This window comes from Bos javanicus, chromosome 7 (genome assembly GCF_032452875.1).
Source record: "Bos javanicus breed banteng chromosome 7, ARS-OSU_banteng_1.0, whole genome shotgun sequence".
Classification (NCBI taxonomy): Eukaryota; Metazoa; Chordata; class Mammalia; order Artiodactyla; family Bovidae; genus Bos; species Bos javanicus.
The window spans coordinates 8,047,244-8,189,704 of NC_083874.1; the positions used below are offsets into that span (position 1 = coordinate 8,047,244).

A 142,461-nucleotide genomic window follows, 5' to 3' on the forward strand; every position below is an offset into this window, starting at 1 on the left:
ATATGGTAGATTACATTGATTGATTTTTTAAATTGAAATATAATTCAAATACTATAAAATTCACATATTTAAAGTGCACCATTCAGGGGATTGTAGTATATTTACAAGATTATGCCATCAGTACCACTATCTATTTTTAGTTTTCTCATTGCTTTTTTAGGGGTTTCCCTGGTGGCTCAAATTGTAAAGAATCTGCCTGAAATGCTGGCGATCTGGGTTTTATCCCTGGGTCAGGAAGATCCCCTGGAGGAGGGCATGGCAACCCACTCTAGTATTCTTGCCTGGAGAATTCCATGGACAGAGGAGCCTGGTGAGCTACAGTCCATGGGATCGCAAAGAGTCAGACATGACTGAGGGACTAACACTTTCACTTTCATTACTTTATGGAGGAGGGAATTTTTGAAGGCATCGTTCTGACACTGATTGGTTTTTAATTGTTGGATTTATGGGTTTGGAGTTCAGAGGGCATGGTTGCATATCTTTTCCATGGGGATGGTCTTAATCCCTGTCTCCTGTACAATGTCACGAACCTCCATCCATAGTTCATCAGGCACTCTATCAGATCTAGTCCCTTAAATCTATTTCTCACTTCCACTGTATAATCATAAGGGATTTGATTTAGGTCATACCTGAATGGTCTAGTGGTTTTCCCTACTTTCTTCAATTTAAGTCTGAATTTGGCGATAAGGAGTTCATGATCTGAGCCACAGTCAGCTCTCGATCTTGTTTTTGCTGACTGTATAGAGCTTCTCCATCTTTGGCTGCAAAGAATATAATCAATCTGATTTCAGTGTTGACCATCTGATGATGTCCATGTGTAGAGTCTTCTTTTGTGTTATTGGAAGAAGGTGTTTGCTATGACCAGTGCATTCTCTTGGCAAAACTCTATTAGCCTTTGCCCTGCTTCATTCCGTATTCCAAGGCCAAATTTGCCTGTTACTCCAGGTGTTTCTTGACTTCCTACTTTTGCATTCCAGTCCCCTATAATGAAAAGGACATCTTTTTTGGGTGTTAGTTCTAAAAGGTCTTGTAGGTCTTCATAGAACTGTTCAACTTCAGCTTCTTCAGCATTACTGATTGGGGCATAGACTTGGATTACTGTGATATTGAATGGTTTGCCTTGGAAACGAACAGGGATCATTCTGTCGTTTTTGAGATTGCATCCAAGTACTGCATTTCAGACAAGAAATGCAAAAAAGCAAAATGGCTGTCTTGGGAGGCCTTACAAATAGCTGTGAAAAGAAGAGAAGTGAAAAGCAAAGGAGAAAAGGAAAGATATAAGCATCTGAATGCAGAGTTCCTAAGAATAGCAAGAAGAGATAAGAAAGCCTTTCTCAGCAATCAATGCAAAGAAATAGAGGAAAACAGCAGAATGCGAAAGACTAGAGATCTCTTCAAGAAAATTAGAGATACCAAGGGAACATTTCATGCAAAGATGGGCTCAATAAAGGACAGAAATGGTATGGACCTAACAGAAGCAGAAGATATTAAGAAGAGGTGGCAAGAATACACAGAAGAACTGTACAAAAAAAGATCTTCACGACCAAGATAATCACGATGGTGTGATCACTCACCTAGAGCCAGACATCCTGGAATGTGAAGTCAAGTGGGCCTTAGAGAGCATCACTACGAACAAAGCTAGTGGAGGTGATGGAATTTCAGTTGAGCTATTTCAAATCCTGAAAGATGATGCTGTGAAAGTGCTGCACTCAATATGCCAGCAAATTTGGAAAACTCAGAAATGGCCACAGGACTGGAAAAGGTCAGTTTTCATTACAATCCCAAAGAAAGGCAATACCAAAGAATGCTAAAACTACTGCAAAATTGCACTCATCTCACATGCTAGTAAAGAAATGCTCAAAATTCTCCAAGCCAGGCTTCAGCAATATGTGAACTGTGAACTTCCTGATGTTCAAGCTAGTTTTAGAAAAGGCAGAGGAACCAGAGATCAAATTGCCAACATCTGCTGGATCATCGAAAAAGCAAGAGAGTTCCAGAAAATCATCTATTTCTGCTTTATTGACTATACCAATGCTTTGACTGCCTGGATCACAATAAACTGTGGAAAATTCCAAAAGAGATGGGAATACCAGACCACCTGACCTGCCTCTTGAGAAACCTATATGCAGGTCTGGAAGCAACAGTTAGAACTGGACATGGAACAACAGACTGCTTCCAAATAGGAAAAGGAGTACGTCAAGGCTGTATATTGTCACCCTGCTTATTTAACTTCTATGCAGAGTACATCATGAGAAACGCTGAGCTGGAAAGAACACAAGCTGGAATCAAGATTGCCGGGAGAAATATCAATAACCTCAGATATGCAGATGACACCACCCTTATGGCAGAAAGTGAAGAGAAACTAAAAAGCCTCTTGATGAAAGTGAAAGAAGAGAGTGAAAAGGTTGGCTTAAAGCTCAACATTCAGAAAACGAAGATCATGGCATCTGGGCCCGTCACTTCATGGGAAATAGATGGGGAAAATAAGCTTACTTACACTCAAATCCTTGTCTCAGCGTCTGCTTCTGGGGGACCTTCAACTATGACAGGGGTTGTAGGTGTACAGCGGGTGGGTATAAAAAATCATGAGACTGGACTCATGTACAGTTGAGAAATTTAACTCGTGAAGTTAAATTGCTCAGCTTGGACTCCTATGTTCATTGCAGCAGTGTTCATAATAGCCAAGACATGGAAACAACCTAAGTGTCTGGCATTGGATGAAAATAGACAAAGAAGAAATATATATAATGTTATATATATGTATATATATTGTATATAATATGGTATATCGAAGGAAACCTTGCCATTTGTAACAACAGAAACCTTGCCAATTGTTACAACAGGACCTTGAGGTCATTTATGCTAAGTGTAACAGCAGAAACCTTGCCATTTGTAACAACAGGACCTTGAGGCCATTTATGCTAAGTGAAATAAATCAGACACCAAAAGACAAATACTGCATGATCTCACTTATGTGGGGAATGTAAAAAAGCTGAACTCATAAACAGAGTAGAGTGGTGGTTACCAGGAATTGATGGAGGGGAAAATAATGTGAGAGATATTGGCCAAAGGTTTTCCAGGTGGCTCAGCAGTATAGGGACTTCCCTGGTGGCTCAGAGGTAAAACGTCTGCCTACAATGCGGGATCCCTGGGTTGGGAAGATCTCCTGGAGAAGGAAATGGTAACCCACTCCAGTATTCTTGCCTGGAAAATCCCACAAACAGAGGAGCCTGGTAGACTACAGTCCATGGGGTCGCAAAGAGTAGGACACAACTGAGTGACTTCACTACTTCACAGCAGTACAGAATCCGCCTGCCAAAGTAGCAGATGAGGGTTTGATCGCTGGGTCAGGAAGATCCCATGGAAAAGGAAATAGAAACCCACTTCAGTATTCTTGCCTGGGAAATCCCATGGACAGAGGGATTCTGGATGGCTACAGTCCATGGGGTCTCAAAAGTGTTGGGCACGACTTAGTGACTAAAACAAACAAACAAAAATTGTACAGCAACATCACTGATACCTAAAATGTCGATGTTCACTCTTGCCATCTCGTGTTTGAATACTTCCAATTTACCTTGATTCATGGACCTAATATTCCAGGTTCCTATGCAATATTGTTCTTTACAGCGTTGAACTTATTTTCACCACCAGACACATCCATAACTGGGCATTGTTTCCACTTTGGCTCAGCCTCTTCATTCCTTTTGTAGCTATCTCTTTGCTTTTCTCCTTTACTTTGCTGACAACAGTCTGTATAGTCACAGCTATAGTTTTTCCAGTAGTCATGTACAGATGTGAGAGCTGGACAATAAAAAATGCAGAGAGCCGAAGAATTGATACCTTCAAACTGTGGTACTGGAGAAGACTCTTGAGAGTCTTCTAGTTGATCAAGGAGATCAAACCAGTCAATCTTAAAGGAAATCAACCTTGAATATTCATTGGAAGGACTGATGCTGAAGATGAAGCTCCAGTACTTTGGCCACCTGATGCGAAGAACTGACTCACTGGAAAGGACCCTGATGCTGGGAAAGATTGAAGACAGGAGGAGAAGGGGACGCTGAGGATAAGATGGTTGGATGGCATCACTGACTTGATGGACATAAGTTTGAGCAAACTTCGGGAGTTGGTGACGGACAGAGAAGCCTGGTGTGCCACAGTCCGTGGGGTCGCAAAGAGTCAGACACAACTGAGCAACTGAATAACATCAAAATGATGCACTTCTTCCTTCCCGCTTTGAGAGCAGAGTATAGAGGGCCCACCTTCCTTGGGGCAGCAGGCTTGTCCAGCACTTGCTGGGCCCTGAGGGTCACTAGGAGGAATGGATGGAGTGAGGTGTGCATTTGGGACCACCACCCAAAAAAAGAAATTGTCATGAGTCCTTTCCCACTTGTTTTTACCAACAGATCCTGTGGGCTGGAGAAGCAGACCCTGGGGTCTCCAGTTTCCTGGAGGGAAAAACCCTGCGGGGTGTTTCCAGCCTGAGCCCTGGGGGGCTCGTTAGTGTCTGGGGACCCCCTGGGACAGCAGCTCCAGGGACCCCCTGTATAACAGGACCCTGGCCCTCAGCTCCTCCTCTCTCAGGCAGTAAGCAGACAGTGATGTCGGCAGGCAATGTGGGAGCCTCCCTCGGCCATGGTGAGTGTGGATTCAGGGCCCCTGCCTGGCTGGAGAAGCTACACCACAGCCCTGACGGGCACACACGGGCATGTGAGCAGATAGCAGAAGGAGGATGGGGCTCTCGCATGCACTAGGGGTGCAAAATGCACACACGTGTGCCCTGCAGGTGGCAGGCATGCACATGCACACACACGAATCCAGAAGCTTCATGGGCACAAAGGCCCACATACACATCGAGGGTCAGTTAGTGGTGAGGGCCCGATGGTGATGGCGTAGCAGTTCCAGTGTCGAGGAGGCTTCCTGGTACAAAAGGAAAGCATCCGGGTCCCAGTTCTATGTGTTCCTTGGCTCTCACCCTCACCATGGGGCTGGCATGGGCATGCCCCTGAGCTCAGGACTTTGTTGTTGTTGTTGTTGTTTAGTCACTAAGTCGTGTCTGGCTCTTTTTGACCCCATGGACTGTAGCCTTCCAGGCTCCTCTGTCCATGGGATTCTCCAGGCAAGAATACTGGAGTGGGTTGCCATCTCCTTCTCCACGGGATCTTCCCGATCCCTGGATCGAACCCTCGTCTCCTGCATTGGCAGGTGGGTTCTTTACCATCTGAGCCTCCTGGGGAGTCCTAAGCTCAGAACTTTCTGGGTCCCAACTCTCCCATGAAACAAGCAACTCGCCTGGAGATCTGTCCATGGGTGCAACTGTCATGGGTTCCAGTTATGCAAATAAGACAATGTCTAGCCCTGTAACCTGACATCTTTTTGGCCAGGCACTCTCACCTGTCATAATTGGAAAACAGACTTTGGACATGTTGAGGCAAATTCAAAGTCACAGCTTCTCAGCTACTGCAGGGTTAAATTGCAGCTACGTTTAGGGCTTCTGTCTTTTTTTAAAATGTCTTTTTATTTTTGGCTCTGCTGGGTCTTCAATGCGTTACGCAGGCTCTCTCTCTTATTGGGGCAAGTGGGGGGCTACTCTCTGTTGTGGTGCTTGGGCTTCTCACTGTTGTGGAGCACAGGCTCTAATTGCAGGGGCTTCAGTAGTTGCAACACTCAGACTCAGTGGTTGTGGCTCCTGGGCTTAGTTGATCCACAGCATATGGGATCTTCCAGGAACAGGGATTGAACCCGTGTTCCCTGCACTGGCAGGCAGATTCTTATCCACTATGCCACCAGGGAAATCCCAGGTCTTCCAGAAAGAAGTAAGAGTAGATCAGGGTGGCTTGTTTCAGCTTGGCAAAGATCCCCAATCCACCCTTGAAACAAGCTAGGACATCAGTCAAGAAAATGCATGGGGTAGAGGCAACATTGGAGAAGGCAATGGCACCCCACTCCAGTACTCTTGCCTGGCAAATCCCATGGATGGAGGAGCCTGGTGGGCTGCAGTCCATGGGGTCGCTAAGAGTCGGACATGACTGAGTGACCTCACATTCACTTTTCACTTTCATGCATTGGAGAAGGAAATGGAAACCCACTCCAGTGTTCTTGCCTGGAGAATCCCAGGGATGGGGGAGCCTGGTGGGCTGCCGTCTATGGGGTCGCACAGAGTCGGACATGACTGAAGCAACTTAGCAGCAGCAGCAGCAGCAGCAGAGGCAACATCCCCGTATTGCCTGCACTGGGCTTAGAACAGTAACCGCAAGGAGAAACAGGGAGGTAGAAGGAGTGTCTGAGAGGGAGGGAGGAGGTGAGGGCAAGGACGTAATTGAGCGTGTCTTGTGAGTCACAGTGAGGACCCTGACTTTTACACCAAGTGCTGTGGGAGCCATGGGGGATTCTGAGCAGAGGACGGAGTTGACCTGACTGAGGGGTTCCCAGGTGCCCTCTGGCCGCTGTGGGAAACCAGAATGTGAGGGACAGGGGTGACAGCCAGGAGATCCAGGACAAGGTGGCTGAGCTGGACTGATGATGAATGTGGGCCATGGAGGTGGTGAGAGGTGGCGGATCCTGGACAGATGTGCAGGTGGAGCCCGCAGAATTTCCGGGCAGGTTAGATGAGGGTGTGGGAGAAAGAGGAGGGTGGAGAAGCTGGCAAAGCTGTATCAGGAGGACAGGGAGGGACCAGTCCAGCCAGGAGCAGAGGGGACTCTGATTATCTCAGGGAATGCTAGGGTGGACACGGGCTGAGCAGGGCGGGGTCATGCAGACAGTTGGCAGGCACCTCTCCATCCTCACCATGGACGTGGCATCTGCCCAGTTCAGAGGGAAGCAAGAGCAAAGACTAGGTTCCTTGCAAGCTGAGACAAGCCTCTCTGGCCCATCCCCAGCCTTCAAGGTGAGATCTGAAAACAAAGTGGGGAAATACATTCCAGACCAACTGAGCATCGAATGTCAACAAGTTCTTTTCTTTCATCTTCTTTTCAATAGTTTCTTTACAATGTTGAGTTAGTTCCTTGTGTACAGCAGTGTGAACCAGCCATAGGTAGACATATATCTCCCCCCCCTTTTTTTTTTAGATTTCCTTCCCATTTAGGTCACCACAGAGCACTGAGTAGAGTTCTCTGTGCTATAGAGTGGGCTCTCATTTGTTACCTATTTTATGCATGCGTGCCAGGTCACTTCAGTCGTGTCCGACTCTTTGTGACCCCATGGACTGTAGCCCACCAAGCTCCTCTGTCCATGGGATTCTCCAGGCAAGAATACTGGAGTGGGTTGCCATGCCCTCCTCCAGGGGATCTTCCCCACCCAGGGATCAAACCTGTGTCTCTTAACATCTCCTGCATTGGCAGGAGGGTTCTTTACCACTAGTGCCACCTGGAAAGCCCATTTTATACACAGTAGTGTTTATATGTCAGTCCCAATCTCCCAACTCAACCCATCTCTCCTTCCCCACCCAGTGTCCATATACTTGTTCTCCTCATCTGTGTCTCCATTTCTGCTTTGCAAATAGGTTCATCTATACTATTTTTCTAGATTCCACATATATGTTAATACACAATGCTTTTCTTTCTGATATTTCACTCTGTATGACAGTCTGTAGGTCCATCCACGTGTCTGCAGATGGCACAATTTCTTTCCCTTTTCATGACCAAGTAATATTCCATTGTATATATGTGCCACATCTTCCCTATCCATTCCTCTGTGGATGGACATCCAGGCTGCCTCCATATCTCGGCTAATCTAAATGGTGCAGCAATAAACACTGAGGTGCATGTATCTTTTGGAATTATGGTTTTCTCTGGGTATATGCCCAGAAGTGGGATTTGCTGGGTCATAAGGGCTTCCCTGGTGGCTCAGTAAAGAATCTGCCTGCAATGCGGGAGACCTGGGTTGGATTCCCGGGTTAGGAAGACCCCCTGGAGCGGGGCATGGCAACCCACTCCAGTATTCTTTTGTGGAGAATCCCCATGGACAGAGGAACCTGGTGGGCTACAGTCCATGGGGTTGGAAAGAGTCAGATACAACTGAGTGACTATGAGCGACTAAGCACAGCACATCACGTGGGCTTCCAAGGCAGCTCAGACAGTAAAGAATCTGCCTGCAATGTAGGAGACCCAGGTTAGATCCCCTGGAGAAGGGAATAGATATCCACTCCAGTATTCTTGCCTGGAGAAATCTGTGGACAGAGAAACCTGGTAGCTACAGTCCGTGGGATCACAAAGAGTTGGACATGACCGAGCGACTAACACTTTCATTTTCACTTTCATGGTAGTTCTATCAACAAGTCCTTTTCTGACTATCTTATGTAAAATTGCAGCCTGCTCAGACCTCTCAATTACCCCCTAAGTTCTCTGCTTTCTCTTTTTAGAGAATCTCACTTATTTAGTTATCAAGTTTGTTGCTTATTTCCTGATTCACTTCCCTAGAGCCTTTTGTTCCTCCCAAGCTGGGATCTCTGTCTAGTTCCCTGCTATGCCCTCCATGCCGAAAGCAATGCCTGGCAGAGAACTGATGCTCCATGAATGTATATAGCATGGAAGGTGAGCCTGCAAAACTCACAGCAGCCCTTAAAGCACAGCCTCCGGAGACAGACTCCAGGCTTCAAATCTTGGTACCATCACTGTGAGAATGTGAACAGTGATCCCCTCTATGCTCTGCTTCTCCAGCAGTGCAAAGCCAAGAATAGTAATCCCAGCTATCCTTGCCAGGAGCCTGAGACCAAAGGATTCTTAACATTGTTCAGAGAATCTTAATATTATCTGTGATCTCAGAGGATCAATTTTCACTTTGACAGATGATGCTCAGGGAGAAAGCCAGCTACCCAGGCTCACACTGCTCCCAGTTAGTGAAGGTGCCAGCATTCAAATGCAGTCTCGTCTGATTCCAGAGCTCAATCTTGTTGTCTCAGCACATCACTGTCTTGAACACAAGATTTCTGCTTTATGTAATGGGACTTTTGGTCAGGTAGTGACCTCTCCATCACTGGAGGCATGCAAGTATAAGCTGGCTAATTTAGCTAGAGGAGACTTCTACACTGAGTGCGTATTGAGGGATGTTTCCTTCCCAATTGCCCTCTTTATGAGGCCCAAGAAAAGCTGACATTCCTGGAGAAAGCTTGTGTTAATACCATGAAGGACCCCTTCCTATAGGACAATTACAGCTGGGAGTCCATCAACCTGGTCTTAACTCCTCTCTCTAAAAAGCATCACCTCACTCTGGAACATTTCTCTAATGCGCTTAGATGCCCACACATACTTCCTGTGATATTCCATAAAGGTCCGCCTCATGGCTTGTCCAGGATAAAGAATCCGCCTGCCAATGCAGGAGACATGAGACACAGGTTTGATGCAACAGACAAGGGTTTGATCCCTGGGTCAGGAAGATCCCCTGGAGGAGGAAATGGTAACCCACTCCAGCCTGGAACATTCCACGGACAGAGGAGCCTGGTGGGCTACCGTCCACAGGGTCACAAAAAGTAGGACATGACTGAGGGACTGAGTATACAGGGTTTGCTAGGGAGCCAAGTCACCTACTTATTTGCAGTTTTTACTAGACGTTTTCTCCTCAGATCGTATATTGAAAATATTCATCACAAATGGTGTTAGCATATTTTGCATTCCAAAGGGAACCTCGTTATCTCTACCCTTGTGTGTTAGTTGCTTAATCGTGTCCAACTCTTTGTGACCCCATAGATTGTATCTTGCCAGGCTCCTCTGTCCATGGAATTCTTCAGGCAAGAGTACTGGAGTGGGTTGCCATTCCCTTCTCCAGGGGATCTTCCCAACCTAGGGATAGAATTCCTGCATTGCAGGCAGATTCCTTACCATCTGAGCTTTGTGTTTCAAAGGGAACCTCTTTATCTCTACCCTTAGCTCCTTTTTTTCTGAACCAGATTGATTAAACTTCTTTAAGAACAATAAAAATACTTACCCAGAGGAAAAAAAATCCCTCCAAAAAATTTTATTTCTTCTATTTACAAAAATCCCCACTTGATGCAGAAAAATTGGGACATACAAAAAAGAATGGAAAACACATGCATTAGTAGTAAGTCAATTGGGATCCAGATGTTTTGTTTTCCATTTCTCAGCAAACACATATATGAAAATTCTTCTCTTGTCATCAATTATTCTCAAATACGTGACTTTAATGATAGTCCATCTTCTCGTCTATTAAAGTTTTAGCTTTCCCCCCTCCCCTTAATGATTTGTAAGGGCATTTTATTGAACACTTAGGTTGTTCTTTCTCTTTTTTTTTTTTAAACTTTAAATAATGCTACTATGTGGAGAAGCCAATGGCACCCCACTCTAGTACTCTTGCCTGGAAAATCCCATGGACGGAGGAGCCTGGTAGGCTGAAGTCCATGGGGTCGTTAAGAGTCGGACACGACTGAGCGACTTGACTTTCCCTTTTCACTTTCATGCATTGGAGAAGGAAATGGCAACCCACTCCAGTATTCTTGCCTGGAGAATCCCAGGGATGGTGGAGCCTGGTGGGCTGCCGTCTATGGGGTCGCACAGAGTCGGACACGACTGAAGCGACTTAGCAGTAGCAGCAATGCTACTATGAACATTCTTGTACCTGGAAGTCAAAGAATTTCTTTTTTTAAAAAAATATTCATTTGTTTGGCTGTGCTGGGTCTTAGTTACAGCACACAGGATCTGTGATCTCTGTTGTGGAATGTGGAATCCTTAGTTGAGGCACGTGGGATCTAGTTGTCTGACCAAGAATAGAACCTGGGCCCCCTGCATTGGAAGCGAGGAGTTTTACCCACTGGACCACCAGGGAAGTCCCAGGTAATTTTTTCTTTTATTTAAATTATATGTTTATTTATTTTTGGGCTCTGCTGGGTCTTCATTGCTGTGCACAGGCTTTTCTCTAGTGTGGCAAGTGGGGGCTACTCTCTAGGTGCAGGGTGGAGCCTCTAGGACGCCTGGGCTTCAATAATTGTGGTAAGTGGGCTTAGTTACTCTGTGACATGTGGGATCTCCCCAGACCAGGGATGGAACCCAAGTGCACTGTACTGACAGGCAATTCTTAACCACTGGACCACCAGGGAAATTCCCCAGATAATTTATTTTTGAGAAAATATTTAGAAGGAGAATTATAGAACCGAAATAAGATTTCAGATACATAAACAAATTGTATTCTCCTGCAACCAACAACGCAAAGAGGTAGAGGGCCTAGTTTTACTCACACTTATTAGCACCTGCCTCTCATTTTCTTCTTCAGTCTTTGCCAATTTGATAATTTAAAAAAAATGCTATTTAGGTCTTCTGCCCATTTTTTGAGTGGATTGTTTGTTTTTCCTGATATTGAGCTGTATGAGCTGTTTGTATATTTTGGAAATAAAGCTCTTGTCAGTTTCATCATTTGCAAATATTTTCTCCCATTCTATAGGTTGTCTTTTTGTTTATGATTTCTTTTGCTGTGCAAAAGAGGAACTGAAGAGTTTCTAGAGTCACAGCCTTTTCTAGTTTGTTATTTGCCTATACATTTGTTTCAATTTAACAATGTTTTGTGATATTCAGAAATTACACTTTTTTAGTGGTCATAATCCAATTACTTTTTTCCTCTGTGAAGTCTTCCAGGTAATTGAATTTCTACAAGTCTCACTATATAAGGGCCCTGATGTTCTTTCTGATTTAGTTTAATTTGCAATAAAGGAGCCTTTTTCAGACGTATGCTCTGGGTATCTCTTCCAGTGTACCTTTTCTTAGATTTAAATTTCCCCTGATTCCCCATCCCTGCACAGCACAGCATGTGGGATCTTATTCCACAGATCAAGGGATTGAACTGGAGCCCCTGAATTGGCGGAGGCTAGACTGCCAGGGAAGTCCCCCTAGATCTAGATTTCTTAAGTGGAGTCTGAGATTCTTAAGTTGGAATTTCATTTTGCTTTAGTTTTTGAAGATTTCAAGTCAGGCTTTGCTTTTTTTTTTTTTAATAGTGTGAATTCCTCAGAGGACCTCATTGGAATTTTCCTAAGTTGAATATTCTTTTAGTTTTATTTATGCTGGATCAGGAGTTGGCAAACTATAGCGTGCATGTGTCCTTGAGTGCTCAGTCATGTCTGACTCTGCAACCCTGTGGACTGTAGCCCACCAGGCTCCTCTGTCCAAGGAATTTTCCAGGGAAGAATACTGGAGGGGGTTGCCATTTTTACTCCAGGGGATCTTCCTGACCCAGTGATCGAACCCCTATCTGCTGTGTCTCCTGCAGGTGGATTCTTTACCACTGAGCCACCTGGGACACCCAGCAAACTATAGTCAGAGGGCCAAATCTGGCCCCCTGTCTGTTTTTGTAAATAAAGTTTTATTTAAACATTCAGGGACACTCGTGTATACATTGTCCATGGCTGCTTTTATACTAGATGGGCAGAGTTGAGCAGTCATGACAGAGATTGTACAACCCAAATGGCCTAAAATATTCACTCTCTGGTCCTTTACAGAAAACGTTTGCACCCCTGTGCTTGATCAATATGACTGCCTGGTTCCTGGTTTTCCTTTCTTCATGAAAAATGGGCAACCATTTCTTACTGTCTTTTGCACCTATTAAGTTCTTCGATGGTCCTGACTAGTCTTTTCTTTATGAACAGAATGTCTTTGGACGCGATCAAGCACATTTTTGTTGCTTTTCTCTACTTATATATCTTTAGAACTAGAATTTAAAATGCATTTTTCACAAATTAAAATTTCAACAAACTTCTAAAACCTTTAAAGAATCATTCTCAATTTCTCTTGACCAATTGCTGCAGATGAGTAATTTCGGTGGCGCAGCTATTTCTTCTCTCTAAGAGTCACTGAAATGGCAACCCACTCCAGTATTCTTGCCTGGAGAATTCCATGGACAGAGGAGCCTGGCGGGTGAAAGTCCGTGTGGCAGAGTAGGACACGACTGAGCAACTTTCACTTCACTTCACTTCGAGGGTCACTGGCTTGCAGGTTACCCCAAGTGCCACTAGATGGCGAATAAATCAGCCCTCATCTCTCCAGGACTCCCAGTCATGGGAGTCTCTTGAGTTGGTGTTTTGAAATGTGCTTCCCTCCAAACGAATTAACTCTTGATAAGTAGGGAAGGATTACATTAGGACCATTTTCCAAACGAGTGCAAAATACTCAGAAACATTCCAATATAGATTATATGCATTTTCTGGGCTTGCAAGTTAATTGATTATAAAATAATAAAACTATCACCAATCCAGTATTTAAATTTTTTTCTATTTATTTATGGCAGTGTTGAGTTTTCATTGCTACACTTGGGCTTTCCCTAGTTGCCGCGAGCAGGGGCTACTCTCCAGCTGCAGTGCGTGGGCTTCCCTTGGCGGCGGCTTCTCTTGTTTCAGAGCACAGGCTTTAGGGCATGCAGGCTTCAGTAGTTGTAGTACACAGGCTTAGTTGCCTCATGGCATGTGGAATCCTTCCAGACTAGGGAGAAGGAAATGGCACCCCACTCCAGTACTCTGGCCTGGAAAATCCCATGGACAGAGGAGCCTGGTAGGCTGCAGTCCCTGGGGTCGTGAAGAGTTGAACACGACTGGGCGACTTGACTTTCACTTTTCACTTTCATGCATTGGAAAAGGAAATGGCAACCCACTCCAGTGTTCTTGCCTGGAGAATCCCAGGGACGGAGGAGCCTGGTGGGCTGCCGTCTATGGGGTCGCACAGAGTCGGACACGACTGAAGCAACTTAGCAGCAGCAGCAGCAGTACACAGGCTTAGTTGCCTCATGGCATGTGGAATCCTTCCAGACTAGGGATCGAGCCTGTGTTCCCTGCATTGGCAGGCAAATTCTTAACCACTGGACCACTAGGGAAATCCCAGGAGTTTTACTAATGCTTCATTATTTGAATTAAAATGGTTAAAAATTTTACAGGAATTCTCTGGCTATTTAGTGGTTAGGACTCTGTACTTCCATTACAGGGGACATGGGTTTGATTCCTGGTCCAGGAACTAAGATCCTGAATGCTGTGAAGCACGGCAAAAGAAAAGAAAAAAGTCAATAATTTCAGAATTATTTTCCATTTAATTAACACAGAAGTATTTATTAGCACAAGGCCTGGATCCAAAATACTGTTAGGTGGCCCATGAAATTATGTAAATTTCTAAGATCAGAAGAAATAAATAAGCTCTTAGGGTGAGAATTATATTTATCTTTATATCAATACAGTCCTAAAAATGTAAAAATTTTGAGTTTTTATAAAATTTAAATAAATTAAAAGGTTGGTTTTATTTCATTTGATAAATGAAATTTTATTTAAATAAAAATTAGAAATAAAATTTACTTAAAAATAAAAAACAATTTTTTTTCTTTGGCTATTTCTCATGGCTTGCAGAATCTTAGTTCTTCAACTAGGGATCGAACCTGGGTCTCTTGCAATGGAACCAAGGACTCCTAACCATTGGGCAGCCAGGAAATTCCTCCCCTATTTTAAAAAATAATTTTCAGGAATTCCCTAGTAGTCCAGTGGTTAGAACTTGGTGCTTTTACTGCTGAAGGCCCCGGATTCAATCCCTGGTTGAGGAACTAGGATCCCACAAGCCTCGAGGCTTGGCCAACCCCACCCCCCCAAACAAACAAAACCCCCAAAAAGCAATTTTTATGGAGGAAGGCAAAAATGCCTAGGGACCGTGGAAGACTTTATATAGCCTTGGGTATCAAATTTTCTAAAAGTATTACTTTGTTCATTTCAGATATCAATGTTACAGGCTTTGCCTTTCTTGGGTATCCTTTTCACACGGATAGTAGAGGATTCTGTAAATTCCTAGCCCACATCCCCTTGGCCACAATTTCCTGTCTTACCTGTCAGACTGAATTCCCTGTACATGTGGCAGGTGTGGAAGTCCTGGGAGATTAATGCCTCCTGGTAGAAATTCTTGAGCAAGATGATTGGGGATTGGCGGATAAACAGCCCAGTTCCCTCACTACCCCTCAAGGACCTCCAGGTAGGATTGAATTGTAGTAATGCTCCTGAAGAAAGTCACTGGCCTCCCGGCTCTACAAGGATTGAGGCACAGACCACTGCAATCACTGACCTTCAACACATCCTGAAAGGAGTTCAGGGTAGGGATCAAGAATGAAAGTCTTCATGTTCTGGGAAAACAGGCAGAACAGCTCTTCAGATAATTAGATTTTCAGGAGAGATTTTTGTGAGCCCAATTTATTGCATCACTGACTCAATGGACATGAACTTGAACAAACTCTGGGAGATAGTGAAGGACAGGGGAGCTTGGTGTGCTGCAGCCCATGGGGTCACAGAGTCATATACGACTTAGTGACTGAACAACAACAGAGTTTCTTGTATCTTCCCAAAGTTAGAAAAGCACTAAAATCAATAAGATATCTGCTCCTTGTGACTAGCAGCAACCTTCTACTGAGGTGCATGCTTGATTGCACTTCCCCCTTCTCCAAAATTGGACTCCCCTGCACTCCACTGCACCCCCCACCCCCACCCCCACTTCCAAGCAGTTGCTCAGAGCTCTCTGAGAGGCTGTCTCCTAAGCTTTGAAGTGTTAGTCACTCAGTCATGTCTGACTCTTTGAAACTCCATGGACTATAGCCTGCCAGGCTCTTCTGTTCATGGAACTCTCCAGGCAAGAATACTGGAGTGAGTAGCCATTCACTTTTGCAGGGGATCTTACCCACTCAGGGATCGAACCTGGGTCTCCTGCATTGCAGGCGGATTCTTTACTGTCTGAGCCACCAGGGCAGCTTTCTCTCAAGCTTTAGTGCTCAGTAAGTCCCCAACTTAAACTGAAACTAACAGCTCTCATGTTGTGTGTTTTCATTTCAGTCAACATCTTGATAATGCACCTTTTATGGTCTGTCTCCCTTCACCATTCCACCACCCAAGTCTTTGGAGATAAATTACTTGCTTTTGAATCCTTGCCTCAGATAAATTACTTGCTTTTGAATCCTTGCCTCAGGATCTGTTTCTAGGGGAATTCAGACTAACACCCTGAAGTTCTTACCCCCTCTCCCTGCCCCAGATATTGTAATTTACTCCTTATAAGGTTCTTGTGATTTTCTTTTTTAAATTTTTTTGATCAAGAACTTTTTTTATTTTATTAAAAAAAATTCCTCCCCCCTAGTTTTTGGCCATGTGTGGCATTCGGGATCTAATTGTTTGATAAGGGATCAAATCCATGCTTCAGTGGAAGCATGATGTTTTCATCACTGGACAGGCAGGGATGTCCCTCTTTTCTTTTCTTTTTTTAATTGAAATATATTTGACTGTGTAATTTTAAGGTGTATCCTATATTGATATACTGTAAATATAATTACCATTGTAGCCAGGCTTCCTAGGTGGCCCTAGTGGTAAAGAACCTGCCTGCCAATGCAGGACATGTAAGAGATGTGGGTTCGATCTTGAGGTTGGGAAGATCCCTTGGAGAAGGAAATGGTAAACCTCTCCAGTATTCTTGCCTGAGGAATCCCATGGACTGAGCAACCTGCAGGGCTGCAGTCCACAGGGTTGCAAAGGGCTGGACATTACTGAAGCGACTTGGCACAGATGCACCATTGTAGCCATTAGCAGCATCTCTTATCATGTCACATAATTATCATTGCTTTTTTATGGTGGGAATAATTAAGATCTAAGCTTCCCTGCCAATGCAGGAGACCTGGGTTCAATCCCTGGGTTGGGAAGTTTCCCTGGAGAAGGAAGTGACAACCCACTGCAGTATTCTTGCCTGGGAAATCCCATGGACAGAGGAACCTGTAGGGCTACACTCCAAAGAGTCACAAAAGAGTCAGACATGACTTCGCAACTGAACAACAATTAAGATCTAGTCTCTTAGCAACTTCGATGTTTATAATATAAACTGGTCTATATTCACTATGCCATGCATTAGATCTCTAGGACTTATTTCCTGATAGTTGCAAGTTTGTATACTTAAACATCATCTCTCCAATTCCCCACCTACCTCCCAGCCCCTGGTAATGACCATTTTACTATTTATCCCTAACTCCCACCTATATATATATATGTATTTTTTTTTTAAAGTTTGACTTTTATGTTCTACAAATAAGTGAGGTCATACAGTGTTTTTCTTTCTCTATCTGATATCACACTTGGCATTATGTCCTCAAAGTCCATTCATATTGTCAAATGGCAACATTTCCTTCTTTCTCATCTCTGAATCATATTCCGATGTGTATATATACCAGTCTTCCTTTTTCATTCATCTGTTAATGGGCACCCAAGTTATTTCCACACCTATGATTTTCTTGTCTATTGTAGAGCTGCTAGATGTGTGATATTAGGAAAACCATGACCTCATTTCTTGTTTATTTATTTTTACTATTTATTTATTTGACTGCATTGGATCTTAGTTGCAGCATGTGGGATCTTCGTTGCTGTGTGGGGGCTCTGTAGTTGCTGTCTGCCGGCTCTGTAGTTGTGTCGCTGGGACTCCAGAGTTCTGGGGCTCAGAAGTTGCCTTGCACCACTTATGGGCTTAGCTGCTGCCCAGCATATGGGATCTTATTTTCCCAACCAGTGATGACAACTGTGTCCCCTACATTGCAAGGCGGATTCTTAACTACTGGACTACCAGGGTGGTCCCACAATGGCCTCATTTCTGTCCCTCTTTCCGTTTTTTTTTTTGTAAAACAGGGATGATTATCCTTTCTCACTGGCACATGATGTTTAGTGGAGCCTTACTGTATTGTCCTATTCCATTTCCTCTGCTTTCTCCTCCCAGGTTCCTGAGAAGCAGCAGGAAAATGCCACCTGGCTGGTGACAGAGTTTTTGCTGGTGGGTTTCTCCAACCTCCCAGACCTGAGGACCACCCTCTTTGCACTGTTCTTCCTCACATACCTGGTTACCCTCAGCGGCAACGTCACCATCATCACCGTCATCCATGCGGACCGGACCCTGCACACGCCCATGTACCGCTTCCTGGCGGCGCTGTCCCTCTCCGAGACCTGCTACACGCTGGTCACCATCCCCAACATGCTGGCTCGTCTGTGGATGGAGAACCAGGCCATCTCCATCTCTGGCTGTCGGGCTCAGATGTTCTTCTTCCTGGGCCTGGGATGCAGTCACTGCTTCCTCCTCACTCTGATGGGTTATGACCGCTACGTGGCCATCTGCCACCCTCTGCGCTACTCGGTGATCATGAGACCCACAGTTTGCCTCTGTCTGGGAGCCCTGGTTTTCTGCTCCGGCTTCTCGGTGGCCTCCATCGAGACGAGCCTCATCTTCTCCTCGCGCTTCTGCCGCAGCAACCAGGTGGAGCACTTCTTCTGCGACATCGCCCCCGTCCTGAAGCTCAGTTGCGCGGAAAGTGCCAGCAAAGCGCTGGCCATCTTCTTCCTGAGTATCCTCGTGGTACTAATCTCCTTCCTCCTTATCCTTCTCTCCTACGCCTTCATCGTGGCCGCCCTCCTGAGGATCCCCTCGGCCGCTGGCCGGAGCAAAGCCTTCTCCACCTGCGCTGCCCACCTCACCGTGGTCATCGTGCATTTTGGCTGCGCCTCCATCATCTACCTGAGGCCCGAGTCCGGAGGGAACCCAGACCAGGACCGCCTGGTGGCTGTGTTCTACACGGTGGTGACGCCGCTGCTGAACCCGGTGGTGTACACTTTGCGCAATAAGGAGGTGAGGGTGGCTCTGAGGAGGATCCTGGCCCGAAGCCACGTAATTTTAAAATAAACACTCCCTGGGACTTTCTGGTGATCCAGTGGCTAAGCCGCAGCACTCCCAATTCAGAGGGCCCGGGTTCCATCCCTGGTCAGCGAGCTAGATCCCACATGTCAGCAACTAAGAATTCATTTTGAGCTGTGGTGCGGGAGAAGACTCTTAAGAGTCCCTTGGACAGGAAGAAGATCAAACCAGTCAATCCTAAAGGAAATCAACCCTGAATATTCCATTGGAAGGACTGATACTGAAGCTTCAGCTTGAGTACTTTGACCACTTGATGCAAATAGATGACTCACTGGAAAACCTGATACTAGGAAAGATTGAAGGCAGGAGGAGAAGGGGACAACAGAGGGTGAGATGGTTGGATGGCATCACCAACTCAAGGGACATGAGTTTCAGCAAGCTCCAGGAGATGGTGGAGGACAGGGAAGCTTGCTGTGCTGCAGTCCATGGCATCACTGAGAGTGACTGAACAACAGCAACAACAATAAGCAAAAAAAAAAAAAAAAAAATACTGCATGCTGCAACTAAAGACCTGGTACCACCAAAAAAATTTTAAAAAAAGAAAAAAAAAAAAAACCAAACAAAAACCCCCCACAAAACACTCTCTCTACATTTCCCCTCTAGCTTTTTCATGAACACGTGCCCCGCCAGATACTCAGTTTCTCTGCCACTCAACTCCCCAAACCGGAAAACAGGTTACTCCCATAACCTTAAATGAAATAGTCTAGGTGAGGCAATTCACAAACAGTGCCTGGGACCCAGCAGAAACTCCATAAAAGCTGCCTTTTCCCTTCATCTTCAATTACAATTTAAAAAGTTGTGATATGAGAGGCAGGCAGTATTAGCAAGAGGAGGGTTTCTTTGTCTTGTAAAAATGTTGGTGCTGAAAGATCTGAAGGCACTTTTGTAGCCAGGCAGAACCGGAAGGACTAGTGCCACTCTACTCCGTGTCAGACAACAAGCACACCCTCCTTCTCAGATGCAGAGCATCCCCTCTGAGGTCATAGCTTAATGAGTCATCTGTTCACAGCATCCTGTCCGAACTGTCCTTTGAACTCCAGACTGGTTTCTTGTGGCTGGTGACTCAGACTTGAAAAAAAAAGACAAAAATTTCCAATCTACATGCAAAATAAATGTTAAAGTCACAGTGAACCCAAAACCTCAGTGGAAACACACAGAAGTCACTGAATTTAGCAATTCAAATGTTTAGTTAAGCAGGACTTGTGAAGACTCCTACACTGCTATGAGTAAGGTCTTTGTCCCTGGCCCTTGGCTCTGTTCTCTGGGAGGCTCCTTGCAGCCCTCTGTTCCCCATTGCTACTTCTGAAGCTTTCTCATTCCATTTCCTACTGGGATGGTATTAAGGGCCTCATGGCATAACCCTGGGGCATTGTTTTCTTTTTTTGACCTCACCTTGAGTCTTGCAGGCTCTTAGTTTCTGGGGCCCACAGTGAAAACCACAAGTCCTAGGACTGCCAGGAAACTCCCCAGGGAGTGTACCAGAGAGTCATGATCCTTTGAAGGCCAAGTTCATAATTTCTCTCAAAAATGAAGTAGGTGTCTGGTCTTTTTATCTCCAGGCAGCTCCACGTGCAAGTAATGACAAAGATTTCCCCTGATACAGCTCTTTTGTTTTTCCTTTTCATTTTTTAGACTGTGGCAAAAATACTTACAACATAAAACTGACTATCTTAACTACCCTTATTTATTTATTTAAAAATTGTTTATTTACTTGCCTGCATTAGGTCTTAGTCCTGGCATGTGAGGTTTTTTTTTTTTAATATTTATTTATTTGACTGTGCCAGGTCTTAGTCATAGCATGTGGGATCTAGTTTCCTGACCAGGGATTGAACCCGGGCCCCTCCGAATTGGGAGCTCAGAGTCTTATCCATTGGCCCACCAGGGAAGTCCCTGCATGTGAGATCTTTAGTTGCAGCATGCACGATCTTTTTTAACTGCAGCAGGTGGGAACTTCCCAGGTGGTGTAGCTGGTAAAGAATCTACCTGCCAATGCAGGAGACACTAGTTTGATCTCTGGGTAGGGAAGATCCCCTGGAGTAGGAAATGGCAACCTACTCTTGTATTCCAGCCTGAAAAATTCCATGGACAGAGGAGACTGGCAGGCTACAATCCATGGGGTCCGAAAGAGTTGAACACAACTGAGCATGCCTGCACACACATATGCGGGATCTAGTTCCCTGACCAGGGATTGAACCTGGGCCCTCTCTGCATTGGGAGTGCAGAGTCTTAGCCACTGGACCACTAGGGAAGTCCCCATCTTAACTAATTTTATTTTATTTTTTTTTGTTTATTTTTTTTTTAACTAATATTAAATGTATGGTATGTGCTAAGTCGCTTCAGTTGTGTTCAACTCTTTGCAACCTTATGGACTGTAGTCTGCCAGGCTTCTCTGTCCAAAGGATTCTCCAGGCAAAAATACTGGAGTGGGTTGCCATACGCTCCTTCAGAGGATCTTCCCAGTCCAGGGATTAAACCTATATTTCTTACATCTCCTGCATTGGCAGGTGGGTTCTTTACCACTAGTGCCACCTGGGTAGCTCAGTGGTATTAAATCCGTTTAGAATGTTTTGCCACCATCCCCACCATCCATCTCCAGAGATCCTCATGTCATAAAACTGAAATTCTGTCTCCATGAAACACTAACACCTCATTCCTCCTTGGCCCCCTGCCCCAGCTCTTGGCAACTAATATTCTACCATCTTTTCTTTATGGATCTGACTACTCTAAATTGCTCATAGAACTGGAATGATGCAGTAATATTTGCCTTTCTTTGACAGTTATTTCACTGAGCATCATGTCCTCGAGGTTCACCCATCTGCTGTAGTTCTTAAGTGGCACATGGGACCTTCCTCTGTCTTCACTGTGGCATGTGGGATCTAGTCCCCTGACTAGGAATCAAACCTGGGCACCCTGTATTGGGAGCACAGAGTCTTAGCTACTGGACCACCAGAGATGTCTCAAGACCACATATTTCTCACTCTTGAAGTCAAGGAGAACTTCTTGACTAGAAAACTCCTTGGTGGTCAAAAGTCTACCCGTAGGCCTCTTTGCTGGAGTTTATCTCGGCTAAGAAGTGCTTGTGTGCACATGTGAGGACCTGAGATACATCAAATACGGACTCAGATCCAGGCAAATCAGTGAAAGAAATGCCTCATAAAAGTGATTCAAATCCCCTGACTCTCTTTCTGAGTCCGCCCATGTGTCTACTCACACGTACTGTATTCTTTTTCTTCCTAATAAGCACTTCACTTGTTTAACTACTTTCTGTCTTTGTGGGAAGACAGAAAGTCTTTCTGTCTTTTGTGCAAAGTTGAAGGGCCAGGGCCTGTGTCACTGACCACTGGTCTAGTGGCTGAGATTCAGCGCTCTCACAGTTGCAGCCCAAACTTAATCTGTGGCTGGGGACTGAAACCCTGCTTCAAGCTGCTGCTGGCTTGAGGTCACCTGAGATCAGTTAGACCTTGGCATTCTCTCAAGGATGTGGAGAAATGGTCCGTTTCTTGCTATAACTGCCTCCTCAGGGCCCTTTGTATCGCTGCTTCTCTGTGAGCCCCCAAGTCACCACAATCAGCCAATTTAAACCGTAGTCTGCATGGAGAGAGAATACCTTCATGTTATTAGAGCCCCTTCTACCTTTGCATGCCTCAGAACATGCATGCATGCTCAGTTGCTCAGTTGTGTCTGACTCTGCAACCCCATGGACTGTAGCCCGCCAGGTTCCTCTGTCCATGGGATTCTGCAGGCAAGAATACTGGAGAGGCTTGCCATTTCCTCCTCCAGGGAATCGTTCCAACCCAGGGATCAAACCTTCATCTCCTGCATTGCCAGTGGATTCTTTACCATCTTCAGTTCAGTTCAGTCACTTAGTCGTGTCTGACTCTTTGCAACCCCATGAACTGCAGCACGCCAGGACTCCCTGCCCATCACCAACTCCCAGAGTTTACTCAAACTCATGTCCATTGAGTTGGTGATGCCATCCAACCACCTCATCCTCTGTCGTCCCCTTCACCCCTGCCTTCAATCTTTCCCAACATCAGGGTCTTTTCAAATGAGTCAGTTCTTCTCATCAGGTGGCCAAAGTATTGGAGTTTCAGCTTCAACATCAGTCTTTTCAATCAACACTCAGGACTGATCTCCTTAAGGATGGACTTTACCATCTTAGCCACTGGGAAAGTCCACTGCTCTCTTTAACGATAGTGGGAAGAAGCAACAACTATAACAAATAGCCTGGCTTTCCCTAACCACCTCCCAGAGAGCTACAGACTCAACAAACACAGTCTGCTATGCATGACTCACAGCTGTGCTCTCCCTCGGTGAGGATGACTGCCAGCCCAGGTGGCTCTGTCTTTGGTTCAAGTAGATGGGAGCAAGGATTGGGGCCTTGCATCACAGTTTAGAAGGAGCCTGATGACTTGGGTTCCTTCTTATTCTTTTTTTTTTTTTTTAAAAGATAAGTTTGTTTATTTGCTTTTGGCTGTTCTGAGTCTTCTTTGCTGTGTGCAGGCTTCTCTCTAGTTGCAGCAAGCAGGCCCTCTTATTGCAGTGGCTTCTCTTGCTGCAGACCACGGGCTCTAGAGTGTCTGGGGCTTTAGGAGTTGCAGTGAGTGGGCTCTAGAGTACAGGCTCAGTAGTTGGGGCACATGGGCTTAGTTGCCCCTTGGCATGTGAGATCTCCTGGGACCAGGGCTAACCTGTGTCCTCTGCATTGGCAGGTGGATCTTTAACCACCGCATGCCATGTGGTGAGGCCAAAAAAAAAAAAAAAATTCCTTTCTGGTTTTGCAACTCACTTAGGATAAAATTCAACATAAGCACAGGGAGATCTGGGTGGGCCCCTAACACTACACCCTGTGATAGGCATGAAGGAGCCATATGGTTGAAGCACAGTGCCCATTTTTGAGGTGCTCCCAGTCTGGAGTCACAGGCAGTGCTGAGACATTCTGCCTCTATCACTTACAAGCTGTGCAACCTTGGGTAAGTTTCTTTGTTGTAGCCAGGTGTTCTGGGAAACAAACTCACTCAGAAGGACAATGCAGATGGTGGAGTGCAGTTTATTACACCGGCGGGCCCAAGGCAGAGTCTTCTCTTAGTCAAGGACCCCGACCAGTGTTTGTGAAAACCTTATATACCCTAAGTGTACATGCTCAAACCCACCTTCCCCAATTCTCTGAAACTAGTCTGAACAAAGGAAAAGAAAGATATAATCAAAGTTAACCCTGATTCGTATGCCTTAAGCCTAGGTAGTTAACAGTGGACAATTATCAATAGGCCTGTGGTCATACCCCAATAAGCATAATAGAATTTATGATTCTATTCAGTTACACAGATAATTAGGGTATTCTTTTAGGTGACAGAGAGTCTAGGTACGAGCCCTGGGGCTCTTCCACCTGGGGGGGTCTGGTTTTCCAGTTGGTACGCCGTTTCCATAGATACTGGGGTATAGCTCAAAGTCCACAGTCCTGCCCAAGATGGAGTCCTGCTTTCAAGATGGAGCCTGTTCTGTCTGTTTCCTCCTTCACTCCCCGCCTTGATGCTCTTATCTCATAGTATGAGCATCACTCATAGGGATATATTGCACCCTAGCTCTCTGGCCGCTAATTTGGGAGAATGACACCAACCTTTGGGTTACAAAGTTCATAATTCATTGTAAAATGCAGGGTCCACAAAGCAGAACTATCAAGGCAACTATAACAATGGTAAACATAGTAAGTTTTCCACCAATCACCCTTCACCCAAGATAGGACTGAAGTCCAGAAAGGAATGTTTTCATTTGACATTGCTTTTACCTGGTTTTTCATGTCATCTAAAGCAGCTGATACATTGCCAGATAAACCAGGAATATATACATAACATTCAACCTTAATTACAGCACAGGTCCCTCCTTGAGCAGCTGTGAGCATGTCCAAAGCCATTCTACTTTGAATTACCACTTTTCTTATTTGGATTTGTTCTTCATTTAAGACTTTGATGGCTTTAGCACCATCTAGGAGGGCCTGTTTTGTGAAATTAGTCAAGGCTTCTACTTTAATCGTAATCTCTGTTGTCCCTAGAGAAGGTACGAATACGGCAGCACTCATACCACTGAAACACAGACCTTGTCCACCTAGCACATAAACCAGGTAGATTTACCGGGGCTTGTTGTAGGTTAGGCTTTATGCTGCCATGGGCAAAAGCGAATCCCAGTGTGCAGCGGCCTACCTAGCCGGTTGATAACCAAGGACAAAGGTTAGGTCCACAAAGCCATTGGGTTCCACTGGGTGCCATCCAGTGGATTCCAGGGTTATATTGCCAATCAGAGCCTGGCCAATGGATGGACTGGTTGGGGTGGTATGTGACCTTGAATGTTCATTTACACTGGGGGATAGATGCCCCATGTATTTTAGTTCTTTTGGGTATAATGGACAGTCCCCAAACCCTACCCTTTGTTCTTTTTGTTCCCAGCATATAATGGCAGGAGTAATTAATTGACCCTTTTCTGGGGTCATCCAGAAATATTCATCCCCGACTTGGTAGAATTGTTCAACATACCTAGAGGCCTGTCCTCCCTTGGTGGTCAGGGAGCTTTTCTCCTTTTTGTTCTTTAAATATAAAGGATAGGCTTTTGTTACTTCTATGAAACTGGTGTTTATATCAAATGTAACCCCATGACCCGAGTCTATTGACTGTAGATCTGGCTTACATCAAGAGAGCAGGGAGAGATTATGATTGACAAGAGAAAGGAAAGTCTCTTTTTGTTGTCCCAGAAAAGAGCAGAGTGGTTTAAAATCTCCTTGGTGGAGTGGTGACACCCACCAAGGAATCCATCCATCACAGACAGAGGCATAGCCCCACATACCCGGCAGTTGGAGGTGTTGTTGAAGTCCGTGTAGGAATGTGCCTGTGAGATGAAAACATTGTCCTGAGTTGAAACGGAAGTTAAACTCAAAATCATGTTGATGAGGCCAAGCGGCAGGAGTTGATTATGTGGCTTCATCCTGAAGGGGCTCGTCCGGAATCTTCTTTTCCTTCTTCTTCTTAAGGATGATCTTAGTATCTCGAGGGTCAGTGGGGTCCCTCTGCTCAGTCCACTCAGAGTTTTCTGGGTCTGTATGGTATGTTCTCTTCATCCTCATGTGGTGGATCCAAGGGAGTGACACGTGCAACTTTAACTGCAGTAGGGGTGGTTACAACAGTATATGGACGTGGGCCAAGGAGTCGTGTTTCCAGTCCTTGACCCACACCTGATCCTAGGGCACAAATTCGTGAATCTGTTCCCCAAGGGGGAACAGCACCTTTTTTTGTACAAACTTAGCTACCTGATTTATTACCTTACCCAGTTGTTCCACCTGCTGTGAAATCTCGTCTCCCCTTCAGTTCAGTTCAGTCGCTCAGTTGTGTCTGACTCTTCATGACCCCATGAAGCGCAGCACGCCAGGCCTCCCTGTCCATCACCAACTCCCGGAGTTCACTCAGACTCACGTCCATTGAGTCGGTGATGCCATCCAGCCATCTCATCCTCTGTCGTCCCCTTCTCCTTCTGCCCCCAATCCCTCCCAGCATCAGAGTCTTTTCCAATGGGTCAACTCTTTGCATGAGGTGGCCAAAGTACTGGAGTTTCAGCTTTAGCATCATTCCCTCCAAAGAAATCCCAGGGCTGATCTCCTTCAGAATGGACTGGTTGGATTTCCTTGCAGTCCAAGGGACTCTCAAGAGTCTTCTCCAACACCACAGTTCAAAAGCATCAATTCTTCGGTGCTCAGCCTTCTTCACAGTTCAACTCTCACATCCATACATGACCACAGGAAAAACCATAGCCTTGACTAGATGGACCTTTGTTGGCAAAGTAATGTCTCTGCTTTTGAATATGCTATCTAGGTTGGTCATAACTTTCCTTCCAAGGAGTGTCTTCTAATTTCATGGCTGCAGTCACCATCCACAGTGATTTTGGAGCCAAAAATCTCCCCTTCCTGAAGCAAATTTGTTGACACCTGTTTTATTATGGGAGGGGCCTCCCATACACAGTTTCGTACAGAGAAGAGCCAAGGGACCATGGGGTCATCCTGAGTCTGAGCAGAGCCATCGGAAACAAGTCCATCCAGGAGCAGTCAGTCTCTATGATCCACTTGGAGAGTGTCTCTTTAAGAGTCTGGTTGGTTCCTTCCACCATCCCAGAACTCTGGGGCTTATATGCTGTAGGTAATTTCCACTAAAAGTTTTGCTTCCTTGTTGTACTAAATCAGCTACAAAAGCCAGGCCATTGTCCGATACGATGCTGGTAGGAAATCCAAATCTAGGAACTATCTCCCTAAGCAGGAACCGGGCTACTTCTGAGGCTCTTTCAGTCCGGGTAGGAAAAGCTTCTACCCATCCTGAGAACATACATACCGTGACCAGCAGGTAATGGTAGGGTCTGTGAGGTTTCATTTCAGTGAAGTCCACTTCCAGGTGTTCAAAGGGCAGCCTGCCTTTTAGCTGAACTCCCGGAGGTTTTTGTCTGTGCCGACAGGCAGCATTGACCTGTGAGCAGGCAGTGCAATTCTGAGATTCTGTCCTACATAGGGAAGAGAGGCGGGGAATCAAGAAATATTTTTGAATTAGCTTTTCCAGTTTATCATGGCCTAGGTGGGTCGCTTGGTGTGTTTGGCTTACCAGAGTGGGTGCCAGATCCTCCGGTACCAATAATTTGCCACTTGGCAATTCCCACCATCCCTTTTCAGTCTTGATGGCCCCTTCTGCTTTGGCTAGTTGGTTTTGGGCTTCAGTGTATTTTGGAGAGTCCAGTGTTAGCTCAGGCAGCTCCGCCAATAGGAGAGCTTTAATAGGGGCTTCACTTGTCACCCCCAAGCCCCTCAGCTGCTTGTTTAGTGGTCTTATCTGCCAGTCTGTTTCCCTGAGCCCGAGGGGTATCCTCTTATTGATGTCCTTGGCGGTGTATGACTACAGCCCTTTCTGGTTCCCAGACAGCATCTAATAGGGTCAGAAGTTCTTCCTTGTTTTTAATATCTTTTCACTAGCTGTCAAAAGGCCTCTCTCCTTATACAGATCCCTGTTACATGTGGTGTGGCAAAAGCATACCTGGAGTCTGAGTAAATGTTTGTCTCCTTACCTTTTGACAGCTGAGGGTCTGGATTAGAGCATATAGTTTGGCCCGTTGAGCAGACCAGTGTGATGGCAGAGAGCTAGCCTCAACGACGGTTTCTTCCATGACTACTGCATATCCCGACAATTGTTGTCCTTGTTTCACCAGGCTGGCGCCGTTGGTGTACAGGATCAAATCTGGGTCCGGGATTAGCTGGTCTCTCAAGTCAGGTCTGCTGGCATATTTCCTTGCAATCATGTGAGGGTCCACCTTCTCCCACAGGAAGGAGAGTGGCCGGATTCAGGGCCTGACGAGGCTCAATAGTAACATGGAGGTTTTCACATAACAGTCCCTGGTATTGAATAATCCGGGATGTCAACAGCCATTTATGGGGGTCCCCTCGCAGGAGAGTATTGACCTCATGTAGGACTTTTGCGATCAAATCTTGGCCCAAAGTCAACTTGGTTGCCTCCCGAACCAGTAAGGCGACTGCAGCAACTGCCCGTAAGCATCCCAGCCACCCAGTGGCAACGTTGTCCAGCTGTTTCGGGAGATAAGCCACGAGTCTGTCCCATGTCCCCATAGTCTGGGACAACACTCTCATAGCCACCTTGTCCTTTTCAGTCACGTGAAGAGTAAACAGCTTCGCAAGGTCTGGCAGGCCCAAGGCGGGTGCTGACATAATTGTACCGGGTTTGAGTTCTATTACCAGTGGGACTTGTTTTGCAAGCCTGGGGGTGTTATCTTCCACTCAGACTCAGGGAATTGTTGAGTTAACTCTCCCTCTTGACTGTTTAGCCCATTCGGTTTCCCTTCCGGGATATTGTGCAACCTCCATTCATCTTGAGGGGTTACTGAGAGGAAGAGTAAATAGGTGGTTGAGCCCACTTGAAGAGTGGGTCTTTCGTGAGGGGAAAGGTCACTTGTGCCCCCAATTTAGACAGCAAGTCTCTTCCCAACAAAGGTACTGGGCATTCAGGGATGTATAAAAATTCATGAGTCACTTGGTGTCCCCCCATCTGACATTTTCGGGGTAGGCTTGCGATACAAAGGCTGCATTTATCACCATCTGAGACCCAGCAGCCTCTGGATCTATTGGCGTATAAAGTATATAGGCTTCGCACAGTCTTTCGTAGAACTCGGAGGGTGATTGACTTTCCCTTTGAATCACTTCAGAGGGTTTTGCCATACTCATAGGTTTTCGGGCCCCCCTCATAAGACTTTGGAAAATAGCCACCCAATATCTCTTCGGGTGGCCCCTCCCTTCTTCTGTGTTACAGTCCCAGTTGGGCCTCCCTCTTATCGGGGGTGGCTAGTTCTGCCCACCACTGCAGGTTTGCAGTACGCTCTGGGATGCTTATGGTGCCATTTCTCTTAACCATTTTCTGGCCTCAGTTAGGATCCTGTGTCTTTCCTCAGTGCTGAAAAGGAAGACTAGTAGTTGGATTATGTCATCCCATGTAGGATGACAGGTGGGTTCGAAAAATAGTCTCCATTAGCCTAATCATGGCTTGTGGCTCCTCTGACTACGATGGAGTGTGTCTCTGTCAGTTTAATATATCCGTAGAGGAAAATGGCTGGTAATAATAGGCTATGGGGGCAGATGGTAGTGCCCACATGCGTCCTGAACCGGAGGCTGTTGTAGCTCTCTGAGGGGCATCTGTAGTGGGGTTCTTTCCCTCTGTTCCTTGGCGGAGTGCAGCCTCTGTCTAATTCCTGTGTTTTCTTCCCCTTTCCCATCAGTACTCACCGGGAGAGGTGGATACAGTCTAGGAGGTCCGGCTGAGGTGGAATCCTGGGGGCGTTGGCCAGAGGTCACCATCACTGGGACCGGAGCCTGCCAAAATGGCGGCTCTACTATCTCCAGGAGAGTTGACAGAGGAGCAGCGGCTGGTGCAGGAACTTCACCTGGCCCTGGATCCGGCATTAAGGTGGCCTCTGTTCCTGGTGGAGCACTGGGTGGTGGGCGTGTCATCATCCAGTACGGAGGAGGGGGCAAGTCATCCCCATCCAAATCCTGTAGAATTTCTTCTTTTTTTTTTTTATCATCAGTCAATTTTTGTGCCATTAATATTTTTCCCTTTCCCTTCCAGATACATAACCTTGTCCAAGTAGGAGGGTCTTGAGCTAACCCTAGCCATGAGGCTAGGGAGACAGTTGCCTTAGGGAGATAACCTAACCTGTTCTAATGGAGGACTAGGGGAAGAAATCAATGACTTAAATCCCTCAGAGCAGTAAGAGGATAAGGTTTATGACTGTTTCACTGTTTCCCAGTCTCAGGGCACAGGCTTGGATTGCTTTACATCATGATATCTATTCGCATCTGTGGTGAACGAACTGGTAATGAGTTAAAATTACAACCCCTTAATCCTACCCAGCACTGGTCATGCTGGAGACCTTGGGGACACCCAACTCCAGTCTGGGGGTTCCAGGAGCTCAACCTGCCTTGACCTGCCTAGGGATCTTGTTCTCGAAAGGTTGTCACGCCTCAACATGCTTGGGGATCCACCAGTCCAGGGGTCCCAGGAGGTCATCATGCCTTGATCTGCCCAGGGACCCAATTCTTGGGAGGCCGACCTGCCTTGACCTGCTCAGGGATTCAATCTCCAGGAGGCTGTCACGCCTCAGCCTGCCTGGGGATCTATACCCTGACCCGGGGACGCCTGGCTCTCAGGTTGCAACAGTACTGGGTAAGATAAGCTTCAGAAAGACTTCCCTAAGGGAGTTCACCCATGGAAATAGAAGGAAGCCTATTACTTGTGGGCCTGTGCCCAGTCTCAGCAATAACTCAGGAGCCCAATGAAACACCATTGCCTTTCTGGAAAGACTAAAAGAGACCTTCCAAAAGTTTACCAATCTGGACTTAGACTCTTACGAGGGACAGGTGATTTTAAAGGACAAATTCCTGTCCCAATGTGCATCAGATATCAGAATAAAGCTACAACAGCTACAGCAACAGAACCCTGCTTCCTCTTTAGATGAGATGGTCAAGACAGCCACCAATACCTTTTATAACAGAGAACAGGAGAAGGAGGCCAAGGCCCAGGAGAGGGATGAAAGGAAAGAGACAAGGCATGCCCAGATGTTGGCCACCCTCCAGAGAAGCCCTATGGCAAACCCTGAGTCCTTCAAGGACAAGGCATGAGACAAATGCTTAATCTGTAGACAGGCAGGACATTGGGCCAAAGAGTGTCCAAACCTTGACAAGTCTCCTATAATGGCTTGCTACAAATGCCATCAACTGGGAGACTGGGCAGCACTCTGTCCTTGGGACCCAAGAGCCTCAAGGTCAAGTGCCAAGCCTTCCCTCAGGATGGTTCAACAGGACTGAAGAGGCCCGTTCCAGCCAGCCCACCTCTCACAGATAACCATCATGGGGCTGGAGCCAAGGGTGCAACTGGATGTGGCAGGTAGGCCTGAGATTTCTTGGTTGACACAGGGTTACCTACTTTATCCTGACTTCCTACTCCGGAGGCTTCTTCTCCCAAACCTGTACCATTTTGGGTGCTACAGGAAAAACAACTACTAAAAGATTCACCCGAGCTCTTCTTTGTTGCTGGGATGGACAAATATTTTCCCATCAGTTTCTGGTGGTCCCTGAGTGCCCTACTCCCTTACTGGGAAGAGATATACACACTAAACTGGGGACCACCCTTGTGATGGGAAGCTTTTCAGCCCCTAGAGCCCTACAGCTCCTGGTTACTACTGAAGAACCCATTACACCTTCAATAGGGAGGGACCAAAAACTATGAGAGGACAAAATTAACCCCCAGGTGTGGGACCAGGGGATTCCTGGATGAGCCCACCAAGCTGAACTGGTCATCATTGTCCTCTGAGATCCTATTGTTTCCCAACCGGGAACAATATCCCCTCAGAAGAGAGGCTTGGGAGGGACTACAGCCTTTAATAAATAAATTTCTTGCTTGTGGGCTATTGGTACCCACCACTTCGCCCTGTAACACCCTTCTTTACCTCTCAGTAAAGAAGAAGGACGGAACCTGGTGCATGGTTCAAGATCTCCGGATCATAAATGAAGCTGTAGTCCCCTTCCATCCCACAGTACCCTCCCTATGTAATCTTGGGAGAAATCCCACCCAGTGCCAAGCAGTTTACAGTCTTGGGTCTCAAAGATGCATTTTTTTGCACACCACTGGCTAAAGAATCCCAATACCTTTTTGCGTTCGAGTGGGAGGCCCCAGGAGAAAAACACCAACAGATGACTTGGACAGTATTACCTCAGGGGTTTAGAGATAGCCCCCACCTGTTTGGACAGGCTCTTAGCGGAGATCTCCTAGATCTGAACCTGGGATCTAATAGGAAAATATTACAATATGTAGATGACCAACTAATCTGCTCTCCAGGTGAGAAAAATGCCCAACAACATGCAATTCAGGTTCTAAACTTTTTGGCAGAGAGGGGATATAAAGTCTCCCTTGCTAAGGCACAGATGGTCAAGACAAAGGTCACTTACCTGGGAGTTCAGATTACACACGGGTCCAGGAGGCTGTCCTCTGATCGGGTACAAGGAATCCTCCAGTTGCCCTCCCCCACGACTCGAAAACAATTGCGAGCTTTCCTGGGGCTAACTGGGTATTGTAGAGTCTGGATACCCAACTATGGTCTAAATGCCCAGCTCAAAGGGACGGGATGATTCAATCCCACTGATGTGGGAAACTCCTCAAAAGAAGGCAGAGGCTACACTAAAGCAAAGCTTAACTTAGGCACCTGCCTTGAGGTTGCCAGACCCAGAAAAAGCATCCCAACTTTATGTTCATGAAAGAGAGGGAATAGCCTTGGGAGTGTTAACTCAAAGGTTGGGATTTGAGATCCAGCCTGTAGCTTACTTATCCAAGAGGCTCTACCCAACCCCCCGAGGCTGGCCCCCCTGCCTTTGAAATCTTGCCGCTATTGCAATCCTGATAGAAGATTCTTTAAAACTCTCATTTGGGGGCAAACTATTTTTACCAGCCACCAAGTGAAACAACTGAAGTGAAACAACTCCTAAATGGGAGAGGTCAGTATGGATGTCTGATCAAAGAATCCTCAGATATCAAGCAGTGCTGATGGAAAATCCAGGCCTCACTATATCCCCTTGTGAGGTTCTTAACCCAGCCACCCTCCTCCCTACCCCCGAGGGCTCTCTCCCCTTTCACTCTTGCCTAGAAACCTTGGCCTACTGGACAAAACCCGGAGAGGGATTGTCAGAAGATCCTTTGACCAATCCCGAGGAAATCGGGTACACTGATGGAAGCAGTTTTGTCTTGGATGGAAAAAGAAGAGCCGGGTATGCAGTAGTCTCTAGTTTTGAGACCATAGAGGCTAAACCTCTGCCACCAGGTACTTCAGCCCAATTAGCTGAGCTCATAGCCCTGACTCGAGCCTTAGAGCTGGGAAAAGGAAAAAGAGGAGCCATTTACACTGACTCCAAGTATGCCTTTCTGGTGCTACCTGCACATGCTGCTATTTGGAAAGAAAGGGGTCACTGTCAAGTACTACCCGAGGGTCCCCAATCAAATATGGTGATCAAATTCTTAGACTCTTGGAGGCAGCCCATCTGCCCACTGAGGTTTCAGTCTCCCATTGTAAAGGACACCAAAAAGGGAGCACGAAAGTGGCATGAGGGAACCACGCAGCCGATCAGGCAGCTAAGAGTGTAGCATTACAGAACAATGACCTAATAGGGGTGGCCACCTTAGTTCCACAGACTAATTTGCCAGAAACTCTTTCATATACTGAAGGTGAGACTCTTAAAGCTAAAAGCGAGGGCTTTCAAGAAGATCATATGGGGTGGTTCCCTAAAGGGGGACTCCTTTTTCTGTCTGGGAACCTCCACTGGAAGTTGGTTAACTCCTGACACGCCACCACTCATTTAGGGGAAAAGGCCCTCCAAAGATTACTAGAAAGGTCCTTCAGAGGAACAGGCCTCCAAACAACTACAAAGCAAGTGGTCTCCTCTTGTCCCAATTGCCAATTAAACAAAAGGAGCTCGAAGACCCCAGCTGGCCAGCCCGTCCAAAGACATGGGGCCTACCCAGGAGAGGACTCGCAGATGGACTTCACCCAGATGCCAGTTTCTCAAGGGTATAAATACCTATTAGTCATGATAGATACATTCACAGGATGGATTGAAGGCTTTCCCACCTGGACTGAGAGGGCTGAGGAGGTGGTAAAAAAGCTGCTCCATGAAATCACTCCGAGATTTGGTCTGCCAGGTCATTACAAAGTGACAACAGGACATCATTTATTTCTAAGGTCACCTAAGGGGTCTCTAAAGCATTGGGCATTAATTTATTATCTCCATTGTGCTTGGAGGCCTCAGTCTTCAAGAAAAGTAGAAAGAGCCAACCAGTTCTTAAAATCGGCGATAAAAAAAGATAACCCAGGAGACATCCATGGGATGGAAGGAGGCTTTACCAATAGGTCTCCCCCACACTGGTATCACCCCTTAGGAACAGGTTGGTCTTATGGGGAGATCTTTTGTTTATGTCAGTGACCTCTTCCTAGATCCAGAGGTTCAGACCCTCCAGTCTTATACCATGGCCATTGGGCAATTCCAACAGGATATATGCTCGTGGGGTGTGAACCAGGACCCAAAAGATTCTAAGGAGTTACCACTATATGCTCCAGGAACTCAAGTACTAATTAAAGTCTGGAAGGATGGGTCCACAAAGGCTCAACTCAAGCCCACAAGAAAGGGCCCCTACCCTGTAATATTTTCTATCCCCACAGCAGTCAAGGTACCAGGACATGACTCCTAGATTCACTACTTATGAGTCAAGCCGTGGAAGAAAACAGAAGAGGATATTCAATATACCTATGAGCCTCTGGGAGATCTCAGATACCTATTCAGAACTACAAATGAGTGTCATTCTAATGAACACCCTCAAAATCTAGTTTCTGGGGGTAAGATTTCTCAGGACAGCTCTAAAGAGCCAACACAGCTTGGCAGGGGTTGTACTCCAAAACAGACAGGCAATAGATCTTCTGATCCCTGAACAAGGAAGGACTTGAGCCATCCTGGCGATGGAAATTTGGAGTTGGTTAATGCCCCTACTAGTCCTTGTTATGCCATATTGATGCTGCTTATGATTGTTCAGTGTACTATCAATCGTCTAAACTGTTTTGTCTCTGCCCAGGTCAACAAGCTACAGCATGCAGTACCAGTTCACAAGGATATATAAAACTACAGCCGACCATGGAAAATACAAGTCACCCTTAGATGGACACCGCTATAAGGACTCTGAGGCCTGAGACTAGCAAGAGGGGGAGGCCCAATACCCCTCGCCATCCCAGTTCAGCAGGAAGTAGCCAGAGTGGCCTCGATGCCCCTATTCCCAAAGAATTCCCAACATCCCATCTCTTGAGGAGAAGAATGTTAGGTAGTTAGAATAGGGAAAAGGAGTCCAGAATGGCGTCTGAAGACCGGAGTGAGGACTTCAGGTGGAATAAACAACACTCCTGGCTAGCCCAATTTACATAGGGCAGGCCCATGGGGGAGGAAAAAACATATAAAAAGAGGAGCCAAAGGGCTCGGGGTCTCTCTCTCTCCCCACCGCACACACTCGTTCTCTCTCTCTTTGAGTCAACATGCCCTCATGCCTCGAGGATGTATTTTCCAGTTATTTTCTAAATAAAACTGAGCTGTAACACAGAGCTGTAACACTGATCTGTCCAAGAGCTATAACACGGCCTGTCTGAGAGCTGTGACACGCTGAGGGCTTTAACGTCCGTCACTTCAAATTTTTGAGACCACACAGAACCCAGGAGATTTTTTTCTCCTGACAATTAGGATATTCTTTTAGGTGAAGGAGAGTCTAGGTACGAGCTGGGGCTCTTCCATCCGGGGCGTCTGGCTTTCCAGTTGGTATGTTGTTTCCATAGATACTGGGCATATAGCTCAAAGTCCACCGTCCAGCCCAAGATAGAGTTCTTCTTTCAAGACGGAGCCTGTTCTGTTTCCTCCTTCACCTTAACCTTTCTGTGCTTAAGTTGCAGCATCTATAAAATGGAGATATTGCTAACACATTTCCCTTCCAGGGCTGTTGTGAGGAATAAATGAGTTAATATGTCAAAAGGGCAGGAAACAACCTGACAAAGTCAAATATTAATAATAGTAAAAGAAACACATTAAAAAAATAAAATACATGGAATCATACAGTTAAAAAAGGACATGGAACAGTTGCTTGCATGTGGTAAGTGCTTGACATAAGGTAATCACTATTTCATTATTGGCTCTGGAAGTTTAATTGGGCCTAGAAGGCCCTTCTAGGAAGTTTGCATTTTGTCCTGTTAATTCCCTGGTAGCTCAGCTGGTAAAGAATCCACCTGCAATGCAGGAGATCCGGGTTCAATCCCTGGGTTGGGAAGATCCCCTGGAGAAGGGAATGGCTGTCCCCTCCAGTATTCTGGCCAGGAGAATTCCATGGATGTATAGTCCATGGTGTCAAAAAGAGTCAGACATGACTGAGCGACTTTCACTTTCATCCTCAAGAAGAGTCAGGCTGAGCTGGTAGGTGAGAGACAGTGGGGAGGGACTGGTTTGGAGACTTGGAATAACACTGAACAGCTCTCATAGGGTGGCAGGTAAGAGCCTGTTTACAGTATGTTCCAGAGGGAATAGAAGGGACTTCCTGCTAGCCCAGTGGTTAAGAATCCACCTGCCGATGCAGGGGACACAGGTTCAATCCCTGGGTCCAGGAAGATTCCACATGCCTCGGGGCAACTAAGCCTGTGTGCCACTACTGAGCCTGTGCTCTGCAAAAAGAGAAGCCACTGCAATGAGAAGTCCATGCACCACAACTAGAGAGAAGTCCCCGCTCCCTATGAGAGGGTAACAAGCAGGAAGGCCAGGGGTCTCCAAACGGAGGAAATAGGCTGCAAGTGTTGGACATTTTTTCTCTCTCTCTTAAGCAGCAGGAGGAAACAAACTAGTGCCATTTCCCCCTTCTCTATACAAATTTAAAAAGCGGTTTCTCTTAAAATTCTGTGTTGCCAACGTGACACCTGGCTCCACCTGAACTTAACTGTTCTCAAACCTTGAGCTAACCAGTGCATTTTTTTTATGGAAATGTTTGTCTTAAGCTATGTTAATGTACTATCTTCAAGTCGGTTCGGCCTAAAGGCTTAGATTTAAGCTCAGAACCAACTTGACAAACAGTATGTTACACACTGTTCTCCTAATCTATGTTAATGAAATATTGTATGGTAATCTGCCTTTCTTCAAGATTCAGGTCCATCGGTTTATGGCCTGGGATGACTCACATGGTGCCATTCTCTGAGTTTTGAGACATTTTTCTTTATTTAATTAGCAGACTGCTAGTAGCTGTATAACATCCAGCTAAAGACTAGCAGGGGAGAAGGCAATGGCACCCTACTCCAGTACTGTTGCCCGGAAAATCCCATGGATGGAGGAGCCTGGTAGGCTGCAGTCCATGGGGTCGCACAGAGTTGGACACGACTAAAGCAACTTGGCGGCAGCAGCAGTAGCAGCAAAGACTAGCAGGGGGCACTCTTTCTGCCCCCTTCTGATGTCTCTGTCGGAAGCTTTCTCTATGTCTTTTATACTTTAATAAAACTTTATCACACAAAAGCTCTGAGCGATCAAGCCTCGTCTCTGGCCCCGGGTTGAGTTTTTCTCCTCCGGAGGCCAAGAATCCCGGTGTCTTTCATTCTTCAGCAACAACCTTTCACCTACAGCTAGAGAAAATCCCTGTGCAGTAAGGAAGACCCAGTGCAGCCAAGAATAAATAAATAACAATTTAAAAAGAATATACCTATCAATAATTACTAAAAACCAAAGCTTCTCTGTTCATGGGATTCACCAGGCAAGAATACTTGGAGTGGGTTGTCATTCCCTTCTCCAGGGGATTATTCAATGTATGTTCTTATAAAACAAAGGGAATAGAAGAACTCACGGAGGCAGCAAGCATAGGTGGATTTTTCTAAAAAGAGAAGCAAATGGACAGTAACACATGGAGAATGTGGGGCTGATGGAAGTTTTGTTTTAATGGGTGGAATTGAGTTAAAAATTTACATACCCTCCTGCTCCTTCTGTCTCTGTAACTCAGCTTGCTCCTTGCAAAGTCTGAATCACGTAGGTCTCAGAAAGTGGGCACTCACAATACTAGGGTCTGGAGCTTATCTCACCCTTGTCCTGCTCTTTGCAATCGCCCAACCCCAGCAAACGTGCTTAATCATGCCTGTTTGTGTATAAAAACTCCATAACCCCTTTGTTCAGGGCTCAGAGTTTGGAGTGTTAACTCCACTGAGCCCGCTGGCGAAATAAACCTGAGTTCTCCAACTCTCTGAGTGTAGTGCTCGGTTTCTTGAGTACTGGTTTCTGCAACAGAATGATTCTACAGAATATGAACGATGGGGTAGAATTCTCAGAGGGCAATCCCAGAAGTTGACTCGGGATGGGAGCCAGTATAAAACGGCAGGGTTTGTCTTGGAGAGCAGCAGAACATTGGGGACCATAATTATTCCTCCTTTACTGATGGGGAGATCGTTTTCCAGAAGGCTGCAATGTGGCCAATCATGGGCTGGAACGGGGACCACTCGTAGAGTGTTCCCTCTCCTTCAATGGAAGCAGAAAACCCCCAAGACTGCAGGAAGTGGGCAGAGCCTACGAGGGTAAGGTAAACAGTGGAAGCAGGCCTAGTGGAAAGAGGGCAGGCCTCTGCCTTTTCAGAATTGCGGTGGGGTGGGAGGCCGAGTCTGGAGCCAGAGAGAGGGTCAGGGTTTGATTGGGCTGAGATCACGGATGGTGACACTGGGCGAGGGGTCTGTGATCGTCCGTACTGGGCCAACGTGAAGGGGCGTACAGCATGCCTGATGTGGGAAGCAGTATGGGCTCGGAATGCAGGGAATCTGCAGGCCAGCAACTTGGGGCCACGGGGAGACCGGAGGAGGGCGGATCCGCTAGACTCCAGGCTGCTGAAAGTCGTAGAGGGGCGTGGCTTCTTGTTTAAAAAAAAAAAAAAAAAAAAAAGGGTGTGCGTGTGTGAGGCTTGCAGCACAAGCCAATGAAAAGCGAGGGAGGGCGGAGCCTGTGCAAGAGGCAGCCAGTAGAGACAGAGCTCTTAGAGGAGGGGCCTGTGTCCCGGAGAGTGGCTAGGGCTCCGCGCATGCGCGGAGGGGAGCCCTGGATCCAAGTGGCCAAAAGGGGCAAGGACATAGGTAATTGGCCCAACCCTTTCAAGTTGTGCGCCTGGTCACGTGACACGCAGGGCGCCGAATTCCTCTGGAGCCAGCGCCATTTCCTATGAATGAAGGTTAAAGTGCCACGAGGGTAGGAGGAGCATCCTGATACGATCTGACCTTGACTCACGGCCTGGAGTCCGGAGTCAGATTGGAGTCCAGGCCCTCGCTGGAGGGGAGGGGTCCGGCTTCAAGAGAGGGTCATGCACGCTGACTTGGGGGTGTAGTCGTGGGGTGGGCTCACCACTAGGACGAAGATTCGGGTCCTTGATATCAAAGAGAGTCGGGGCTTCCCACGGACCCATTGAGAAGCAGGTAAATGGGAAATAATTGGAGGCGTTGTCGCCGCGTTGACTTGTGGTAGCCTAATTTAGTTGGTCGTGGTTATGTAAGGGGCGAGGGGGTTGGGCTAGCGTTGCAAGGGGCGTGGCCTGGGTAGGAGCCTGGAGGTGTAAGGGGCGTGATCGTTTAGGTGTGCGAGACAAGGGGCGTGGCCGGGATCTGGGCCGGGAGAGGGGGTGTGCCTTCTGGATAATTTAATTCTCGCGTCCAAGTCCTAGCACTGCCCTTTCTTCTTTAGGTGTCAGCTCATGGAGACCGCGGTGGCTGCCGCCCCAGCTTGGGGCTTCTTCTCCTCTTTCCTGCTCCTGGCCTTTGGGACGCTAGTGGCCGCCTTGCTGGGCGCCGCTCACCGCCTGGGGCTCTTCTATCAGTTGATGCACAAGGTTCGGGGGCATACAGGGGTGGCGGGCCGGGGTCAGTCAAAGGAGTGGACTTCCGTTAGCACCGTTTCTAGCTAACCCATTTCACAGGCGAGGAGAGTGAGGTTCCGATTAATGCAGAGCGACTGACTGATCGGGAAATTCTAGGATCCGGTTGCTATTGCGGAATTGCTTCTGGGACCCTGGACTTTGCCTCTAGGAAGAGGCCACAGGCAAACTACAGCTGCCCGGTACTCCACACCCCGCCCGGCACTCCACACCCCATCTACCCTCTTCCTTAAATGTTCCCAGTCCTTTTCACAGAGCGATGCTCCCTAACACGGTGGAGTCAGAGTACTGAGGGCAGGCCCCAGAGGATGTGGCTGGCCGTAACAGTTTTGTGAGGGTAGCTGTCTGTTCTGCTCAACGCTTTAGAGCGATTTTCCCAAGTACCCAACAGTTTGTCTTCATTTTCCACAAGCGGAAACTGAGGCTCAGAGAGGGTGTGTGATGACTTGCCTTAGGTGACCTGTTTGGGGAAGAAGTGACCCCACAGACCTGGCTCTGAACTACTTGGCTCCTCGCAGAAAATCACCCTTTCCCAGACCCTTTCCTTTTTTTTTTTTTTTTAAAGTCTTTACTGAATTTGTTACAGTGTTGCTCCTGTTTTATGTTTTGGGTTTTTGGCTACCAGGCATGTGGGATCTTAGCTCCCTGCCCAGGGATTGAACCCACACCCTCTGCATTGGAAGGTGAAGTCTTGACCACCAGGGAAGTCTCCCTCCTAGCCTGGAGCAGCGCCACTATACCTGTGGACTTGTAAAGATTTAAGACAAAGGCTGGGCTTCCCAGGTGGTGCAGTGGTAAGGAACCTGCCTGCCAATGCAGTAGATGTGGATTTGATCCTTAGGTTGGGAAGATCCCCTGGAGAAGGAAATGGCCACCCACTCCAGTATTCTTGCCTGGGGGGTCCTGTGGACAGAGGAGCCTGGCAGGCTGCAGTCCGCGGGTTGCAAAAGAGTCGGACATGACTGAGTGACTGAACAACCACAACAGTGACAAAGGCCTCTGGTCTCTGGTGTACAGGGCTGTGTGGAAGCTGGGGCTGGGAAGCCCCAGCATCGTCTTTGCCACAGGCTGCTCCCGTGCTAGGCACTTGGTAGTTGGCAGCCTATGAGCGGGGCCTGTTCCAGTGGGTGGGAGGGGCCTGGGAGACGAGTCAGCAGTCTCCTGTTGTGGGGCCCTGATACTGGAGGGCGGGCTGTTCTGGAGTCCCAGCTGGTGGCTTCTGGCCAAGCTCCCTTGGGTTCCGTGGATCCACCTTCCCTAACCTCTCTTCCTGCTTGCGCCACAGGTGCCTTGAGAGCACTGATTCTATGGGACTTTGAATCTTGCTCAGGAGTCTTGGTCTTTGTAGTTGTAAAAGGATATATTGTCGGGAGGCTCTGATAAGATGCCTGGTGTGGCTCAGTGGTAAAGAATCCATCTGCCAATGCGGGAGACGTGGGTTCAATCCCTGGGTCGGGAAGATCCCCTGGAGAAGGAAGTTAACCCTTTCCGGTGTTTACTGCCTGGGAAATTCCATGGAAAGAGGAACCTGGCGGGCTACAATCCATGCGGGTCGCAAAAGAGTCAGACACGATCTAGCGACTAAACAACAGCAAAGCAACACCAAGCTTCCCCTGCCTCCCACCTTGCCCCTCCCCTACTTCCTGGGGGAGGGGTGTAATTCCTCTGCCCACCTGCCCTGGTGCCCGCACCTTGGTCCTTGACAATCTCACTCCTCCCCTCTCCTGGCCCAGGTGGACACGGCAAGCACTCGGCATGGCGGGGAAAATGTGGCAGCCGTGCTGAAGGCCCACGGTGTGCGCTTCCTTTTCACACTGGTCGGCGGGCACATTTCGCCACTGCTGGTGGCCTGTGAGAAGTTGGGCATCCGCGTGGTGGACACCCGCCACGAAGTCACAGCTGTCTTTGCCGCTGATGCTGTAGCCCGCCTGACCGGTGAGGGCAGAATGGGGAGGGCTGGGGCTGGTGAGACTGGGATGTCTTTGAGGGGGCAGGGTTTTTATTTTGGCGGGGGGAGGAACGTGGCTGGGAGGGTGGACCCAGCTGAGACAGGCTTTGTGTTCCAGGGACAGTGGGCGTGGCTGCAGTGACGGCCGGCCCCGGCCTCACCAACACAGTGACTGCGGTGAAGAATGCCCAGATAGCTCAGTCCCCAGTCCTGCTCCTGGGTGGGGCTGCCAGCACCCTGCTGCAGGTGCCCTGGCCTGGTGAGGGTGGGGGGCAGGTGGCAGGGACCCCAGGGAGCCTGGAAGTGCTCATGTGTTGACTTCCTGGATTTTTTTCTGTCTCTACTAGAATCGGGGTGCACTCCAGGCAATTGATCAGATAGCCCTGTTCCGGCCGCTCTGCAAGTTTTGTGCTTCTGTGCGGAGAGTGCGGGATATCATCCCCACCCTGAGGGCCGCAATGGCCGCTGCACAGTCGGGCACCCCCGGTAGGTAGTGGGGTGGGGGCTGGGCAGAGGTTCCGCCCTGGGACCTGGGAGGCACAGCAGACTGAGCGTTCTCCTTGTCTCCATGCAGGCCCGGTGTTTGTGGAACTGCCTCTGGACGTGCTGTACCCCTACTTCATGGTTCAGAAGGAGATGGTGCCAGCTAAGCCGCCCAAGGGCCTCATGAGTCGAGCGGTCCACTGGTAAGTAGCCCACTCCCTCCCATATTCCCTGGCTTCTCTCACAGATTCCTGCCAGCACCCATCCTTTCTTTGACTCATTCACTGATTTGCACATTAGTTTGAGAGGAGCCAGCCACGGGGAGAGTTTCTCCTCTACCTAGAGTTTCTCCTAGGTAGAGGAGACAGCATATGCAAAGGTCCTGAGGCAGGAATGAAGTTTGTGGGCTGGGAAGCAAAGTGGCCCGTGTGGTAGCAGCAGGTGAGCAAAGGGGAGAAGGGTAGAGGCTGAGCTGAGAGCAGTCAGCAGGAGTGCCTGGGCAGACCTGGGCTTTGTTTTTTTAAATAAATGGCTGTGGTTTTTTAAATAAAAGGTCTTGAACATGTTACAGTGTTGCTTCTGCTTTGTGTTTTTTTGGTCTTGAGGCATGTGGGATCTGAACCCCCAGACCAGGGATTGAACCTGTACCCCTGCAAAGTCTTAACCACTGGACTGCCAGGAAAGTCCCTGGGGCTTTGTTTTTAATTTGAGTCCTTTAATTTTAGGACCTTAAGCACTGGCATGGGATACCCTGGTTTGGTTTTTATTTTTATTAATTTGGCTGTGCTGGGTCTTCATTGCTATGCAGGCTTTTCTCCAGTTGTGGTGAATCAGGGCTACTCTCTTCTAGTTGCGGTTTGTGGGCTTCTTATTGCAGCAGCTTCTCTTGTTTGGAGCACCGGCTCTAGAGCATGTGGGGCTCAGTAGTTGCAGCTCCCGGGCTGTAGAGTACAGGCTCAGTAGTTGTGGCACCTGAGCTTAGTTGTCCTAAAGCATGTGGGGTCCTCCCAGGCCAGGGATTGAGGCCGTGTCTTCTGCATTGGCAGGTGGATCCTTTACCACTGAGCCATCATGGAAGCCCTGGTTTGGGTTTTTATTAACGATCCCTGTGGCTCTTGCCAGAGAGTGGACTTTGGGGTCAGGTGGAAGCTGGGAAGCCAGGGAGGTGGTGTGGCAGTCCCTGGGATGAGAGATGATGGTGGCCTGGAATCTAGCTGGTGGCTGTGGAATGCAGAGATGTGGATGGATCTCATATGAGTGTCTGGACCTGCAGCAGGACAGGGTAAGGGGACGGTGGGTCCCTATAGGCCCACAGCATGGGCACAGTTCACTCTGGGGCCTCCTATGGGACTTTTGAGTGGTGAGTAGCCTGGGTGTTGGAGAAAGCAGGGCATCAGGCCTGGCGTGGGATGAGCTTTAAGGTTTTCCTGGAAGAGCTGCAAGTTTCATGAAGGAATGTCTTTCCATTGAGAGGCTAAAAAAGGTTGTTAGTAGGGGCATAGACTGAGCAGAGGTATGTGACAGGGATCACTTTCTGGTCACCACTGAGGTGGACCTCGCTGAAACAGGACACAGAAAGGAGAATCAATTCTCCTCCTCTTCCCCCTCTGTCCCTTCCATTTGCCTGTCCTTGCCCCTCTGCCTTCTACTCCCCCTCCAAATATTTAGTGAGTGCCACTATGTGCTGGGTGCCAGGATGGGCATGAACAGGACAGACAGGTCCCTGCTCCCTGGGCATATGAGGAGCACCTGGAAGGCCAGCTCACGGTGTAGCAGGTTAACTCACATGTCTTTTATAATAACCCTTAGAGTTAAGACTCAGGTATTATTCAACCCATTTCACAGATTAGGTAACTGAGACCCAAGGCAGCTGAATGACTTGCATGCAGTTGTCCAGTTTGTTAATGGTGCACTAGGGTTCAGCCTGAAGGAACCTTCAGTGCTTAATTCACACAGCTATGTTCCATCTGTAACATAGCTGGAGTGAAATGAAAGTCCAGAGAGATGGGTTCAAATCCCAGAACTGCCACTAGCTAGCTGTGAACAAATGATTAAACCTCTTTTTTTTTTTCTTCCAGTTTTATTGAGATCTAATTGACATAAACAGCACAGTATAGGTTTAAGGTGTACAGCATAATGATTTGACTTATGTATATTGTGATTAAACCTTGCTTGATGTCAGCTTCCTCATCTGCAAGCTGGACAAACATGGCTTTTTCTCTCTAGACTAAGATTTTGTGAAAAATAAAGTAAGATTATTTTGATACTGCAAAGCATATGCTGAGGTAGAAAAGAATTAATCATTATTACCTTAAATAAGAATAGGGCTGAGTCTGTAAAAAAGAATGAAATAATGCCATTTGCAGCAACATGGATGGGTCTAGAGATTGTTATGCTGAGTGAAGTAAGTGCGATAGAGATGGAGAAATATCATATGACATCCCTTATATGGGGAATCTAAAAAGAAATGATACAAATGAACTTATTTATGAAATGGAAAGGGACTCACAGACTTAGAGAACAAACTTATGGTTGTCAGTGGGGAAGGATGGGGGAAGGGATAGTTAGGGAGTTGGGGATAGATATGTACATACCGGGCTTCTCAGGTGGTGCTAGTGGTAAAGAACCTGCCTGCCAGTGCAGGAGATGTAAGAGAGTCGGGTTAGATCCCCAGGTCAGGAAGATCTGGATGAAGGGCATGGCAACCCACTCCAGTATTCTTGTCTGGAGAATAACATGGACAGAGGAGCCTGGCATACAGTCCATGGGTTTGCAAAGGAACTGGACACACATGACTTAGTGCCTAGACAACAGCACAGTGTTTTGCAACATGCTTTATATCCTGAGTGGATATACCACTGGACCTTGGGAGGGACGGTCCCTTTTACATCTTACAGAGGAGGAAGCTCAGAAAAGTTAAGTCTCTCAACCAGAGTCACACAGGAAGCAGCAGAGCCAGAACCCAAGCCCACATCTGTCTGACCCAGCGGGTCTGGCCCCTGATTCTGGTGCTCCAGCCTGTGGCCCTTATTTCTCAAGGTCTGTGTCAGGTTGGGGTGGTCACTGGAAGCTTCCAAGGGGAAACAGGCCACTGGGCACTTGGCTGCTGGGGTCTGTGTCCCCAGGCCACTGCTCATCCACCTCTGTTCCTGCCCTTTCCAGTCCCTTTCTGGGCCCTTCTCTTTCAGCTTCTGAAACCCTGGTAATTACTCCTGGTAATGGCCTCTTCCTCTTCTCTTCGCAGGTACTTGGCGAATTCCCTGGCCAACCTCTTTGCAGGAGCTTGGGAGCCTCAGCCTGAGGGGCCTCTGCCCCTGGACATTCCCCAGGCCTCCCCCCAGCAGGTGACTTACCTCTGTTCCCTGGCCAGGGACCCCCTCCACCCCTCCCCCAACCTCTTCCACATGCTGAGTGGCTTCTCTCTGAATCGGTATCGGGGTTGTCAACTTGGGGGCCTCCTGGTGACCCGAGGTCAGCTCTTTGAGCCCCCACCTCTTGCCCCAGGTTCAGCGATGTGTGGAGATCTTGAGTCGGGCCAAAAAGCCCCTCATGCTAATTGGGAGCCAGGCCCTGCTGCCTCCGACATCCTCAGACAAGCTTCGGTGAGAAGCCTCCGGCCTGCCCTTATTGTTAGGGTCGCATGCCTGGTCCCCTGGTGCCCTGGGAGGACGGGCAGGCCCTGGGCCATACTCACTTCTGTTCTGCCTGGATCCCTAGGGTTGCCGTGGAGACCCTGGGCATCCCTTGCTTCCTGGCAGGGATGGCACGGGGACTGCTGGGCCGCAACCACCCCCTCCATTTCCGGCAGAACCGCAGGGCTGCCCTGAAGAAGGCAGACGTGGTCGTCCTGGCAGGTGGGCCTGGTCCTCCTACCCTCCCTCCCTTTTCGCTCCCTCTAGGTACCTCCCTGCCCATGTGACCTTGCCCCCCTAGTTGGGTACTGGCTGGCACCTAGTCTCATAATCACCCACCCTCCTACCTCTCACCCCTAATTTCTCACCAGGTGCCAGTCGTGTCTGGGACCCAGCTTTACACAGAAGGGCATGGACAGAGAGTGGGCACCTGTGGGGCTGTGTATACAGTACTTGCATATATATGCATTATATAACATTGACACAGCCCGTACACATATCTTCTTACATAAAGTGCTCTGAATCCTGCTAGGCAAATAATAGTTTTATCAGTTAGCAACTGTTGTATAATAACCACCCTAAACGCCATGGCTTACAACGCACTTATTATTTCTCAAGACCCACCCATGAGTTAGTTGACAGTTTTTTTCTCATTTTGGCAGGGCTCATCCTTGAGTCTACATTCAGGGATGTGGGAAGGCAGTGGTTGGGCTGGCTCGTGTACTTGGGGGTTGACTGGCTGCAGGACTGGGCTAGCATGGCCTCGGTTGGGGTAACTGAGTTTTCTCTCTCCCCCTACCTCCTCCTCCATGTTTCTCATCATCCAGCCAAGCAGCCTGGCCTTCTTCACTTGGTGGGTGATGAGAAACATGCAGGGCTTGGGGAACAAGGTTATATCAGAGAGAAGGGTGGAAGCTGCGAGGCTGCTGGAGGTCTGGCTTCAGGAACACACGCCATGACTTCTCGCACATTCTTACAGGCCAGAGCACCATAGGTCCAGGGGCCAGTCTAGGTTCCAGAAGTGGGGACCTGCAGTCTTACTGCAGGTGGCACTGGCACAGGGAGAGGTGAGGGATGGGGACCTTTCTGCATTCGGGCTACCACAGTGGATTGAGTAAGGTGGCGGGCACCCCCAGGAAGCTGGTCCTGGGTCTGCTGAGACCCCGTCCCCTTTCCCCAGGAGCAGTGTGTGACTTCCGCCTGTCCTATGGGCGTGTCCTCAGCCGCAGCAGCAAAATCATTGTTGTCAACCGTGACCGGAAGGAGATGCTGATCAACTCAGACATTTTCTGGAAGCCCCAAGAGGCTGTGCAGGGTGAGTCCCTCCTTTTGTATGTGTCGCTTTTCTTCTGGCCTCTGCTGACAGCTGGCTTGAGCTGGGTGCTGGTGACCAAGGCCTGGATCCTGCCACAGGGGGCACCCAGTTGGCTGGAGATGCATATTTGTCCCTTAGACTGGTAGGTGCTTCTGGATGAACTAAGGGTAGGGTTTTTTTTAGAAATTTTTATTGTGCATAAAATGGTCATTCCCCTTCGTAGGTCAGTTGTTACTACCTCTAAAATTGTTTACTGTAAACCAGAGCTTCCCAGATGGCGCTAGTGATAAACAATCCTCTTGACAATGCAGGAGATGCAAGAGATGCGGGTTTGATCCTTGGGTTGGGAAGATCCCCTGGAGGAAGAAATGGCACCCCACTCCAGTATTTGTGCCTGGGAGATCCCATGGACAGAGGAGCCTCTTGGGCTACAGTCCATGAGGTCACAAAGACTCAGACCCGACTGAGCACACACGCACATGCACACACAGCATGTGTACCAGGGGGAAGGCCCGGGAATGTGCATGTGATCACGTTTCCTGACTGTACTCTCCCATGTTGCCCGCTGCCCTTAGGGCCTGCCCTGGGGTCTCTCAGTTTTTCTGTCATGGCTCTTCTACCCCTGTTCAATCCTCTTCCACAGCCTTTCCGTGTCCTGCTTTGCCCCTTGTTCCAAGGACGTTGACTCTACCCTGCAGTGTAGGTGAGAGGGAACTTGTGTCAGGCAAAGAAGTGGCACCATGTGCATATTCATGTTTGGGAAGACCCACTGGAGCAGCTGATGGGCAGCAAGTTGGAGAGGACCACGTAGAGGCAAGGGGGCTGTTAAGGCCAGGACAGCAACCATGAGGCCTGGAGTTGGGATGGGCAGGGAGGAGAAACTCAGCTTCGCTGAGCCTCTGTGTGATCATTTCTGAGATGGAGCTGATGAAAGGTACATCGTCATTGGCTAATTTGGTTGCTCTCCAATACTCTGTGTGCCTGGGTTGTTGAGATGTACTTGGACGATAGAGGTGTGTTTAGTGACATGTTTCAGAGGCAGAATTGACCTGCCTCTGTGTGACCTAGGGTGTGAAGGGGGAGGCAGGAGACAGAGGCAGATATGAGTTTCTAACTCACTTTGTAATTTTTTTATTTTTGGCTGCACCGGGTCTTCATTGCTGCATGGGCTTTTCTCTGGTTGTGGCCAGTGGGGGCTACTCTTTAGTTTCAGTGTGCAGGCTTCTCACTGTGGGGCTCCTCTTGATGTGGAGTACAGGCTCTAGGGTTCCGCTCCTGGGCTCCAGAGCACAGGCTCAATAGTTGTGGTGCATGAGCTTGGTTGCTCAGTGGCATGTGAGATCTTCCCGGACCAGGGATCGAACCTGTGTCTCCTGCATTGGTAGACGGATTCTTTACCACTGAGGCCCCAGGGAAGCCCCGCCAACTCACTTTGGCCTTGCTCTCCCTCACCCCTGTTGCCCTAACCCTGGTTCTGGCAGGCTCTGGGGTATTTCACTCATTTTGCCTTAGGCCATCTCCACCCCCACCTTCCCCGCTACCTGCTTCCTTGCTTCAGATGCCTGTTGGCTTCCTGCTGCCTTTGGGTCTCTGGTGGTTAAAGGGTAGGAGGTGGCCTTCTCCCCACAGCTGTGCCCTCTTCCTTCCCCAGGAGATGTGGGCTCCTTCGTGGTGAAGCTGGTGGAGGGCCTCCGGGGTCAGATGTGGGCCTCAGACTGGGCAGAGGAGCTTCGGCAAGCCGACCAACAGAAGGAGCAGGCCTTTCGGTGGGGGCTGGGTAGAGTGGACTTGGTGGGTCATGGGTTCCTGGCGGGCTAGGCTGCTGGCTCTGCTGACCTGCCTTGCTCCGTCACAGGGAGAAGGCACTGATGCCCGTAGCCCAGCATCTTAACCCACTGCGGGTCCTGCAGCTGGTGGAGGACACTCTGCCTGACAACTCCATCCTGGTGGTTGATGGCGGGGACTTCGTGGGCACAGCTGCCTACCTGGTGCAGCCCCGTGGGCCCTTGCGTTGGCTTGATCCTGGTAAGGGCAGACCTACACCTGGGGCAGCTTGCACTCCTCTGGGCCTCTTTACACCTGCTCTTGGTTCTCCTAGGGGCCTTTGGGACTCTGGGGGTTGGTGCCGGATTTGCACTTGGGGCCAAACTGTGTCGGCCAGATGCTGAGGTGAGTCAGAGTGTGCTGGGTGCGGGAGGCTTGCTGCTTTCTGGGCCGTAAGCCAGCCCAACCATCCTTGGTACCCACCTCAGGTCTGGTGCTTGTTTGGGGATGGAGCGTTTGGCTATAGCCTCATTGAATTTGACACCTTCGTCAGACACAAGGTGACCGGGCGGGCTGGCCTAAGGGAAGCTCAGAGCCTGGGATTCTGGGACATATCCTCAGGGGTGGACTGGGGAGGGAGCTCCTTATCTGGCAGAGGTCCTGTCCCTGCCTCTCACCTGCCGCTGGCCAAGCCTTGGGACTGAAGGCCTTGGCCTGGCCTCCTCTCCCTCCCTGCAGATCCCAGTGATGGCCTTGATAGGAAATGATGCTGGCTGGACCCAGATTTCCAGGGAGCAGGTGCCCTCTCTGGGCAGCAATGTGGCCTGTGGCTTGGCTTACACTGGTGAGAGGGGCCTGGATGGGCGGGGAGGGGGAACGCCATTTCAGGGTCCTCTCCTGGGCTACCTGCATGGGGGGCTGGGTTTCTGCCACCATTCTGACTTGCCCTCCCGTTTCAGATTATCACAAGGCAGCCCAGGGACTGGGGGCCCAGGGCTTGCTGCTCTCACGTGAGAATGAGGATCAGGTGGTCAAGGTGCTGCGTGACGCCCAGCAGTGGTGCCAGGATGGCCACCCGGTTGTGGTCAACATTCTCATCGGGAGGACGGACTTCCGGGACGGCTCCATCGCCATGTAGGGCCTCACGGGTCAGTGCTCTTGACTCTCTTCCCACCTCTGGACTGTGCCTAGCTGGCTTGGAGTTTTATCCTTGCCTGCCCTGGGCCTAAGCCATGAGGCCCAGTGACCCTGCAATCTTCCCTGAGGACAGGGAGGGGCTGGACGGAGTCAGAGCTAAGAGAGGCTCTGACAGCCCTGGGGAGTCCTTGGGCCTATTTGTGAGCTCAACTGTGTCCTTTCTCCCCTCCTCACTTGTTGTTCAGTCGCTAAGTGGTGTCCAGCTCTTGGCGACTCCATGGACTGCAGCACGCCAGGCTCCTTCATCCCTCCACTATCTCCCAGAGTGTGCTCAAATTCATGTCCATTAAGTCGGTGATGCTATCTTAACCATCTCATCCTCTGCTGCCTCCTTCTCCTTTTGCCATCGGTCTTTCCCAGCATCAGGGCCTTTTCCAATCAATTGGCTCTTTCGCATCAGGTGGCCAAAGTATTGCAGCTTCCTGTCTCACACACTGAATAAACCATGTCTGCTCCGTGGGGGCCCAAGTACTCATCCCAGAACCTGTGCATATTGATTTATTGTCCACAAAGATGGAAGTGAGGGAAAGAGGGGGGAGACAGGAGGGGACCCTACTCTCCCACTGGAACTCGGGGGCTCACTGAGGCACCATTACTGGGGATTTCAGGGTGCCTGGGCACTGCAAACTCTTCCCCCCACCCCCTCTGTGGTCCCTGAAAGAGCCCCACATACCCACTCTAGACACGTCCATACACATTACTCCTCACACACAGGCACACACGCAGGGAGGCAATAAATATATTCCGTACCAAAGTGCCCCCAGCCTGACACTTCAGGTGGGGCCCCTCCAAAAGGGAGGTCTTATAAGTGCTTAATTTCTTCAGGAATGGGGAGGAAGAATTGGGGAGGGGAAGGGCCAGACTCTTGCTATCTACTTTTGCTGGTCTGAGGCAATTATGAGGTTTTCCCTGGAAAAGAGGGTGGCGAAACCACTTGTTTTCCTATAAGCCCCAGGCTGCTCCTATCTATCCAGAGCCCAGGAGAGGGGCTCCCCCGACACCCTGCCTCAAACAGCACTTCTTCATAGTCCTTGGGCCCACTGAGGGAGAAGCAGAGTGCAGTGCTCAAAGCTAATACTGATTTGGTTGGCAGCAGCAAGGACTGACTGGGAGGGTGTCTCACCATCTCAGGGTGATGCTCACAGTAACTGGTGTTTCCCTGGCTAAAGATGGCGGCCCTGCAAGCAGAACTGCCTTTTGGCAGCCAGGAGAGAAGCCCTTGGTACTCAAGAAAAGATGGCCACAGTAGCTGGTCCCTAAAGTCCCCCATGCCCGGCCGTCGCAACCAGTGTCCAAATACTGAGTACTGGAAATAGGGAATGATTCTCAGCAAAGGATCGGCTGGTCGCTAGGCAATTCCCCAGTAACCAGGAGTTAGGCCTGAGCTACAGGTCTGGTCCTCCCTAGGTCGTTAGGGCACCGCCTTAGCAACCAGGAGCCTGGCCTTAGTAATTGGGGTCCAGCCCCGCCCGGCTCAGAGACACACGTTGATCTGCTTGGAGAGCTCTCTCTCCAGGTCCAGGATGAGGGCATCAAAGTCTTTGAGGTTCAGGTGCGGGTTGAAGGGCGCCTCGAAGTCGTCTTCAAAATCGGTGGCACCAGTCGGCTCTCCAACCTCGTCGTCCTCATCTTCACTGTCGCTGCCCGTCACGTGGTCGTAGTCTGGCCCGGAGAGGAAGTCCCGCCCACAGGGCAGGAAGTCCCGCCCGCAAACACTCCAGTCACCCGCGTAGCGGTTGCTCGGGGGGCTTTCGGGACCGCCCCGGCCGCGGGGCCGAGTCACCACTTCGGGGCTCGCTAGCGGCAAGTGCAGCGATGGCTGTCGTTTGGGCCGCAGGTACGGGGCGAGCTCCGGAGGCTCTGGGGGCCTGCGGGGATCTGCAGTGGGAGAGGGAGGGCTTGGGTGACGTCACGTCCAGAGGCGACACCTAGGCCTCTGATTGGCTGTTTAGGTAATCACGCCCCTTACTGGCCTGTCGAAAGGCAAGGCCTTCGACCGGATCGGGATTTCACTGGCTGAGCTAGTACTGGTTGCTCAGGCAACTAGGTACTGGTTTTCACTCTGACGAGGGGGCGTGCCTCGCCTGAAGCCCAAGACTCTTAACTGGCCGCCAGAGAAAGCATCGTCTGGGATACCAGGCTCGTTTCCGCGGCGCGGGGGCGGGGGCCAGCTCACCTGGCCAGGCTTGCAGCAGGTAGTGCAGCACCTCGATATGGCGCTTGAAGTCCACCGCATTCGAGAGACCCGGGCCAGAGCTGCGGATGCGGGGCCTGGCGGGTGCCTGGCGCGCTGGCAGCAGCACGGGACCGAAGCAAACGGCCAGGTTCTGCGGAGTCATGCGGTTGTGGGCGTGGAAGGAGGAGACAAGGCGCAGGTGGTCCAGGAGAAGCGTCAATGTAGCCTGAGAGAAGAGGGTTGGGCGAGTACGAGATGGGCAAAGTCGGTCCCCTGTCGCACTCAAGGCAGACTAAGGCGGTTCAGAATGGGGAAACTGAGATTCAGTCTCATAGCTGGGAGATGATCCTGCCAGAACTTAGCTATTAGTATTATGCTCCCGTTTTGCTGGAGGGAAGACTGAGGCCAAAGGTAACAACTTTGAAATGGCAGAACTTGGGCTTGAACCTTCTCCTCTGTGTGTTAGGCAGGGCTGGTAGTAATCCCATTTTACAGATGAGGATATTGAGGTACAGAGGCAGGATCCCACAGCCAGGAACCTCCCTTACGGTAGGTTGACAGACCTCTGTTGAGTCTGTTAATTTCGATACATCCTGCCTGTGAAACCTGAGGCAACTCACTCAACTGCCCTGGGCCTTGGCTTCCATTATCTATAAAGTGGGGACACTAACAGCACTAGGAGTGTGATGGTGCCACACATTCATGGCCATCACCAGCCCAGGCATGGGAGAAACATTCTGCTGATGTCAGTTCACTCCCTGTCCTGCCCACTCTCCCCACCCCCCAGGCCCAACTCACCCTCTCCACATCTGGCAGGCAGCTGAGGAGCTCACGGGTGCCCTCAGTGCTGGATGGAGCCCTGCTTGGGGGCCCTCGGGCCATGGCCTCCAGCACCACCTGATAGAGGGGCTGGGTGATGAGTGGGGTAGGCAGCTCCCGAAGATAATCCTTGAGGATGCCTGTGGATATAGGGCCCACACTAGTTAGGGCACCCCTGAGTTCTGAGGCTGGAACTTCAGCAGGGGCTGGGAGGGGGGCAAGAGGAGGAGGACAGGTGCAGGAAGGTAAAAACAAGGCCAACAGAAGGGGTGAAGTCCTAGAGGGACCACAGGGACTGCCTTGAGTTGAGGGTTGACTGGGGAGCAGGCAGGAGAGCAAAGGGGCAAGCTGACCGGTGATGACATTGATATCAGGGTACAGGTCCTCAGAGAGGCAGACAGCTGCACTGTCTCGCTCAAAGGCATCGCGAAGCTCTTTCTTCACAGCTGCCGAGCCGCACAGACGGTATAGCCCCACCACCTGGGGGTAGGAGCAGAGAGGTGTCTTTTTTGTCAGAGTACAGACTGATGTGGGCCCTATGGGGTGAGGGCCAGAGGCCTGGATCCAGGTGGCAATGGGCTGAGAGGTTGGGGGCTGGCTGAAACTTCACTGGCTGCCTTTCTGTTCTTCTGACACCTGTCATGGGGGACCCCATCTGGCTGCTTGGACAACCCAGCCCTGTAAACCCTCCAAATTACTTGTCCTGGCACCCACCTCCTTTGACTCAGGAAACCTTGACTCCTTTTCAGCTTACTTGTCACCTCCTCTGGAAAGCCTTCCCTGTCCTAACCAGCAGGTCAGGTCCTGCTTTAAGTTGTCCCAGCTTCTTCACTCTTATCCCAGCCTGTTTCTTATATGTGATTTATTAGTCATGTCTTTCGGAGAAGGCAATGGCACCCCACTCCAGTACTCTTGCCTGGAAAATCCCATGGATGGAGGAGCCTGGTAGGTTGCAGTCCATGGGGTCGCTGAGGGTCAGACACGACTGAGCGACTTCAATTTCACTTTTCACTTTTCACTTTCATGCATTGGAGAAGGAAATGGCAACCCACTCCAGTGTTCTTGCCTGGAGAATCCCATGGATGGGGGAGCCTGCTGGGCTCCCGTCTACAGGGTCATACAGAGTCGGACACGACTGAAGTGATTTAGCAGTAGCAGTAGCAGTCATGTCTTTTCCCCCACCAGACTCTGAGCTCCAAAAGGGCTGAGATCCTATGTTATCCAATGAACAGAGGACCCATGAGTTCTGGGCTAGATGCTAGGATCTGGGGGTGTGTAGGGAGCTCCTGCCCTTGTCTAGGCTGGGATTGGAGCTAAGAGTTCCCCAGGTGGGGTAGGGGGAAGCCTGGCCTCCATACCCTGGGTATTCTGGGGAGTGGTTCTGAGGTCTGGGGGCTAGCTAGGGTGGGGTGAGGGACTTACCCGCAGCCCTCGGCGCTCGATCTGCGCGACACACTTCTGAATAATGAGAGGCACCTGGCCAGGGGACTGCTCACGCTCCACCAGCAGGGGCAAGGGCAGCCCAAAGACTCGGGGCTCAGCTGTGCTGGGTGATTCTTGTTGCTCCGACAGGGTCAGCTTGGCATACAGCAGCCCTTGGGGCTCGAGGCGCACAGCCAGCTGCTGGGCCTGGCACCCTAAAGACACAAGGGGGACTTCCTGAGTGGGGTCTTCCCCCATCACTTCCTGTGCCCTGTCCCCTAGGCCAAGCTACGTCCCCACCCTGGGCACTCTAGAGGAAGGAGGGAGCTGGGAGCCGAGTCCTGTGCCCTCCCCGCCCCCTCCGAGACCATGCACCCTACCTCGGAAAACCGTGGGCAGCAGCACAGTGCCTTGGGCGCAGGGCCGGTGCCGCCGGACACCGGGGTCCCAGGCCAGCACCAGGGCCCGCAGCAGCCGGGCTGCCTCGAGTTCCAGGTGAAAGGTGTGGTCCAGCCGCAGGAAGTCTGGCCCCCCACGCAGCGGCCCGGTTCGGGCCCGGGCCACCCCATCCACCTGCAGCAGGCAGCAGAGGTCTCGCGGAGTGGCCCCAGGCGCCGGCCGCAGCCCCCCCAGCCCGTACAGGTGCAGGCTGAGGCGGCCCCAGAGCGCAGCCGGGGGCGGCCGGGCGGAGGGGCCCACCTCATAGGGGCGGAAGGCAGTGGGTGACGGAGGCCCCGCGGGGCGCTCAGGAGAGTCGCCATCACTGAGGTAACCCGCCCTCGGGCCGCGTGTGCCCTCAGCTACTGCTGTCCGCCCTGGGGTCCCCACGCTGCTGTCCAGGTGGTAACGACTAATGACCGAGCCCTCGGGGGCGGCCCGCTCGCGCTCTCGGCTCGTCCGGGTGCTCCGCAGACTCAGTCGGCGCCGCAGCTCAGGCAGCTTCTTCATCTTCATTGAGAGGCGCCTGGCTGGGCCGGGGGACTTGGTGCGGGAGGCTTTGGTCGGGGGGCTGGCAGGGGCTGTGCCTGTGAAGACAGCAGACCTCAGGGCCCAGAATTCTGGGCTTGGGATGGGGGTGATTATGCTTGTAGTCACCTTGCAGGCCCCAGGGTGGGAGGCTTGTGCTCACCTGGAGAGGCCGGGCTGTCTGCCTCAGCTGAGCCTGGCTGTGGGCCTGGGAGCTCCGGTGCTGGGAGTCTGGGGTCCTCCTCTGGGATGGGGTTGTACCAGATCTCACCAGCAGGCTCCCCACTGCCAGGTGCCCCCGGCCCCAGAGTGGCCTCCTCTGGTGGCTTGGCCCCGCCCAGCACCCAGCGGCGGCTGCTGGGCTCCAGGCTCTGCAGGTAGGCACCGTGAGCCGGGCTCCGAGATGCCTCAGGGCTGGGGGGCCCCTCCGCTCCAGCCTGGGGTCCTTCTGGGGCCTGGGGCTCTGGGGGACTGGGCTCTGGGCGCTGGGCTGGTCGGCCTGGCAGAGAGCAAGGGGAGTGAGATGCAGCCTCCCACTGCCCCCAGAGCAGCCCCAGCCCAGGGCTCTTCCCCTATGGGACATGGGGTGCACTCAGCCTGTACACTCCCCACATTCATTTGGAATGGGTGGCTGCAGGCTGGCAATCTCACCTGCTACCAGCTCCCTGCCCACAGCTCCCTGCCCTAGTGTCCCAAACAGGACTCGGTCCGTCTGCCCTCCAGCCTCAGAGGTCCAGAGAGGTTTCTCCGGGCCTGGGCCTTGTATTCCCCACTCTACGTCCCCATGCCTCTCTTTAATGCTGGCGTGGAGCCCCGTGCTTGTGCCTTCTCAGTGGGTGGCTTCGGGGAAACCACTTGCCATCTGAGCCTCACTGTGATCTCAGCATGAGAGCGCTTCCTAGGCACTCATATCTCAGGCACACACACAGCCCATGGTGGATGCTGGCTAGCTTGCTTAGAAGACCAGAGCAGGCATGACAGTGAGTGTGTGGCTGCCAGGTTCTTTACCCGTAGCATGTCACTCCCCACCCTGCTGCCTTTCTTTCCAAATCTTGCCCCAATCCTGGAGCTGACCGTGTGTTTTAGCCCAGACAGACCCCAACAGTTTTGCTTTCGGAACCACCCCCCTCCCACCCCGCCCCACTCCCCTGCCCCGCCGCTGCTCCATCCTCCCCTTCGACATCCTGGGCTGTTTCCTGTGTGTGTTTGTGCGTGGGCACCCCTGTCCCTTCTCTCTGCCCTGGGAACCCTGGGAATCTCTGGGAAGACCGCTGAGGGGAAGTCAGATCCATGAAGTCCTCTGGCCTTCCCTCCTTTAACCCCTTCCTTTCCGGGACTTCCTGTCCCACGCAGCTCCCATGTCTTTAAGGTCTTCCATGCCGACTCCCTCCTCTGGTCATCTCATACTTCTACTCCCCGAGTCTCTCTGGGCTCTCATTTAGTAGCGTAGTCCACAGAGCTGTTAAGTCGCTTCACTGGCACTGGGTAAATCACCCAAACTGCTCCGTGCCTCAGTTTCCCCACCTGTATAGGGGGCAGTTTCCTGCGGCTGCCTAAGGTGGGTGTAGCTGCAGTTACGGGCTAGTAGGTAAGAGGGGACTGGGAGGTGGCCCCCACGATCGACGCACAGCCTCTCTCTCCTCTGCAGGGTGTACGCCCCCGTCTCCCATCCCTGGTCTCTAGGGCACAGGGTGTCGCCAGCCTGGCCTGACTAAGCCCAAGTTTCTCAGCCTCCCAGCTCCTCCTCCCCACCACTCTCCAGGCGCTCAGCCTCGGCCCCATTTCCTGTCAGGGGTGAGGCCCCCTCCCGGGCCTCCCGAGGAGCCCGCAGCGCTGGCATCCCTGGTCAAGCGCACATAACGGTCCGCGCCCCCTCTCCCCCCCGGCCCGTTACTTTCACGACCCTTGCCTGCCCCCGCCCCCAACCCCGACCCGCCGGGGGTTTCCGCGGGGCTTCTCCTGTCCCCTCAGCGGTCCCTCTTTGGGGCCCTGGGACCCTCTTCCAAGCCGGGCGGGGTTCGGGGCCCCTTCTTCCCCACCTCCCTCTCTCTCACCGCGCTCCTTCGCGTCCGACTTTTTCCGGGGAAGTTTCTCCCGGCCCCGAAGGCGGGAGAAGGTCTTCCTGAGCAGCGGCTCGGCCATGCTGGGGCCCGGGCCGGGCTGAGTGCGCGCCCCGGGCTCCGGCCGCGCCGCCCCCCGCCCCGCCCGGTCTCCCCGCCCGCCCCCCGCCCCGCGCCAGCAGGAAGCGCATTCCGGGAATGCTTGGCCCAAACTTTTTTTTTTTTGCCCTTCCCGCGGCCTGAGCGAGCGATGCTGGGAGTTGTAGTCAATCGCCAGAGCCGGGCGGGGGACCTGTCACTGGCTGTTGTCTTTCCTCTTACCCACCCTCCATTAGTGACCGCATACAGCAGGTTCTCTTGAGTTTACTTCCAAAAGGCGTCCTGCACAAATCCACAGATCTCTTCTCTTTCCTCCCATCCACTGCTCCAGCCTGGTGCAAGCCCTGGCATCGTTTATTTTGACAACATCCCCTCTTCCCTTAGCTTCCCCGGATGCCACTCTCTTGCCTTCCTCCTCCATCCAGTTCTCCACTCCTCTCTCTCCCCAAGTCCAGTTACTACTGCTCTTTAACAAACCACCCCAAAGCTTAGTGGTTGTAAATCAGCCGTGCTATGATGCTCACAGATGCTGTGGGCTAAGGACTGGGGCAGGACAGAGCTGACATTGGTTGTCTCTACTCTTTTGTTGGAAAGATTTCAAGGTTTGGGGTGACTCAACAAACGAAGGGCCAGGATCATCTGGAGGCGTGTTCACTTACAGAACTTTCAGTTGATGCCAGGTGTGTGCTGGGACTTGTGCAGGAGCTGTGGCACCTCCACAAGCCTCTTGCCAACAAAGGTCTGTACAGTCAAACGTGTGGTTTTTCTAGTAGTCATATATGGATGTGAGAGTTGGACTGTAAAGAAGGCTGAATGCAGAAGAAATGAGGCTTTCAAATTGTGCTAGAGAAGACTCTTGAGAGTCCTTTGGACAGCAAGGAGACCAAACCAGTCAATCCTAAAGGAAATCAAGCCTGACTATTCATTGGAAGGACTGTCATTGAAGCCCCAATACTTTGGCCACATGATGTAAAGAGCTGACTCATTGGAAAAGACCCCGATGCTGAGATAGACTGAAGCAAAAGGAGAAGAGGGTGGCAGAGGATGAGATGGTTAGATAACATCACTGACTCTATGGACATGAATTTGAGCAAGCTCCTGGAGATAGTGAAGGACAGGGGAACCTGGTGTGCTGCAGTTCATGGGTGAGAAAGAGTCGGACACGACCTAGTGACTGAACAACCATCCTCTTGGTGCGAACTGGATTCCTCCTAGCAGATCAGCAGTCAGGGTAGTTGGATTTCTTACAGAGCCACCCAGGGCTTCAAAAAACAAAGCAAAAGCTAAATTTCCTTTTCTGATCCAGTTTGGAGTGTCACACTGTTTTACTTTTGGCACCAGATTCAAGAGGAAGGGACACAGACTCCACCTCTCTCAATGGGTGGTGTGTCATGGTGACCTTGTAACATTCTTTGTGCAAGAGAATGTGGGATGGGAGGTGTTTTTGTGGCTGTTTTGGAAAATTTAACCATCTTACTCCTATATTCCATTCTCCATGCAGTGCCTAGAGTGGACTTAAAAACCCAAAATCAGATCATGGCATGCCCCTGCTGAACAGTCTTCCCATAACTGCTCACTCCACCTAAAATAAAATCCAGATTTCCACAAATAAAATTCAGTCCAGCAAGACTTCTGGCCTCATAGCCTTGGTTGTCTTCATCACCCACCATGACCTTCGGTCCGGCTCTTTTTCACATCAAACTGTTCCTGCCCCAAGCCCTTTGCACATGCAGTTCCCTCTGGCTAGGAAGCCCTGATTCTTTTGAAGCTGCCTCTTTCTCATCCTTTAGGTCCAATGGCATTTCCTTAGGAGGCCTTCATCTCCCTGACCATCTACCATTGTCCAGTCATTATTATATCACTGTGATTCATTTCTTCTTCTTTTTTAAATTAAAAAAGTTTTTTGATTGCACCACATGGCATGTGGGATCTTAGTTCCCCAACCAGGAATCAAACCCATGCCCCCTGCATTATAAACACAGTCTTAACCACTGGACCACCAAGGAAGTCCCTTTGTTTCTTATAACACTTGCCATGGCTTAAACTCTATAGTTCTAGTGACTAGTTCTAGTTTATCTGTCTCCTTGTTCAGACTGGGGCTGCATGAGGTAACACTTGTCTGTCTTATTTACTGCTGAATGTGCAGGTGGGAGATCAGGTGGCAGGTGGTAGAGACTTGGACAGAGGACGTTGTGTGTGTTTGGTGATAATATATTTTGGTATAGATCTCTGTGTTTATCCTACTTGTAGTTCATTGAGATTCTTCGATGTGTATATTCATGTCTTTCATCAGTGTTGGAAAGCTTTGGGGACATTATTTCTTCAACTATTCTTTCTGCCCCTGTCGCCTCTCTCCTTCTGGAATTCCTGTTAGGCATATATTGATATACTTGATGGTGTCCCACAGGTCTCTTAGGCTCTGTTAGTTTCTTGGTTCTATGTATTTGGGAGAAGTGAGGTTGAGAGGGGTGGGGTCCACACCATCAGATTTGAGGCAACTGCTGACAGTGGAGACAGGGGTTGGGGGTCAAGGCAATACCTCTTCACAAGCTGAGGGGAGGGACTGCAGGACTATGGTCCTTTGGGGTACTGTAACTCAGAGGAGCTGGAGGCTGATGTAAGGGTAAGAGCAGCCCTTGGTTCCACTGTGTGTGTGTAATAGGTTGCTTCAGTCATGTCTGACTCTGTGTGACCCTATGGAGTTTAGCCCACCCAGCTTCTCTGTCCATGGGATTCTCCAGGCAAGAATACTGGAGTGGGTTTCCAGGCCCTCCTCCAGGGGATCTTACTGACTCAGGGATCAAACCTGTGTCTCTTACCACCTATATCACATCAAATGATCAAAGGACACTCACAGGTCACATCAATATTATTATTATTTTTGGTAAACCCTTTTGACAGAGCTTCTATGTGTTTCCTGTTGCATTTATTTGGTTACATGTAACTCATTTAATACCCACTCCAGTGTTCTTGCCTGGAGAATCCCAGGGACAGGGGAGCTTGGTGGGCTGCTGTCTATGGGGCTGCACAGAGTCGAACACGAATGAAGCAACTTAGCAGCAGCAGCCACTCATTTAATTCACAGTTGGCTATGATTCTTTCTCAGTGCTCAGAAATTGTTGATAAGTGAAAACAAATGATCTACAAACTGTATATTATGAAATGATTATGAGTGATAAGCTTCATACTATGTGAATTTTGTACAATAATTCATCTGAATTTTGCTAGTTGCTGCTCAGATTTTGGTGTGTGTGCACGTTTGTGTATTTTGTTTCCTCCAGATATTCACATCATTGGCTGATGTACTATGCTTATGATGCCTGATGGATAAATCAGCCCTCAGCAGGGATTTGTTGAAATGCAGGCAGAGGGGGCAGATCAGGTTTGAGTGGAGCTCTACACCTCTGTGGCAGACAATGGAAGTTGATGAATATGTATTCTACCTTCCTCACCCTTCAGGTGGATTGACTGAAGTGTGTGTTCTGCACTGACTCTCAGAGGTCCTCATGGGATTGAGTCCCAGCAACCCACAGTGGGAACTTGCAGATCAGTGCACTCTTTACTGATTCCCTTCCCTTCCCTGTCTCACTTCTCCACCTCCCTTTCAGCATTTTCTGTGTGTGTGTGTCAAGTCACTTCAGCTGTGTCCCTCTTTGTGAGCCTGTGGACTGTAGCCCACCAGGCTCCTCAGTCTATGGGATTCTCCAGACAAGAATACTAGAGTGGGTTGCCATTTCCTCCTCCAGGGGATCTTCCTGACCCAGGGATCAAACCTGTATCTCTTGTGTCTCCTGCATTGGCAGGTGGGTTCTTTACCACTAGCACTGCCTGGGAAACCCTTGAGCATTTTCTAGGTCACTTAGAAAAACTATTTATTTATTTATGGTGGTGCTAGGTCTTCATTGCTGTGTGCAGGCTTTCTCTAGTTGCAGTGAGTAGGGGTTACTCTCTAGTTGTGGTGTGTGGGCTTCTCATTGCATGGCTTCTCTTGTTGTGGAGCACAGACTCTAGGGCATGTGGGCTTCAGTAGTTGTGGCTGGTGGACTTACTTGCCCTGCTTCTTGTGAAATCTCCCTGGACCAGGGGTTGAACCTGTGTCACCTGCACTGGTAGGCAGATTCTTTTTATTTTTTTCTTTTTATTTTTTAAAATTTTGTTTTATTTTTAAACTTTATAATATTAGTTTTGCCAAATATCAAAATGAATCCGCCACAGGTATACCCGCGTTCCCCATCCTGAACCCTCCACCCTCCTCCCTCCCCTCCCCTCCCTCTGGGTCGTCCCAGTGCACCAGCCCCAAGCATCCAGTACCGTGCATTGAACCTGGACTGGCGACTCGTTTCATACATGATATTATACATGTTTCAATGCTATTCTCCCAAATCTCCCCACCCTCTCCCTCTCCCACAGAGTTCATAAGACTGATCTATACATCGGTATCTCTTTTGCTGTCTCGTACACAGGGTTATTGTTACCATCTTTCTAAATTCCATATATATGCGTTAGTATACTGTATTGGTGTTTTTCTTTCTGGCTTACTTCACTCTGTATAATAGGCAGATTCTTAACCACCGTACCATCAGGGAAGTCCTCCTAGATCTCTTTCCAAATAAACTACTTGTCCTTGAATCCTTATCACAGGACCAACTTCTGGGAGATGCCGAATGAAGATATTCTCTCTAGGCCTCAATTTCCTCATCCGTTCAAAGGGAAGAATAACTCCCCATTATGGGAATAGGAGGTGTTGGGGATGAGGCATGCGTCTGTGGGTTAAGTCCCCTGTCTGCTACCTCTCTGGGGGTCCTCACTTCCTGGGAAATGAAAGATGGAGCTGATTACAGGGAGTTTCTGCCACCTCCTGTTGTCATTGCAGTTGTTCCCACACTGGAGACTCACTGGCATCTTGCATCTTCCAGGATGATAAGGCAAGTTCTACAGCCTGCACAGGTCTCTCTGGCTGGGAGTCAGTCCTCAGAGGTACCAAGGAAGAAGTGGCTACCCAGAGATGTCCCCTGGGGCAGCATTGAGGAACTAGAGGGGACAGAGGGTGGTTGAGTTCCCACAAGGCCGCTTCCTGAGGCAGGATGTGGTATTGCCTGGAAGGCAATCAGAGAGGGCAGCATATGTCAGCCAGAGCCTCCCGATGACCCATGAAAAAGCCCTGCCGGACACTTGTAGAGCTGGAGCTGAGGTACAGGGGGGCCCCCTGTTGCCCATGAAGTTGTTTTTGTTTAGTTACTAAGCTGTGTCTGACTCTTTGCAACCCCATAGACTGTAGCCTGCCAGGCTCCTCTGTCCATGGGGTTTTCCAGGCAAGAATATTATAGGGATAGATTGCTATTTCCTTCTCAGAGAATCTTCCTAACTCAAGGGCTGAACCCATGTCTCCTGCACTGGCAGGTGGAATCTTTACCACTGAGTCACCAAGGAAGCCCTGCCCATGTTGTTGTTGTTCAGTCACTCAAGTCGTATCTGACTCTTTGTGACTTGCCGCCCCAGCCCCCGCTCCCCCGCCCCCCCCCACCTCCGCCACGGATCGCAGCATGCCAGGCTTCCCAGTCCTTCACCATCTCCTGGAGCTTGCTCAAACTCATGTCCATTGAGTCGGTGATGCCATTCAACCATCTTGTCCTCTGTCATCCCCTTCTCCTTCTGCCTTCAATCTTTCCCAGCATAAAGGTCTTTTCTAATGAATCAGCTCTTTGCATCAGGTGGCCAAAGTATTGGAGCTTCAGCTTCAGCATCAGTCCTTCCAATGAATATTGGATTGATTGGATTGAATATTCAGGATTGATTTCCTTTAGGATTGACTGGTTTGATCTCCTTGCAATCCAAAAGACTCTCAAGAGTCTTCTCCAACACCACAGTTCAAAGCATCAATCCTTTGGCACTCAGCCTACCTTGCTTTTATTATTAGCTGCAGGTCTGCTGGGCTCTCTTGATGACCAGGTGTCTGCACAGGCCCCAGGACATATTTGACAATTGGCTACCTGCAGTCAAACCAAGAGCTGCCCTAGTGCCCGGCTTTTAAGGCCTGGGGGTGCTAGTGTGGCCACCAGGGCTTCATAGGTGCTAGTTGTCCCAGAGGTAGAGGAGGCAACCTGAACAGAGGAGTACACTGGTCAACCCCCTATGAAGACCTGGGCACGACCACTCAAGAGGAGCTACCCTGGTTGGCAGTACACTACGTGTGTTGTTTACTCATGACTGCTAGGAGAATTAAGCACTGTCTACATGACACCACGGGGAGTGGACAACTAGGAGCTAGAGCCTTGTCTCTTTTGGACCCTGCACCATGTGCCTTTTACCTTTGCTGATATTATTTTTTTTAAATTTTTTAAAATTAATTTTTATTGGAGTATAGTTGCTTTGTAATGTTGTGTTAATGTCTACTGAATAGCAAAGTGAATCATGTATATATATATATACACACCCCCACCCTCTTTTGGATTTCCTTCCCATTTAGGTCACCACAGAGGACTGAGTGGGGTTCCCTGGGCTATATAGTAGGTTCTCGTTACTTATATGTTTTATATATAGTATCAACAATGTATATATGTCAATCCCAATCTCCCAGTTCATCCCACCTGATGATTTTAATTTGTATCCTTTCTCTGCAATAAACCATGAATATAGCAACTTTGCTGAGTTCTGTGAGTCCTTCTAGTGAATCACTGAACCTGAGGGTGGTCTTGGGGGGACGTCCTACTACACAGATTCATAGAGAGGGCAGTAATTCCCCAGATCCCTGATAAATGTACATTTGGAAGTAGGAACTTCCTTGGGCTCCCAGGACCTTGGGCTCAAGTCTTACTGAGTCCTTTATTATGTCTTGTTGGCATGGCTTTCTAGCCACTCCCAGCAGCAGATCTGGTGAGGACTTTTGCCCCTTAAGAACCGCACATGGGGCAGGACTTGAGCTGTTCCAAGTCATCCACCTGGGAGGTGGGTGGGAAAGTCACCCACCTGGGAGACCAACCAACATCATGATGCGAGAGGGATCAGGTTTTAGGGTCACACAGTTTGGATTGGAATTCCTTTCCACCCCACTCGATTCAGCATGTGACCTTGGGACAATCAGTTCCCCTGTATGATCCTCCATGTCTGAATCTCTCAAACTGATCTGAATACCCAGTAAAATCCCATATGGAGAGAAAGAAATGTTATTGTGTTCTCACACTGGCCAGGGAATCTTTCCCTGGTGCTGGGAAAGACTGAAGGCAAAAGGAGAAGGGGACAGCAGAGGATGAGATGGTTAGATGGCATGACCGACTCAATGGACAGGAGTCTGAGCAAACTCTGCGAGATAGTGGAGGACAGAGGCGCCCCTTGCTATATCCACTGGGTTGAAAAGAGTTGGACATGACTTAACAAATGAACAACAACAACTGGCCAGCGTTATTCATCCATCGATCCTCTCATCCATCCATCCATCAGTTCATTCATTCCTTAATTTACTCAACAAGTAAATTTTGAGCAGCTGCTGAGCCCCATGATTGAAAATAAAAGGCTGCAGTTCATGGACCAAATTTCATGCTACTGTTGATAATTTTTTTGGTAATTAAGACCTTCAAACCTAGTGTTTGTGAGGGAAGAGTTAGTGATGTGACCATAAGATTAATATGTCCAGTGATTTGTAATTTTAGGAAGCCCACACTAGATTTTAGACAGGATTTTCTGGGTTGCAAATTAGGGATTAGACAGTTGATACAGAAGGTGGAAACTTCTTCCTGATTTCCTCTTTTTGAGATGTCAGTTCAGTCTCTCAGTAGTGTCCGACTCTTTGCGACTCCATGGACTGCAGCTTGCCAGGCTTCCGTGTCCGTCACCAACTCCTGGAGCATACTCAACTCATGTCCATTGAGTTGGTGATGCCATCCAACCATCTAATCCTCTATCATCCCCTTCTCATCCCCTCCTCCTCTCCTCCCCAAGATGTAGTTGAGATATTTTGGTATTTTGAGATATTTTGGTAGTTACTATATTTGGGAACATCTGTTGCAGGTAGAGCTTCCCAGGTGGCCCTACTGGTTAAGAACCGGGCAGCACGGTTGCAAGGTAGCCCGCCGTATTGAGAGAGGCAACTATGTTGGAGGGGCAGGGTTGAGGAGGAGTGCCAGTCACTAAAACCCAAACATCAGATGCATTTCTGCAATATTATTTTACTTTCTTTAAAACAAGCAAACAAAAGCTCCACTGCATGCTACGTTTTATCACTATAATTTGGGGGAGCAGAATACACAGAAGGTTAATATTAGTTGAGATTCTTTCTGCATTAATTTGATGAGTTCAATACATTTTTCAATGCAATGGGAAAAAAGTACTATTTTTAAGAAAACTTTTTCTTGATTTTGGATGGGAGTATAGCTGATTAACAATGTTGTGATACAGGTGGACAGCAAAATGACTCAGCCATACATATACTTGTATCCATTCTGCCCCAAGTTCCCCTCTCATCCAGGCTGCCACATAACACTGAGCAGAATTCCCTGTGCTATAGAGTAGGTCCTTGTTAGTTATCCATTTTATTTACTTATTTTTAAAATGTTTTATTTTGTATTGGGGGATAGCTGCTGAACAAACAATGTTGTAATGGTTTCAGGTGAACGGGGAAGGGGCTCAACCATACATATGCATGTATCCATTCTCTTCCAAACTCCCCTCCCATCCAGGCTGCCACATAATGCTGAGCAGAGTTCCATGTGCTATATAGTAGGTCCTTATTGGTTATCCATTTAAAATATAGCAACGTGTCCTTAAATAGAGCAACTGTGTCCATACCAAACTCCCTAACTATTCCTTACCCCCACCCACCCGCCCTGGCAAACGTTAAATTCGTTCTCTGAGTCTGAGTCTCTTTCTGTTTTGTAAGTTCATTTGTATCATTTCTTTTTAGATTCCACATATAAGGGATGTCATACAATACTTCTCCTTTGTCTTATTCACTCAACCTCTAGGTCCATCCATGTTGCTGCAAGTGCCATTATTGCATTCTTTATTTCAAATTTATTTTTAAATGGGAGGAAAAATTGCTTTAAAATGTTGTGTTGGTTTCTGCCATATGATTTCACCCTTTTGAACGGCTCAGTCATATTACATGGTTCTTTGGCTTCCCTGGTGGCTCAGATGGTAAAGAATCTGCCTGCAATGTGAGAGACATGGGTTCAATCCCTGGGCCAGGAGGATCATCCCCTGGAGAAGGGCATGGCAAACCACTCCAGCATTCTTGCCTGGAGAATTCCATGGACAGAAGAGCCTGGAAGGCTGCTGTCCATGCGGTTGCAGTCAGACATGACTGAGCAACTTTCACTTTCATACTTCCATATATGTTCAGTTCAGTTCAGTTGCTCAGTCGTGTCTGACTCTTTGCAACCCCATGAACTGCAGCATGCCAGGACAGACCTCCCTGTCCATCACCAACTCCTGGAGCTTGCTCAAACTCAGGTCCATTGAGTTGGTGATGCCATCTCACCATTGCATCCTCTGTCGTCCCCTTCTCCTCCTGCCTTCAATCTTTCCCAACATCAGGGTCTTTTCAAATGAGTCAGCTCTTCGCATCAGGTGGCCAAAGTATTGGAGTTTCAGCTTCAACATCAGTCCTTCCAATGAACACCCAGGACTGACTTCCTTTAGGATGGACTGGTTGGATCTCCTTGCAACCCAGGGGTTCATATATGTACCACACCTTTAAAAAGTACTATATTTTGTGACATGTAAAATGATAGAAATACCTTTTCTCGAGGTATTGCCTTCCTCCTTGTAGCATCAGAGCTGAGTCATTGTGACAGAGGCCTTACGGTCCATAAAGCTGATATTCATTTACCCTTTGGCCCTTTACAGAAAAAGCTTGCTCATCACTAGCGCATGGTAGGACTTGGCAACAGGTTTGTTCTGAAGCACCTGCCCTCCTGTATTCTTGCTTATCCCCCGATGGTCCCCTCATCCTGAGTCCAATCCCCCCTGGTGAGGTCTGACCACAGCCCCCTGCACATTTCATCTGTCCTCACTGTGGGCTAAAGATACACCGGTCTCCATGATTTCCCTGAACAACCCAGGCTCTGTCCCACCACGGGAAGGCTGCACATGCTGTTCCCTCCCAGAGGAGCCAGGATCTGTGTTTCCTAAAAGCAGTTTTTACAGTATGCTACATGCTAAGTCACTTCAGTCGTGTCTGACTCTGTGCAACCCCATAGATGGCAGCCCACCAGGCTCCCCAGTCCCTGGGATTCTCCAGGCAAGAACACTGGAGTGGGTTGCCATTTCCTTCTCCAATGCGTGAAAGTGAAAAGTGAAAGTGAAGTTGTTCAGTTGAGTCCGACCCTCAGCGACCCCATGGACTGCAGCCTTCCAGGCTGCTCCGTCCATGGGATTCTCCAGGCAAGAGTACTGGAGTGGGGTGCCATTGTATACTAATGCATATATATGGAATTTAGAAAGATGGTAACAATAACCCTGTATGCGAGACAGCAAAAGAGACACAGATGTATAGAACAGTCTTTTTGGACTCTGTGGGAGAGGGAGAGGGCGGGATGATTTGGGAGAATGGCATTGAAACGTGTATAATATCATATAAGAAATGAATCGCCAGTCCAGTTTCGATGCATGATACAGGATGCTTGGGGCTGGTGCACTGGGTTGATCCAGAGGGATGGTATGGGGAGGGAGGTGGGAGGGGGTTCAGGATGGGGAACATGTGTACGCCCATGGTGGATTCATGTTGATGTATGGCAAAACCAATAAAATATTGTAAAGTAATTAGCCTCCAATTAAAATAAATTAAAAAAAAAAGACAAGGACTAAAAAAAAAAAAATAAAAGCAGTTTTTAATCCATTTTGTGACGTTCCACTATTGCCACCTGCTGGCCACTTATTCAAACTGTAGCTGCAATGCTTTTATTTATTTTATTTTATTTTTAAACTTTACAATATTGTATTAGGTTTGCCAAATATTGAAATGAATCCGCCACAGGTATACACGTGTTCCCCATCCTGAACCCTCCTCCCTCCTCCCTCCCCATACCCTCCTCTGGGTCGTCCCAGTGCACCAGCCCCAAGCATCCAGTATCGTGCATCGAACCTGGACTGGCGACTCGTTTCATATGCCATTCTCCCAAATCTCCCCACCCTCTCCCTCTCCCACAGAGTCCATAAGACTGATCTATACATCAGTGTCTCTTTTGCTGTCTCGTACACAGGGTTATTGTTAACATCTTTCTAAATTCCATATATATGCGTTAGTATACTGTATTGGTGTTTTTCTTTCTGGCTTACTTCACTCTGTATAATAGGTTCCAGCTTCATCCACCTCATTAGAACTGATTCAAATGTATTCTTTTTAATGGCTGAGTAATACTCCATTGTGTATATGTACCACAGCTTTCTTTATCCATTCATCTGCTGATGGGCATCTAGGTTGCTTCCATGTCCTGGCTATTATAAACAGTGCTGTGATGAACATTGGGGTGCACGTGTCTCTTTCCCTTCTGGTTTCCTCAGTGTGTATGCCCAGCAGTGGGATTGCTGGATCATAAGGCAGTTCTATTTCCAGTTTTTTAAGGAATCTCCACATTGTTCTCCACAGTGACTGTACTAGTTTGCATTCCCACCAACAGTGTAAGAGAGTTCCCTTTTCTCCACACCCTCTCCAGCATTTATTGCTTGTAGACTTTTGGATCGCAGCCATTCTGACTGGTGTGAAATGGTACCTCATAGTGGTTTTGATTTGCATTTCTCTGATAATGAGTGATGTTGAGCATCTTTTCATGTGTTTGCTAGCCATCTGTATGTCTTCTTTGGAGAAATGTCTATTTAGTTCTTTGGCCCATTTTTTGATTGGGTCATTTATTTTTCTGGAGTTGAGCTGTAGGAGTTGCTTGAATATTTTTGAGATTAGTTCTTTGTTAGTTGCTTCATTTGCTATTATTTTCTCCCATTCTGAAGGCTGCCTTTTTCCCAGCAAACAAAAGCCCAGGTCCAGACGGCTTCACAGCTGAATTCTACCAAAAATTTAGAGAAGAGCTAACACCTATCCTGCTCAAACTCTTCCAGAAAATTGCAGAGGAAGGTAAACTTCCAAACTCATTCTATGAGGCCACCATCACCCTAATACCAAAACCTGACAAAGATCCCACAAATAAAGAAAACTACAGGCCAATATCACTGATGAACATAGATGCAAAAATCCTTAACAAAATTCTAGCAATCAGAATCCAACAACAGATTAAAAAGATCATACACCATGACCAAGTGGGGTTTATCCCAGAGATGCAAGGATTCTTCAATATCTGCAAATCAATCAATGTAATAGACCACATTAACAAATTGAAAAATAAAAACCATATGATTATCTCAATAGATGCAGAGAAAGCCTTCAACAAAATTCAACATCCGTTTATGATAAGAACTCTCCAGAAAGCAGGAATAGAAGGAACATACCTCAACATAATAAAAGCTATATATGACAAACCCACAGCAAACATTATCCTCAATGGTGAAAAATTGAAAGCATTTCCTCTAAAGTCAGGAACAAGACAAGGGTGCCCACTTTCACCATTACTATTCAACATAGTTTTGGAAGTTTTGGCCACAGCAATCAGAGCAGAAAAAGAAATAAAAGGAATCCAAATTGGAAAAGAAGAAGTAAAACTCTCACTATTTGCAGATGACATGATCCTCTACATAGAAAACCCTAAAGACTCCACCAGAAAATTACTAGAACTAATCAATGATTATAGTAAAGTTGCAGGATATAAAATCAACACACAGAAATCCCTTGCATTCCTATACACTAATAATGAGAAAACAGAAAGAGAAATTAAGGAAACAATTCCATTCACCATTGCAATGGAAAGAATAAAATACTTAGGAATATATCTACCTAAAGAAACAAACTGTAGCTGTAATGCTTTTAAAGCTTTTGGGTAGAACCTCTCCTGACCCTGTCCAGGGCAGGGAAAAATGGAAGATGCCTGTGGAAAAAATGCCCCAAATTTGGATCTCTCATGTTTAGGGCCCAGATCTCCACAGCCATTCTCTATCCCCATCTATTCCAGTGATCCTCAAATTTTAAGGCTCCTATAACTCCCCTGAGATGGTTAAAATGATGACTTAAGTGGTCTGATAAGGTGTCTGAGTCTTCATTTCTGTCAAGCTTCTCATAATAATGATGACTCTGATTCATGGACCACTGAGTATCAGGCTTTCCTTTTTCTATAGAAAAGAGGTCAGTTAAATGGGAAGGAAATCTAAAAAAGAGGGGATAAATATATATGTACAGCTGGTTCACTTTACTGTACAGCAGAAACTAAAGAAACATTGTAAAGCAAGTCTACTCTGATAAAAATTAATTTAAAAAGAAATAAAAAAATCCCCCTGTAAAGGGCTAGATAGTAAATATTATAGATTTTGCACAGGATACATTGTAGCTTGAAAAGAGTTGTGTATATGTGTGTGCTCAGTCATGTTAGACCCTTTGTGACCCCATGAATTGTAGCCCACCAGCCTCCTCTGCAAGGAGATCCAACCAGTCCATCCTAAAGGAGATCAGTCCTGGGTGTTCATTGGAGGGACTGATGTTGAAGCTGAAACTCCAATACTTTGGCCACCTGATGCAAAGAGCTGACTCATTTGAAAAGATCCTGATGCTGGGAAAGATTGAGGGCAGGAGAAGGGGACGACAGAGGATGCGATGGTGAGATGGCATCACCGATTCAATGGACATGGGTTTGGGTGGACTCTGGGAGTTGGTGACGGGCAGGGAGGCCTGGTGTGCTGCGGGTCATGGGGTCGCAAGGAGTCAGACATGACTGAGCAACTGAACTGAACTGAGCCTCCTCTGCCCATGGAATTTTCCAGGCAAGGATACTGAAGTGGGTTGCCATTTCCTTTTCCAGGGGATCTTCCTGACCCAGGGATTGAATCTGTGTCTCTTGCATCTCCTACATTAGCAGGCAGATTCTTTACCACTGTGACACCTGGGAAGCCCCCAAACAGTCACAGATGATGAATTAATTAATGAGTGTTGCTTGTTGTTGTTGTTCAGTCATTAAGTTGCTTGTTTAGTCACTGCTACTGTTAAGTCACTTCAGTCGTGTCTGATTCTGTGCGACCCCATAGATGGCAGCCCATCAGGCTCCCCTGTCCCTGGGATTCTCCAGGCAAGAACACTGGAGTGGGTTGCCATTTCCTTCTCCAATGCATGAAAGTGAAAAGTGAAAGTGAAGTCGCTCAATCGTGTCCGACCCTCAGCGATCTCATGGACTGCAGCCTTCCAGGCTCCTCCATCCATGGGATTTTCCAGGCAAGAGTACTGGAGTGGGGTGCCATTGCCTTCTCCTTGTTCAGTCACTAAGAAGTCACAAAAGTCCAACTCTTTGTCACCCCACGGACTGCAGCACGCCAGGCTTTCCTGTCCTTCACTGTCTCCCGGAGTTTGCTCAAACTCATGTCCATTGAGTCAGTGATGCCATCCAATTATCTCATCCTCTGTTGCCCCCTTCTCCTTTTGCCCTCAATCTTTCCCAGCATCAGGGTCTCTTCCAATGAGTCGGCTCTTTGCATCAGGTGGCCAAAGTATTGGAGCTTCAACTTCAGCATCAGTCCTTCCAATGAATATTCAGGGTTGATTTCCTTTAAGTTTGATTGGTTTGACCTTGCAGTCCAAGAGGCTCTCAAGAGTCTTTAGCACCACAGTTCAAAAGCATCAATTCTTTGGCCCTCAGCCTTTTTTATGGTCCAATTTTGTTCCCATAAAACTTTATTTATGAGCTCCAAAATGAAAATTTTACATAATTTTAATGTGTCATGAAGTAGTCTTCTTTTAAAAAATTTCCAACCATTTAAAAATGTAAAAACCACTCTTAGCTTGCAGGGCACACAAAAACAGGCTGTTGGCTGAATTTGGCCCACCGACTGCAGTTAGTAAATCCGTGCTTTGGGCACCGAATTCTAGACAATATTGTGTGTTGTTGAGACCGGGGGCTGTAGAATGGGTCCTCTGTTTGCACCTTCACTACTGCTTATTAGAAGCTGTACTTTTCAAGTCTGGTTTCCTCATCTGTAAAATAAGGAGTTATATTTCCTACCTTTTAGGAAAGATAGGGGTCCCCAACCTCCAGGATCTAATGCCTGATGATGTGAGGTGGAGCTGATGTCATAATAATAGAAGTCAAGTGCACAATGAATGTAATGGACTTGAATCATCCTGAAACCATCCTGCCAACACCCTGGTCCATGGAAAAATTGTCTTCCATGGAACTAGTCCCTGGTGCCAAAAATGCTGGGGACTGCTCTTGTAGGCTTTTTGTTTGAAATTTAATGAGATAGTGTATTTAAAGGGATGATCCCCGTGCAGGGCACATAATAAATCTCAGCTATTGGTATCCTCACTGTCATCACACTGAGACCAAAAATTGAATTCATGCAATCTGAATCCTTCAGGTTTTCTCCAATTGTAGCATAGACTCCCTTAACCAGAAAACAGGGTAGATCCTTAACCAGAACACAGGGTAGTCAACACTTGAGAGGATAAATCTGGGCATAGTCTTTGCATGATGCCAGCCCTTCCTCAACTAACTGTACTAGTTTGCTAGGGCTTCATAGCAAAGTATCACATACTGTGTGGCTCAAACAACTGAAGTGTATCCTCTAACATTTCTGAAGGCCAGAAGTCCAACATCAAAGTTGTCAGCAGGGTTTATTTCTCCTGGAGATGGTGATGGAAAGTCTGTTCCATGCCTCTCTCTTAGCTTCCGGTGGTTTCCTGAAATCCCTGGCATTCCTTGGCTGGTAGAAGCATCATTTCCATCTTCACATGGCCTTCTCCCTTCTCACATGTCGGTGTCCAATTTCTATCTTTTTATAGGGGTGCCAGTCACAGTGACTCAGGACCCTAATGACCTCATTAGAACTAGTTATCTTGGAAAAGACCCTATTTTCAGGACAGGTCACCTTCTGAGGTGCTGGGGGTTAGACTGAGACATTAGACTGCCACATATCTTTTTGGAGGACACAACTCAACCCCTAACTCGACCTCTCTCTGCATCCCAGCTCACTCCATCCACTTGTTGCTGACAGCACCTATAGCATCATATAGGGTTTGGAGTCAGGTGATGGAATCACAGGAAACATATGGACTCTGAAGCTCGCCCAGGGCCAGTGTCCTCCCACTGAGGTCTGTGCACTGCCTGCTTCAGGACCGCCTGGACAGCCTGCTAAGAAGCCGGATTCCAGGATCCAGTATCAGGTTGCTGAATCACAATCCCTATGATCCAAAGAGCAGCATCTCCTATGTCCCAATCTGGGGGACACAAGAGGCCTGTTTAAGACTGATCGTCGTGCAAAGTCAAGCCACTAGGTTCCCTGTGAGACTGAGAATGGTGGTTGCTGAGTTGGACAGCAAGTCAGCTCATCTCAACAGATGCTCTCAAAGTCCTCCCCCAAGTTACTTATGAAGCACAGTGATATAATACACGTGGCTAATAGACACTGTTTTATCAATATTAAACTGAGAGGAGCTGGTCTTTCATCCCACTAGGATTATCCACGCAGCAATCCTATAAACCTCAGAGACTTTCAGGCTACTTCAGAGTCTTCTATGCTACTCTGGTCTTCATGGAAGAAGATAAACCATGACAAAAATGGGATGGTGAAGAATCTGGCTGCATTGCATGAGACCCGGGTTTGATCCCTGAGTTGGGAAGATCCCCCGGAGAAGGGGGTGGCAACCCATTCCAGTATTCTTGCCTGGAGAATCCCATGGACTGAGGAGCCTGACAGGCTACAGTCCATGGGGTCACAAAGAGTCAGACATGACTGAGCGACTAACACTTTCACTTTACTTTCTTCCACTTTCCCTTCCCATAGCACTTGATTTCTCTTTTATGATGCATTTGCCAAGTTGATCTGTGATGATTTATTGACATATCTCTATTCCCACCAGATTCTGAATGTTTTGAGAGCAGCAATGGATATATTCCTGTGTCCCATGCACTGAAAAGTGGTCACTGAACATTGGTAGGTGCTGAACAGCTCTTCTGCCCTAGGTCTGAGGGGGCTACCTTATGGACCACTAGGCCCCCTCTGGGACAGAGAATTGTCACTTCTAAATGAACACCTAGTGAGCTAATCCCAACACATGCTCTCAGATTCCTCCCCCAAGTCATTAGGAAACATGGCGATATATCTGGCTAATGTACATTGTCTTTATCAATATTAAAATTGAATGTAGCTAATCTTTCCTTCAATAAGGATTATCCATGTAGCAATCCTATAAGCTCAATACCTCAGAGAGTTTAAGGCTACTTCAAAGTCTCCTCTATGCTGACCTTGAGGGGTAAGATAAATCATGGAGAAAAACCCATATCTTTCCCCTTCTGTATCACTCACTTTATCATCTCTTATGACACAATCACCATGTTGCTCTGTGATGGTTTACTGATGCGTTTCCATCCCCTACCAGATTCTGAATGCCTTGAGAGCAGAGATGGGATGTATTCCTGCATCTCAGGCACTGAACAGTGATCCTGGAATATAGTGAAAGTGAAAGTGTTAGTGGCTCAGTCGTGTCAGATTCTTTGTGACCCCATGGACTGTAGCCCACAAGGCTCCTCTGTCCATGGAATTCTCCAGGCAAGAATACTAGAGTGGGTAGCCACTCCCTTCTCCAGGGAATCATTTGACTCAGAGATCAAACCTGGGTCTCCTGCATTGCAGGCAGACCTTCTGAGCCACCAGGGAAGCCCAAGGAACATGGTAGATGCTAAGAAACTATTCTGACCTAAGACTGAGATGGGACTACTTTGCTGACTAGTTTCCTCAGAGCTGCCTTCATGTTCTTGTTCCTTAGGCTGTAGATAAAGGGGTTCAGCATGGGGATGACCACCCCACACATCAAGGCAGCCACCTTGTCCTTCTTCAAGGAGGTGGGAGATGCTGGCTGCAGGTACACGGCAAAGATGGTGCCATAGAATAGAGTCACCACGGTGAGGTGTGAGCCGCAAGTGGAGAAGGCTTTCCATTTGCCCTGAGCAGAAGGGATCTTGAAGACCACCCAGAAAATGTAGATATAAGAGAGGAGGATGCATGTGAGAGGGCTGATGCCCATGATGATGCCAAAAGCAAAGATCACCAACTCGTTGGTGTGTGTGTCTGAGCAGAAGAGCTTCAGCAGGGGCATGAGGTCACAGAAGAAGTGGGGGATTTCAGAGGCAGCACAGAAGGTCAACTGAGCCATGAGGCTGGTGTGGACAGTGGACTGGAGGTTGGTGGTCAGCCACGACCCCACCACTAGCAGCTCACACACACGGGGACTCATGATGGCCAAGTAGTGCAGAGGGTGGACAATGGCCATGAACCGATCAATGGCCATCACAGCCAGGAGGAAGCTGTCCATGGTCCCAAACAGGTGGAAGGCATACATCTGGGCAAGACAGCCTGCAAAGGGGATGGCTTTGCTCTGAGTCCAGAGGTTCACCAGCATCTTGGGGACGGTGGTGGAAGACAAGAAGATGTCGATGAAGGACAGGTTACAGAGGAAGAAGTACATGGGCGTGTGGAGGTGTGAGTCTGTGATGATGGCCAGGATGATGAGCAGGTTTCCAAAGATGGTGACCAGGTACATGGGCAGGAAGAGCCCAAAGAGGAAGATCTGATGCTCTGGCTTTTCTGAGAGTCCCAGGAGGAGGAATTCTGAGACTGCTGTTTTGTTTTCTTGCTCCATGGACAGCTTTTGTCTGCTAGGAAAGAAACAAGGGTCAGAGGGAAGCGATGTAAAGCTGGGAGTCAGGGGTGGAATTCTAGTCTCAGCTCCCTACAGACCTGTACATTCTGTGAAAACGCGTGGAATTCTTTTAGCTCCCTTCCATGGAATTTTGTTTTCCCAAACAAAGCCATCCATATTTGAGATAGTCTCAAAGATCTAACTAAGTTGTTTTGAGACAACCTGTCTCAAGGTATATTGTTTTGAAACAATTTTCTCAAGGGTATATTGTTCACAAGCACCATTGTTTTTCTTCAGTGAAGCGAAGTTTCATAGGAAACAAAATTGGGAGAAATCAAATCCAAATATGATTATCTTCTGTTCTCCTTTCTCTTCCTTCCCCCTTATCTTTCTTTCCTTTCCTCCCTCCCTTTCATTCTTCCATCAATAAGACATAATCTTAGCATCAGTTTTAGGTTCATGACTTTTGGTATAAGATGAATAATATTCTTCTGCTCTTCCAATGAAACTCAAGTTTGTTAGGGGTATTTTATGATCTATTAATACTACTGTGTGATCACTAAATCCTAAAGGAAATCAACCCTGAAAATTCATTGGAAGGACTGATGCTGAAGTTGAAGCTCCAATACTTTGGCCACCTGATGCAAAGAGCTGACTCATTGGAAGAGACCCTGATGCTGGGAAAGACTGAAAGTAGGAGGAGAAGAGTATGACAGAGGATGAGATGGTCAGATGGCATCACTGACTTGATGGACATGAGTTTGAGCAAGCTCCGGGAAATGGTGAAGGACAGGGAAGCCTGGTGTGCTGCACTCCTTGGGGTCAAGAAGAGTTGGACATGAATGAGAGACAGAACCGGAGAAGGCAATGGCACCCCACTCCAGTACTCTTGCCTGGAAAATCCCATGGATGGAGGAGCCTGGTAGGCTGCAGTCCATGGGGTCGCTGAGAGTCGGACACGACTGAACGACTTCACTTTCACTTTTCACTCCCATGCACTGGAGAAGGAAATGGCAACCCACTCCAGTGTTCTTGCCTGGAGAATCCCAGGGACGGGGGAGCCTGGTGGGCTGCCGTCTATGGGGTCACACAGAGTCGGACACGACTGAAGCGACTTAGCAGCAGCAGCAGAGAAACAGAACAACCGTGTGATCACTAGGTAGACTCCCTCTTTCTTTTCTTTTTTTTGCTATCAGTGTTGAAAACTCTCACGAAAGGGTGGGAACATAAATGTACATAAACATACTTTTCACATTTTAATTTGAATCCAGCAGATAAATTTATTCACTGGGCTTCCTGATGAGGACCGAGAAGTTTTCTCTAATAATGCTTACATTGATGGTAGATACGTGTTAGCAGTCTTGCCTTAGCCATATATGTAGGCTGAAGTCTATGCTCCAGTTGGTTTCATGAGGATTGAACCAGAAATGATCCTTGCTAACTCATCTAGGTGCAGAATCCTTTCAGATCTCAGTATATTTTACAATGTTATATGGAAATTGCTCTCAATTACCTTGCTCACAACTAATTTGACAGCAATATATTTTAGTGATTCTTTTTTATTATGAAGACTTTACAAAGCATTCAGTTTGATTTTCATAAACCACATTTCCCATTTCCTCCCTCCCTCCTTGCCTCCTTCCCTTCCTTCCTCCCTCTTTTCTCTTGTAGTTTGTGGAATCACATCATATTAGTTACACAATACACTTGCAGCAGCCACTATAATCAGCATAATCAGGTTTAGGATTATTTAAAATGAGTCAACTCCTCTGAGCAGAAATGTTTCAGCAAGCTAGTGATTATGATTAGCCTCCAGGCCTCAAGCATTCAGCATACAGTGGCAACAGTCAGTTTATTTTCAGCAGAAAAAGAGACTTTGGATGAACCCAGAAAGTTGGTAAAGTGGAAGTTTTAAAGGGAGCTTTCACGGTTACAAAAGACTATCTGGAGCCTTAAAAGTAATGGTATTTTGGAAGTATATTTGCTCTCAGCAGTTGCTTTGCAGGATAAGAAATGTTATATTTTTTTATATTCTAGAGCAACTGTCACTGCCCATTAAAAATAGGTTTGCATTAAAATATACACTGTTGTATCTTATCAATCAGATGTTCAAAAAGTTTATTCAAAATAAAAACTCCCAACCTGTACTATTCAAAGGTAAGCTGTTTCCATGACAATGAGAAAAGTGTGATTAGATGTCTAACTGACAGAAAGCAGAATGTGCTACATGCTTATTCCTGATTTTAATATGATGACAAGAAAAGTGAGTTTGTAAAATAACGTTCTGACATGAACTGATAGGAAAATTTGGATGAAAGGAGAGAACAGGAAAGAGCAAGCTTTAAAGAAATGCAGACATGTAGTAGGCAAGCTTGATACTATTCCTATGCACTCATTTTAAGTTGAGAATGAGTTTGATCCTAGTTTTGCTTCCTCATCTATTTAGAAAGTCCCCGTTATTACTAGCAGGTTCATATCGAAAGTCCAGAGAAAGCAGATCTTCACTGCATTCATACAAGACCACCAAAGACTGGTTGCATTTGCCTCTCCAAGTCTCCATTTCCCAGTGGGTAGTGCTTATCCTTCCTTTAAGCTAATGAAGATTTATCGAGAATGTGTTAGGGTCTAGGCACTATGTCCATGTTTCTTATAATACATGGACAATATAGAAAAAAATCAACATGACATTATCACCAGGTCCTTGTAAAATGTTAATATTATCTTTTTGAGAGACATCTCTGGTGGTTAAGAATCCATCTTTCAGTGCAGGGGAAATGAGTTACATGGCTGGTCAGAGAACTAAGACTCCACTCTCCAGAGTGTCCCCTCCCAGCCCAGACTGAGCCGCCAGTCCCTTAGGCGGCAGTGATGTACAGTCCAGGCTGAGAACCACTGCCCTAGAGCAACCAAAGACTTCCTGTCGACAGTTGCACAGGTGTGGCTAGGAAGGGACTCACAGTAGTATATGCAACTGAGAGAAACCTGCATATTAAGTTGCTTCAGTCGTGTCCAACTCTTTGCAACTCCATGGACCATAGCCCTCCAGGCTCCTCTGTCCATGGGATTCTCCAGGCAAGAATACTGGAGTGGGTTGCCATGCCCTCTTCCAGGGGATCTTCCTGACCCAGGGATCAAACTCGTGTCTCTTAGTCTCCTGCATTGGCAGGCGGGTTCTTTAACACTAGTGCCACCTGGGAAGCCCTAGACAGACCTGAGCATCACCCTACAAAAACTCAAACCCTTGTAAAGTAACTGTGTCTCTGTTGGAGACCTGTCCAGCGTAACAAGGAAGACCCTGTGCTGCTAGCCTTCCTAAAGCCCTCTTTCACCGCCTCTTCGCCTCCAGTGGTCCTATTCCTAACAGCAGATATTAGCATATTTTCTCTGTTCTTGAAACACCTTGGGGTCACGTATCACCTTCCTTGTACAGACTGACCTATATACTAGGTTTACCCATTGTGGTGGTGGTGTTTAGTCGCTAAGTTGTATCCGACTCTTTTGCGACCCCCATGGACTGTAGCCCACCAGGCTCCTCTGTCCGTGGGATTTCCCAGGTAAGAATTACAGGAGTGGGCTGTCATTTCCTTCTCCAGGGCATCTTCCTGACCCAGGGATCAAACCCACATCTCCTGCACTGTCAGGCAAATTCTTTACCACTGAGCCACCAGGGAAGCCCTATGATTACCCACACATTTCTTCTTCTGCTGCTGCTAAGTCACTTCAGTCATGTCCAACTCTGCGTGACCCCATAGATGGCAGCCCACCAGGCTCCCTAGTCCCTGGGATTCTCCAGGCAAGAACACTGGAGTGGGTTGCCATTTCCTTCTCCAATGCATGAAAGTGAAAAGTGAAAGTGAAGTGGCTCAATCGTGTCCGACTCTTTACAACCCCATGGACTGCAGCCTACCAGGCTCCTCCGTCCAAGGGATTTTCCAGGCAAGAGTACTGGAGTGGGTTGCCATTACCTTCTCCAACCCACACACTTCAGTAACCCTTAAAACGTTTCCAAAGACCCATTGTCTTGGAAAGCAGAGAGATATGAATTTAAAATACTCGTAATTAAGAGTTTAACCTAGTACTTGTTGACAGCACAGAGTTTAGCTTTGAAACACCCCTGCTCATAGTGTGTGAGTGGCCATTCTCAGAAGCAGTGGAGTGTGAGAGAGTGAAAAGAAGTCTCAGCTCAAATGAGAGACCAAACACTTGCAGGCTTGGTGGCCCTCACCAGCTCCATCTCTCTTTCTCTCTCTGAGTTGTTGCGAAACCCACACATAAAGAAATGGTAGTACCTGAGAAGGCTCAACGCTTTACAGATATTGTCATTAAATGCCTCTGTTGTGTTTCTGTCAGCAATGTGTTCCCAGGCTTTGAGAACTGGGGACCTATCTAGGTAAGAAATGAGTTAACGAAAGGAAACTCCTCTCATTGCTAGAAAAAGACAATATTTTTTCAGCTGCGCTAGGTCTTCGTTGCAGCACGGGTGTTTCTCTGGCTGTGATGAGTGGTCTCCAGAGCACACGGATGCCAGAGCGTGTAGGCTCAGTCGTTGTGGCCCTATGATAATTCCCATGCAGGGTGGTCTGGAGGTTCATACCCCTCCTCAGAGTGCTCAGATGCCTGAGTCCATGTCTTTTCACTCATCTGACCTTGATGGAAAGTCCATGAAGACAGGGAATTTATGTTGTTAAATTCACCAATGAAAGCTCTTAGAAATTAATAAATAATCAGTTAACGTATGTTGCATAAATAAAGGTATCAAACATGTCTTGACTGTAAGTCAGGTGCTGTGCTTGGTATGTGGACTTCAGTCCTTATTACAATGTCTTCTTGTCGGTCATGGGAAGTGATCAGTCTTCTTTTACCTGGTGTAGTCTCTATCAAGGGCTTCCCTGGTAGCTCAGCTGGTAAAGAATCTGCCTGCAGTGCAGGAGACCCCGGTTTGATTCCTGGGTCGGGAAGATCCCCTGGAGAAGGGATAGGCTACCCACTCCATTATTCTTGGGCTTCACTGGTGGCTCAGATGGTAAAGAATCTGCCTGCAGTGTGGGAGACCTGGGATCGATACCTAGATTGGGAAGATCGCCTGGAGGAAGGCATGGCAACCCACTCCAGTATTCTTGCCTGGAGAATCCCCAAGGACAGAAGAGCCTGGTGCGGGTCAGTCCAGGGGGTTGCAAAGAGTTGGATACAACTGAGCCACTGAACACAGCACACACACTCCCTACAAAGCACATCTTGAGTAGGATTAGGGAATCTCTCTTCTACTCTTTTTTTTTTTGCCACACCATGCAGCATGCAGGATCTGAGTTCTCCGACCAAGATGGACCCATGCCCTGTGCACTGGGAGATGGAAATCTCAACCTCTGGACCACCAGGGAAGTCCTCCCTTCTACTCTTGAATCAAAATGTTGTCCGGGGACTGCCACGGTGGTCCACTGGTTAAGATTTCACCTTGTAATGAAGAGGGTGAGGGTTCAATCCTTGTTCAGGGAGCTACGATCCCACATGCCTTTGACCCCAAAACCAAAACATGAAACAGAAGCAATATTGTAGCAAATTCAGTCAAGACTTTAAAAATCGTCCACATCAAAAAAATTGTTGGTGGACATGAATCTTTGGTGTTGGGGTGTCCAGGTCACGACTCCCACTTCTGTTCCACTAGGTAGCCTCTCTATTTCCTGGAATCCCTTTAGTTTTACCTTTCCCCCAACTGGCTTTTTGATTTCTTAAAAATGTTAACTTTTAAAATGTGTTAATACTAACTCTTGTTTAAGAAAGTAGCCATGCAAGGACAAAATGAAATGATGTCCATTAATTCAGGTGTCCATTTATCCAGTTCTTTACATGTCCCCTTAATGGATAACCCCTCTAAATGACTTCTGTGTAACTTCCCAGGATCTCCATCTCTACACACACACACACACACACACACACACACACACTTCCTTCTGGAAGTATGAGGGAGAATATGTCCATGCCTCTCTCTTAGCTTCTGGTTGTTTGCTATCAACCTCTGGCATTCCTTGGCTTGTGGAAGCACCACCTTGATCTCTGCCTTCATCTTCATGTGGCCTTCTCCCTTGGGGGAATGTCTGTGTCCATATTCTACATTTTTATAAGATAGTCACGAGGTCATCAGGACCCCCTCCCCCAATGACCTCATTTTAACTTGATGACCTTAGTAAGGACCCAGTGGCAGATTTTATTTTCTTGGGCTCCATAATAACTGTGGATGGTGACTGCAGCCACAAAATTAAAAGACGGTTGCTCCTTGGAAGAAAAGTTGACAAACCTAGACAGCATATTAAAAAGCAGACATCGCTTTGCAACAAAGGTCTGTATAGTCAAAGCTATGTTTTTCCCAGGAGTGATGTACAGCTGTGACTGTTGGACTGTAAAGAAGGCTGCTATGCTAAGTCACTTCAGTCGTGTCTGACTCTGTGCGACCCCATAGACAGCAGTCCACCAGGCTTCCCCGTCTCTGGGATTCTCCAGGCAAGAACACTGGAGTGGGTTGCCATTTCCTTCTCCAATGCAGGAAAGTGGAAAGTGAAAGTGAAGTCGCTCAGTCGTGTCCGACTCTTAGCGACCCCATGGACTGCAGCCCACCAGGCTCCTCTGTCCATGGGATTTTCCAGGCAAGAGTACTGGAGTGGGGTGCCATTGTCTTCTCTGAAAGAAGGCTGAGTGCTAAAGAATTGATGCTGTCAAATTGTGGTGCAGGAGAAGACTCTTGAGAGTCCCTTGGGCAGCAAGGAGATCAAACCCATCAGTCCTAAAGGAAATCAAGCCTTTGGAAGGAATATTCACTGGAAGGGCTGATGTTCAAGCTGAAACTCCAATACTTTGGCCACCTGATGTGAAGAGCCAACTCACTGGAACAGACCCTGATGCTGGGAAAGACTGAAGGCAGGAGGAGAAGGGAACAACAGAGGATGAGATGGTTGGATGGATGTCATGACCAACACAATGGACATGAATTTGAACAAACTCTGGGAGATAGAGGACAGGCAGGCCTGGTGTGCTGCAGTCCCTGGGGTCACAAAGGGTCAGATATGATTTAGTGACTGAACACCACCAATGAGAAAGAAGTACTGGGTATGAAGTACCCATATGATTTTGACATATGTTTTTTGTTGTACACAATTCACCCCCTAATTCTAACTCTCTGTGTAACCCAGGCTGCCCATCTGCTTGTTGTTGATAGCACCAGGGTCCAGTCAGCCTGCTCAATCACAATCACCACGATCCAAATGCCATCATCTTCTAAGTCCCAATCTGGGGGACATGGGGGCCTGCTGATGACAGTAGTCCTCCTGCAAAGTCAAACCACTAGACTCTATGTAAGGCTGAGAATTGTGGCTGCTGAATCCAATAGCGAATCAGCTCATCTCAAAGTCCTTCCCCAAGTCATTAGAAAGCATGGTGATGTAATACACCTGGCTAATACACATTGTCTTTATCAGTATTAAAATTGAGCACAGCTAACCTTTCCTTCAAAAAGGAGAAATCCTATAAGCTCAGTACCTCAGAGAGTTTAAGGCTACTTCAAAGTCTCCTCTGCTCTGATCTTAAGGGGAAAGAGATCATGGGGAAAATACACATCTTTCCCTCCTGTAGCACTTCATTCATCTCTGTTGACACAATCACCATGTTGCTCTGTGATTATTTATTGACATGTCTCTATCAGCCACCAGGCTGAATGTTTTGAGGGCAGAAACAGAGTGTATCCTTGTGTCCTAGGCACTGAACTGTGGTCCTGGAACATGGTAGGTGTTGAACAACTTTTCTGTCCTAGGACTGAGAGGTAGCTGCTTTGCTGAATAGTTTCCTCAGGGCTGCCTTCATGTTCTTGTTCCTTAGGCTGTAGATAAAGGGGTTCAGCATGGGGATGACCACCCCACACATCAAGGCAGCCACCTTGTCCTTCTTCAAGGAGGTGGGAGATGCTGGCTGCAGGTACACGGCAAAGATGGTGCCATAGAATAGAGTCACCACGGTGAGGTGTGAGCCGCAAGTGGAGAAGGCTTTCCATTTGCCCTGAGCAGAAGGGATCTTGAAGACCACCCAGAAAATGCAGATATAAGAGAGGAGGATACATGTGAGAGGGCTGATGCCCATAATGATGCCGAAAGCAAAGATCACCAGCTCGTTGGTGTGTGTGTCTGAGCAGGAGAGCTTCAGCAGGGGCATGAGGTCACAGAAGAAGTGGGGGATTTCAGAGGCAGCACAGAAGGTCAACTGAGCCATGAGGCTGGTGTGGACAATGGACTGGAGGTTGGTGGTCAGCCACGACCCCACCACTAGCAGCCCACACACACGGGGACTCATGATGGCCAAGTAGTGCAGAGGGTGGACAATGGCCATGAACCGATCAATGGCCATCACAGCCAGGAGGAAGCTGTCCATGGTCCCAAACAGGTGGAAGGCATACATCTGGGCAAGACAGCCTGCAAAGGGGATGGCTTTGCTCTGTGTCCAGAGGTTCACCAGCATCTTGGGGACGGTGGTGGAAGACAAGAAGATGTCCACCAGGGACAGGTTACAGAAGAAGAAGTACATGGGCGTGTGGAGGTGTGAGTCTGTGATGATGACCAGGATGATGAGCAGGTTTCCAAAGATGGTGACCAGGTACATGGGCAGGAAGAGCCCAAAGAGGAAGATCTGATGCTCTGGCTTTTCTGAGAGTCCCAGGAGGAGGAATTCTGAGACTGCTGTTTGGTTTTCTGGTTCCATGGACAGCTTTTGTCTACCGTGAAGGAGAAAAGGAGGAAGGTGAGAGACATAAAACTTGGAGTCAGAGATGGAGTTCTGTCTCAGCTCCCTGCAAACCTGTGTGTTTTGTGAAAACCCGTGGGATTCTTACAGCTCCCTTCTCTGGATTTCTGTTTCCCCAAGGAAAACCATCCATGTCTGAGAATGGATAGTCTCAAATGTCTGACTGAGCTGTTTTGGGATAACTTAGGTATTGTTCATAAACACACTCATTTCTCTTCATAGAGCCAAGCTTCATAGAAAATCAAATTGAGAGAAATCAAGTCCAAACCTGATCATCTTCTTTCTCTTCTTTTCCCCTCATCTTTTTCTCTTTCCTTTCCTCCTTTCCTCTTCCATCAATAAGACATAATTTTAGCATCTCTTTTGGGTTCATGACTAGGGATATAAGGATGAGTAGCACTTTTCTGAAGCATCCAATGAACCCTAAGTTCATTAGGGACACTTTATGATCTGCACCCATCATGACTAGGTAGACCCCTTCTCATTTGTCATGATGAGGACCAGTGTTGGAAACTCCAGCAAAAGAATGGAAACATAAAGTGGACAAACATACCTTTCACGTTTTAACTTGAGTCCAGTATGTAAATTTATTCATTGGACTTTTTGATGAAGACCAAGTTCTTTTCTAGTATGAGGAAATTGGTGGTAGATCTGTATCAGCTACCTTGCCTTAGCCATATACATAGGCTGAAATCTGTGTTCTGTTTTTTTCTATGAATGTGGAACAAGGAGTTAAGGATCCTTGTAAAACAATCTGGGCACAGAATCCTTTCAGATTTTTACATGTCTACATCCAAATTGTCTTCCATTACCTTGTTCACATCTATTTTGACAGCAGTTTTTAAAAATGATTCCTTTTTGTTATTAAGTCTTTACAAAGCATACAATTTGGATTTCATGAAACCATATTTCCCATTCCTTCCCTTCCTTCCCTCTCTCCCTTCATTCCGTCCTTCCTTCCTCCTTTCTCTTATAGTTTGTTAATTTTTATAGTATTATTTAAACAATACATTTGTAGCAGCAACTGCAATCAGCATGATCAGGTTTGGCATTATTTAAAATGACTCAACTGAGCAGAAATGTTTCAGCAAGCTAGTGAGTAGGCCCCTGGCCTCAAGCATTCAGTGCATTGGGACAGTATTCATGTATTTTCAGGGGAAACAGTGACTTTGAATGAACCCAGAATGCTGGTAAAGTAGAAGTTTTATACAGAACTTTCACACTAACCAAAGAATATCTGGAGCTTTAAAGCTAATGACATTTTGGGGACTTCCCTGGTAGTCCAGTGGCTAAGACGTCATGCTCTCAGTGCAGGGGGCCCCAATTAGATCACTGACCAGGGAACTAGATCCCACATGCTGCAACTTAGGAGTCGGCAGGCTGCAACTTGAGAGTTGAGTTCACGTGCCCGTGCGCCTCAATTAAGACCTGGCACAGCCAAACAAAATACATATTTAAAAACAGAAAGCTAATGGCATTTTGGAAGTACATTTGGTCTCAACAGTACCTTCACAGGACAAGAAATTCTGTATTTTCATATGATCCAGACAAACCATCACTGCTCCTTGAAACAGTTTTGCACCCTCAGTAAAATATACAATGTTGTATCATGTCGAACAGATGTTCAGAAAGTTTATTCAAAATAAAAACTCCCAGACACAGCCTGGACTATTCAAAGATAAGCCATTTCCATGACAACAAGAAAGGTGTGATCAAGTGTCAGTTGACAAAAAGCAGAATGTCCTGCATACGTATTCCTAGAGTTAATATGATGACAGAAAAGCAAGTTTGTAAAATAACATTCTGACATGAACTGATATGAAAATATGGACCGAAGGAATGAACAGGAGAGAGCAAGTTTTAAAGAAATGCCAACACGTAGTCATGCCTGATAGTATTCTCATTCACACATTTTAAGCTGACAATGAGTTTGATCCTAGTTTTGTTTCCCCATCTATTTAGAAAGTTCCCATTATTTATTGGGAATTAGCAGGTTCATGAACATGAACTTGGGCAAACTTCAGGAGATGGTGAGGGACAGAGAGGCCTGGCGTGCTGCAGTCCATGGGGTCGCAAAGAGTCAGACATGATTGGGCGACTGAAAAACAACGACAATCAGGTTCATATAGAAAGTTCAGAGAAAGCAGATTCATACAAGACCACCAAAGCTTGGTTGCATTTGCCTCTTTAAGTCTCCATTTTCCAGTGAATGTGTTTATCCTTCCTTTAAATTAATGAAGACTTATAGAGAACATATTAGGTGCTAGGCACTATATGTGTCTCTTATGATATATAGACAACATAGGAAAAAAACCCAATGTGTCATGATTCACCAGGTCCTTGTAAAGTGTTAATATCATCTCTTTCCAGCAATGAGAGGATTTTCCTTTGTTGCCCTCATTTCTTTTAAAAAAAATTAATTTATTTATTTTAATTGGAGGCGAATTACTTTACAATATTGTAGTGGTTTTTGCCATACATTTACATGAATCAGCCATGTACATGTGTTCCCCAACCTGAACCCCCCTCCCACCTCCCTCCCCATCCCATCCCTCAGGGTCATCCCAGTGCACCATCCCTGAGCACCCTGTCTCATGCATTGAACCTGGACTGGCGATCTATTTCACATATGGTAATATACATGTTTCAATGCTATTCTTTCAAATCACCTCGCCTTCTCCACAGAATCCAAAATTCTGTTCTTTACATCTGTGTTTGTTTTGCTGTCTCATATATAGAGTCATCGTTACCATCTTTCTAAATTCCATATATATGTGTTAGTATACAGTATTGGTGTTTTTCTTTCTGACTTACTTCACTCTGTATAATAGGCTCCAGTTTCATCCACCTCATTAGAACTGATTCAAATGCATTCTTTTTAATAGCTGAGTAATATTTCATTATGTATATGTACCACAGCTTTCTTGTCCATTCATCTGCCAATGGACATCTAGGTTGCTTCCATGTCCTGGTTATTGTAAACAGTGCTGCGATGAATAGTGGGATACACGTGTCTCTTTCAATTCTGGTTTCCTCAGTGTGTATGCCCAGCAGTGGGATGCTGCCCTCATTTCTTACCTGGTTAAGTCCTCTGGTCCTAAAACCAATTTCTGACAAGCACATATGAGGCATTTAATGACAACAAAAGTGTTTAGGCTTCTAAGGAGCAACACTTAATTTTTTTAAAAAATTTTCTTTTATTTTTTGGCTGAGCTGCATGGCATGTGAATTTTTAAGTCCCTGACAAGGGATCAAACCTGCATCCCCTGCATTGGGGATGCAGAGTCTTAACCACTGGACCACCAGGGAAGTCCCCAGAGTTTCTTCATGGGTAGATTTCACAATGATTCTGAGAGGTATATGGTGTTGACCACAACTGATAATAGAAAGACTGGGGCTGGCACTTCTCTGGCAGAGTAGTGGTTAAGAATCTACACTTCCATGCTTCCACTGCAGAGGTCATGGGTTCAGATCCTGGTCTGAACCCACATGCCAGGTAGTGCAGTGAAAAAAAAAAAAAAAGATGGGGATTGAGAGAGATGTTCTGGGCACTCAGCCTGCAGGTGGTTGGGCTCTTAGTTGAACTGAGATTTATTTTCACTCTCTCAAACTCCATTGCTTCTGAGTATGGCCACTCACACCCTATGAGCAGTGGTGTTTCATAGTTAAACTCTGCCAACATGTTCTAAGTCATCCTCTGCTATTAAAGTGTTTTAGATTCTTATCTACCTGCCTTCCAAGAACATGGGTTTATGGAAAGATTTAAGGTTTGCTGAAGTAAATGGGACTACACAGTGCATAATTCAATCGGGATAAGAAAGGTGATAGGTGACCCCATGGTGTTTTAAGAACAAGGAAGAGATGCTAATCCCTACTATGAGGAGCAGGACCATGGAAGGTGAACAGGTGGTGAAAGGGAGCTTTAGAAAAGTGAATGACACAAGCTCTTCCTGGATAACCTCGAGAGATCTCCAGCAGAGATTTAATTAATTTTCAAGGGTGTTTAGAGTTGGGTTTGAGGTTTTTATAGGGTGATGCTCAGGTTTCTCTGGGCTGCCTGTACTCCTGTGAGTCCCTTCCTGGCTACACATTTCCAACTCTTTGGTTGTTGACAGGAAGTCCTTGCTTGCACTGGGACAGTGGTTCTCAGCCTTGAGTGTACATCAGTGCCACCGAGGGAGCTGGTTAAAACCTCATGCCTTGGAGTGTCTGGGATGGGGCTTGAGAAACAAAAGTTCTAGGAAGTTCTCAGGGGACACAGCTGCTACTGGTCCAGGACTGTATTTGAAGAACCTCAGCTTTGGAGAAAACTGTTTTATGGTGACCTCCATCTGCAGACCAAAAATGCTTTTTCTCCATATGACTAGCTATAGTGAGTTTGTCCTCTGTACCTTTCGCCCTCTCACGGACTATAGAATTGCTCTCAGTCCCTCTTCTTTTTCTCATTCTCCCTCTCCCCTCACAGTCTCTCTCCTTTCAGGAAGAGATGCAGTTCCTCTTCCCCAGCCCCTCCAGTTCACTCCTGTTCTCCATCCTTGGCTGACTTACCAGGAGGGTATTACCAAGAGAATGGTCTTGGTGGACTCCGTCTCCACTGGATCCCACAGGATTCTGAGGTCAACGCTAAGACACCAGGAAAGACATGAGGAGACCTGCCAGCTGTGACTTCTGAGGGGAGTCTGATGTCTGTGGTGTAGAGGAGGGAATTGTGTATTCCCACCCCAGCTGGGGTATGTGAACAGGGTCACAGCAGGGTATTTAGAGTTTGAGGACTCTTGGGCATTTTAATCCCATGGCTCCTTGTTAAGGAGGAAGATGCTAATTGTCTTATTTGTATTCTTGCCACTTGTGACCTGTTGTCTGGAGTATGGGCACTTTGGGATAATGGAGTGGGTGACAAAGTGGAGGCACACTCCACTAAGGATACATTCTCACTAGGAAATGCCCTAGTGTCCTTTCCCAGCCCAAACTGAACCTCATGGCAGTTCCCATGCAGGGTGGTCTGGAGGTTCAAGCCCCTCCCCAGGCTACTCAGGTGCCTGAATCTATGTCCTTTCACTCCTTCCATCATGAAGGAAACTCCAGGAGGATAGGGAACTTATACAGTTAGGTTCACCAGTGAAAGCTCCTGGAAAGTAATCAATAAATTTATGCTGTATAAATCAGTATCAGTTCAGTTGCTCAGTCATATCCAACTCTTTGTGACCCCAAGGACTGCAGCACACCAGGCTTCCCTGTCCATCACCAACTCCCAGAACTTGCTCAAACTTATGTTTATCGAGTTGGTGATGCCATCCAACCATCTCATCCTCTGTTGTCCCCATCTCCTGCCTTCAATCTTTCCCAGCATCAGGCTCTTTTCCAGTGAGTCAGTTCTTTGCCTCAGGTGGCCAAAGTATTGGAGCTTCAGCCTCAGCATCAGTCCTTCCAATGAATATATAGGACTGATTTCCTCTAGGATAGACTGGTTTGATCTTGCAGTCCAAGGAACTTTCAAGAGTCTTCTCCAACACCACATTTCAAAAGCATCAGTTCTTTGGCTCTCAGCTTTCTTTATGGTCCAACTCTTACGTCCATACATGACCACTGGAAAAACCATAGCTTTGACTAGAAGGACCTTTGTTGGCAAAGTAATATCTCTGATTTTTAATATGCTGTCTAGGTTTGTCATACCTTTTCTTCCAAGGAGCAAGCATCTTCTAATTTCATGGCTGCAGTCGCCATCTACAGTGATATTGGAGCCCAGGAAAATAAAGTCTCTCACTGTTTCCATTGTTTCCCTGTCTATTTACTGCGAAGTGATGGGATCAGATTCCATGATCTTCATTTTTGAATGTTGAATTTTAAGCCAGCTTTTTCACTCTCCTCTTTCACTTTCATCAAGAGGTTCTTTAGTTGCTCTTTGCTTTCTGCCGTAAGGGTAGTGTCATCTGCCTATCTGAGGTTATTGGCATTTCTCCCTGCAATCTTGATTCTGGCTTGTGTTTCATCCAGTGCGGCATTTTGCACGATGTACTCTGCATATAAATAAGCAAGGTGACAATATACAGCCTTGACATACTCCTTTCCTAATTTTGAACCAGTCCATTGTTCCATGTCCAGTTCTGTTTCTTCTTGACCTGCAGGCAGGCTTCTCAGAAGGCAGGTAAGGTGGTCTGGAATTCCCACCTCTTTAAGAACTTTTCCACAGTTTGTTGTGATCCACACAGTCAAAGGTTTTACTGTAGTCAATGAAGCAGAAAAATGATGTTTTTCGGGAATTCTCTTGCTTTTTCTATAATCCAACAGATGTTGGCAATTTGATCTCTGGTTCCTCTGCCTTTTCTAAATCCAGCTTGAACATCTGGAAGTTCCTGGGTCATGTACTGTTGAAGCCTAGGTTGGAGAATTTTGAGCATTATTTTATTAGCGTGTGAGATGAGTGCAATTGTGTGGTAGTTTGAACATTTTTTTGGCATTGCCTTTCTTTGGGATTGGAATAAAAACTGACCTTTTCCAGTCCTGTGGCCACTGCTGAGTTTTCCAAATTTGCTGGCCTATTGAGTGTATCACTTTAACAGCATCATCTTTTAGGATTTGAAATAGCTCAACTGGAATTCCATCACCTCCACCAGCTTTGTTCGTTGTGATGCTTCCTAAGGCCCACTTGACTTCACATTCCAGGATGTCCAGCTCTAGGTGAGAGATCACACCATCATGGTTATCAGGATTATGAAGATTGTTTTTGTACAGTTCTTCTGTGTATTCTTGCCACCTCTTCTTATTATCTTCTGCTTCTGTTAGGTCCATACCATTTCTGTCCTTTATTGTGCCCATCTTTGCATGAAATGTTCCCTTGGTATCTCTAGTTTTCTTGAAGAGATCTCTAGTCTTTCCCATTCTATTGTTTTCCTTTATTTCTTTGCATTGATCACTGAGGAAGGCTTTCTTACCTCTTCTTACTATTCTTTGGAACTCTGCATTCAGATGGGTATATATTTCCTTTTCTTTCCAGAGGGGACCAAGCTTATTTTTGAATGGGGATTAAGGGATTTCTCTTCAACTTTTGAATCAAAACTGTTAGTGGACTTTATTCTTTGGGGTTTGGGTTTCTATGTCATGCCTCCCATTTCTGTTTCCCTTGGGGGCCTTTTTATCTTCTGGATCCTTCTATTTTTACCAACTCCCCAGTTTTTAATGTCTTAAAATTTTTAACTTTTAAAATGTGTAAATACTAACTCTTGGTTAAGAAATTATTCATGCACCACATTTTCTTTATCCATTCCTCTGTTAATGGACATTTAAGTTGATTTCATGTCTTGGCTATTGTAAGTACTACTGTAATGAACATTGGGGTGCATATATCTTTTAGAATTATGGTTTTTCTCTGGACATATGTCCATGAATAAGACTGTAATCATATGGTAAATTAGCCATAAAAAAGAATGAAATAATGCCATTTGCTGTAATATGGATGGAACTAGAGATTATCATACTAAGTGAAGTAATCAGAGAAAGAAAAATATATGATATCACTTACATGTGGAACCTAAAAAATGATACAAGTGAAGTGAAAGTATTATAAGTGAAACTAATATAAGTAAAACTATGGTGATACTAGTGGTAAAGAACTCACCTGTCAATGCAGGAGATGTAAGAGATGTGGGTTTGATCCCTGGGTCAGGAAGATCCCCTGGAGGAGGGCATGGCAACCTACTCCAGTATTCTTGCCAGGGGAATTCCATGGACAAAGGTGCCTGGAGGTCCACAGTCCATGGGGTCACAAAGAGTTGGACACGACTGAAGTAACTGAGCTCACACATTACAAGTGAAGCTAAGTGAAACTGTTTGCAAAACAGAAACAAAGTCACAAAGTTCAAAAACAAACTTATGATTACCAAATGGAAATGTGGGGCAGGAGGAATGAATTAGGAGTTTGGGATTAATATATACACACTACTATGTATAAAACAGATAATCAATAAGGACCTACTGTATAGCACAGGCACTTTCTACTCAATATTGTATAATAATCTATATGGTAAAAGAATCTGAAAAAGAATCAGTTCAGTTCAGTCACTCGGTTGTGTCCGACTCTTTGCGACCCCATGAATCACAGCACGCCAGGCCTCCCTGTCCATCACCAACTCCTGGAGTTCACTCAGACTCACATCCATCGAGTTGGTGATGCCATCCAGCCATCTCATCCTCTGTCGTCCCCTTCTCCTCCTGCCCCCTAATCCCTCCCAGCATCAGAGTCTTTTCCAATGAGTCAACTCTTCACATGAGGTGGCCAAAGTACTGGAGTTTCAGCTTTGCCATCATCCTTCCAAAGAAATCCCAGGGCTGATCTCCTTCAGAAAGGACTGGTTGGATCTCCTTGCAGTCAAAGGGACTCTCAAGAGTCTTCTCCAACACCACAGTTCAAAAGCATGAATTCTTCGGCGCTCAGCTTTCTTTCTTTTCAGCTGCCCACTGAAAAAGAATGGATATATGTATATGTGTTACTCAGTCACTTTGCTGTTCACCTGAAACTAACAATAAAATTACTCAATAAAATAAAAAAAAAATTTGTGCAATGGAATAATGAAATGTTGTTCCCCAATCCAGGTCCTTATTCATCCAGTTCTTATCAAGGCCCCTCAATGAATAATCTCTCTTAGTGGCTTTTGTGTAACCTTCCAGAGTTTCTACGCAGACATAAACACACACACACACACACACACACACACACAGAGTTCCTTCTGGGAACTGTGAGGAAGAATCTGTTCATGCCTCTCTCTAAGATTTTGGTTTGGTGGCAGTCTCTGGCATCCCTTGGCTTTTAGAAGCATCACTTTGATCTCTTCCTTCATCTTCACATGGATTTTTCCGTGGGTGCATGTCTGTGTCCAAATTCTACCTTGTTTTATGAGGATGCCAGTCACAGTGGATTAAGACCCTAATGACCTCGTTATAACTTGATTACCTTGCAAAGACCCTATTTTCAGAAATGGTCACTTTCTGAGGTACTAGGGGTTAGATTGCGACATATCTTTGTGGAGGACACAGTTCAGCCCCCAATCCAACCTCTTCATGTAGCCTAGCCCACCGCATCCACTTGTTGCTGACAGCGCCTATAGAATCATATTGGATTTGGAACCGTGCGATGGAATCACAGGAAACACATGGACTCTGTGGGTAGTTCAGAGCCAGTGTCCTCCCGCTGTGGTCTGTGTGCCGCCTGCTTCAGGACCACCTGGAGAGCCTGTCAAGAAGGCAGATTCCAGGGTCCAGTGTCAGCCTGCTGAATCACGATCTCCATGATCCAATGCCAGCATCTCCTATGTCCCAATCTGGGGCACAGGGGAGGCCTGTTGATCACATTAATCCCCATGCAAAGTCAGGACCACTAGGCCCCCTGTGAGATCGAGGTTGATGACTGCTGAATCGGAAAGCAAGTGAGCTCATCTCATGTTCTCAGAGTCCTTCCTCCAGTCACTTAGGAAGCATGGTGATGTAATTGGTCGATATGTAACACACTTTTTTTTTTTTTTAAGACACAGACCATTTATTTATTTTTTACTTTTACTGGAGTATAGTTGCTTTAAATATTGTGTTAGTTTCTGCTGTTCAGCAAAGCAAATCAGTTACACATATACATATATCCCATCTCTTTTATACTTTCTTCCCATGTATGTTACCGCAGAGCACTGAGCAGTGTTCCTTGTGCTGTACAGTAGGTTCTCATTAGTTATCCTATTTAGTTATTACTAAATAGTTATTACTATTTTACACATAGTATCAATAGTGTGTATATGTCAGTGCCAATCTCCCAGTCATCCTACTTCCCCTGCCCCCCTGGTGTGCATACGTTTGTTGTTTATGTCTGTGTCTCTATTTCTGCTTTGCAAATAAATTCATCTGTACCAGTTTTCCTATGTTCCACATATAAGTGATACTATATAATACTCGTTTTTCTCTTTCTGACTTACTTTACTCTGTATGACAGTCTCTAGGTGCATTGACACCTCTGCAAATGGTACTTTTTTGCTCCTTTTTATGGCTGAGTAATATTTCATTGTATAAATATACCACATCTTCTTTATCCATTCCTCTGTTGATGGACATTTAGGTTGCTTCCACATTATCTTTATTGCAGATGAAGATCTTCATTAAAATTGAGTATAGCTAATGGATGTGAGAGTTGGACTGTGAAGACAGCTGAGCGCCAAAGAATTGATGCTTTTGAACTGTGGTGTTGGAGAAGACTCTTGAGAGTCCCTTGGACTGCAAAGAGATACAACCAGTCCATTCTAGAGGAGACCAGTCCTGGGTGTTCTTTGGAAGGAATGATGCTAAAGCTGAAACTCCAGTACTTGGGCCACCTCATGTGAAGAGTTGACTCATTGGAAAAGACTCTGATGCTGGGAGGGATTGGGGGCAGGAGGAGAAGGGGATGACAGAGGATGAGATGGATGGATGCCATCACCGACTCGATGGACGTGAATTTGAGTGAACTCCGGGAGTTGGTGATGGATAGGGAGGCCTGGCGTGCTGCAATTCATGGGGTCACAAAGAGTCGGACATGACTGAGCGGCTGAACTGAACTGAATCTTTCATTCAACTAGGATTATCCATGTACCATTTCTATAAGACACCCCAGAAAGGCCAATTTAAGGCTACTTCAAAATCTCCTACTCTAACCTTCAGGAGGAAGATAAACCATGGGGGAAAATACACATCTTTTCTTTCCTGCAGTGCTTCATTCATCTCTTATGACAGACACATTTACCATGTCGACCTGTGATGATTTGTTGACAGATCTCTATTCCATACCAGACTCTGAATGCCTTGACAGAAGCAATGGATGTGTTTCAGTGTTCCATGCACTGAACTGTGGCCCTGGAACATGGCAGGTGCCGAACAGCTATTCTGCCCTAGGACTGATGGGTGCTACTTTGCCACCCAGCTTCCTCAGGGCTGCCTTCATGTCCTTGTTCCTTAGGCTGTAGATAAAGGGGTTCAGCATGGGAATGATCACAGCATACATCAGGGCAGCTGCCTTATCCTTCTGGGAGGAAGTGGGAGATGCCGGCTGCAGGTACACAGCAAAGATGGTGCCATAGAATAGTGTCACCACGGTGAGGTGTGAGCCACAAGTGGAGAAGGCTTTCCATTTGCCCAGAGCAGAAGGGATCCTGAAGATCGTCCGAAAAATCCAAGTATAAGAGAAGACTTTGCACACTAAGGGGCTGATGCCCATCACAATGCCGAAAGCAAAGATCACTAGCTCATTGGTGTGTGTGTCTGAGCAGGAGAGCTTCAGCAGGGGCATGAGGTCACAGAAGAAGTGGGGGATTTCAGAGGCAGCGCAGAAGGTCAACTGAGCCATGAGGCTGGTGTGGACAATGGACTGGAGGTTGGTGATCAGCCACGACCCCACCACTAGCAGCCCACACACACGGGGACTCATGATGGCCAAGTAGTGCAGAGGGTGGACAATGGCCATGAACCGATCAATGGCCATCACAGCCAGGAGGAAGCTGTCCATGGTCCCAAACAGGTGGAAGGCATACATCTGGGCAAGGCAGCCTGCAAAGGGGATGGCTTTGCTCTGTGTCCAGAGGTTCACCAGCATTTTGGGGACGGTGGTGGAAGAGAAGAAGATGTCAATGAGGGACAAGTTGGAGAGGAAGAAGTACATGGGCGTGTGGAGGTGTAAGTCTGTGATGATGGCCAGGATGATGAGCAGGTTTCCAAAGATGGTGACCAGGTACATGGGCAGGAAGAGCCCAAAGAGGAAGATCTGATGCTCTGGCTTTTCTGAGAGTCCCAGGAGGAGGAATTCTGAGACTGCTGTTTGGTTTTCTTGTTCCATGGATGGCCTGTGTCTACTGTGAGGGAGAAAAAGGCAGAGGGAAGCAACATAAAGCTGGGAATCAAACAATACTACAAAGCTACAGTCATCAAAACAATGTGGCAGTGGCACAAAAGCAGAAATATAGATCAGTGAGGCAGAATAGAAAACCCAGAAATAAACCCATGCATCTATGGTCAATTAGTCTACGACAAAGGAGGCAGGCTGCACAAGGTTGGAAAGACAGTCTCTTCAACATGTGATGCTGGGAAAACTGGACAGCTACACGGAAAAAAATGAAATTATTCTTTAACACCATACACAAAAATCAGCTCAAAGTGAATTAAAGACCTTAATGTGAGACCAGACACTGTAAAACTCCTGGAGGAAATCATAAGCAGGACATTCTCTGATATAAATCAAAGCAATATCTCTTTTGATCCATCTCCCAGAATAATGGAAATAAAAACAAAATAAACAAATGGGACCTATCAGGGAATGTTTAACAAGAGGATTCCTACATGCTGTTTTTCATAAACCGTCTGTTCTTTATCAGTTTCTGTTGCCAGAAACCAGTGGAATGGCATGCCACTCCCAGGACTGCGGTCATAGGATGAGACAGGCTTGAATCTCCTTCAGTAAACATTCTCCTTATGACAAAATTGCTTAGTCTCGATCCTTTTTCTTGAGATATGGATTGTCTCCTGACCTTGTGACCATTATTAATCCCTGTTCCCTTGGTAACGGTTGCTGTACATTTGGTTTTCTGATATTTATCCTTGTCGAAACAAATTTCTTGTACAACAACCTATATATACTCACAGAAAGATCATTAAAGCACCTTTGCTCCATCAGAGCTTGGGTCTTCGTGTCTTTCTTTCTTTCTTTTTCTCTGTCTCTCTTTCACTTTCTTATCGTCGACTCCAGACCACCAGGTTCCGGTCCATAAAAGGACCTCAACAAGTGGTTCCAGAACAGGGACTTGGCATACGTGGCATTTCGGACGGAGTGACTCCGGGCCTATTGAGGTCGGTAAGTACTAAGACACGGGTCAAACGGCTGGAAAGCCCCATCATTTCTCTACTTTACTTCACCATTTGTTTAAAGCTCAGGGACTTTTGGTTTCATGCCAATGAATAGAGGCTTGCTTTCAAACACTGGTTAAATGTAATCCTTGGTTACTTGATAAAGGCAGTTTCGATTTAGAAACTTGGCACCAGGTCAAAGAAATGTTGAACGAGCCATCAGGAAGGGAAAAAATATTCCAATTGATTTCTGGCCCCTATGGGCTCTCATTAAAGCTGTAATTCTGCCATTTCAAGGTAAATTCTAGCCCTCCCAATATTCGACAACTGACAGAACACTTATTACATGAATATAAATTAAATGATAAAACTTTACAAAAGGTCCAATTAAAACAACATAAAATATTTCAAAAATTTCCTACTAATCCTATCCCGGCTACTCCAAATGCTCCTCCTCTGCTAACAGGCTCAACTCCAAAAGTCTCTCCTTTGCTGGAACCTAATAATTCTGATAATGACTCTTCCGAGACACCTTTTGACACCAAAACTGGCAATACTTTTTAAAATAATAATGATAAGTCCTTAACACAGACTCATATTTGCAAAAAATCAGCAGTTACTCTCTCTCCTCCACGACAGAGGCTCTCTGAATTACTGGCTTTGCAATCACAAATCTCTGAAGCCAATGGTTTCTCTGCCTTTCCAGTTTTAAGAAATCCTGACTCTCAAGGGCACATAATACCTCAATATGAATGTATTTTTTTTTTTTACATGCAACAGATGAAAAAGGCTATAACTATGTATGGCCCACATTCGCCTTTTACTAAAGAGCTTCTAAATATTGTGGCCTCTTCTATTGGAAATTATTCTCTATGATTGGCGAGTTTTAATAAACGCTCTCCTTAAACTAGGAAAATATCTTCAATGGATAATGTGGTTTCATGATATAGCCAGAGATCATGCTAACAAGAATGCTCGAGCTGGCACTCCCCAAAACCAAATTACTTTTGAAATGTTAACTGGCGCCAGACAATTTGATACCATAGAAGCTCAAATACAATGCCCTCCCTTGTTGCATGCAAATTAAAAACAGTGGCCCTTGAAGCTTGGGATCGAATTACTCTTCAAGGAGAGCCTACAGGTAGCTACACTAAGATATTACAAGGACCTAATGAAAATTATGCTGATTTTTTAGCTAGATTAGAAACTGCTATTTCCTGTACTGTAATTGGAGAAGAAACCAAAAAACAGCTAGAGAAATTACTTGCTTATGAGAATGCAAATCAGGAATGTCAAAAAGCTATTGCTCCAATTGGTGAGACTGGGACTATTACTGATTATTTGAAGGCTTGTCGCAATCTAGGATTAGAAACTCAAAAGATGCAAATGCTAGCTGAGACAATGGCTGCTGCCTTTAGAAAGGGAAATGAAGCATGCTTTACATGTGGAGATAAAAACCATTTAAAAAGGGACTGCCCTAAGAAGGCTAATAAAAACTTCCAAGAATCTGCCCTCGCTGCCATCGATATACCAGCCCTAAATGATTTTTTTCCTTTACCCTCAAGCAGTCCCTCCTAGAGTACCTACCGGACTTTTTGGACCCCTGCTCCCATAAACCTTTGGTCTTTTACTTGGCCAATCTAGTTTGACTACTAAAGGAATTACTGTTCACCCTGAGATAATTGATTCAGATTATAAAGGAGAGATTCAAATTATGATGTCATCTCAGATTCTATGGCAATTCAAAAAGGGGGACAAAATTGCTCAATTGCTTCTTTTGCCTTATGTTTCTATTAACTCCTCTAATAATGTACAGACAGGTGGATTCAGCAGTACAGCTCAAAAACAATCCTTATGGACATCATTGGTATCTGATTATGCCTGACCAAATATAAATATCAAAATTAATGGTAAAAGATTTTCTGGTCTCCTCAACACTGGATCTGATATTACTATTTCCAAACATTTATGGCCCAAATCCTGACCTATACAAAAGGTCTCTTGCTAAATTGTGGGAGTTTCTCAAACTAAAGTACAAGAAGTCTATCAAAGTGTTCAAATATACCCATGTGAGGGACCAGAAGGCCAACCTGTAACATTAAAACCTTATGTGATAAATGCACACCTTAATCCAACAGGAAGGGACTTACTTATGAAATGGCAAACTCAGATATACGTTCCACGTTTTTCCTAGGGGCCACTGCTCATTTAACAAACAAAGCAATTATTAAAATAACTTGGAAGAATGACGGGCCTATTTGGACAGAGCAATGGCCCCTTACGAAAGAAAAATTACAGGCTGCTAAAGAACTTATAGACACACAATTAGAATTAAAACATATTGAGGAATCTTGCTCTCCTTGGAACTCTCCTATTTTTGTTATATATATAAAAAATCTAACAAATGGCATCTCTTAATAGACCTTAGAAAAGTTAATGCATCTATGAAACCTATGGGTGCATTACAACCAGGGATCCCATCACCTACTACTATTCCTCAAAATTGGCACATTATTATTACTGATTTACAAGATTGCTTTTTTAATATACCTTTACACCCTTTAGACCAAGAGAGATTCACATCAGGCCTCATAAAAGACTTCAATAGACTGTGTTACTCAAGGTATACTTAACAGTCCTACTATTTGTCAAAATTTTGTAGCCAAGGCTTTACATCCAATGTGACAGCAATTCCCTCATGCATATATCATTAATAATATACTGTAACTACAAAAAGGAGAAATGATATTTTTGACACTGAATGGCCATAATATTCTTTAGATTCCAGAGAAAACTGATTAAAATAAAATCTTTTTTGAAATTGCAAAACCGGGTCTTCTTACACTTGCAGTTAGGAAAAGGTTAACTTGTTAAAATACTTTTTTGGAGCTCCAATTCTGCCTGGGAAACAAAAACAGGCCTAAGAAAAAACCTAAAGTTAACTGTTATCATGTCCTTGGGATACACAGCCCACTCTGTCTGGGAGTCCAGCCATAAACAAATTGGTGGAACTCAGAAAAAAAAAAAATCTATCAAAAAGATATTTTAAATTTGAAGCGGAAAATGATGTCTGTCTATCTAAAATTATCTATGTCTCAATGTATGTCTTTGTTTTTGGACAATATGAAGTTAATGAGCTCTATTTAAAGTCAAGTTCATGTGAACTGAAAAATATTCAATATTAAATATAATGTTTATTTAAGTATAAATATAATTTAAATATAATTGTTAATCTAATTAAGACACGTCTTAAATCATCAACATTATATAATACTTTTATTGTGCCTAGATTTAAGGTAAACTAAATTTGTCAACAAAAAAGTAACTCTTTATATATATAAATATATAAATGAGGTGAAAACTTTTAGATAAACTCTATTAAAAATAATTATATTTAAAAAATGTCTATCTAAAATAATCTCTTAGGATTGGGGTAACTTAAATTTCTAGAATTGTACTAAACTAAATGATAAAAGTTTATTAAATAGCTAGGTCATTTCCAAATAAAATAAGATTTTAAAACATTAATTATGGAACACTAACTTCCTCTTACAAAAAGTTTTTCTTACAAAAAAACTAAAGAGATTTTAGACTATTAATAAATATATAAATATTAAAAATATATTAATATAATATAATAAATATATTCACCAATCTATAAAATGCTAATATACAAGACACTTCGTAGTTGCTAAAGAAAAATAAGATGTATGCTTTTAATAAAAAGATATAAGAAATGGCAAATAATGATGAATACAAAAATATAAAAACAGTTTATGACAAATGAAAGAGAATTTTATGGCAAATGGATGTAACTCATTGCCCTGAACTTTCTTCCTTTTCCTTCTTACCTGTCTCAGTTGATACAAATTCTTCTTTTATATGGGCCACACCTCTCCGAGGTGAAACTACACAACATGTTATAACCCACCTGTTAGCTTACTTTGCAATAATGAGAACACCTGATTCTACAAAAACAGACAATGGTCCTGCCTATATTTCTAAGCAGTTAAAACAATTTTTACATTCATTCTTTATTAAACATTTTACAGACATTCCTTATAATCCACAAACACAAGACATAGTTAAACAAACACATTACACACTGAAACTACAAATAAAAAATGAAATAAGGGGGAATACACAGGAACACTTTTATCTTCCTTATCCAGAGCAGACTTTACTAGATTCCAATGCAATATGTTCTTTAAGCCTATAACTATTATTAATATAGCTTTATTTGTTTTAAATTTTTTAAACTTACCGCAAGGAGATATTTTGACAAAAGCAGAAAAGCATTTCGAGACATTGAAGGACACCTCCCTTCCTTTGATCATTTGGTATCAAGATGGGTTAACTAATCAATGGAAATCTAGGAAACTAATCTTACAGGGAAAGGGGTAGGTATGCTTGTATTTCTCCAGATGGATCCAACGAACTCACATGGCTTCCTCTTCGGAAGGTTTGACCTAAGGGGGCCCCCAACATTCAAACTAGAGATGAAACAACAAAAACCCCAAGAGGAAGAAATTCCAATACAAGCCGTGGCAGCTTTAAAAATTTACAAAAAATGCCGCACTCGACGTTATCAGCCTTATGATTTCCCTACTTGGGGACAGATAAAAACCCTTACTAACTGAGCTGAAAATCTGACTTCTCAGCAGGGAATGCCTCGGAATCCTGAAAATATTTTTGTTGCTATGCTTGCTTTGCTTGCTTTTGCTTCCCCCGCTCAGGCTGACTTGATTGATCACACTTATTGGGCTTATATACCTAACCCCCCTTTTATTGTAGGTTATAGAATGGACAGATTTAGGACCAATCTCATCCACTAATGACTCAACACATATGCCCCCTCCTTGGAGCTTGGAGGGGCCCTCTCATCCTGAGGAAGAAGGAAGACTAATTAACATTTCTCTAGGCTATGAAATCCTTCCTTTATGCATGGGCCCGACAAAATTATGTATTAATGTTAGTTGACAAACATGGGCTTTCATCCTGCCTCCAAAAAGGAACTTCCACACATTGCTTGGACTGTTTACTGCCCTGTCCTTTATAAAAACCATGTCAATACTACATGTCAATACATACAAAAGTTAGAATGCAAGGGGTTTACTTATAAAGACTTTAGATATACCCCTGTTTATTGAGATAAATGTCAAGCTAAATCAGGGAAATTAATGTTTATGGCCAATTACACCATTGTTAACTGGGGACCCCATAGTATGTGCGTATCTAACTGCAAAGATGATATTAACAGCACCACGTGTGACTATGCTACTCAAGTAGCATAGAAGGTTACTAACACTACAGTGGAGCATTGCCATGACAAAGGACTTCTTGGATGGCTTGATGGTGGAATGGCCCCTCCTCGTCCTCGAATCGTCCTCGATAAACTGATTGGGCCTGAACGATGAGACGTCTGGAAACTTGCTATGAGCACCAAAGAACTTGGAACTTGGACTGGACATCTCACAGGGACCAATCGTAGTCTTAGAAACTATTTCTTTTGTTATAGGGCTTCCCTGGTGGCTCAGACGGTAAAGCATCTGTCTACAATGCGGGAGACCTGGGTTCGATCCCTGGGTAGGGAAGATCCCCTGGAGAAGGAAATGGCAATCCACTCCAGTACTATTGCCTGGAAAATCCCATGGACAGAGGAGCCTGGTAGGCCCCAGTCCATGGGGTCGCAAAGAGTTGGACATGACTGTTTCTTTTGTTATAATCAATCATATTTCATACAAGCTTGTGTTCCCCTTTCTTTTGTTCTAACTATAGGAAGTTTACAATTCAATAAGACTTTACATTCTGTAACTTGTATAAATTGCAAATTATATACTTGTCTTAAATCTTCTGTTTCCTTAAGAAATGAATCCCTTTAGATTTTTGATCTTGACGTAGTCTGTGGTTACCAATAAATCTCCAGCGGCCCTGGGAAGAAGGTCCCATGGCTGGACTTGCTTCCTGGTTACTTACTAAACTGCTCCAGCGATCTGAACGATTCATTGGATGGCTGATTCTTGGCATTTTGGGATTAATAGCTACTTGCACTACTGCTGCCGTCACTGGCGTTGCTTTACAAACCTCAATTCAAACACATAATTTTATCCAAAACTGGACTAAAGATGCTCATACTATGTGGGCCACTCAGGCTCAGATAGATAAGGATACTCAAGATGAAATATAGGAACTAAAAACAGCCATCAAATGGGTTGGAGATCAATGAATAGATGTACAAAAACAGGTGATGCTAAAATGTGATTGGAATTCTACTCAATTTTGTGTTACTCCTGTTCAATTCAATAATAGTGCCTACAACTGGGAACAAGTCAAATTTCATTTACAAAACATACATGATAATGCTTCTCTGAATGTATAATTATTATAAAAAGAAATCTTTGAAACCTTTTCTAAAAATCTGCCCTCTTCCACTAATTTGGAAACTTTAGCTGAACAACTAGCTGATCAATTATCTGGGCTAGACCCACACAGATGGTTTCAAAGCATTACTCACAGCATTGGGTCTGGAACTGTAATTTTGGTGATTGTCTTGATAGTTATATTTGTCATTTATCGTTGCCTTCATGCAAAAATTGTTTAAACAAACTCAAATGGTCAGAACCCTTTTTACAAATATTATAAATAAATAAGGGGGAATTATCAGGGAATGTTTAACAGGAGGATTCCTACATGCTGTTTCTCATAAATCCTCTGTTCCTTATTAGTTTCTGTTGCCAGAAACCAGTGGTATGGCAAGCCACTCCCAGGACTGAGGTCATAGGATAAGAAAGGCTTGAATCCCCTTCAGTAAACATTCTCCTTATGACAAAACTGCTTAGTCTCGATCCTCTTTCTTGAGATATGGATTGTCTCCTGACCTTGTGACCATTATTAATCCCTTGTTCCCTTGGTAACGGTTGCTGTACGTTTGGTTTTCTGATCTTTATCATTGTCGAAAGACATTTCTTGTACAACAGCCTATATATACTCACAGAAAGATCATTAAAGCACCTTTGCTCCATCAGAGCTTGGGTCCCCGTGTCTTTCTTTCTTTCTGTCTCTCTCTTTCACTTTCTTATCGTCGACTCCAGACCGCCAGGTTCTGGTCCATTAAAGGACCTCAACAGGGACCTACTTAAACTCAAAGGCTTTTGCACAGCAAAGGAAACAATATGCAAAAAAGAAAAGACAATCCACAGATTGGGAGAGAATATTTGCAAATGATGTGATTTGATGTGTGCCAAGGGATTATTTGCCAAATTACAAACAGTTCATGACACTTAACAGCATCAAAACAAACAACCCATTCAAAAGATGGGAAGAAAACCTAAACAGACATTTCTCCAAAGAAGACATACAGATGGCCAAGAGGCACATGAAAAGATGTTCAACATCGCTAATTATTAGAGAAATGCAAATCAAAACTACAATGAGGTATCTATCACCTCACACCAGCCAGAATGGCTAGCATCAAAAAAATTCACAAGCAGTAAGGGCGGGAGATGGTGTGGAGAGAAAGGAACCCTCCTCCACTGTTGGTGGGAATGTAAATTGGCACAGCCACTATGGAGAACAGTATGTGTACATGTGTACTAAGTCGCTTCTGTGTTGTCTGACTCTTTGTGACCATAAGGACTGTAATTTGCCAGGCTTCTTTGTCCATGGGATTCTCAAGGCAAGAATACTGGAGTGGGTTGCCATGCCCTTCTCCAGGGGATCTTCCTGATCCATGGGTTGAACCCCTGACTCTTACATCTCTTGAATTGGCAGGTGGGTTCTTTACCACTAGTGCCATCTGGGAAGCCTGGAAAATGGTACAGAGGTTCCTTAAAAAACTAAAAATAGAGCTACCATATGACACTGAAACCCCACTGCTGGGCATATATCTAGAGAAAAACATGGTTCAAAAGGATACATGCACCTAATGTTCATTGCAGCACTGTTTACAACAGCCAAGACATGGAAGCAACCTAGATGTCCATCAACAAAGGAATGAGTAAAGAAGATGTGGTACATGTATAAGTACAGTGGAATATTACTCAGCCATTAAAAAGAATGAAGTAATGCCATTTGTAGCAACATGGATTGTCACACTGAGTGAAGTAAGTCAGACAGAGAAGGAGAACTATTGGATGACATTCCTTATATGTGGAATATAAAAAGAAATGATATAAATGAACTTACTTAGAAAATAGAAAGAGATTTACAGACTTAGAGACTGAACTTATGGTTGCCTGGGGTGGGGGAAGGATGGAGGGAAAGGAAAAGAGCTTGGGATGGACATGTACACACTGCTAAGTTTAAAATGAATAAAGAACAAGGAAATATGTAGAGCACATAGAACTCTGTTCAATGTATGTGGCAGCCTGGATGGGAGGGAGTTTAGAGGAGAAGGGATACATGTATATGTATGGCTGAGTCCCTTCCCTGTTTACCTAAAACTATCATAATGTTGTTTGTTAATTGGATATACCCCAATACAAAATAAAAGGTAAAAAAACAAACAAATCTGGGAGTCAGAAATGGAGCTTCATCTCAGCTCCCTGCAGATCTGTACATTCTGGGAAAATCCATGGACTCCTTGTAGCTCCCCTTTGTTGATCTTTGTTTCCTTAAAGAAAACCATCCATGTGTGAGACAGTCTTAAAGGTCTAACTGAGTTGTTGCGAGACAGCTGGATATTGTTCAAAAACCACTATGTCTCTTCAGTGAAGGAAAGCTTCATAGAAAACAAAATTGAGAGAGGTTAAACCCATACCTGATCATCTTTGTTTTCTTCGTTTCCCCTTAACTTTCTCTCTTTCCTCCCTTGCTTCCTTTCACCCTCCACCAACAAGATGCAGTATTAACATCAATTTTGGTGTAATAACTAGGGATATATGGAGGGATAACACTCTTCCTCTGCTTCCGGTGAAACTCGAGTTCCTTAGGGGCACTCTATGATCTGATACCAGGTGATCACTTGATAGACTCCCTCTCATTTATTGTGCAGAGAAGACAATGGCACCCCACTCCAGTACTCTTGCCTGGAAAATCCCATGGACAGAGGAGCTTGGTAGGCTGCAGTCCATGGGGTCGCTAAGAGTCGGACTCGACTGAAGCGACTTAGCAGCAGCAGCAGCATTTATTTTGCTGGGGATCAGTGCTGAAAGCTCCTCTAACAGTGTGGGATCATAAACGTGCACAAACATACTTTCCACACTGTAACTTAAGTATGGCTTAAGGCTTTTCGATGGAGACCGACTTTTCTCTGAGTATGAATAAATTGATGGTGGGTCTTTACCAAGCATCTTGCCTCAGCAATATACATAGACTGAAATCTATCCTCTGTGTGGTTTTTTTTTTTTTTTTCATGAATGTGGAACAAAGAAGTAAGGAGCTTTGCAAAACAGTTCAGGTGCAGCATCTTTTCCGAAGTTTTACAATTTTACATCTAAATAATCTTCAAGTACCTTGGTCACATCAAATTTGACAGTAGTTTTTAATGATTCTTTTTTTTTTTTAAATTAAGTCTTTACAAAGCATTCAATCTGGATTTTGTGAAGACATAATTTCCTATCTCTTCCCTTCTCCTTACTTCCCTTCCTCCCTTCTTCCTTCCTTCCTCCTTTCTCATATAGTTTGTTAAATGACACCATATTAGTTAAATAATGTAATTGCAGCAGCAACTACAATCAGCACAATCAGGTTGGGGATTACTTAAATTGGTTCAACTCAGTTGCAGCTTCCCTGATGGCTCAGATGATAAAGAATCTGCCCGCAATGCAGGAGACCTGGGTTCGATCCTTGGGTCAGGAAGATCCCCTGGAGAATGGCATGGGACCCCACTCCAGTGTTCTTGCCTGGAGAATTCCATGGACTCAGGAGGCTGGTGGGCTACAGTCCATGGGTTATCGAAGAGCTGGACATGACTGAGCAACTAACACTTAAACTTCACTTCAATTCAGCTGAGGAGGAAGGCTAGTGAGTAACCTTCTGGTCTCAAGCATTTGGTACAGCAGTCCGTGTATTTTTAGGGAAAATGGGAACTTTGGATGAAGCCAGAAAGCTAGTTAAGTGGAATTTTTAAAGGGAGTTTTCATGGTAACAAAAGACTCTCTGGAGCTTTAAAGCTAATGGCATTTTGGAAGTATATTTGCTCTCAGCAGCCACTTTGCAGGACAAGAAATTTTCTTATGTTCTAGACAAACTGTCACTTTCCACTGAAATATTTTTGCACCCTCAGTAAAATACACACTGTTATACTGTGTCAAACAGCTATTCAAAAAGTGTATTCAAAATAAAAACTCCCAGACCCAGCCCAGACTATTCAGAGATAAAGAGTTTCCATAACAACAAGCTGTGAACAAATGTCTAGTTGGCAGAAAGCAGGATGTGCTACATGCTTATTTCTGTAGTTAATGTAATGACAAGAAAAGTGAGTTTGTAAAATAATACTGGGCTTCCCAGGTGGCGAAGTGGTAAAGAAGTCTCCAGAAGAGACTTAGTCACTTTTCAAGGATTTTTAGAGTTGGGTTTGAGGTTTTTGTAGGGTGATGCTCAGGTTTCTCTGGACTGCCTATTCTACTGTGAGCCTCTTCCTGACCACACATTTACAACTGTCTTTGTTTGTTGACATGAAGTCTTTGACTTCTCTACGGCAGTGGTTCTCAGCCTTAAGTATACATCAGTGTCACCTAGCAGGCTGGTTAAAACCCAGGTAGCTGTGCCCTGGGAGTGTCTGGGATGCAGCTTGAGAATCAACAGTTCTAGGAAGTTCTCAGGCTTCCCTGGTGGCTCAGATGGTAAAGAATCCGCCTGCAATGCAGGAGATGCAGTTTCAATCCTTAGGTTGGGAAGCCCCCCTGGAGAAGAGAATGGCTACCCACTGCAGTATTCTTGCTTGGAGAATTGCATGGACAGAGGAGCCCAGCAGGCTACAGTCCATGGGGTTGAAAAGAGTCGGACATGACTGAGCAACTAACATACACATGAAGTTCTCAGGGGACACAGCTGCTGCTGGCCCAGGACTGTGCTTGAAAACCTCAGTTTTGGAGAAAGGTGTCTTATGGTGTCCTGCATCTACAGACCCTAAATACTTTCCCCCACATGACTCTGTATCCTTCTCCCAGTCAGAGAGTATAGAACTGGTCTTGGTTCCTCTTTGTCTTATTTTCTCTCTTTCTCCATCCAGGAAGGGATGAAAGAAATTTCTCTTCCCAATCCCGTCCATCTCACTCCCCTTCTCCATCCTTCACTGACTTACCAGGATGGTATCACCAAGACTATGGTCTTGGCAGACTCCTTCTCCACGGGCCCCCAGCAGATCCTGAGGTCATTGCTAAGCCACCAGGAAGGGCGTGAGGGGACCACTCAGCTCTGATGGCTGGGGCAAGTCTGATATCTACGGTCAGGGAGCATGGGAATCATGTGTTCCCACCCCTGCTGGGGTATGTGAACAGGGAACCAGGGACACAGCAGGGTATTTACAGTTTGGGGGCTCTTGGGCATTTCAGTCCCAGGGCTCCTTGTTAAGGAAGATGGTAATAATTTTGTTTGTTTCCTTGACCCCTGTGACCTGTTCTCTGGGATTGTGTACTCTGGGATGATGGAGTGGGTAAGCCGGTGGAGATGTCACCAGGGATTCACTCTCACTAGGAAACCCCGACTAGTGTATCTTCCCTGCTCAGACTGAGCCTCAAGGCAGTTCCTATGCAGGGAACTACTGGCTATTTTCAATAGTGCTACTATGAATGTCGAGGTGCAGGTACAGTTTTTTTTTTTGGTCATTCATTCATTTTGGATAAAATTTCTTTTTCTTTAAAACATTTTTATTGTAACTATCCTTCAATTAAAAATAAATTAAAAATGATTTTTATTGGTGGATAGTTGATTTACAATGTTTTAGTTTCAGGTGTACAGTAAAGTGAATCAGTACACACACATACATAAATCTCCACTCTTTTTAGATTATTTAGATTATTTTCTCATATACACCATTACAGAGTATTGAATAGAGTTCTCTGTGCCATACAGTAGGTCCTTATTGGTTATCTATTTTATATATGCTATGCTAAGTCGCTTCAGTCGTGTCCGACTCTGTGACCCCATAGACGGCAGCCCACCAGGCTCCCCCGTCCCTGCGATTCTCCAGGCAAGAACACTGGAGTGCGTTGCCATTTCCTTCTCCAATGCATGAAAGTGAAAAGTGAAAGTGAAGTCGCTCAGTCATGTCTGACTCTAGTGACCCCATGGACTGCAGCCTACCAGGCTTCTCCGTCCATGGGATTTTCCAGGCAAGAGTACTGGAGTGATATATAGTGGTGTTTCAGTCCCAGGCCCAGTCTCCCAATTTATCTCTCCCTCTATCCGCTGGTAACCATTTGTTTTCTACATCTGTAACTTTATTTCCACTTGGCATTTAAGTTTATTTGTACCCCCCCCCTTTTTTTTAGATTCCACATATAAGTGATATTATATGATATTTGTCTTTCTGTGTCTGATTTACTTCCTTTCATAATGGCTGTGCCAGTTTACATTCCCACCAAGAGTGTAGGAGGTTCCTTTTTAGAACCACCCTCTCCAGCATGTATTATTTGTAGACTTTTTGATTCTGGCCATTCTGACCTGTGTGAAGTGATACCTCACAGTAGTTTTGATTTGACTTCACCATAATTTATGTAACCAATCTGCTATTGATGGATGTTTCCAGTCTTTGCTAAAAATGGTTACTTTGTACACATATCATTTCACAACTGTGAGTGTGCCTGAGCATGAACTCCAACAGTGGGGTTGATGGGCCAAAGGTTGCCTTCTGATAAATATTACCAAGTTTTTCTCCACAGGAATTGTATTAATTTACAGTCCCCTTAGAGATATGTGAACACCTGTCTTTTCACACATTGTTCACCAACAGTGTGTGTTTGTCATCTCTTGGGTATTGTTCCTGTCACTCTGATATGTAAAAAAACTAGTATGCTAGTATGATTAAAAATAATTAACAGACTTTATTATTTTATTACAGTTTTAGATTTACAGAATAATTAAGCAGATAGTACAGCAAGTCCATATACTCACCCCTGCTTACAGTTTCCCTTATCAGTAATGTTTGCATTGACAGTTAATGAACCAATATGGATACATTCCTCAGTATGAATTATTTAACTTAAAATTTTCTTTTATTTTTATTTGTTTTTTTTTCATTTTTTTATTGGACTATAATTTCCTTACAATATTGTGTTATTAATAGTTTCTACTGTACAACAACATGAATCAGCTATAAGTATAAATATATCCTCTCCCTCTTGAACCTCCCTCCCACTCCCCCATCCCACCCTTCTAGGTCATCTCAGAGCACTGAAGCTTCCCACTAGCTATCTATTTTACACATGGTTGTGTATATACATGGAGAAGGTGATGGCACCCCACTCCAGTACTCTTGCTTGGAAAATCCCATGGGTGGAGGAGCCTGGTAGGCTGCAGCCCATGGGGTCACGAGGAGTCGGACCCGACTGAGCAACTTCACTTTCACTTTTCACTTTCATGCATTGGAGAAGGAAATGGCAACCCATCCCAGTGTTCTTGCCTGGAGAATCCCAGGGACGGGGAGCCTGGTGGGCTGCCGTCTATGGGGTCGCACCGAGTCGGACACGACTGAAGCGACTTAGCAGCAGCAGCAGCAACAGTGTATATACGTCAGTGTTACTCTCCCAGTTGGTCCCACCCTCCCCATCCCCGCTGTGTCCACATGCTTGTACTCTACTTCTGCATCTCTATTTCTGCTCTGCAAATAGGTTCATTTGTATCATTTTTCTAGATTCCATGCTGCTGCTGCTGCTAAGTCACTTCAGCCCTGTCTGACTCTGTGCAACCCCATGGACTGCAGCCCACCAGGCTCCTCCCTCCATGGGATTTTCCAGGCAAGAGTACTGGAGTGGGGTGCCACTGCCTTCTCCGCTAGACTCCATATATATGTGTTAATATATAATATTTGTTTTTCTCTTTCTGACTTATTTCACTCTGTATGACAGACTCTAGGTCCATCCACATCACTACAAATGATGCAGTTTCACTCCTTTTTTATGACTGAGTAATATTCCATTGCATATATGTACAGCATCTTCTTTATCCGTTCATCAGTCTATGGGCATGTCTCAGTATGAATTTTAATTTACATTTCTATATGAGTGAGAAGGAAAATCTTTTTAATATATGAATAGAATCTGTATTTTCTTTTCTGTGAACTCTCTCTTCAGATCCTTTGCCTATGCCTATTTTCCTCTTCATTTGTTGAATTTTTTCTTTTTCTTTTTTTTTTTTTTAAGTTCACATCATGTGGAAAGCAGGATCCTAATTCCCTGACCAGAGATTGAAACAGTGCCCCCTGCATTGGGAGCATGGAGTCTTAACCATTAGACTGCCAGGGAAGTCTGATGTTGGATTTTTCTTATCAATTTCTAGAAGCTCTTTATACATGAGGGAAATTAACCATTTGTCTATGCTATAATTGGCAAATCTCTGATGTCTTAAAACCTACTTCCCAGTGTTTCCTTCTTTTATCTTCCTTCTTTCTGTATTTTCATTCATTTTATCAGTCGTTTCTCTTTCTGGTTAAGGAAAAAAAAAAATTTGACAAGGTCAGTGAGGTTGGGGGAAGGAAGCTGTCCACACATGCCTGCTCTCAGGCTGAATCATTGGGAAAACAATTAAACCTTTACACTGCTAAGAGAAGCTGTCCCTTGTGATACTGTGTGTGAAGTCTCTCTTTTCTCAGCTTTGACTTGCACTAAAAAATTATTCTTCAGTGAAGCCTATTTAGGTATGAAAGGTAGCAAGGACATAGAGGCATACTAAGGAGACAGATGTTTAGATAATTGTGTTACAAAGTGATGAAAGTTTTTTTTTTTTTTTTCGGCTACTCTACGGGATCTTAGTTTTTTGACCAGGGATGGAACTGGCACTCTTTGCACTGGAAGTGCAGAGTCTTAACCATTGGACCACCAGGGAAGTCTCTATGAAAGTTTTAATAGAGGTGGCATGATGCAGTGGAACAAGCTTTAGAATGGAGGCAGGATTCACTACTTACTATGTGACCCAGAGCAAGTCACTTTTCCCCTTCCTCTTTGAAAACATTCAAATGTCTACCCTAGAGAGTCAGGTGGGTGGCTGATGGGTATGTCTGTTTTGCAGCTCTGTTTCCTGATGTCTGATAAGAGCATCACACTTTCCTAAGAAGAGATATGAGATCCAGGTGTGGCTAATCCCTACTTCTCAACTGGAGGCAGGGAGTGTACATGCATCAGATCTGGACAATTAGAATGCCTTATCTCTTAGTGATGGTATCACCTGACCACCACTTGACAAATCATATCCCTTCCTGGACTTTGTTGTTGGAACAGTGTGGATAGGCTAAGATAGTAGTGTGGTCTGGAGTTGCTGGGATTAAGAAAAGACTCTGATGATGTGGGGAAATTCAACACGTTCTTACTCTAGAACAAGTGCCTTGATACTTGCAAATGTATGGAGGAGGGACCAAACCCTTCAAGGACCCAGCAACATTGTTAAATGATAACAGTGAAACCTGGGATCACATACTCATGTCATGTCCTGAGCTTTGATGAGGATGTAGCTTGGGACGTGTGTGTTCTTTGTGGCTAATTGGGTTTCACCACAGTAGGTTGAGGTGATGCCCAACCACCCAAACCAGGACCAGTTCCTGCATGTCGGGGGATGATACTCATCATTCTGGCAGAGTGTCACTTGAGGAGAGAGTCTCAAGGATCAACTTGAGAAATGTTTCCCAGATGGAAAGATGGAGATGGCATGTTGACAGAAGAGCATTTCCACAGGGTCTTATGGCTTAATTTTCATCGTCAACAGCAGGCATGATGTGTGGAGAAGAGGATGGAGGTGAACACTGTGAGGGGAGAAGGAAAAAGGGATCAAGTAGGAGAAGCCTTGAGTCTTGGTACCACCACTTACTCACATGTGATTTGGGAAAGTTCATCCTCTTTGATACGAAGAGGTGCCATTGATTGAGTGGTCATTGTATGCCAGGCATGGTTCATACTTCACCTGCAAAGTTTATGATTGTTCTTCAGAGTAGCTATTTTTAACCCCCATTTTGCAAACAGAGAAATGTGAGCTTGGTGAGATAAAGTGATTTGTCCAAGGGTGCATGGCTGGGAGTTGGAGGAGTCAGGTATGAAATGCAGAGTCAGTTTGATTTTGAAGTCTTTGTTCTTTCCATTGAATCTTATCGTTTGACCTCAGTTTCCTCATTTGTAAAATGAGACTCATAATAATGTCTACCTTATAGGACTGTTGCAATGATCAAGTGAGATAAGGAAAAAATGCTGTAAGAAATGTGTATTGTGGTCATTATATATAGTTTGCAGTGTGTATTATATTGTGGGGTTATGTAATGCTTGTCACTATATTTAGGAGTGGAATGATTAGGTTTAAACTTGTTTACTCAATTACAAACTGACAGTTTTATTTATTTTATTTTACAGTATGATTTTGCTTTTGTACAAAATTATACACATATATGTATAGAGTGGACTTGCAATGTAGGAGACCTGGGTTTAAGCCCTGGGTAGGGAAGATCCCTTGGAGGAGGGCAAGGCAACCCACTCCAGTATTCTGGCCTGGAGAATCCCCATGGACAGAGAAGCCAGGCAGGCTACAGACCATGGGGTTGCGAAGAGCTGGACATGACTGAGTGACTAAGTACAGCACAGCACATGTATAGAGTGGTGGTTCTTTTTCTGAGATTTTTTTTTTTTTTAATTTATGTATTCTTTTTGGCTTTGTTGGGTCTTCAATGCTGTGAGCGGGCTGGGTCTACTTTCTAACTGTGGTGTGAGGGCTCCTCATTGCAGTGGCTCCTCTTGTTGCAGAGCATGGGTTGTAGAACACGTGGGCCTCGGTAGATGCAGCCTTATGAGCTCAGTAGTTGTGGTTCGTGGGCTCTAAAATGCAGGCTCAGTAGCTGCTCCGGGGCAAATGGAATCTTTCCGGACCAGGGATGGAAACCATGTGCCCTACATTGGCAGGCGGATGCTTAACCAGTGGACCACCAGGGAAGTCCAAGAGCGGTGCTTCTTAACTAGAGATGATTTCACCCCCAAAAGACACTGGATAATGTCTGGAGACATTTTTGATTGTCATACTAGGAGGTGCTGCTGGCATCTGATGGGTGGAGGCTGCTGCTCAACTTCCCACAGTGCACAGACAAACCCCATCTCAACAAATAATTATCCAGCCTCAAGTGTCAATAGTGCTGAGATTGAGAAACCCAGGTATAGGGTAAGGAATAGGAGGATATACAGGACAAATCTCCCTCCATTTATCTCTGGCATCTGGGAATGTAGGATAATTTTGATTACTATTCTTCACAGTAATCTATTTTTTCCCTAAAATTTAAAAATCAGTAAACTTGTATTTATTGAATATCAGTTAATATATGCCCAAGAGCTCTTTATGGAGGAAAGCATAATCTTGCTCATATAGAATATGATGTGTGAGGTGGAGAACTATGGATTTTGCAAAAGAAAATGTGGGGTTTAGTTGTTCAGCAAACTAACAGATTCTATTTTAGGAGTAAGATAGGGTTTGAATTTATACCAAGAGCACCGAAAAGAGAGAAATAATGCTATAAACTTTTGATATCTATTATTGTTATTATTGGGTGCCAACAGCTGAACCACCTAAGTTGTACTCTCAAGAACTCCTAGGGGGTAATTTATATAACTGGAAATATGGACAAAATGTAATACAGAAGGATATTCACTGACCTGCTTTTGAAATGGTAAAAAACTGAAAATCATTTAAATCCCCATTGAAAGACTGGTTACATATATTATGAAACATCAATAAAAGGCTATTATTTGTCATAAAAGGTGCTTCAAAATGATTTTTTAATATCATGGTCATAGTTTTAGAAAACAAAATTTATTTCATTGCCAATAATGTATTAATAACAATCCAAGACAAAAATTATACCTATATATGTAAGCATATGGGCTTCCCAGGCAGCACTAGTGGTAAAGAACCCACCTGCCAATGCAGGAGACGTAAAAGAAGTGGGTTCAATCCCTGGGTTGGGAAGATCCCCTGGAGGAGGGCATGGCAACTCATTCCAGTATTCCTGCCTGGAGAATCCCATGGACAGAAGAGGCTACAGTCCATAGGGTCACAAAGAGTTGGACACGACTGAAACGCACGAATGTACTGGTACATGTTTATGTGCATAGTTATTTTTATGTTTTAATTCTTTAAATATTTATTTATTTATTGGTTACGCCAGGTCTTAGTTGTGGCATGAGGGATGTTTAGTTGTGGAATGCAAACCCTTAGCTGCGGCATGCGGGATCTAGTTCCCTGACCAGGGATCAAACCCAGGCCTCCTGTGTTGGGAGCGTGGAGTCTTAGTCACTGGACCGCCAGGGAAATCGCTGCAAGGTTCATTTTAAATATGAATAGTAACATCATAGCATTTTATATTCCATACTTTATTATTATTGTGCCATTAGTATTTTCTACTTTGTTTCTATTTGTTTTTCCTTATTATCATTCCCTTGCTCTATTCTAGGGCTTCCCTGATAGCTCAGTTGGTAAAGAATCCTTTGATTCTTGGGTCGGGAAGATCTGCTGGAGAAGGGAAAGGCTACCCACTCCAGTATTCTGGCCTGGAGGATTCCATGGGATTTCCATAGTCCATGGGGTCTCAAAGAGTTGGACACAACTGAGCGACTTTTCACTTTCACTTCACTTGCCCTATTCTACTAGCTTCCCTGCTGGCTCAGACGGTAAGGAATCTGCCTGTAATGCAGGAGACCCGGGTTTGATCCCTGGGTCGGGAAGATCCCCTGGAGAAGGGAGTGGCAACCCACTACAGTGCTCTTGCCTAGAGAATCGCATGGACAGAGGAGCCTGGTGGGTTATAGTCCATTGGGTTGCAAAGAGTCGGACATGACTGAACAACTAACAATTGCCCCATTCTACACCTACCCCTTTCAGGTAATTATCATTAACAACATGGTGTGTCCTGATGTTTACTTCTCACCTGAGACTGTACTATACATCCATATATATATATATATACACTAATATATATACTAATATATATATATATAAGTTGCTTTTAAAAAACACTTGGGAACTTCCCTGGTGGTCCAGGGGCTGACTCTGTGCTCCCAATGCAGGGCACCCTGGGTTCAATCCTTGGTCAGGGAACTAAATTCCACACATCACAAATAAAGATCCTGTATGCTGTAACTAAGACCTGGTACAGCTGAAAAAAAAAAAAAAAAACAAAACCACAACTTGGCTGTGCATACATCATAGTATTCTTCCAGGTGATTAGATAAATATCTCACTCTTTATTTTAATAGGTGCATAACATCCCACTATATGAGTGTAATCTGATTATTCACTCAATCCACCCTTGAGGACACACAGGTTAGCTCTACTTTATCTTTCATTGTCACTATAAACAATCTTTGGTAAACATATTTCTATAAGGTGGAGTCCCAGATTTGGAATTTCAAATAGGTATGTCATATTAACTTGCCAAAAATGCAATAGTAAGTCATGTTCCCACTAATAATATGTAGGAGTGCCCTTTTCAACACATCTTTGTAAGCACTGGGTCTTGTTTAGAAAGAAATCACCCATCTGATGAATGCAAGTACATATCATTATTGCTTTCATTTCCATTTCCCTGACTGCTAATGAGGTTGAACCTGTTTTCATTAGCTTATTTTATTTAAGATTTTCTCTTTAGTGATTGTCCAGTTCAAATATTATTTGTGATTTGGACACATTTGGGATGTGTTTTATTTGCAGAAACTCTTTCTATGTTATAAATATTGATCTTTTAATTGTTGCAAGTGTTATTTGGCTCCAGAACTGTACAAAATATTATTAATCCTGACCCATCTACACACTTAATTAATTGGGAATGCCTGGTGGTTTAGCCATTAGGACTCAGAACTTTTACTGCTGTGGCCCGGGTTCAATACCCGGTCAGAGAACTAAGATTCCTCAAGCCCTATGGAACAGGCCAGAAAAAGAAAAGCTTTCTAAATTAATTAACTATTTAAAAAATGGAAGTATAGTTAATTTACAATGTTGTGTTAGTTTTGGGTGTACAGCAAAGTGATTCAGCCATCTATATCTATCTATCTATGAAGGATCAGGTCAATCATATTAAGATTTCGTAGTAAGTCCTATAAACTAAAGGGATGTTACAGCTCTGGATTTACTCAGCATCTGCTCAACAGTCATACCAAGAAATTCACACATTTTCCAGTCCCAGGTGAGTCTTGGAGATGCTGGGATTTATTTTTAATTTTTGGTCTTGGTGGAACTTTCTGAACTGGATTGGTTCCCACCTCTTCAGCTTCTTCTCCAAGCCAGAGCAAGAATAACTCACATTTGAAAGTTCTAAGTGGTTCAAGTTCACCTCATGATTTGCCAAAGACCTTGTCATCCAATTATCATTCATTTCTGAACGTCTCAAATCACTTGTCTTTGAACATGGACTTCCATCCACAGTCATTTGGTGGGGTCAGTGAGAAATCCCACTGTTGACACTGTGTCCTTGTGACATTGATGAGACCATTTCAGTCAGCTTAGATGTCCACAAGTAGGAGGACCTGGGCTCAGTCTAACTCAGTTGCTCAGAGGACTCCAGCCCTTTGGCTTTGTCATCTAATATTAAAATCACTGTAACATGTGCAGTCACTATGGAAAATAGTATGAATGTTCCTTAAAAAATGAAAAATATATGATCCAACAATCCCACTTTGGGCATATATTTGGAAAAGATGAAAACTCCAATTAGAAAAAATACAATCACCCCAATGTTCATAGCAACATTATGTATAGTAGCCAAGAAATGGAAGAACCCTGTGTCCACTGACAGATAAGTGGATAAAGAAGATGTGGTACATATATATATGATCGAATATTAGCCACAAAGAAGAATGAAACAATGTCATTTGCAGCAACATGAATGGACCTAGAGATTATTATACTACATCAGAGAAAGACAAATATCATATGATACCACTTAAAAGTGGGATCTAGAATAAGACACAAATGAACTTATATAAAAAACAGAAATAGACCCACAGAGACAGAAAACAAACTATGATTACCAAAAAGGAAAGCAGGGGAGGGGTAAATTGAGTTTGTGATTAATAGATACAAACTACTGTATCTACAAATAGCTGTGAAAAGAAAAGAAGTGAAAAGCAAAGGAGAAAAGGAAAAATATAAGCATCTGAATGCAGAGTTCCAAAGAATAGCAAGGAGAGATAAGAAAGCCTTCCTCAGTGATCAATGCAAAGAAATAGAGGAAAACAACAGAATGGGAAAGACTAGAGATCTCTTCAAGAAAATTAGAGATACCAAGGGAACATTTCATGCAAAGATGGGCTCGATAAAGGACAGAAATGGTATGGACCTAAGAGAAGCAGAAGATATTAAGAAGAGGTGGCAAGAATACACAGAAGAACTGTACAAAAAAGATCTTCATGACCCAGATAATCATGATGGTGTGATCACTGACCTAGAGCCAGACATCCTGGAATGTGAAGTCAAGTGGGCCTTAGAAAGCATCACTACGAATAAAGCTAGTGGAGGTGATGGCATTCCAGTTGAGCTATTTCAAATCCTGGAAGATGATGCTGTGAAAGTGCCAGCAAATTTGGAAAACTCAGTAGTGGCCACGGGACTGGAAAAGGTCAGTTTTCGTTCCAATCCCAAAGAAAGGCAATGCCAAAGAATGCCTAAACTACTGCACAATTGCACTCATCTCACATGCTAGTAAAGTAATGCTCAAAATTCTCCAAGCCTGGCTTCAGCAATATGTGAACTTTGAATTTCCAGATGTTCAAGCTGGTTTTAGAAAAGGCAGAGGAACCAGAGATCAAATTGCCAACATCTGCTGGATCATTGAAAAAGCAAGAGAGTTCCAGAAAAACATCTATTTCTGCTTTATTGACTATGCCAAAGCCTTTGACTGCATGGATCACAATAAACTGTGGAAAATTCTGAAAGAGATGGGAATACCAGAGCACCTGACCTGCCTCTTGAGAAACCTATATGCAAGTCAGGAAGCAACAGTTAGAACTGGACATGGAACAACAGACTGGTTCCAAATAGGAAAAGGAGTACGTCAAGGCTATATATTGTCACCCTGCTTATTTAACTTCTATGCAGAGTACATCATGAGAAATGCTGGGCTGGAAGAAGCACAAGCTGGAATCAAGATTTCTGGGAGAAATATCAATAACCTCAGATATGCAGATGACACCACCCTTATGGCAGAAAGTGAAGAGGAACTAAAGAGCCTCTTGATGAAAGTGAAAGAGGAGAGTGAAAAAGTTGGCTTAAAGCTCAACATTCAGAAAACGAAGATCATGGCATCTGGTCCCATCACTTCATGGGAAATAGATGGGGAAACAGTGGAAACAATGTCAGACTTTATTTTTTGGGGCTCCAAAATCACTGCAGATGGTGATTGCAGCCATAAAATTAAAAGAAGCTTACTCCTTGGAAGGAAAGTTATGACCAACCTAGATAGCATACTCAAAAGCAGAGACATTACTTTACCAACAAAGGTCCGTCTAGTCAAGGCTATGGTTTTTCCCGTGGTCGTGTATGGATGTGAGAGTTGGACTGTGAAGAAAGCTGAGCACTCAAAAATTGATGCTTTTGAACTGTGGTGTTGGAGAAGACTCTTGAGAGTCCCTTGGACTGCAAGGAGATCCAACCAGCCCATTCAAAGGAGATCAGTCCTGGGTGTTCATTGGAAGGACTGATGCTAAAGCTGAAACTCCAGTACTTTGGCCACCTCATGCAAAGAGTTGACTCATTGGAAAAGACTCTGATGCTGGGAGGGATTGGGGGCAGGAGGAGAAGGGGACGACAGAGGATGAGATGGCTGGATGGCATCACCGACTCGATGGATGTGAGTCTGAGTGAACTCCGGGAGTTGGTGATGGATAGGGAGGCCTGGCGTGCTGCAATTCATGGGGTCGCAAAGAGTCGGACACGACTAAGCGACTGAACTGAACTGAACTGAACTGTATGTAAAATAGATAAACAACCAGGTTATACTGCATAATTGGAGAAGGCAATGGCACCCCACTCCAGTACTCTTGCCTGGAAAGTCCCATGGATGGAGGAGCCTGGTGGGCTTCAGTCCATGGGGTGGCTGGGAGTCGGACACGACTGAGCAACTTCACTTTCACTTTTCACTTTCATGCATTGGAGAAGGAAATGGCAACCCACTCCAGTGTTCTTGCCTGGAGAATCCCAGGGACGGGGGAGCCTGGTGGGCTGCCGTCTATGGGGTTGCACAGAGTCAGACATGACTGAAGTGACTTAGCAGCAGCAGCAGCAGCATACTGCATAGTACATGAAAATATTTTCAATATCTTACAAACCGAAAAGAAAATATATATACATATATTAAACTGAATCACTTTGCTGTACACCAGAAACTAAAACAACATTGTAAGTCAACTACTTCAATAAAGAAGTTTAAAGAAAAGTCACTGCACCATGATTTTAAAGAGAGTAACAATGTCGCAGTTTATTTGGCAAGAGGCCTCATTCTGGGACCAGACAGAGTGCTAAACTCTTTGGAATGTCTTCTGTCTATATTATGTGAGTCCACACCAGCTAACTAACTCTGGGTCAGTGACACATGACAATGGATTAAGACTCTAGTCTCTTGGGAACATTGGTCAAAACTGAACAAAATGGGCTACTGTAATGCAGATCAGGAATCAACATTTAGAACTGGACATGGAACAGCAGACTGGTTCCAAATAGGAAAAGGAGTATGTCAAGAATGTATATTGTCATCACCGACTCGATGGACATGGGTTTGGATGAACTCCGGGAGTTGGTGATGGACAGGGAGGCCTGGCATGCTGCGATTCATGGGGTCGCAAAGAGTCGGACACAACTGAGCGACTGAACTGAACTGAAATGAATGGAATTTTGTTTTTTTGATTTATTTATTTTTAGTTGAAGGATAACTGCTTTACAGTATTACATTGATTTATACCATTTTATAACCAGAATTTTATTTGGGAATGATTGGAGAAAACTAATCACTATGTTAGGTTCCCTGGTGGCTCAGACGGTAAAGTGTCTGCCTGCAATGCAGGAGACCCAAGTTCGATCCCTAGGTCGTGAAGATCACCTGGAGGAGGAAATGCAACCCACCCTAGTACCCTTGCCTGGAAAATCCCATGGACAGAGAAGTCTGGTGCAGGCTACAGTCCGTGGGGTCACAGAGTCAGACACGACTGAGCGATTTCACTTTCACTTTCAATCACTACGTTACTCACTTTTCAAGTAGTAGCAGTTTGATTTCATGGCTACCTTATATGTTTACTCATTTATTCATTTTTATGGATGAGAATACCTTTGTGCTAAGTTGCTTCAGTCATGTTTGACTCTTTGTGACCATATGAACTACAGCCTGCCAGGCTTCTCTGACCATGGGATTCTCCAGGCAAGAATACTAGAGTGGGTTGCCATTTCCTCCTTCAGGGGATCTTCCCAACCCAGGGATTGAATCCATATCTCTTACATCTCCTGCATTGGCAGGTAGATTCTTTACCACTAGTGCCACCTGGGAAGCCCCAGATGACTATAAATATTTGTCAGGAGTTTTTGAGGCTCAGCCCCCTCTCCTGATTGGAATTTATTAGCTTAAGGAAGGAGAAATAAAGCACAATAAGCTCTGCGATGATGTGATAAACAGCAAGCTTGTGAACTGCCCATGGTGGGCCATCTCCCAGATTTGGAAAGTCAAACTCTTTCCAACAGCTAGAAGAAGGTTCCACTACACTCTGACACTGACATGGGGCACCTCCCTCTCCATCCCTTTTTCCCCTCGTTCACAGTGGCACAGAGGTTTACTGTGAATCTCTGTCTCTGTCCTGGGTTCTGAAGTCTGATCGGTATTGATGCACTTTGGAGGGAACCAGATGTGGGAAGAACTCAGGACATAGATGAAATGGGCTTGTGTCACTTACCAGCTCATAACACTCATCTCTCATAGCTTCCATGTCTTCTTTGAAGACAGATGGGGAGAACATGTTATCTTTCCTGCAGGGTCCTTATAACAAGGAATTTTAAAAATGTATTTTCTGTATTACTTCCTTATTTTATTAAAAAAATTTTTTTTACAGTAGGTCCTTGGTTATCTAATTTAAATATAGCAGTGTGTACATGTCAACCCCAAAGTCCCAATCTATCCCTCCTCCCCTTCCCCCTTGGTGACCATAAGATAATTCTCTTAAGTCCGTGAATCTGTTTCTCATTTGTAAATATGTCCATTTATATTATTTTAAAATACTTTTTACTCAGCTTTAAAAATGTTTTTTACTTATTTAAAAAAAACTTTTTATTTTGTATCGGGGTCTAGCGACAGAGGATGAGATGGTTGGATGGCATCACCGACTCCATGGACATGTGTTGAGCAGATTCTGGGAGATGGTGAAGGACAGGGAAGCCTGGCATGCTGCAGCCCACAAGATCATAGTCAGACACGACTTAGCGACTGAACAACAGCAGCTAGCTGATTAACAGTGTTGTGATGGTTTTAGGTGACCAGTGAAGGGACTCTGCCATACATGTATACGTATACATTCTCCCTCAAACTACCCTCCCATCCAGGCTGCCACATGACTTTGAGCAGAGTTCCAGGTGCTATATAGTAGGTCCTAGTTGGTTATCCATTTTAAATATAGCAGAGTGTGTATGTCCATCCCAAACTCTCTAACTATCCTTTCCCCCAACCCCCACTCCCCAGCAAAAGTTCATTTTATGAGTCTGAGTCTCTGTTTTGTAAGTTTATTTGTATCATTTGTTTTTGGATTTGACATATAAGGGATGTTGTATGAAATTTCTCCTTTTCTATCTGGCTTATTTCATTTAGTATAATAATCTTCAAGTGCATTCATGTTACTGCTGTGCTGTGCTTAGTTGTTCTTAGAGTCCTGTCTGACTCTTTACAACCCCATGGACTTTAGCCCACCAGGGTCCTCTGTCCATGGGGATTCTCCAGGCAAGGATACTGGTGTGGGTTGCCATACTCTCTTCCAGGGGATCTTCCCAACCCAGGTCTCCCCTGCATTGCAGGTGAATTCTTTACCAACTGAGCCACCAGGGAAGCCTGTGAATACTGGAGTGGGTAGCCTATTCCTTCTCCAGTGGATCTTCCTGACCCAGGAATCAAACCGGGGTCTCCTGCATTGCAGGCAGATTCTTTACCAGCTGAACTACCAGGGAAGCCATGTTGCTGCAAGTGGTATTAAAGGTCCATGTGGTGAAAGCTATGGGTTTTCCATTAGTCATGTATGGATGTGAGAGTTGGACCATAAACAAGGCTGAGCACTGAAGAACTGATGCTTTCGAACTGTGGTGCTGGAGAAGACTCTTGAGAATCCCTTGGACAGCCAGGAGATCAACCCAGTCAAAACTAAAGGAAATCAACCCTGAATGTTCATTGGAAGGACTGATGTTTAAGCTGAAGCCCCAATACTCTGGCCACCTGATGCGAAGAGCTGACTCATTGGAAAAGACCCTGATGATGGGAAAGATTGAAGTGCAAAAGGAGAAGAGGGGATGGCAGAGAATGAGATGGTTAGATGGCATCACCTACTCAATGGACATGAATTTGAGCAAATTCTGGAGGATAGTGAAGGACAAAGGAGCCTGGCATGCTGCAGTTCATGGGGTGGCAAAGAGTTGGACATGACTTAGCAACTGAACAGCAACAACATATGTGTGTCTGTGTATTGTGTGGACATATGTGTATGTGTGTGTATAAACTCCTCAGGGCTGCCATAACAAAATGCCACAGACTAGGTGGCTTACACAACAGAAATTAATTTACTTGAAGTTCTGGAGGCTAGAAGTTTGAGATCAAGGTGTCAACAAGGTTGATTTCTTTAAAAGTCTCCCTCCTTGGCTTGCGGATGATTGTCTACTCTCTGTAGCTGGTCCTAATCTCTTTTTATAAGAACAGTGGTTATACTGGATTAGCACCCACTTCAATGACCTGATCTTACCTTAATTACCTCTTTAAATACCTTGTCTCCAAATAAAGTCACAGTCAGAGGTAGGTACTGGGGATTAGGACTATGAAATGGAATATCTCCTGCCACATCAATGAATAAGGATATAACAGCCATCAGTGAATTCAGACCTTCAAATATGAATTTCTGAGGCTGAAGGGTCCCTGAGACGGAGAACAATGCCTGTGACCCAGCAGCTGTCAGCTGAACAAGGAACGAGGTGAATGAGGAATTAAAGATGTGAAAAATCAAGAAGCAGGTTGCTGGCCCCGGATAGCTGAGATGTATATGAAAGAAATGATTTCATTGAGCCCAGATGCTTGCATCTTCCCCTACACAGAAGAGTGCTGAATTCTTTAATTTGAGATATCTCATTTTTCCTTAATTAACAATAATCTTTTGATATTCAGATTACCTTCCCCTTGCTGCAAACGTCGATGTAACCTGCACATTCACATACATGTGTGTGTGTGAAAGTGTGAAAAGTGAAAGTGTTAGTTGCTCAGACGTGTCTGACTCTGTGCAACCCCATAGACAGTAGTAGCTCCTCTGTCCTTGGAATTCTCCAGGCAAGAATACTGGCATGGGTTGCCATTTCCTCCTCCAGGGAATCTTCCTGACCCAGGATCAAACCCAGATCTGCCCCATTGCAGACAGATTCTTTAGCATCTGAGCCACCAGGGAGGTCCCATGTGAATATGTACTTATGTGTACATGTATGTGTGTATGTGTGAGCATGTTTATGTGTGCAAATGAATGTGCATTTATATGTGTGGATGTGTACTTATGTATGTATTTACTTAAGCATGTATATGTACTTAGGGGTGTGTGTGTGTGTATGTGTATTGTTAGACATATGTGTTTGGGTAAAATTTTATTTATTTTGACTGTGCTGGGTCTTTGGTGCTGCTCGAGCTTTTCTCTAGTTGAGACTAGCGGGGATACTCTTCATTCAGGAGCATGGGCCTCTCATTGTGGTGGCTTTGATTCTGGACATGCGCAGCAGTAAGCGGAAGTTGCAGCAAGCAGCAGCAAGGGGTAGCTGAAAGTAGGGTTTTAGTTTCCTGGACCAGGAGTCCTAACCACTGGACCACAAGGATGAGCAGTTAGGGCTAGAGTCCCTAGTCCTTGCCTGCCTAGTCAGGAACAAATTCAGGCAAGGAGGCAGAAGGTAAAGAGTAATGTAGAAAGTTTAAGGAAAGGAAAAGTACATGCAGAAAGGCACACGGGCCAGCTCAGAGAGAGACTTGTGCCTTTGGGAAGTGTAAATCCTTGATAAGTGGGCTGTTTTCCAGGTCTTTGTCTTCCCTCAGGCCAGTCATCTTGCTCTGTCACCTCTCTGGTTAATTTGCCTCAGGTCCCTCCCCTGGGTGCATGCATACCCTTCAGCCAAGATGGGTCTCAAAGTGAAGGCTTTTGGGAGAGCAAGATGCATTATGGTCTGGAATTATCCCCTGACTTTTGACACCCAAGGAGCTCCCTTGTCCCACAAAGCGGGGGATTGGAGAGCCCTTAATCCTTTACTCAAACAGGGTTTCCCTCTTTTTGTTCTCGCCTTGATTATGACCTTGACTCTTGCCGTGACGATTACCTTAAGGTCTTTACTAGAGGCAAAGACTGGGTATTTACCCTGTTTCTGTTCTTGCTTCCATTTTGGAGGGCAAACAGGAGGCTGCTTGTAAATGCCTTGACTGGTGCCCACCTGTCTCTTGTCTCAGGGAATGCAAACATGAGGCTGGTTTTAACTATTCAGTCTGAAGCCCATTTGTTTGAGTCCCGTGAATTGCAAACAGGAGGCCAGTTGTAAATCGCACTTGGAGCTCGTCTGTGTCCTGCCTCAGCTTCTCTTGTTGTGCAGCATGGGCTCTAGGGGCAGGGCTTCAGTAGCTGTGGCACGTAGGCTCGGTAGGTTCCAGGCTCTGGGGCACAGGGTCAGTAGTTGGGGCACACGGACTTAGTTGCTTCTTGGTATGTGGGATTTTCCCATGTCAGGGATTGAACCACATCTCCTGTATTGACAGGTGGATTCTTCACCACTGAGCCACCAGGGAAGCCCTGTTGAATTATTTCTTTATGGTAACTTTCCTGAAGTGGAGTTACAGGGTCAAGGAAAAGAACATTTTTACAGCTCTTGATGAAGCCAGTCGTTTCCAAAGGTTATAAATTTATACATCACCAATTCATAAAACTTTGTACTAATTTTTAGGGTGTAACAGGTCCCTATCTGGTGCTGTAGTAAAAAGCCCGTCTACCAATGCAGGAGAGATGTGGGTTCAATCCCTGGGTCAGGAAGATTCACCTGGAGAAGGCCATGGCAACCCACTCCAGTATTCTTGCCTGGAGAATCCCATGGACAGAGGGGCCTGGAGGGCTACAGTCCATATTGTTGCAGTCTCAGAAGTGATGGAAGCAACTTAGCACGCATGCACAGATCCCTGTGGAGCTGGTGGAATTTGCCTGGTACTCTTGCCTGGAAAATCCCATGCACGGATGAGCCTGGTAGGCTGCAGTCCATGGGGTCTCGAAGAGTCGGACACGACTGAACGACTTCACTTTCACTTTTCACTTTCATGCATTGGAGAAGGAAATGGCAACCCACTCCAGTGTTCTTGCCTGGAGAATCCCCAGGGACGGGGGAGCCTGATGGGCTGGCGTCTATGGGGTCACACAGAGTCGGACACGACTGAAGCGACTTAGCAGCAGCAGCAGCAGCAGTTTCTGCAGAACACTCCCTTGTTTTCTTGCATTGGATTTATGAGCTCCTTTAGGAGATTGCTGTGGGTGAGCTCTGTTTAAATACCTTTGGGAGTTCGAGGTTGCAGGAAGGGAAATCTTGAAATTCAGAAGTGGATGCTTACCTTGGGGGAGGGGGTAGATTTTGGTATTAGAAGTTTCTAAGGTTAAGCCAAAATCTGCTTCCTTAACATTTCTTCCTGGAGGTCCTTGCTTTCATCCCCAAACCACAAAGAATGTTCTCACTGCTTTAAGAGCTTGGTGTCTTCAAGGTCCCTTCGTGCTAATGTGTGAATCAGTGGTGGTTTAGTCGCTAAATCGTGTCCAACTCTTGTGACCCTATGGACTGTGTAGCCTGCCAGGCTCTTCTGTCTGTGTGAATCTGTATTACATGCTTTTTTAGATTGCCAGGTAATATTCTGTTGTATGTTGTATGGGTAAGTTCTATTTTTTTTAAATTAGACTCATTAGAAGAATTGAAGCATAGTTGATTTACAATGTTGTGTTAGTTTCAGGTGTACAGCAAAGTGGTTCAGTTATATGTTGTCAACTACGAATTGGCACTTGCCATCTGCCTCTACAAGGATTAAACCATACGCTGCTGTCGCTGCTGATTTTCAACACTCTCCAAAAGGAGTTCAGGGTGGAGAGCAGAAATGAGGCACTCTGTGCTCAGGGGGAAAAAACTGGCAGAACAGGTCTTCAGATAGTTTTTTTCAGGAGTTGATTTTATGAACCCAATTCTTGCATCTTCTCATACCTAGAAAGGCACTGAAATCCCTCATGGGGATGATTGTTCCTCGTGTCCGGCAGAAAGCTTCAGGAGACCAACAGAAACCTTCTGGAAAAATATGTGCTTGATTGCACGTATTCCTGTTCATCAAAATCGTATATATACTGCCCTTCCCTTCCTCCCCGACCTTTTTGGGGCAGTTTCTCGGAGCTATCTGAGATGCTGTCTCCCAGGCTGCAGTCCTCATTTTTCCCCAAGTAAAACTTAACTCACAACTTTCACGTTGCGCGTTTTTTAAAAGTAGACAACACGTATGTTTATATGTCTGTTCTTTTTTCAGATGCTTTCCCGTTACAGGTTATTACAAGATATTGGGCATAGTTCCCTGTGTTGTAAGTAGGTCCTAGTTTATTTTATATATAGTAGTGTGTGTATGTTAATCCCAATCTCCTAATTTATCCCTTCCTCCCTTTTTTCTTTAGTAACCATAAGTTTGCTTTCCAACAGTTTATTTTATTGTAAAGTAATTAACCTCCAATTAAAATAAATAAATTTATATTTAAAAAAATAAATAAAAAAAGAATTTAAAGAAAAACTTGAGTAAAATAATAGTATAGGGGTTTGTAGATATATGATGAACATAACGTGCATAGACCATTAGATCTTTACATGGTTCTCACTCATTGTTTCTTCAGATCTCTGCTCAACTATCACCTTTGTTTTTGTTCAGTCGCTAAATGATATCCGACTCTTCCCTCCAATTCTTTAGCCTCTTAAGGTGCTCCCCCACTCCACTGCACTCAGCGCTACCAAAAATCACATTGCTCTGTGTATCATCTCCCCACCAGAATGTGAATTCCATGAGATCAGGAGCTTGGTCAACCACACTATTTCCAGAACCTAGAACAGTATTTGGCATTGGGTAGGAATTTGATAAATTATTTTAATGTAATGAATGAGTGAACACATGGAAAATAAAAATGCTCCTACCTTTGTCTTAGCAATTCTTTGAGAAATATTTATACACATGAACAAAGAGGCAAAGACCAGGATACCGGCCACGATGTCAAAAGGCAAACTGGTTGTACACTGAGGTGACTTTTGATGTTTCATACATAAACCTTTTTTTTTCTGTTACCACTTTTTAATGTGGTGAAATAGGCAATTTTATAAATTTTACAATTTTATACATTAAAATTTATAAAATTTCATACAATTTTATACATATACAATAAAATATATAATTTTAGTCATTTTTAAGACTATAGCTCAGTAACCTTAAGTACATTCACAAGGTTGTGCAATCATTACAACTATCCATCCAAAACTTTTTCATCTTACCATACTAAAACTCTGTACTCATTAAACAATAACTCTCTAGCCCTCACCCCAAACCCTGGTAACCACCATTCTTTCTTTGTCTCTATCATACATGAACATTTAAACTTTTAATTGTATGCATGGACTAAAAAATTGAGATATAATTGACATACAACGTTATGTAAGCTTAAGGCGTACCGTGTGTTGTTTTGAAACATTTATATATTGCAATACAATTTCCACCACAGCATTAGCTAACACTTCTATCATGTCACATAATTATCATTTCTTTTCTGTGGTGAGAGCCCTTAAGATTCAGTCTCTTAGCAACTTGGAAATTTATGCTACAGCATTGTTGACTATAATCCCTATTCTGGGCATTAGACCTCCTTAACTTATTCATCATCCAGTTTGCAAGTTTGTACCTTTAAAACATCTCCCCAATTCCCCTATCTCCCAGGCTCCAATCACGACCTTTCTTCTCTGTTTCTACAAGTTCAGCTTTTAAAAGTTTCATGTACGAGTGATTTCATACAGGATTAGTCTTTGTCTGGCTTATCTCACTTAGCATAATGCCTTCAGGTTCCATCCATATTGCTGCAAGTGGCAGGATTTCCTCCTTTCTCATAGTTGAATCATATTTTTATGCTTATCTCCTAATTATGGCAAGTAATACTGACTTTCCACATATCATAGTAGGTAGCTACTCCCTTTAAAATGTAACTTTATTATATATAATTTACACACTATCAATTTACCCTTTGAAACTACAGGGTTCAATGGTCTTTGGTGTGTCTAAAGAGTTGTGCAACCACATTCCAAGGGAGTTGGAATCACCAAAGGAGTTTTAAAAATCTTTATTAAGGTAGTTTTATTCCCTATAAGGCAAACAAATTGTTATTTTTTTAAAAACAACTTTGCTATACATCAACATGAATCTGCCACAGGTCCCCATCCCGAACCCCCCTTCCTCCTCCCTCCCCATACCATCCCTCTGGGTCGTCCCAGTGCACCAGCCCCAAGCAACCAGTATCATGCATCGAACTTGGACAAAACCAATACAATATTGTAAAGTAATTAACCTCCAATTCAAATAAATAAATTTATATTAAAAAAAGCAACAATTTTGTTGTTGTTGTTGTTATTTAGTTGCTAAGTCATGTCCAACTCTTTTGTGACACCACAGACATAGCCCGCCAGGCTCCTCTGTCCAAGGGATTTCCCAGTCAAGAATATTGGGGTGGGTTGCCATTTCCTCCTTCAGGGGATCTTCCTGACCCGGGGATTGAACTCACATCTCCTGCATTGGCAGGCAGGTACTTTACCACTGAATAATCAGGGAAGCCCAAAACAACCTTATTGAGATGTGATTCACATGCCATCCAATACACCCATTTAAATCGCTCAGTTCATTGTCTTTCAGTATATTACATTATTAGCTTTTAAAAATTGTGGTAAAATATATGTGACACAAAGCTTGCCATTTTAACCATTTTAAGGTGTGTGGTTCATAATGGGCAGCCAACTTCACTATCTATTTCCAAAATTTTTTGTCACCCCAAACAGAAGCTCTGTAATCATTATGCAGTAGCTCCCCAATCTCCTTGCCTCCAGCTTCTGGTTGTCTCTAATCTACTTTGTGTCTCTATGAGTTTGCCTATTTGGAGTAGGCAAACCTATCAATGGACTCATATAACACTTGTCTGTTTATTTTTTTTAAACTTTTATTTATTTATTTGGCTGTAATGGGTCTTAGTTGTGGGATACAGGATCTTTAGTTGCAGCATTTAATTTTAGTTGTGGCATGTGGAATCTAGTTCCCTGACCAGGGATTGAACCTGGGTCCCCTGCATTGGGAGCACCAAGTATTAATCACTGGACCACCAGGGAAGTCCCAATACTTGTCTTTTTGTGTCCAGCTTACTTCATTGAATGTAACACTTTCAAATTTTATTTGTGTTGTAGATGCACTCAAGGTATTTTAAAAGAGAGAATTTATTGTGGGCATTGACCTAACAGGTAGTGGGGGACTGGAAAGGCAAGAAGGCATTTCTAGGGTTAAACCAGAGATAGTTCAGGTAGGGATCAGGTGACCTGCCCAGGCCTGGGAAGCAAAGTGAGGAGCTGAGGTTAGCAGATCCTAGAAGCACAAAGGATGGAGAAGAGTGTACCATGTGAATCTGGTACTCATACCTCTGTTACGGGTTGCTGACCAGTTGGGGCTGGTGTATTTAGGGGGAGGCATGATGATGCTAGCTTTACATATGGGTCAAAGCAATTGGAAACTGGAAAGAGCTGATACAGCTGGACAACAACAGGAAAATTCAAATCACATGTCTTTCCTCCTCCTTCCTGTCTCCCTCTTGTGTCTTGTATGGTCAGAATGTAATAGGAAGCCAATTGGGCGTAAGGAGCTCACCTTGGGTGAGTTGTGGGCATGGGTGTAGACTGTGGGCAAGGAGGTTAAATTAATTGGCCAGCATGAGGATGACCTCATTTCCTGTAATTGATGATCTGTAACGACAACTTCATAAACAGCTGAAATGTTTTATTCCCTGAATAACCCAACCCACCCACTCCAGTACTCTTGCCTGGAAAATCCCATGGATGGAGGAGCCTGGAAGGCTGCAGTCCATGGGGTCACTGAAGGTCAGACATGACTGAGCAATTTCACTTTCACTTTTCACTTTCATGCATTGGAGAAGGAAATGGCAATCGCTCCACTGTTCTTGCCTGGAGAATCCAAGGGACGGGGGAGCCTGGTGGGCTGCTGTCTATGGGGTCACACAGAGTCAGACACGACTGAAGTGACTTAGCAGCAGCAGCAGCAACCCAACCAATTAGAATGAAAGCAGACCAGTTTGTATCCCAAGTTCAGAAAGCTAGACATCCCATTGCTTTTCTTGTGTCTTGTGCTGAACTGGAGGCCTTTAAAATGGCTTAGGTGATATATCTACCTAAAGAAACTAAAGACTTATATATAGAAAACTATAAAACACTGGTGAAAGAAATCAAAGAGGACACTAATAGATGGAGAAATATACCATGTTCATGGATTGGAAGAATCAATATAGTGAAAATGAGTATACTACCCAAAGCAATTTATAGATTCAATGCAATCCCTATCAAGCTACCAACAGTATTCTTCACAGAGCTAGAACAAATAATTTCACAATTTGTATGGAAAGACAAAAAAACTTGAATAGCCAAAGCGATCCTGAGAAAGAAGAATGGAGCTGGAGGAATCAACCTGCCTGACTTCAGGCTCTACTACAAAGCCACAGTTATCAAGACAGTATGGTACTGGCACAAAGACAGAAATATAGATCAATGGAACAAAATAGAAAGCCCAGAGATAAATCCACGCACATATGGACACCTTATCTTTGACAAAGGAGGCAAGAATATACAATGGATTAAAGACAATCTCTTTAACAAGTGGTGCTGGGAAATCTGGTCAACCACTTGTAAAAGAATGAAACTAGAACACTTTCTAACACCATAGACAAAAATAAACTCAAAATGGATTAAAGATCTCAACGTAAGACCAGAAACTATAAAACTCCTAGAGGAGAACATAGCCAAAACACTCTCTCTGACATACATCACAGCAGGATCCTCTATGACCCACCTCCCAGAATATTGGAAATAAAAGCAAAAATAAACAAATGGGACCTAATTAAACTTAAAAGCTTCTGCACATCAAAGGAAACTATTAGCAAGGTGAAAAGACAACCTTCAGAATGGGAGAAAATAATAGCAAATGAAGCAACCGACAAACAACTAATCTCAAAAATATACAAGCAACTCCTACAGTTCAACTCCAGAAAAATAAATGACCCAATCAAAAAATGGGCCAAAGAACTAAATAGACATTTCTCCAAAGAAGACATACAGATGGCTAACAAACACATGAAAAGATGCTCAACATCACTCATTATTAGAGAAATGCAAATCAAAACCACTATGAGGTACCATTTCACACCAGTCAGAATGGCTGCGATCCAAAAGTCTACAAATAATAAATGCTGGAGAGGGTGTGGAGAAAAGGGAACCCTCTTACACTGTTGGTGGGAATGCAAACTAGTACAGCCACTATGGAGAACAGTGTGGAGATTCCTTAAAAAACTGGAAATAGAACTGCCTTATGATCCAGCAATCCCACTGCTGGGCATACACACTGAGGAAACCAGAAGGGAAAGAGACACGTGTACCCCAATGTTCATCGCAGCACTGTTTATAATAGCCAGGACATGGAAGCAACCTAGATGTCCATCAGCAGATGAATGGATAAGAAAGCAGTGGTACATATACACAATGGAGTATTAGTCAGCCATTAAAAAGAATACATTTGAATCAGTTCTAATGAGGTGGATGAAACTGGAACCTATTATACAGAGTGAAGTAAGCCAGAAGGAAAAACACCAATACAGTATACTAACACATATATATGGAATTTAGAAAGATGTTAACAATAACCCTGTGTACGAGACAGCAAAAGAGACACTGATGTATAGAACAGTCTTATGGACTCTGTGGGAGAGGGAGAGGGTGGGAAGATTTGGGAGAATGGCATTGAAACATGTAAAATATCATGTATGAAATGAGATGCCAGTCCAGGTTTGATGCACGATACTGGACACTTGGGGCTAGTGCACTGGGACGACCCAGAGGGATGGTATGGGAAGGGAGGAGGGAGGAGGGTTCAGGATGGGGAACACATGTATACATGTGGTGGATTCATTTTGATATTTGGCAAAACTAATACAATTATGTAAAGTTTAAAAATTAAATAAAATTAAAAAAATGGCTTAGGTGATCAATTCCTTGTGCTTCCCTTGCTAGTGTATGTTGTTGTTTAGTAGCTAAATTGTATCAAATTCTTTGCCACCTCATGGACTGCAGCATGCTAGGCTTCCCTGTCCTCCACTATCTCCTGCAATTTGCCAGGAGATAAGGTATGTGTCTATTGAGTCAGTGATGCTATCTAACCATCTCATCCTCTGCTACTGTATAGACTTTTTAAAAATAAAAAAAAAATTATTAAATAATTTTCCAGTTTATCAAGATATTTCAGTGGTCATGTATGGATGTGAAAGTTGGACTGTGAAGAAAGCTGAGCACCGAAGAATTGATGCTTTTGAACTGTGGTGTTGGAGAAGACTCTTGAGAGTCCCTTGGACTGCAAGGAGATCCAATCATTCCATTCTAAAGGAGATTAGTCCTGTGTGTTCTTTGGGAGGAATGATGCTAAAGCTGAAACTCCAGTACTTTGGCCACCTCATGGGAAGAGTTGACTCATTGGAAAAGACTCTGATGCTGGGAGGGATTGGGGGCAGGAGGAGAAGGGGATGACAGAGGATGAGAAATGGCTGGATGGCATCACCGACTTGATGGATGTAAGTTTGAGTGAACTCAGGAGTTGGTGATGGACAGGGAGGCCTGGCGTGCTGCAATTCATGGGGTCACAAAGAGTTGGACACGATTGAGCGACTGAATGGAACTGAACTGAACTGAAGTTTAAGGTGTACGATGTGATGATATATTGCATATATTGCAAAATGATTAAGTGGATAAACTTTAAAAGAAATTTATTTATTTGACTGCATCAGGTCTTAGTTGTGGCATGTGGGATCTGGTTCCCTGATCAGGGATTGAACATAGGCCCCTGCATTGGAAGGTGGATTCCTTATTTTATTGTTCTCATAGATCTGAAAAAAAATGCATTTATTTTTAATTGAAGGATAATTGCTTTACAATATTGGTTTCATTTCTGCCATATATCAACATGAATTAGCTGTAGGCATACATATGTCCCCCATCTTGAACCTCCCTCCCACCTTCCACCCTTTCCCACTGCTCTAGGCTGTTAAAGAGCCCGAGTTTGAGCTCCCTGGATCATATAGCATATTTCCATTGGCTATCTATTTTACATATGGTAGTGTATATGCTTCCATGCTACTCGCTCCATTCATCTTACCCTCTTGGGGAGGAGGATTCTTAACCACTGAACTGTCAGGGAAGTCCCCAGAAAGTGTGATTGATTAGTCATGTCTGCCATGGGCACCAACATAGAGAGGGGTGGCACACTGGCTAAATATCTGTGATCCTGTAACTAGTTGATCTCCAAGATCCCTTAGGGTTCCAAAAAGCTACAGTTCTCTGTCTGGATACCTCCTTGGGAACATTCTGGAGCTGGAACTGTCATGTAAAATACAACCACATGGCATGGAAGTGTGGCCTGTAACTTTACCATTCCCAGCACATCTGCTTATATGAAAGGAATGAGGCTCTTTATTCTCTGTGCATGATAGACATACTGGGAAGCAGCTGGCCATCAGATAAAAGGAATCAAACACACAATGCCTATCTCATCAGCCTCACTGTTTAAGTACAGAGCAAAGATTCCAACATATTCTTTTATTTTATTATTCAAAAAGACACATCTACCACAATGTCCATTGCAGCACTATTTACAGAAGTCAGAATATGGAAGCAACGTAGATGTCCATCAACAGATGAATGCATAATGAAGTTGTGGTACATATACGGAATATTACTCAACCATAAAAGGAATGAATATGAGCCAGTTGCAGTGAAGTGGATGAACCTAGAGCCTGTTATAAGTGAAATAAGCCAGAAAGAGAAAAACAAATATCACCCATTAATGCATATTGTATGGAGTCTAGAAAAATAGTACTGATGAACCTATTTGCAGGGTAGGAATGGAGACCCAACAGATTCTTAAAGTTTGACAACTATTTACTGAACATCCATTATGTTGAGGAAAGACTTGTTCCCCACCCTGGAGAAATTGTAATTTGTGTTTCCTCCTGGGTGAGAGAGCAGAATCAACTGGAAAGAATAATAGGGATGGCTTTCTGGAATAGGCAGGGGTGGGAGATAGTGGAAAGTGGGTGAACAAGAGAGAGAGGGTACTCATGCTTGGAGAAATGGTAAGAGCAAAGGCTTAGATGCAGGGATGAGTAAGACATTAGTCTTGCTGAAGCATGGTTGGGGAGGTGGGAGATGAGTTTAGATGATTGCTGATAGGAGTGGGATTGTACAGGTGTGAGAAATCAGGGTGTGGAGTTGAACCTTGATCTCTGTGTAATGAGGCACCATTGTGTCTTCTTTAGTGCTCTGGGGAGATCAAGAATTGTAGATGATATGGAGGTCAGAGGAGGAGTGAGATGGGAGGGCATAGAGACAAGGAAGAAAACTGGTGCAAAGATACAGACATGAGAGGATGGAACTAGAGAGTGACAAGGAAAGGAAGAGAATGTTTCAAAGTCAAGCTGGGCTGGGTATGGTGGCTGGTGACATATGAGGGATGAAGGAAGATGGGTATCATAGATGACTGCAGAGGTTTGAGGTTGACGTTTCCAGGGAACACTTGGAGGATGGACCAGGAAGAAATGATTCTTCTTTAGCCATGAGTTTTCAGTGATGGCAGATATGACCACAGGTTATCATGGTGGGAAAGGTCAGGGCTATAGATAGATGGAAAGTTGTCATAGACTTGGGAGCCTCTGATCCAGCTTCCAGCCCTGTGTCAGAATCCCATGGAGGTAAACTTGCCCAGTAAAGAACCTGTCTGCCAATGCAGGAGATGCAAGAGACTTGGGTTAGATCCCAAAGTTGGGAAGATCCCCCGGAGGAGGGCATGGCAACCCTCTTCAGTATTCTTGCCTGGAGAGTGCTATGGACAGAGGAGCCTGATGGATTACAGTCCATGGGGTCAAAAAGAGTCAGAGCAGACTGAGCGACTAATCACACACTCACTAATGGAAGACTTAGCAGGTAGTGGAAGTGGGGCTAGCCTGGAAGCCAGACCTTGACCCTGCCACTGGCTTACTGTGTGGTATTTGAGAAGAGATTTAGCCTCTCTAGTTCTCTATAACCTTCTCTGAAAAGTAACAGGGTAACACTAGGGGTTTTTCCATAGCTCCAACACGCTATGGTTTAGAGTGGTTGGAAGTTGACTAGTGGGAAGTTGCTGTGTGACACAAGGAAATCAATCTAGTGCTCTGTGACAACCTGGACGGGTGGGATGGGGGTGGGGTGGGAGAGAGGTTCAAGGGGGAGGGGATATATTATATTTATGGCTGATTCACATTGTTGTACGGCAGAAACAACACAACATTGTAAAGCAATTATCCTCCAATTAAAAGCAATTTTTTTTTTTTTAAAAGAGAGTTGAAACTCTGAGAGTGGGTAAATGGATGGACTGTCTCAGACAGATGTCAGAATTCAGAGCAGTGGATGGTGTGGCATGAGTTAGGAGGAAGGGCTTCAGAAAAGGAGGAAGCAGCTCCATTAACCAGAGAGAACCCATGAGGTGGATGGCGTCAAGGCACCTGCTTGCTGGCCAAAGAAGAGGGGTCTTGGAGAGAGAACAACTCTTGCTTTACTGAATTTCCAGAGGTTGAGAGGAAATCTCTGGGAGATGGGAATGGATGCAATTGCCAGGAGGAGGAGGTTATAACTCCACGTGAAATTCCAGAGCCAGTGAAGTTTTGATTGGGATGGGAGGTGATGAATGGGCATGGTTTATCAGTGGAAAATCTTGAGTGTTATCTGGTTACATTTGTATGGGAATGATTCATGGCAGAAAGAAGAGGGCTTCACCAGAGCATAGGAATAGAGAGTGGGATAAGTGAGTGTCTTTTTAGGTGTATTAATAGAGGTGGAGAGTCCAGCCTGAGGGAGGTGATGTTAATGTTATCACCATGCCTTGTGCTCAGTTTTAGCTGGTTTGCCCTAAGAAGGATGGGGATAGATTGAAGGAGGACCTTCATGAAGGGTGAAGAACTGGGCACCATTTAGCTTTGGGAAGAGAAGATTTTGGAGAAGTGGTGAGAGCTGCTTTTAAATCTCTGTGGGGGCAGAGAGGGCACCTGAAAGAGAGCTGCTCCCCCACCCTTTCTACTACTGCAGATAAAGTCGTTTCCGAAGAGTGCTTTGGATTTCAGGGTTCACTTTCTTTGCTTCCCCTTCTTGAACCATCTCTGCTTCTGCCATCCGCCGGGTCACCTGCAGCAACAGGAATGGTCAGCTTGGGGCTGGGCTTTTGGGGGAGTCAGGTGATGGGCTTATTGGGAGGAAGTTAGGGCAGGTGAGTCTCCTTGTCTTAAAGTGAGAGACCTTTACTGTCTCATCCTACATTATAAGCAGGCTTTCCTGTTGGCTCAGAAGGTAAAGAATTTGCCTTCATTGCAGGAGAGCCAGGTTCCATCCCTGTGTCAGGAAGATCCCCTGGAGAAAGAAATGGCCACCCACTCCAGTATTCTTGCCTGGAGAACTCCACAGACAGAGGAGCCTGGGGGGCTAAAGTCTAAGAGGTAGCAAGGAGTTGGGTATGACTGAGCAACTAACACTTTCACACCATAATTTCTGTGGAATCACTGGCTGCACATTCTTGTTATATGTTTTTTTCTAATCTACCAAAATAACACATACCCATCAGAATGTCCAAATATGAGTTAAACCTAAGGGGCTTGTTTACAGAAATTTATCCATATTTCATCTAAATTATCTCACATACTGTAAGCTTTGGAATTCCCTGCTTTAGGGAAAGTCACTTCTGGGAGATGGGTGTTCTAGTTTCTGTGCTGGGACCCAGGTTGGCCTTGGAGCAGGACACAAGGGAGGGGAAACACGCAGAAAGGTTTGGAGGAGGCTCAGCCTGCTATGCTTCCAGGGGGTGCAGTTAGTAAAGAATGTGCCTGCCAATGCTGGAGGCGCAAAGGATGTGGGCTTGATCTTTGGGTCAGGAAGATCCCCTGGAGAAGGAAATGGTAACCCACTCCAGTATTCTTGCCTGGGAAATCCCATGGATAGAGGAGCCTGGCAGCCTATAGTCTGTGGAGTCACAAAGAGTCGGACATGACCGAGTGACTGGGCATGCACATACATCCCGTTCTGCATGCTCCCTGATCAGGCTGGGTGGGGGTTCCAAGGTACCTTCTCCCAACTCACCTCTGTCAGAAGCTCGAGGATGGGTCCTTTCTTATTGATGAACACATCAACCAGAGTCTGGATGAAGTAGGAGCCCTCCTGGTCGTGTCTGTAGGCAATGTACCCTGGGAATTCCAGAGAAGTGGGCTCAGGGGAGCTCAGTAGGGGTGGGTGACTGTGTGTGTGTGTGTGTGTGTGTGTGTGCACGCACGTGTGCACATGCATGCATGCACATACATCTGCATGCACATATGCTACAAAATGCCTTGGACAATGGTGGGTCCTGGAGGGGAGTCTCAAGGGTCAGGAGTGGCAGGCGAGGTGGAGAAGCAGGCCTCACTGGGTCAGCTGGAAGCTCATACCCTCTATGGTGGAGAAGACATGGAGGGTGTCTGTGTACGTTGGGATGGTTTCAGGAGTGTTTTCTGTGATCATCACAAGATGCCCTCCAGTGACTGGTTCACCAGGGTCCCTTTGCTCTGAAACATCAAGAAGGAAAAGGCAAAATCAGAGAGAAAGAAGGAGAAAAAAAAGAAGGTCATAAGACAGATGGGAAACCCAAGGCTTATCAGGGGTTTTGGATCTGGGAGGGAGGGGCTCTGTGTCCTTGGCTCTTAGCCCCACCTCCTCGACAAGCCTGCACGATGTACACCTTAGGCTTGGCTCTCAGGGCCCGGCAGTTCTTGTTGTTCAGAGCCTGGAAGAGGTCCTCCAGCTCGACCATCTTCTCATCCTCCCCTTTGAGGCGCCCTTCTAATCCGTGTGCCATGAGAACCACAAAGGCACAGCTGATAAAGTCTTCTCGGGCGTCGATGGCCTGTTGGAACTTTTCCAACTCTTCCTGGAATTGCTGGAGAGAGAGGAAGGGCCGAACTCGGGGTGACTCCGGAATCCACCTTCTTCAGCCCCCACCCCTCCCCTGCTGGGCTGGAGCTGGCAGTGCAATACCTGGGCGGTAGGGTCTCTCTTCATGGTGCTCTCAAAGCCCAGCTGCTGGAACATGCGCTCCAGCGCATCCAGATCTGCCTCGGAACCTTCACGGGCTTTGGTGACGCACAGTGTCAGGGCCAGGCGGGCACCCGACATGTCGTATGTCTCCTGGGCCAAGAGACGACAGAAATTATCAAAGGGGTATTGCAAGGGGAGGAGAAAGCCCATGTGGTCCAAAGATGCCTGGGGGTAGGGTTGCTGAGTAAAATACAGAATGTTAAGGTATACTCAAGATTCAGATAAAAAAAAACAACCCCAAGTTTTAAAGAATAAAGGCCTCAGATGGTGAATCTGCCTGCAATGTGGAAGACCCAGGTTTGATCTCAGGGTTGGGAAGATCCCCTGGAGAAGGGAATGGCGACCCACTCCAGTATTCTTGCCTGGAAAATCCCATGGACAGAGGAGCCTAGTGGGCTACAGTCCATGGGGCCACAAAGAGTTGGACATGACTGAGCGATTAACACTTTGAAGAATAAGTATGTCCTCAATATTGCATGGAGTATATTTACACTGAAAGGTTATTTGTTGTTGACGTGAAATTAAAATCTGACTGGGCATCTTTTATTTTTATTTGCCAAATCTGGCAATTCAACCTGAAGTCCAGTGTGAACTTGAATAAGTCACTGCTCCTATTTGAATCTCAGTTTCCAAATATAGGGGCTTCCCTGGTGGTTCAGATGGTAAAGAATCCGCCTGCAATATGGGAGACTTGGGTTCAATCCCTGAGTCAGGAAGATCTCCTGGAGAAAGGAATGGCAACCCACTCCAGTATTCTTGCCTGGAGAATTCCATGGACAGAGGAATCTGGTAAGCTACAGTCCACGGGGTTGAAAAGAGTCAGGCATGACTGAGTGATTGACACACTCCCAAGTAGAGACAATGAATATGTGTGAGGGGGGCAGATTTTGAGAGTCTCCTCCAGTTGTCACATTTGATAGCTTTGTCTCTCTCTCCATCATTCCCAAGAGTATTCTGAGCATTACCTTCTCACTTGCAGAGGTCTCAGACTTTATGAAGCTAATTCTGAGATTCTATCTTGTCCTATCAGAGGAAGAAGAATATTGGGGCCAAAATTTCTTCTTTTAGAAGAAAAGCAGGGTGAGACTTCCCTGGTGGTTCAGTGGTTAAGAATCTGCCTTCCAATGCAGGAGGCACGGGTTCGATTCCTGGTCCGGGAACTAAGATTCCACATGCCATGGGGCAATAAACCCATGTGCCACATCTAGAGAGAAGCCCTCTAGCTGCAATGAGGATCCTTTGTGCCCCCATTAAAACCCAGTTTAACCAAAAATATGTAAATAGTTATTAAAAAAAGAGAAGTAGAATACTGAGTACCATAATTATAAGAATTTTATCATCGAGACAAAGGTAGCCAGGGTGCCCCCTTCTTTTCCCAGTTGCCACAACTTCAGTTCCATTGCTGAGTCTTTTTCTCCAGCTGAATGATCACAAAGCACCTGAGTTCTGAATCCACGTCATGACTTTTCACCCCCTCTAGTGTCTCAAACATTGAGTTCCTCTCTTCCCCTCTTCCCAGATGCTCCCACCCCTCTCCCCTAGCTTGTACCCAGCCCACCTCTTCCAAAGGCTGAGGACTGCTCATCTCTTTTGATTCTGAGTCCAAATCTCACCACCCTTGGCTGATCCTAAGGGAAAAGGGACAAGAGAAGATAGGTTAAAGGTCTCCAAATGAAGACAGAGGGGCTCAGGGGACAGACTAGCTTG

General features: G+C 45.6%; 7 protein-coding genes and 1 non-coding gene across 11 annotated transcripts in view; 2 read left to right on the forward strand and 6 right to left on the reverse strand.

Annotated features, from left to right (window-relative positions):
- The first annotated feature begins 14,873 nt into the window (after positions 1-14,873).
- On the forward strand, positions 14,874-18,880 carry LOC133251792 (olfactory receptor 10T2-like). The gene is made up of 2 exons (XM_061424581.1): positions 14,874-14,933; positions 17,694-18,880. Exons 1-2 carry the CDS (start codon positions 14,874-14,876, stop codon positions 18,645-18,647), a joined length of 1,014 nt encoding a protein of 337 aa, XP_061280565.1. The 3' UTR covers positions 18,648-18,880.
- A 1,952-nt stretch (positions 18,881-20,832) lies between these two features.
- On the reverse strand, positions 20,833-20,907 carry TRNAG-CCC (transfer RNA glycine (anticodon CCC)). Its single transcript has one exon. It is a non-coding gene; the product is annotated as a tRNA-Gly (tRNA).
- Positions 20,908-38,848: 17,941 nt separating this feature from the next.
- ILVBL (ilvB acetolactate synthase like) lies at positions 38,849-50,507 on the forward strand. Of its 3 annotated transcripts, none has more exons than XM_061421810.1 (17): positions 38,849-38,894; positions 39,496-39,640; positions 41,419-41,620; positions 41,752-41,879; positions 41,981-42,119; positions 42,208-42,319; positions 45,361-45,460; positions 45,621-45,718; positions 45,834-45,970; positions 46,929-47,063; positions 48,715-48,829; positions 48,919-49,088; positions 49,162-49,232; positions 49,316-49,387; positions 49,566-49,671; positions 49,787-49,975; positions 50,210-50,507. In XM_061421810.1, the coding sequence occupies exons 2-16, from the start codon at positions 39,506-39,508 to the stop codon at positions 49,963-49,965; spliced, it is 1,899 nt and encodes a 632-aa protein (XP_061277794.1). In that variant the 5' UTR covers positions 38,849-38,894; positions 39,496-39,505; the 3' UTR covers positions 49,966-49,975; positions 50,210-50,507. The 3 variants fall into 3 exon arrangements, with proteins under 3 accessions (XP_061277794.1, XP_061277792.1, XP_061277793.1); XM_061421808.1 differs by lacking the exon at positions 38,849-38,894 and adding an exon at positions 38,908-39,006; XM_061421809.1 differs by lacking the exon at positions 38,849-38,894 and adding an exon at positions 38,931-39,230.
- SYDE1 (synapse defective Rho GTPase homolog 1) lies at positions 50,507-57,622 on the reverse strand. Of its 2 annotated transcripts, XM_061421807.1 has the most exons (9): positions 57,462-57,622; positions 55,571-55,906; positions 55,141-55,466; positions 54,822-55,014; positions 54,442-54,656; positions 53,373-53,499; positions 52,999-53,159; positions 52,201-52,426; positions 50,507-51,902 (listed from the first exon to the last, which is right to left on the reverse strand). In XM_061421807.1, exons 1-9 carry the CDS (start codon positions 57,547-57,549, stop codon positions 51,499-51,501), a joined length of 2,076 nt encoding a protein of 691 aa, XP_061277791.1. In that variant the 5' UTR covers positions 57,550-57,622; the 3' UTR covers positions 50,507-51,498. The 2 variants fall into 2 exon arrangements, with proteins under 2 accessions (XP_061277791.1, XP_061277790.1); XM_061421806.1 differs by having other exon boundaries at positions 54,822-55,466.
- Positions 57,623-75,273: 17,651 nt separating this feature from the next.
- Positions 75,274-76,452, reverse strand: LOC133251940 (olfactory receptor 1I1-like). The gene has a single exon (XM_061424713.1). It carries the CDS (start codon positions 76,282-76,284, stop codon positions 75,343-75,345), a length of 942 nt encoding a protein of 313 aa, XP_061280697.1. The 5' UTR covers positions 76,285-76,452; the 3' UTR covers positions 75,274-75,342.
- Positions 76,453-83,970: 7,518 nt separating this feature from the next.
- Positions 83,971-85,164, reverse strand: LOC133251941 (olfactory receptor 1I1-like). The gene is given in 2 exon segments (XM_061424715.1): positions 83,971-84,086; positions 84,088-85,164. Coding segments are annotated over 2 exon segments (996 nt in total). The 5' UTR covers positions 85,021-85,164; the 3' UTR covers positions 83,971-84,023.
- Positions 85,165-95,121: 9,957 nt separating this feature from the next.
- Positions 95,122-96,907, reverse strand: LOC133250493 (olfactory receptor 1I1-like). The gene has a single exon (XM_061421812.1). It carries the CDS (start codon positions 96,899-96,901, stop codon positions 95,951-95,953), a length of 951 nt encoding a protein of 316 aa, XP_061277796.1. The 5' UTR covers positions 96,902-96,907; the 3' UTR covers positions 95,122-95,950.
- Positions 96,908-138,195: 41,288 nt separating this feature from the next.
- Positions 138,196-142,461, reverse strand: part of CASP14 (caspase 14) — a 15,292-nt gene continuing 11,026 nt past the window's right edge. Inside the window, exons 2-7 of the mRNA XM_061421813.1 lie at positions 142,313-142,382; positions 140,695-140,844; positions 140,371-140,596; positions 140,109-140,225; positions 139,768-139,871; positions 138,196-138,822 (exon numbers count right to left, since the gene is read on the reverse strand). Of these exons, the coding sequence (XP_061277797.1) occupies positions 138,718-138,822; positions 139,768-139,871; positions 140,109-140,225; positions 140,371-140,596; positions 140,695-140,844; positions 142,313-142,339 (729 nt within the window). The 5' untranslated portion in view covers positions 142,340-142,382 and the 3' untranslated portion in view covers positions 138,196-138,717. The remainder of the gene's footprint in view (positions 138,823-139,767; positions 139,872-140,108; positions 140,226-140,370; positions 140,597-140,694; positions 140,845-142,312; positions 142,383-142,461) is intronic.

Bases quoted from the DNA above. Each gene is read 5' to 3' on its own strand.
- SYDE1 (XM_061421806.1), bottom strand. From the start codon at position 57,549: ATGGCCGAGCCGCTGCTCAGGAAGACCTTCTCCCGCCTTCGGGGCCGG. The intron at 55,907-57,461 runs GTGAGAGAGAGG...GCTCTCTGCCAG, and splicing joins GTCGGACGCGAAGGAGCGCG to GCCGACCAGCCCAGCGCCCA. The intron at 51,903-52,200 runs GTGAGCTGGCCC...CTCCCACTGCAG, and splicing joins CCTGCTGCAAGCCTGGCCAG to ATCCCCGCAGGCCCCCAGAG.
- ILVBL (XM_061421808.1), top strand. From the start codon at position 38,984: ATGAAGGTTAAAGTGCCACGAGG. The intron at 45,719-45,833 runs GTGAGAAGCCTC...CTGGATCCCTAG, and splicing joins ACATCCTCAGACAAGCTTCG to GGTTGCCGTGGAGACCCTGG. The intron at 49,233-49,315 runs GTGAGTCAGAGT...TACCCACCTCAG, and splicing joins TGTGTCGGCCAGATGCTGAG to GTCTGGTGCTTGTTTGGGGA.
- LOC133251940 (XM_061424713.1), bottom strand. From the start codon at position 76,284: ATGGAGCAAGAAAACAAAACAGCAGTCTCAGAATTCCTCCTCCTGGGA.
- LOC133250493 (XM_061421812.1), bottom strand. From the start codon at position 96,901: ATGGAACAAGAAAACCAAACAGCAGTCTCAGAATTCCTCCTCCTGGGA.
- LOC133251792 (XM_061424581.1), top strand. From the start codon at position 14,874: ATGATTGGGGATTGGCGGATAAACAGCCCAGTTCCCTCACTACCCCTC. The intron at 14,934-17,693 runs GTAGGATTGAAT...TTCTCCTCCCAG, and splicing joins TACCCCTCAAGGACCTCCAG to GTTCCTGAGAAGCAGCAGGA.